Raw genomic sequence first — 121,896 nt, 5'->3', positions numbered from 1 at the left:
CTTCTTTATAACATTATTAGCAAAATATTTTATCTGGCGAACTACTTCAGATATTTTTGGAAGAAATTTGTATGGAATATAAGTCAACTGATACTGGTTCCTGGGGCTTCAGCTAGATAATTCCACATAGAAGAAAGAAAAGTGAGTATTAGCAAGATAGGAAAACATAGCACAGTGTCCAGCAAATTTACATCAAAGCTACTCCACTAGCTTAGCTATTTTCCCATTTAAAACATTTGTATTCCGGTTTCTCTCCAGATCATGCATTTTTCAATATTATTCATATTATGAATGCTGGTGCATTTGAGAGGATGACACCAGGAATAAGGATGGTCATTTTTTAAACTCAAAATTTCTTAGAAATGTAAGACGTATTTAAATCTTGTGAGGTAAATTTTACATGGGTTCAGTAGAGAAATAAAAAAAGAACACTCACTGATTTCTTTTTACCCCCTTTTTACCCACATTATGCAACTTTCCATGTTAAAAATATTTTCATCACCTTGGGCAATTATCTCAGAAGCAGGTTACTAAAATATTGAATAATGAACAAATTGTGGTATGAGTAGTTGACAATTTTACTAAAGGCTAACAGCTGGCAGACACTGCGCTGAGTACTTTCCACGCGTGCTCTCACTCACCCTCATGGTCCTTTCACAATAAAGAGACCATTAGGGAAACCAAGGCCTAATAAGTTTGAATATAAGTTGATTTGGATCCAAATTCTATACTCTTCATTATTTCATTTAATTTTTTTTTGCTTTTTTTTCTTCCATACTCCTTAAAATAGTACACAAATATTAAAATATTTGTGTCTGACAGTTTATTGAAACTCTGAAGATTTGCTATATTTTAAAGAACTCCCTCCCTGGTTGATTGTGTACATGTATAATTTGTGAGGGAGAAAAAGAGAGTATACAGAGTAAAATAAAAATTTTCCTAATCTACTTATCTTGACAATTCCAAAGACTTTCTCATTGAATAATGTCAGATATTTTGAGTAAAAAAAAAAAAAAAAAATTGACAGTTGTTTGTTTCTTCTCCAGAGTGGCAATTTCTTGGCGAGATGGATCATTTGGGTAGCTCACAGCTGTTCACATTTAGAAACTCTAGAAATTACCCTAGAGTGATTTGCAAACGTTGTGGATTGTTTGTGGAGAGTAGGGAATACGTCTAAAAAATAGACTCTTGGAAAGTAAAACTTCTCGCTTTTTAATTCCAAAAATTGATGAAGGAAGAAGGAAGTAGCAGATTCCCCTGGCTTCTAACTTGAGAGTGTCTGCAGCTTAAGGTATCAGTATGTTAAAGTGACAACCTCTGTGAAAATGCAGATTAAATATAGATCAAGACCCCAACAACGGTCAGGTTCATAATTGATTTAGGTCGATGTTATCTCGTAATGAGGAGAACAGCCCATCATCAGCAATGTTGACAGAATGAATTAATTTTGGCTACAATCGGATTTGCTTAAATCTTGTTAGAATAGATTTTAGTACCAAACTTAGAGATAATTTATTTTCACTAATTTTTGCTAGTTCCTCTAAGAACGATTTTTAAAATATGGGGCGCCTCTGTGGCTCCATCAGTGAGGCATCCGATTCTTGGTTTGGGCTCAGGTTGTGATCTCGTGGGTTCGAAGGTGGAACCCTGCACGGAGCGCTGTGCTCAGCTGCAGTCTGCTTGAATATCCTCTCCCTGTGCCCTCCCCAGCTCGTGAGTGTGCACACACAGACACACACACACTCTCTCTCTGTGTAAAATAAATATTTTAAAAGAACTATTTAAGAAGGATCAAATTATTTATCATTATTTCAGAACTTTCATGAGCTTGAAATGCCTTGATGATATGGTGCAAATCAGAAGCACGTTTTTTTTTTTTTTCTAGAATGCATATAATCTTGACAGAAAAAAAAAAAAGTGTTTCAGAATTTTTTTTTAAATTCTAAGCAAAGCCAAAATGTCCAGGCACTCAGCATCTCCCAAAGTGAATGGAACCCCTACAGGGCAATACATTGGGAGCGTCTCATAAAATCTGATGTCTGGAAATCAATCAGGCACTGAAAAGGAAAATCCACTAGAGACGTGGTCAGCTTGGGTTTGGCAAGCTGCATCAGCACAGGCCGCTCTTGAAGGAACCTAGCCGACCCCTGAAAATGGACCACTTTGGCTTGAGGAGACCAAGAGAAGACTACCAAGAGAAGGGCCTGGCCAGTTGTGGTTTTTTTTTTGTTTTTCCATCTTCCTACCTTGATAGAAGTGCAAACCCTTCTCTGTAGCTTTCCAGCTGTTCTCTCTTTAAATCTCAGACCGAATTCGTAGGTTTTCAGAATGATTTGAAAGTTTTCTAGGTAAGTTAGTGGGGACAGGTGACTTGGGGACCCTACTCTTCCGCCATCTTGCCCCGCCTCTCCTAGTTGTGGTTTTTGTTTGTCTTTTTGATCGCAGAGCATCTTTGCACTTTTTGGCATGCTGGGTATTGGTTTTGAATGCTTTTTTTTTTTTTTTTTTGAATGCTTTTAAATAGAGGACATTCCCATAAAAACCCAAGATGCCAAAATCGGAAGAGTTCTTATAGGCCGTCTGGTTCATTCATTCAAGTATGAGTAAAGGTGAGTGAGGCTAAAGAGATTAGGTGACAAAGTCACCGCCAAGTAGTGTCAGCACTGGTGCAAGACACGTACCTTAGGTCGCACTCCAGATCTTCTCCCCCAAGCCTCTGATGGAAGGTGACAGCATTAAACAACTGTATTTTAATTAACTTTTATTTGCTGGGAAGGCATTCCAGGCACATAATTGAAAGATCAATTAGCATTAAAGCCTTTTAACGAGTGAACAGCTGTTATCCTCCCTCACACTTGCACATCCAACTTTATTCTGGCTTCCTTCATTCTTGCAATTGAGAGGCACAATTCCACTCTTTTTCCACTTCTCCGTGATTATTCCCCCACATTCTTCTCTGTCCTTTAGGAATTTTTTTCTTCATCACTAGTATTTGAAATGTCACGTGTGTATAGGGGGTGTGTGTGCTGGGTAGATTTTCCTTGGTTGGTTAGGGGACACCACTTCCATAAAGGAAACCTACGCTGTTCACGTCTTTAAAATCTCTCTCCCCACGCATTTAGCTATTCCATTTTTCTGAACCTTCTTTTACTTCAAGGTTGGGCTCCTCAATTGATTTCCTAATCTGCTTATTTTTTTATTATCCATTTTTCATTTTGTATGTCTTTAGAGCTTAGAGATCTCCCTCATTCTTCTATTTCTTAATTTAAAAAACTGCTTGTGTAGGGTGGCGCCTGGATGGCTCAGTTGCCTAGGCAATCAACTCTTGATTTCAGCTCAGGTCACCAGCTCAGAGCTGTGAGATGGGGCCCCTCACGGGGCTCTGCACTTGAGATTCTCTCCCTCCCTTTACCCCTCCTCAAGTGCTCCTTCTCTCTCAAAAGATGCTTATGTATTTTAACATCTTTTCCTTCATAATCTCATGTCCTCGTGGCCTTTTTCCGCACATACTAAGGGCTACAATAAATACAAGCATATTTAGCTCTTACGTTCCCCCAACATATTTGATTTTCCTCTGCAGGATTTAAAAAAAAATTATGTATACATCTTTTTGGGATTTATTGTTATGTGTAGTAGGGTTCTTATTCTGTTGTGGCTGGTACTTATTTTCTCTCTTTCTATTTAGTGTACAAAATGCTGTTGATTTCATGTGTTGAACTTCATTGTAACAATCGTGCTATACTCATATTATTTCTGTTTTTGATTTCCCTGGATTTTCACTTACGATAAGCGTATGATATGAAAATAACTGTGATATAATTCGTGCCGAATTTCAGTTTCTCTTTGTTTTGGTGTAAAATGAAGACTACCTGGAAAACCTGTTCCTGAGTTTAATGGGAATGTTTCTGAAATTTTACCACGACATATCCTGTTATATGCTTTAGATGGACATGCTTCATTAGGTAAGGAAGATCTCTATTTGCTCAAAGTTTTAAATCATGAAAACAAGTGTTGAATATGGTCAAATGAACTTTATCTATTAAATGATAATTTGGGTTATTTTTTCTGTTGGTACCTTTTATTACACAAAAAAATGGCCAAATGTGGACCATATTGATATTATTTTTTCCAGCTTTATATTCTTAACCATCATTGGTATTATTGGTTTTCTTTTCCTTTCGCCTCAGATTCCAATATGGCTATTACTGAACCTGTCTTTTTAATAATTTTGATATTTTCATCATGAATTGCTCTAGTTTTTAAAAATACTGCATTGCCATGTTATTTATCTTGGTTACTGCTTTTTTTAATGTCTTCTCGAATTTTGTGCTTGAGGCCTCAGTCTCGGCCCAACTCTGGCAGTCAGATCACAAATTTCAGAGAGTGCTTATGCCAGTTGGATACCTGGAGTAGACTTGTGACTCAAACCTGGTTAATCAGAAAGTCATATTTCTCTAAGCATGATATTTGGGTCAAGGCTGGCCATAAGATATTTGGGTCAAAAAGAGTACAGCCAGGATCTTTTTTTCAATAAGAAAAAAAATTTTAGTTCTATGTTCACAGCAAAATTGAAGGAAAGGTCCAGAGTTTTCCTGTATATCTTCTGTCATGACACATGCATGGCCTCCCCCATTGTCACCACCCCCAGTGCAGTGGTGCTTTTCTTACAGTTGATGAACCTGCACTGACACATAATGATCAACCAAAGCCCATAGTTTACACAGGTTCAGTTCTGGTGCACAATCTATGGATTTGGACAAATACGCAATGACGGATTTCCATCCTATGGCAACATACCGGATATTTTTACTGTTCTGAAAATCCCGTGCTCCATCTACTCATCCTTCATTTCCTACTTACCCCTGGTAACCACTGATCTTTTTACCATTTCCATAGTTTTGTCTTTTCCAGGACATCATATTTTGGGGAATCCTACAGCATGTAGACTTTCCAGATTGGCTTTTTTCACTTAGTAACATTCCTTAAAACTCTTCCATGTCTTTTCATGGTTTTGTAGCTCGTTTGTTTTTGATATTGTATAATATTGCCTTGTCTGGATATAACACAGTTTATCCATCCATCATCTGCTGACATCTTAGTTGCTTCCAAGTTATGGCCATTATGAATCAAGTTGCTACAGCTTTGTGTGCAGGCTTTTGTGTGGACAAACATTTTCATCTTATTTGGGTAAAAGCAAGGAGTCTGATGGCTAAATGGTACATAAGAATATGTTTACTTTTGTAAGAAACTGCCAAATTGTTTTCCAAAGTGGCTATAACCATTTTGCATTCCTACCAATAAAAAACGAATTGCTCTTGCTTTGTCCACATGTTTGCCAGCATCTGGCCATGTCCATGTACCTGATTTTAGCTCTTCTAACAGATGTGTAGTAGGAGCTCACTGTTGTAATGTGTATCTTACTGATGACCTGTGATGTGAGGCACCTTTTCATATGCTTATGTCATCTGTAGATCTTCTTTGGTGAGGTGTCTGTTAAGGTCTTTGGCCCACTTTTTAATAAGGTTATTTTTTATTTTTAAATGTTCTTTATATATTTTGAACGCACAATCTCTTATCAGATGTATCTTTTGAAATATTTTCTTCCCGTTCATGGCTTGTCTTCTAGTCTCTTGATATTATCTTTTGTAGAACAGAAGTTTTTAATTTTAGTGAAGTCCAGCTTATCAGTTATTTCTTTCATGCTTTGTGACTGAGGCCAGGACTTCAATTCTTTGGGATAAGAGCGTCTAAACTTTTCTAGAAAACATTACCTGAGAGAATGTGGGCCTTAAATTCTAGAAGTCATCTTGAAACACTGTGAGATTAAAAAATAAAGGCAAAAAATGTGGGGCAGCAGAATCAGGAATAAAGGTTGAGTTTCCTTGACAATATGATGCTGTGAGTCCATCTATACTGAAGTAAGATACCTTTGGCCTTTCTAATTTTGGCCAGAATTTTTGGGTGAGGAAATCCTATTCATTGCCGTAATGCTCTATTCTATTAGATGACCAAATGCCTGCACATCTCTCTCTTCTCTTTGATGAAATGAATTACCATGTATCACTACTCCCCTAAAAAGTGGTCTGTATACTTCTAGCCAAGACACCAGCTATGTGGTTGTAGTTCAGAGATTGATCCTAAGGGAATAACAAGATCCTCTCTATTCCATAGAGAGGGACACAGGAAAAGCAATTCAGGTATGTTTATGCTAAAGTTCTTGAGAAAGAACCAAAAGTCAAAAGTTGGAAACTAAATTCAAATAATTCATAAAAGGGGGACAAAAATAGGAGCAGTTGATAAAAGAACTCAAGATCTCTCCTAAGTAGTTGATTAATGTCATTTTCTTCCTTCTGGTATGGCAGTGGGCCAGGACACCTTCAATAGTGAAGATTGGAAGTCACTTATAAAATGTATAGTTACATGATATATAATCATATAAGATGATTAGTAGAAATATGTATGGAATGTAAAACATAGTGTATTAATTTGTTCGACAAATAAGTCATGTGAATTCACATTTGTAATTGAAAGGAAATCATTAGCAATTTCCAATAAAGGAGGTAAAAGTCAGCTTATGGAACAATTTTTTTCTTTGCCTTAGGACTCAATCTTTGTAATAACTGAAGAACACTATATTTTTTGAGGTATAAAAAACTTCCCGAGTATAACAGTTATACTTTGTTAATCAAGATAATATTTTATTTCTTATAATGTAAAAACTGAAATCATTTGAGCAGTTTTCAGCACGGTCTGTTAATTTTGAACATAGAATAAACAAAGTAGGTAAATATATATAAATGCTGTATAATGTAATTCTGTATAAAATTCACAGTTAGATGTATTTGATTATGTAAAACAAGGCAAGACAATACCACCAGAGGGCTTCTTATTGAAAAACACAGTAAAAATAATACTCGTGCATTAAACATTGCAAACTATCTCAATGTGAGTCTTTCTTGATTAAGTAATGAACCCATGAATGGTCGTTGGAGAAAACATTCAACTCAGTAATGTGTTATTTATATGTCATTGGTGTCAACTTATCACTTGACCTAAGGACATGTTACCCTTTATTTAAAGGTATTGCTATCCATGTATAAATGACAACAAACCATATGTCACAGGGATTTTGATATCTAAAAGTCTCAAATTTCATAGCAAAGATCCAGTTTAAGGCAACTACTTATATATATATAGTGTATATCTGTATTATACACATACATTATATATATGTATTATATAATCAAGATATAAAATTTCTAAGTGAACAAATTGACACTATTTTATAATGATATAATTTTTAAGCCACAGGATGAAAGTGATTTGTAATGATATCTTAGGACTTCATATTTAGCCTCAAAACATAGTGATTTTTATAGCTCACATCAGCTGGACCCTGAATTCATGTAGATAGGAAGAGATAATATTTTTAGGTTGGAAATCAGCATGAATAAGCTGAGTAATTAAAGATGTGTTCAGTGAACAGTGTCTATATACTCTTTTAATTAAATTGAAATAGTCAAGAAAGAGAGCAGTAGTTAAGTCAAAAAATATATATATCAAAATGAAATTGTGGGGGATGGGGTAGGGGTAAGTACCAATTAGTGAGTCCTTGGTGAATTTTGAGAGGTGGAGAAATACATTGAATTGATTCTTAGGAATTAAATCAATACTGATGTGAAGAATGCAATAGGGACAAAAGGCCTGGAGCTGAAGCTTATGAAAAAGGAAGTAGCAGTGTTGAGAGACTGATCAAATATGTGTATGAAGAAAACTGAGAAGTCAAGATTGGGTTCAAACTTTCAAGGCTGAGGAACAAGTGGAATTCTAATACTATTGCTAGAGAGAAGTCATCTAAACTAAGTGCATGAAGTAGTTGTTTCTAGATGAAAAGTTCAAATTTAAATACAAAGTTGGAGATGAACATTATCGAACTGAAATTTCTAGGAGGCTGTTGAAATGCCGGAGGGTACGTGACTCAGCAGAGAAAGGAAGGAATACGGGAAGGGAAGGTTGGCTCACTGAGAGTGAATAAGTACATAGATTTTCTAGTAGAATCTTCCTCTTTTACAGAAATAAAATGACTTTTTTTTTCCCCGCCTTACACATGAGTTACTGGGTTATACTATGTGCAAAGCCTAATGATAAATGAGTAAGTTTCATTAGATTTAAATATTCTTACTATTTGGTGTAAGAGAGATTTTTGTTAAACAATAAAATTAGGAAGTACATGAACAATTTTCTTTTGATTGCCATTAAAAACTTCCCTTTCTACCAAGCTTCCCTTCGCCCCTGATCATGGATCATAAGCAAGTAAAAAAAAATAGTTAAATCAATCAAAATCAGGAAGGCACATAATAAAGTTGACTCTTTGTTCAGATAGTGGTTTGGCTCAAGATTGATTTGAGGTACTGGTTTATGCCAAAGGAGATAAAGTACGTGTAAGGAGGGAAGCACACGATGGAATTGTATTAGTATCAGCTCTAGTTAAATGCATAATAGAGTGATATCCTTACAGAAGAAAGTGGTTGGCAGCACTTTAGATGTGAAATCCAAAACGTGCTTGATCTTTAATAGCTGTATTTTTTAATCTGTGCATAGGTTATAAAGGAGATCATCATATACACGACCATATTCTCAAACAGCTGGTCACCAAAGGAAAAAGTGGACTGATCTGATGTGGCCAGTAATATGATAATTTATAGCCAATGGGAAATAGAAAAGGATTGAGAGAATAAGTAAATGCATAGTAGTCAGCCCTTGAGTATGCACTTTGATTAGACGAAGAAATGACTTCTGATACAAATGTATTAATAGCAGTTAATACGTACATAGAAAACTCATGGAAATATTCAGTAAAAGGATTTCACGAAAGAAAAAAAATATAGTGAAAAGCTTCATCCAAAATATTTAGAGCTGATGTAATAGTGTAACAAATTTATAGTTTTTTAACAAAAATTTTTTCATATACTATTTTCACGGTCTGCTTCTTTCTTTTTCTTTTGGTCTTAATTAATCCTCCTTTTGATATTCTTTGCATGAAACCTGCAGAAGGAAGAGAAACAATTATGCATAATAAAGTAATAGAGTGATACAATAAAACATTTTATCTAAAATGTTCTCAAATTTATCTTTTGATATTTAAAACAAAAACAATTGGCTTAAAAGCCTTTAATTCGTCTTTGTGCAGAACAACGTATTTCTAAGGAAGTCACTTCACATATATAAGAATTAGCAAAAATGGATAAGCATGTTACTGATTTTTATTATTCATCTTCAGTTAGAAATTCATGCTCATTTTATTAAAGCAAACATATGGTTGATGGAATTATGGGGGTTTCTATTTATATATATTAAGACTCTATAAACATGCATTGTTTTTATATTCAGAAAAAAGTTAGTAACTACATTAATGTTGTGCATCATAAGATAGCCTTAACACATTTTGATATCATCACTTAAAATGAAAGCTTAGTTTGTAAATATTAAAAGAATAAAATGTTTTGTTTTAAATAGATTTTTCTGTGAAAGACACGTTACAAGGAATTGTAGTTAACATCTGCAGCAATATCCTCTAAATGTAGTTGAAAGGGGGACATATAGTAGTTAAATTATAATATTTGGTTTCTTATTATAAATAGAACGAATTTCATAATATTTTCTTAAACTTTGTTCATAATTTCCATGCAGTTTGTTGTCTTAGACGCCAGTGAATTAATAGGAAGGATGTCCTTGATACCTTTTTTGCAAGCTGTAAGGCATGCTTTTTTAGAAGTGAAATTATTTTCATTCCCTCCACATCCACTGTACTTAAAAGGGCGGCATTTCCCAATGACTGAATTATAGTAGAATCGGCTCTCGTTGGCGTGACACAGACCTCTGTCTGCTGGGGTCAGACACCAGGAAGGACCGTAGAACTCTAAAAACATCAAGAAAACATGGTAAATCCTATATGGTGGTTATTCTGACACTTTCATATTATTTATTGTTTATTGATTACTGTTGTACGTACACCTACTATAAGACAATAAATAATCTGAATGAGTAAAAGTAGGACTCCGTGAAATTCCTGCATTTCAACTCTAGGAAAAGGCTTTCCTGTCCTCCAACTGTCCACCACAGTAAGACCTTCCTCTAGTAAATAAAAAAGTAGGTATATTTGTTAAAGGGCAGTGCTATGGTTTCTCTTGATAATGAAAAATCTAGTTGTACGTAATAAGGGAACCCACTATGCAAAAGTGTACAAAAATTTGTTAACCATAGTCACTTTAACAAGTTATCAATGTTTGCCATATCATTTTTGTTCATGACTGTTCAACGGGAGGAAAAAGTCCTGCTGAGGAACCCTTATTCATCGTAGGACGTACACACTGATGCTGAGGAAGAGCTTGGGTTGGGTTGGGTTGGGTTGGGTTGGGTTGGGTTGGGTTTTCTAGATGATGTAACACAATCCCGGTTTCAAGCACAGGAATTCAGGTGCAGCAAATTCTAACTTTCTGTTTCAGAGAAGGATCCCTGGAGAGTTGGTTTGATTTAGCAAGAAGGTTTTCTTGTGAATTGAAGCATCAGGTCTCCTTGAGTTAGATATTTTTGCAAAGGAAGGAACACCGCCAAAGCCAGTAAGATGGAACATTCACAGGTTTACTGGGACCAGCCACTTTACAAAAAGAAGAAAGAAAATGCAACCCGGGTGATTAAAAGGATCGCTTGTTTTCTGAAGGCAAAGCAGAGAAATCGTTTCCATACAAGGGGAATTTTCAGCTCTTTCGGAAACTCCTGTCAACGAGGGGAAGCTGGTGCCCTCGCCGCAGACCTAAACCACTTGATATTAGTGAACCCAAACTGCAGGCAAGTTGCCCGATGGTGAGAAATCAATATAAGAAGACCTTGGTGGCTTTGCCAACTAGCGGGTTGTGGCACAGCAGATGCAGACAAAGAGGGAACGCTAAGTGTACAACACTGGCCGGAAACAGACCTTTGAGGAAGCCAGCCGATGAAGGCAATGGGTTGGGCAGGAGGCGGTAGGTGCTTTGAGGGCAAGCAAACCCCAGATGACAAGACTGACAAGAAATAGAGGGAAACAATTTGAGGGGAAAATGCAGGAATTATTTGATCTGCTATAACTTAATGAACAATAGTATAATCCCAATTAGACTTGGAAAAAAAATAAGAATCTGGATTTACCTCCTTTCTTGATAATTTAAATAAAGAGTAGAGTGTCTTGATATAATGGCTCATGTCATAGAGAAATTCCAGAAAATAGGAGTGGGAATACTATAGAAAGAATATAGAAGACATTGTTGAGAGATGAAAAGAAAATTCTGTGTCAAAATTCAAGAACTGTAATCACATAAAGAATACTGTATTATTTAGGTATTTGATTAGGTCTATAAACCCTAATTTTAAAAATAAAACCTCCGGATCTGTAAAACTAAAGCATTCAAAATCCTATAGTCTAATTTATCTTTTATGTCCTTTTATTTGGGGGTTATAGTGCATGATCATCGCCATCATAAATCAAAAGTTGAACACTCTTGGGGGGAAGGCGGGCCTCACTCAGTAGAGGCTGTTGAAGTCCCTGCCCGCCCTAACGGCGTCTGTAGGATGGGTTTTCTGACAGTGAATAGAGCTCTACTGTAGCTGAGCCCTGCTCTTGCGCAGGCTTTTCCAGCATTTGGGCTCTGGATTCTCATGAATCCAGAACCTACAATGTGAGATGGTTATCGGTTGCTACCACTTCTGTCTCCATGAGCTTCCAAAGTCATCACCTGTATCCAGAAACAAAAGAAACACTCCTCAAGCAACTAGCCTAACCCCAGAAGGAGAAAAAGGTGCTATTTTTAAAACTCTCAGCAAGTCCCCACAGATGCTTCCTAGCTGATGATGGGACTTCTACAGCAGTGTCATTTTGCATTTTGTACACACGATTTCCCGGCCCACAGTAAGTTGAAGATGGAATACATGGAGGCACCTGCGGGTTGTGCACGTCCTCTTCACAGATGTTGATTATCATGTCTTAATAGCAATGTTCCACCTAAAGTTTCTTATTCCAGGACAGAGAGAAATTTCTGACGACACAAAGTAAATTCCTCCTTCTTTTCCCTTGACCTGTAGTACACCTGGCCGCACAACAAAATCAAGGCTATTTCAAAATGAGAGCAAGCTAGGTTGGAGCAAGCAATGCCTGGACTGAGGGCAACCGTGGAGGCGGCTCCGAGGCCACGGAGGCTACACCACAGGTTTGCTGGGGAGAGGTACCCTCGCTTCTCTCTGCTTTGGGTCCCCGAGTCTCCCACCGAGCGTCTGCCGCTCACCAAGTCTACTCAAAAGCCAAGGGAGAGGGAACAATGGAGGTACTGGACAAGCAAGGAGAAGGCAGGGGGATTCGTTTGAAAGCAGACAGAGAGTTGACCAGCACAGGTGCCATTCGAGAGTGTCACTACCTGTTCATTTGTCCCTGGCATCAGGTCTCCTCTACCTGACACTCTTGGCTTCTGCACCAGAGGATGTCTGCTACGCGGCTTCCGACTCCTGGGAACCGGTGTATAGACTTGAGCTGTTCCTCTTACCAGATACCGGCTCCTACTCAAAAAGCATCTGTCCATGACCGACCCGATGACAGGTGTTCATCTACCTCACTTTGCCCTGATTTTAATTACCACCTGCACAGATCATCGAATACAACTCTCCTTTGACCCAGATCAATATTGGGGTTCCTAATGCTAAAAATACAGTGGGTTAAAATTTGAAATTGGGTTAAAATTTGAAATTAATTGCAAAGAATGTTGTGAGATATATATATATATATATATATATATATATATATCTCACACATATATATATAACTGCTAAGTTATAACTGAAATTAATTGCAAAGAATGTGTTTTTTATCTTTCTATACATTTATATATATAAAACACACATTCTTCGCAATTAATTTCAGTTATAACTTAGCAGTTATATATATGTTATATATATGTTATATATAAGTTATATGTATCATGATATAACTTCTAAAAGTTTTAATTCATTAATTACCAGTTGGGGAGTTTTTATAAGGCCATTATTCTTCAGAACATGAAGTATACTTCCTGTGTCAACTAATTAATTTCTCTAAAAATCATTTGAAGTCTAAGTAGCTATGATAGTCATTGGATTGGGGCACCTGAGTGGCCCAGTCAGGAGGGCATCTGACTCTGGATTTTGGCTCAGGTCGTGATCTCAGGGCCGTGAGTTTGAGCCCGGTGTTGGGTGCTGCGCTGGGCATGGAGCCTGCTTGCGATTCTCTCTCTCCCTTTCTCTCTCTCTGCCCCTCCCCACTCCTGTCTAAAAAAGAGAATATCGTAAGATTACTTTAGCATAGGCAGTAATATCATTAAAATAATGAAGCAGCTGGTTTCTCAAGGACATTTTAGCCCCAAGCTTTTTTGGGTCCTTGATCATCATCCGTTTTGATCTCCAAAGGTGAGGAAATTGAGGTTCTTGCACCTTATGAGGAGATGCTTGATTGTTTTCAATGAACATATTTATCCTAGATAAATACAGACACTCACCTAGTCAAAATCCAAACATGAATATCTAGAATGAAAGAAAATATAAAGGTTTTGAAGTAGTTGCACAATGTAATTTTAGGGTCTAGATTATATTCATTCACAGGTATTTACGATAGAATAAAAAGACACTAACCTGACTTCTCTGTTCATTTTCCAAGGGGGATTTAATGCCCAAACGCATTCTGTCTTGATCTCGCCACTAATAACGAGTTGAATAGCTTCCACTTAGAGGGTCTATGATGGGCTTCAGAATTCAGGATCCACTGCCATGATCTAGTAAGGCTGCTAACCTGTAAGGTGGCGCTCCAAAATCCGTTTTATATTTAAAGTGGCTTATGTAAACTTTCTCTGAAACGTATACTGTGAACTTCACGTGTTACAGTCACTTTGAACCTTTTCCATGGTGTCTTTCTGTCCCCGTTTTACATGCCTAATATTTAGGCTTTCATTTTACCAGACCAATGTAGGATTCATGAATTACTCCATGACTTGCTGACAATTTTTTTTTGTCTTCTGACATTGTTTTAGGGAATTGAATAATAAATCTTCCCTTTGAATAACACATTTTCCCCATGATTTTCTAGCAAAGAAAAATATAAAGATTTTAGCTTTGCAATTATAATTTACCATTGTAAGACACTGAATTAATACAAAAGTATGTAACAAGTATAAAACAAAGTTTCTCTATAATTTGACTCCTGTAACTTAACCATTATCAGTGTTTTGGTGTGTATTTTCCTCCAAATTATTTGCATAGGCAAACATAGATTAGCATTCTACTCTGTGCCTTTTTACTTGATAATATTTTGTGAATGTTACCATATTTGTTCATGTATATCTCAGTCTTTTTAATATGAAGAGTGTTCATTTAAAGTATATTTAGTCAACCCATTACTCATGAGGATGTAGGTTGTTTTTTTCAATTCCAGAAATAATGGCTCATGATCATCCTTGTACACTGGTCCAGATATTTCTAAAGTTCTTTCTAAAATTAGAATTGTGCAAAAGCTATACTCAGTTTGTAATCTGGTACATGCCGCTGAATTTTCCACTAAATGTTTATATAAATTTGTATTTCCATGGTGATGTTTAGAAGTCCCTAAACAAACCTGTCACCTGTAAATTTATTATTTACAGATAGTAAATCTATGCGATAGGAAAAGCAGTATCTCCACTCACTACCATGGGAGGATTGGTGTGAGATGGACAGAGACTGACATTCTGTCTCGAAGACAAAAACGTAGGGAATGGGGAAACGAGTACTGTGGAGCTTCCCCCCCCCCTTTTTTTCTTTTGTCTACACGTACAGTAACTTAGCTGAGAGTAAAATGTAAAAAGAGGGCTGCTAGGGCACATGAAACTGAAAGGTCAAGAGGGATAGAGTAGAAGACACCTTCCCCAGGAGGGAAGCCTCCACAGGTTAACAAAGAAAAGTTGTGTAGATATTTATTGGGTTGGATTTCTTTACCTGGATGACTGTCTAATCCCTGTGCAGAGTTCCCAAAGTTATCTTTATCCATGGATTTTTCTAAATAAAGCCACAAAGCAAGCAAACCATGGTAAAATTACAAACTATGAGGCTGTTATGAATATAATTTATCCTGAGATAATTATGACTTGTAATTAAAGAATTTTTTCCTTAAGACATCTGGAAAATTGAAAACCCTGTAAGATTTTAGTAAAGGGTGAAAACATTTTATTTAGTCCCTTGATCAGCTTGTAAGGAAGAATGAAATTTTAACAAGTGGAAGAGATGGGGGGCGATGGGCGAAGGACAGCACACAAGGCAGAATGTTCCTAGTTTGGAGTATTTTGCAAACTCCAGGCTATCTGAAGAAAAGAGTGCATAGAGAGGATAGCGGGGTGTAGGGCTGGAAGGGTTGATTTAGATCCAATTAAGGTTTTTGATTACTAATATACTTGGAATCTATGAGATAGACATTAATGAACAACTGAAAGTATTGAAGGATGAAAAGGATAGTTCTGCTCTTTCTTGACACATCCTCCCTAGACACGCGTAGGTAGAGTCCTGCAGGAGACTCGCAATAAAGGGGAATATAAGACGGGCCTAACTGAAGCAGGGGTAGTGGAAATGAATAACATTAACCACCACATTGACTGTGGGTAGGGAGAGAGCTACAGGGAAGACAATTCTGGTATGTTTGGACTGATTGACTTAGAAGATGGAATTTTTAAAATATATCATGAAATACAATTATAATATGAAACATAGTCCTAACAGTTTTATGATGTATAATTTTATCATGACTTTCTTTCATTGTAGCTTTACTCAGAAAAATCCCCGGATAAAGATAGAATTGTGAGCTATGCCCATGGATTCGCCAGCATCTACACAAATGAATCCAAGATTTTAGGTAGAAGGCAGGACCCAGGTCTAGAAAAAGACAAAATTTTAATTTTGACACCCTTCGATGGACGCACAAGATCCTGATTCTGTCCCCCACAGCACGGGTGCAGCCCTCTGTCTTAGCGTAGAGTGTAGGCGTTGAAGTCACCTCTGTTATCTCCCCCCCACCCCATTTCATAGGCATGCCTGTAAAAAACAAAACCACCTTTCTGACATGTTATTCACAGACTCCCAGTCCCTGTGACAATCCCCATCCTATAGGAGCCACTCAGTATTGGTTGAACTGACATTAGCAAGTATAATGGATTTGTACCTCAGGTCATAAGATACAGTTGGAAACACAGGTTTACAAGTCCTCTGATTAGAGAATATGATCCAAAGACATAAATATGTGTTGGTGTTTTATTTTGAAATTTTGATTTGTTTTATTTCAGATAATCATAGTATTATGTATATTGAATGAAGATACTTCAGATCAAGGTTACAGGCTTTAGTTATGTCAAAAAAAAAAAAAAGTATCACTAATAAAATGTATACAAATAACACCCCTGATTATTTTTTCCTGCTATACATGTCCATTGACCCTAGGTAATTGCCATCAAAACCTTCAAATATTTATACTTTTGAGCCCTTATTGTGTGCTAAACATGGAATAAGAATTTTATATGTCATCATTAAATCACAAAAATTTATGAGTTTATTACTCTCCACATATAACAAACGAGGAACATGAGGCCAAGAGTTGTATAATTTGTTCAAGGCCACAAAAAAGAGCTGGCAAATAGCAGGATTAGAATACAAACCCATGCCTTTCTGCCCAATAAAGCCAATCCTCTTAACTACTATGATACATCCTCTGAAAACTGACTAGAAAATAAAAAGAACTGAGCAAAGATAATTTAATAGTTACCAGATAAAGAGAAAGCTGTCACAACTTGCCTTTTATATCCAATTTCCAAATCCTCTCTGCTTTGAAGCTCAGGTTCAGAATGTCTTACATATTTCCTACCGTAAGTTACATACGTAAAGTTGAAGTCTTTCAAGTTTGAACAGGAAAAAGATAGTTAATCATAATAGGTCATCAAGTGAAGAAACTGGAAACAAGTCTTACAAGTAACAGAGCTGAGCCAAACAGTGTTCAAAGAGCTCAAATATTTACAGGCAGTAATTGTCATGTTTGCATATTCAACCTGGACTAATTCTAGAAATAACAGAGCAAAGTTCCAGGGTTGTGTGTACTCTGTAATCATATTTGCATTGGCCAGTCAGCTATCCATTTAATAGCAATAAGATGAAACAGAAGACTAGAAACCACATGCCATCATGGCCTAGAAAAGACATGGGTTTTCCCAATTAATACCTCTTACAATAATGTGTTTTAAACTTTTTCCTACAAAGATTGGTCATTATTCAAATAGAAGTAGGGTAGTCGGAGAATTACAACATAGAGTAGCACAGGCTTTTCTAACCTTATTCCTCATTCCTAACCTGCTCTGTAGCAGTAAATACCAAAGTCATATAATTATAGGGATGTGCTGTCTAAAATCAGGTACCTGTGCCACCTAAAATAGACCACAGAGATCAATGGAATGAAAGAGCCCAGAAATAAACCCAAGCTTATATGGGCAATTTACCTATGACAAAGAAGGCAAGAATATACAGTGAGGAAGAAGACAAGTCTTTTCAATAAATAGTTTTGGGAAAACTGATCAGCTATACGCAATAGAATAAAACTGGACCATTTCCTTTACTTAAAAATAAACTCAAAATGGATTAAAGACTTAAAGACCTGAAACTATAAACTCCTGAAAGAAAACGTAGACAGTAAACCCATGGACATTGGTCTTACCAATATTGTAGGAATCTGTCTCCTCAGGCAAAAGCATCAAAAGCAAAACTAAACAAGTGGGACGACATCAAATTAAAAAGTTTCTGCGCGGTGAAGGAAACAATCAACAAAACTAAAAGGTGACATACTGAATGGGAGGAGCTATTTGCAAATGATATATCTGAAAAGTGGTTAATACCCAAAATGTATACAGAGCTTGTACAATTCAACACCCAAATGACAACCATTTGATTAAAAAATGAGCAGATGACCTGAACAGACATGACATGACATGACATGGCCTGAACAGACATTTTTCCAGAGAAGAGCGACAGATGGCTAACAAACACACAAGAGGCTCAACATGACTAATCCTCCAGGAAATGCAAATCAGAACCCCAATGAGCTATCACCTTATACCTGTGAGAATAGCTAGTGACAAAAAGATAAGAAATAACCAGTGTTCTCAAGAATGTGAAGGAAAAGGAACCCTCCTGTGCTGTTGATGGGAGCGTGTATTGATGCGGCCACTGCGGAAAACAGCATGGAGCCCCCTCAAGGAACTAAAAATGGAAATACCATGTGATCCGATAATTCCACTGCTGGGTTTTCAAAGAAAGCAAACCCACTATTTCGAAAAGACCTAGGCATCTCTACACTGTCTGCAGTGTTTTTTTAGAATAGCCAAGAAGTGGAAGCAGCCCAGATGTCCATCAATTGATGAACGGATAAAGATGTGTGTGTAGATACACACACGATGGAATATCATTCAACCATAAAAAAGAACAAGATCTCTCCATTTGAACCTAGAAGGTATTATGCCAAATGAAAAGTCAGAAAAAGACCAGTCCCATGTGATTTCACTTACACTGGAATCTAAAAAACAAGACAAACTTATAAATACAGAGAACAAACTTGGGGTTGCAAGAGGGCAAGGGGCTAGAGGAGTACTCAAAATAAAGGTAAAGGTGATCAAGAGGGACAAAGTTCCACTTATAGAGTAAGTCATGGGTGTATGATCAATATTGTCATGACTTTGTATGGTGACAGATGGTAACTAGATTTATGGGGATTGTTTTATAATGTAAGTGTCAAATCACCATGAATGTACCCCTGAAACTTATATAATGTTGTACGTCAACTATACTTCAATTAAAAAGTGCCATCACCGTAGTATTATTAGTTCATTCGCATGTCGCTTATATTCACGTGTGAATGAGTTTTGACTTGGAGCTGTAGGACGGTCGGACATATAATGAGATATTTTACTTGTCCGTATACGATTAGTGTCGTACAAGGTAATTTCATTTACACATTAGAAGTCTGTGTTTCTTTTTCTTTTAAAGGTATCTGTATTCAAATTTCAGAAACACTTCTCTGGAGGGGAAGGGGGTGAAATCTATTCTTGTTAAAAGCAGAGAAGGTCCAGGAAGAAAAGGATTAGCAGCAGTAGTCAGTGGTCACCTAGGGTGACCGTGTCTGGGTGGCAGCGGTCTTAGCAGAGGGGAAGCGCTACATTTTTCTTTCTCACCAGCTGTGCTGTGGGGAAGTAGAAGGTCTTATGGATCCTCTCCATAGGTCACCTATTTTTAGAAAGCTGGTTTGTCAGAAAATCAGCATAAGAGGCATCAGACCTAAATGAGGAGGAAAGTTTCTGTGTGTCTGGGTCTGAGAACACATTATGAAAAACAGGATGCTTATGGGGGGGTCTATTTAAGTGGGTTTTTGATGAAGTGGGGTTTTCAGAGTCGTTGACAGTGCTGGTGATTAACCACGACGTGCAACTACACGGGGGCCTCTGTAGATTATACATGATAATAATCTACATGAGCAAATCTTCAACAAGAGGCCAAATAGGCGACAGTATTTTCTTGCAAATCTGTAAATTGATTGCATCAGTGATGGTGTCTGACTTTCATTCAGGCAGTTTGTATGACATCTCTTCCAAAAGGCCAATGATAACCAAAAAATTTTTAAAAGGTGTTATGTGTGTGTCTGTATATGTTTATGTTTTTTGCTTATGTTCTTTTCTATCAATTTTTTAAATATGTATATGGAATCTGGCCAGTAGGTTATACATCGAATACCATCAGGGGAGAGAGAGAGAGAGAGAGCCTTAGGTACCCAAATGGTTTGCAAAATGATAATCAATCATTTTCCCTTGGCCTAGAGGCTGCCAGGAAGCAGTAAGGAGTAAGTCAAATACATAGTCAGAGACCAAGTGTGAGGCAGAGTTGCCAGCAGGCTTTTGAAGTTGATCAGAAGATTTTTCCAAAATATCATAGAGCTGATGTAGTCCCAAGGCAGCTATTAAGACTTGATATAGAGAAGTAAAGGGCTATGAGAACCATGAAAATAAATCACTTTTTTTTTTTAAAAAAAAGATTAATTTATTTTAGAGAGCACGAGAGAGTGAGAGCAGGGGCGGCGGCAGGGGGTATGGGAGAGAATCTCAAGCAGCGTCCTCACTGAGCACAGAGCCTGATGTGGGGCTCAATCTCACGACCCTGAGATCGTGACCTGAGCAGAAATCAGGAGTTGGATACTTAACCGACTGAGCCACCCAGGCACCCCAAATCACTTTTTTAATCAATGGGTCAAGTCCACTCAAAAAGTCCAGAATCATAAGCAACTGATGAATCACAAAATTAACCCCTGAAATTAATAATAATATAATAATAATATATATGTCAACTAAATTGAATTTAAATCAAAATTCTAAAAAAAAAATCTTAGAATAAAATAGATAATTCCTTTAGAAAAAAAAAGCCCAGAATTGGTATGAACACTTGAGGACATTATTTTTTCTTTTATAAGCATTTACCAATGAGCTCTATTGAGAGGACTCTATTAACTATGTGCACAGAAATATTAAAACTTTATTAATGGTATGCTATCAATGGCATCACATATATGGTATAAATATTAAAGAAATCTTGAAAGCAGAAATACAAATATAAACAAAAGAATGGGAAATGAATACTCCTAGAAAAAGAAGAAAAGGAGTCCACTGGCTAGAGGAATTTAGGTTTTGAGGCAAATACATACATAAAAAAATAAGATAATTCTCTAGACAAAGAAAGGAGGAAGATTTTCCCTAATTTTTTTTAATTTTTTTTATTTATTTATGATAGTCACACAGAGAGATAGAGAGAAAGACAGAGAGGCAGAGACACAGGCAGAGGGAGAAACAGGCTCCATGCACCGGGAGCCAGATGTGGGATTCGATCCCGGGTCTCCAGGATCATGCCCTGGGCCAAAGGCAGGCGCTAAACCGCTGCGCCACCCAGGGATCCTGAGATTTTCCCTAATTTTAAATGCAATTAGTATGAAGGATTAAATGTCTATAGTTTAATTTTTTTAAAAGATTTTATTTCCTTGTGAGAGAAGAGTAAGAGAATGAAACAGAGAGAGAGAAGCAGAGCCCCCACTGAGCAGGGAGCCCAATGTGGGGCTCAAACCCAGGACCCTGGGATCATGACCTGAGCTGAAGGTGACACTTAACTGACTGAGCCACCCAGGGGCCCCATAAATGTCTATCATTTTAAATAAAAATCCTCATAATATTATTAAAGCTATTAATATTGTTTTCATTTAAATTCATATTGTGAATTTTTACCGTTTCCTTAGTTGATAATCTACTGTTATTAACCATTAGTTTGATTTTTATACTTCTTCTTGTACAGCTACATAAAAACCTGGGACATTTATCAGACAGTGTCGGAAGTTTATTTTCTCTCTCACCCTTATTTTGTCTCCTCCTTTCTCTTTTGGCAGTGTGCTTGCCCAAAATCACGATTTCTATACTTCACGAAACGTGAAGGCAAAACCATCATCCCCTAACTTACTCCGTTCATTATAATGATAAACGAATGAAGATCTCTACTTGAAATAGTGAAGCAATCCAAGCAAAAAATACCGAAACATACTGAAAACTGATTTCATGCATTTATTTTATTAGTAGATATACAGCATCACACGTCTCTTTAAGCCCATTACGTCCGTTATTCTAAACTTGCACATCTTTCACACAGTGAGATTTTGCGTGCTTTTCAACATGTGACACTGAACTGGATAAAACAAAATGTCATTGAAAGACACAGGGCTGGAAGGACACAAAGAAACAATGCAATGAAATTACTTAATTTTACAGATAACACATCAGAAACTACAAAGATATGTACCGTTATCATTATGCACAAACTAGTGCTTAAAAATTAGACTCCAATTCACCCAGCGTTGACTTCACTGCTCTAATGGAAGAATCTAACCTAAGGACCTAACGGCATTTGCATATACTGTCTTCAAGCTCTCTCTGAAATTCTGCATGCCCTTTATGACCTCTCAAGGGCTACCGGAACGCACGCAGCTTGAGGGCCTACAACTTGGGGAATTTAATTCATTTGACGCCCACTTATTTTTTTTTTAAGACTTCACATTAAAAAGTAAACACTTTACAGAAAGAGGCTTATACTTTAGATTTCATGAATGAATCCTGGTTCTTAGGCTGGGTTGAGGGAAACGAGGAAGGATGGGGATGTGGGGAGAGGCCTGGGGGAGGCATGTGGGGTTGCCTTCCATAGGATGGTGCTGCAAGTCCTGAGGGCACACACATATAGCGTTCCCTCTTTAGATCTCCCATCTCCTTACACCTCCCAGCCTTCCTGTAGCCACGTTTCCGTTCTCCTGGTGGCTCCTAAGGTCTGGCATTTCAGGCCTGACGCCAACCCCACAGCCGTGATGGGGGCAGGGGGGTCATGCCCTGGATACTTGATCCCTCAGCAAGGCAGGGAATGGCCAACACCGGCAGCGCGCGTGCACCCGGGCACACGTTCTGTTTGCCGTTGGCTTGCTTGCTAGTGTGTTGGTTGTGAAGACAGTTCCTCAAACACTTCCCAGTGCTGATTCCCATCGGATTCGGATACAGGGCTGGGATGGAGAACGCCCGCTCCGGACGCTTTCTCTTTTTTACCCTAGGGCTGCGTTCCTAACAGCTACAGAACTTCATCAACTCTTGTCAACCTCACATTTGAAATGTTCACATGGTCTGCTTCTAAGGGAAATCTCTGATTCGTGAATTGAGCACACGTGGTTTTCGAAGTTTAGGAGGACCTTGTGTTTATCGTGTTAACTTTCAGCTCTCTCTGTTGTTTTTCACTGCCCTGGTATTTGTGGTTTCTGGCTACGTTTTTGCATATTTTTTACTATTGTCCCAGCTCTGCATTTTCTGTGAGCATATTTCCTGTATGTTTGATTACGTTTGATGAATATGTTGATAGGGTATAGCCCAGAAAAGAATTTTGAGAAATCCAGAAGATAATTCCCTGTGGAGTGGCGTAACCTTTTGGTGATGGTTATTCAACAAATTCCTAATCTGTCCTATGACTGAACACCTGAGGCCTTGACAGTAGTGCCGTGCTCAGTTAAAGAGCACTCTATTGCCATGAGGATAATTTACCATCAGACGTTGATGCTGATAATTCCAAGCATTAGTTTATAAGATCACTTTGGCATAGAATTAAATATCGTAGGAAAATGTTCATATGATATGTAATCAAAGGCTTCCTTCAAAGCATACCTTAAAATAGAAGAGAATTATCACCCCTATGGGATTGAAAAACAAACATTTTGAATCTCGGTGTTTCAACACACCTATTATTAGATAACAAGACCTATTTTTTTTTAAAGCGAAGTTCTAATCTACATTCCACTTCTATTGTTACCATAATATTTTTCTGGGAGGAATTTAAAAAAAAGAGAGAATCTTACCTAAAAAGCTGGAAACCGTGGGAGGCCGGGGAGTGAAAGAGTCATTATTCACAGAAACAGGAGGTGATGTATTATCCCCAGAATCGTGTTGTAATCCACCACTCTCAGAATCGTGTTGTAATCCACCACTCTCAGAATCGTGTTGTAATCCACCACTCTCAGAATCGTGTTGTAATCCACCAATCTCAGAATCGTGTTGTAATCCACCAATCTCAGAATCAGGTGGCATGCTATCCCCAGAATCAGCTGGTAATAGGCTATCCCCAGAATTAAACAGGGATGTATTATTCATAGACCCAGGCGATCCTGTATTATTCACTGTCTCATCCATCAGCAAATCAATGCCTGAGAAAAAAAAATACAGCCAATCAAAATACAACCTGCCTTCAATTCACAGTTATACGTATAAAGCAGAGCACAGCAGTTGTGTCAAGAAGAGTAGACATCCAGGGCCATGTGGGTGGCCCAGTCGGTGGAGCGGCTGACTCCCCGTTTCCCTGAGGTCAGATGTCATGGGTCATGAGGTCAAGCGCCCTGGGCTCTGTGCTCAACGGGGAGTCCCCCCCCCAGCTACCATGGGCACACATGTGGTCTACCTCGAATAAATCTGAAAGACTAGACTTCTAGAACTTTTATTCACATGTACTTTAAATTCATGAATCTTTATACATATAGTTAATATATATATATATATAGTTGTAAGATCATATTTCTTGGGTAACTGTAGTTCTTGGCCAAAAAAAAGGTAACAAAGTTTAAGGCAATCCTTTAATAAACGTTATGGTCAGGTAAAGCTGATTTTAGATGATAGGTTCCCAAGAACGATTTGCCCTCAAATCATTATAAGCCAAAGGGATTTCAGCAGCCCTCTTCTTATGCTTACGTTACACCAAAATATTCTCAGGAAAGAAAATTAAATAATGTAACCTAAAAAAAAAAAAAAAAATCTATGGAAATAAGTTCCCTTAGACATTTCTTAATTTTCTGTTCCTTTTTTTTTTTAAGTTAACATAGTGACTGATTTATATCAGATTTAGTGGGTGCTAATATATCTTTATCCGTATGGCTGAAACGAAATCTGGGTAAATTTGAGCATCCTTTAAGATGCCTTATTTTTGAGAAAATGTCTCTAAATGAAGTAAAATGAGATGGGAGGTAAACTTACTGCCCTCGCAGGTGTTCTTGCATTGTTCCAGCGTTTCAAAGTTGTTTAGATTGCCAAGGCACCCGCCGTACTTGAAGCCTTCGCATTTACTTGACACGTTGTTATAATAATACCTAGTGACAAAACCTCGACAGAGTCCGCTGTCTTCGTTCATATGGCAGTAATCTGGCTTTTCTAGAACTGATAAGAACGTCAGAAAGCAATATTCCTTTTTGTGAATGACTTCATCATGCCGATTAAATGTCTAAAATAACTAAAATGAAGTTATTTAAGGAGCATACATGAAACGTTCAAGATACAAGGTAGAAATGGAACTTTATCCCCAACCGCACAACATTACAATTGTCCACTAGGTCTACGATGACATTTAGAATAAGGAAGACGTTATCTGTCGTCACACGTTGTTGCTGCTGGAATTTCAAGTTCTAAATTCCTCATGGTAAATTAATAGGGCGACAGCTATCCACTATTTCATGAATCGAAAGAGTAAGAGAGATTGTTATTTTACCCTTGGTTTGGAAGACATATTCAAAAATTCATAATATTATAAAATATGATGGTAAAATTTCGGTTCAGTCATTCTTTTTTTTTTTCGGTTCAGTTATTCTTATTAGGCTTCATGCATTGGCATTTAGGAAAGATACAGGAATATTTCCTATTTTTTCAGGGGTAGGCTCTCGTTAGGAAAGGGAGTGTAACGTATTGCTTCACTACAATGGTTTCAATTTTTTTAAAAAATATTGGAGTAGAAGCCTGAGGCAGATGGGAGCTTTCACGGCTATTCTTGGAGTTTCCTGAATCCTGTACCAGGTTAGGCATGACATCCTCCGCCACTGTGTCTCTTATTTTTCTCCTTCCCAGCATTGGAGTGACTGCAACAGTGCAAAGGCAGAAAGGAAATACATTGCAGGGATTGGAGAGGCTTTTGAAAAAACCTAATGCCCATTCCAGACTGGACACGGCTGTCACGACAGGTGCGTCCCCGTGATCCACGTTACAGGCCTTCGACATAATCCTCTACAAAGAAGAGAATTAACTTCTTCTCAAAATCATGTTCGCAAGAAATATGGGGCTTGAATTTTTTTACAGTAAAGCTCCAATTTCCCCATTTTTCCCCCTGCGACTAAATTATCACAGCGTGACAAAGATGAACTATGGTATTCTTTTACATTTTAAAGCAACTGGTTCTCCTATCTCAAGGAAGCAAGAACTCAGGAGTGTTTTACTGTAAAAAGAGCATATATGTAATCATGTTAACGATTTCCACAGCAATTGCAAATCTCTGAAACACTGATCTTCTAGGAGGGCATTGCTTTATTAAGTAAAACATCCTATTGTCATGTAATGTAAACTCTCTATCTTCTGGAACTTCTCAAGATATACCAATTTGAAAGTTATTTTGTTTGTTGTTTACTGCCTCTTGTTTCTCAAGGTGAATGTTACTGTTATCCCTATAATATCAATTTTTTAGGTTAAGCGTAATTTATGGGACAAGGGAAAAAAACAATTCTTTAGATTTTTATAATACTTTTTTTATAAGAGAATGAGGAAAAATATATTCAATTGCTATCATTTTGATTGGCTTTGGCCTTAGTATGTACTTCTTATGAGATTTCACTTATTTTATTTTTAAAGATTTTATTTATTTTTTTCATGAGAGTCACAGAGAGAGAGGCAGAGACACAGGCAGAGGGAGAAGCAGGCTCCCTGCGGGGAGCCCGATGCAGGACTCGATCCCAGGACCTGGGGTCATGGCCTGACCGAAGGCAGACGCTCGACTGCTGAGTGAGCCAGTTGCCTCTTAGGAAATTTTAAATCATCTTAACAGAGAATATAAGAATTCTATGTTTAAGGAAACGGAGTGGGTAAAATATATTGCATCTAAAGAATAGAAAACAATAAGAAATTAGGCTGAGAAGTATAGCTAAGAAATTATACAACTAGAAGTTGCTATTTATGAGCCCCCGTTCTAGGGCATAAATTTATTTTAAGACGGAGTTGAAATTGCACACCTGTAAAATGATTCTCTTGGGCCTACAGTTTAAGGTTACAAATCAAGAAACCCATGCCCCATATTCCTCAGATAAAGAAACATTCTTACAAACCTGCAAATACAATCCCTGCTCTAGACTTAACGCTCAGTTAAAACACAGAGTACAGACTAGCTACAGACGAGCTTCCGCCCGCCACCGTGTTTTCACTACTAACTTTTGTCTGAGGCTGCCTACTGGACAATTGTCTTAAGCCAAACTATTTAAAAAAAGAGATTGTCTTCATACCTGTCCCAGTGTTGATGCCAGGAAGCATGTGACAAAGTTAGAAGTCCAAATGCTCAGAGGTCTTTATTATGAATTGGTTTTGGCATCTGCACGCTTTCTAACACATGTGAATGGTGTTGATAGCTGGGCTTTATTCTCTAGTTTCCACGTATAATATCAATTAAGAATTAAGAGAAGAGGAACTCCTAACTAGGAACCTAAGTACATATCTATCTCACTGCCCTCTGACCGCCTGCTAAGCCAAGCAACTCTCCAACCTACCTCCCTGACTCGACGAACGTGTTCATTCAAGTTGCTTCTTCATCTTTGCTCCTCCTTTGACACAGCAAGTCTCTCATCCTTGGGTCTCCTACTTACTGTCGTATTTCCTGTAAATGCTGAAGTCGAACTCTACAGGCTGGGGATCTGGGGGCTTGGTGATCTCACTGAGCAAAGCAGTGTAGTGAACTGAGTGGGTTATACTCAAAATCGAGGAGGCCTTATTTTGCTCTTTTACTACCACCATTCTAGGATGATCAAGAAATCCATAAACCTACACAGAAAGGGGGACACTTTTACCTTGTATCTAGGGAAATGTTACATTTTTTTCTTAATCAAGTTAATGCCAATCTGACAAAACTCACAAAAAAAAATGTAGATTCAGACTTGCTAAAGGTAAAAGAGCTTTATTTTTCCCTTAACGTGCTCATTTTATAGTCAAGGAAATAGGGGTTCAAACTGCAGAGGTGATTCCTTCAGTTCATAGCAGAGGTATGCTCCTTTGCATATCAGATTCTTCTTCCTTGCACCTAATAATTTATACTGTGCTTTGTGATTTACGAGGTTGTTTTTCATACACTTTCAAACACTTTTCATATAGTGTTTTCAGACACTGTGATTTTCAAATCACACAGTTTTTGACTGTTTGGGACCAATTGACTTTGGTTAAAATACAATACTACATTTTTGGGAAAATATCAATAAATATGAATCAGTAAAAAAAAGAATGATTGAATTCCAAATCATTAAGTATATATGAAATAACATAATTTTATAGTATATTTTATCTGCATATCACTTTTTCCTAATTTCACATTTTTGAAAAAATACTCTGGTGTGTTAGTATTTCCTTTCATGAAGATATCATCTTTTGCTTGGCGGACAAAACCCTCTATTTGTATATATCCTGTATTCTTTGATACTACAGATAATGAGTCTCATTTAATTGAAACACTGAACATTTCTGTAAGTTCAGTATTTATAGAAAGCTATTTCAAAATTTGTGAATAAGTACATCCATGATGGTGTTTGTATAAACTTTGCCACTGCATTTATTTTATGTTTTGATTCAAAGTCCAGTAAGCCTTAAGTTTATCAGTCACAAAAGTTTTCAGTTCTTTCTCACACAATTAAATCAAAGTCAGAGAAATTAAAATACACTTTGAATTTTGTAACTCTTTCATGTCCTGAGTTGAACTGATTCCTTTGTTCAATATTTTCTCATTCAAATTTAAATGACATACAAGGTAATTGGACCAAGTCAGTTTCTAGATCTTTACTGAAAGGAGTGTCTTCCCTGATCTATTGATATATTTTTTCATGTGCTAATATATAAACATGGTGCACATATTATATATTATATATATAAAAATATATATAATATATTCATCAGAAGATTATTTTTAGTTAAAACCAATAAATAATTTGAATCATAAAATAAAAAGTATGTACACACGGTAAATAATATTGACAAGAGCAATCACATATTGTTAAACATATCTCCATTTACTTCTGCATATAGACCGTTGACAACTCAAAGACACATACGAATTCAGCAAAATACTGGATAAAACTTACTAAAGATACACAATGCTGAGATTATCGAGGAATTAGAGATCTGAGAACTACAGTCATGTTAGCAGCATTCTGAATTACTGTTCCGGAGATGTTAAAGTAGCATATGTGTGGCTATGGAATTCAACTGCTTTATTATTAAATATCATATAGCATTAGAATGAGAGTAAATATAGTGTTTGAAGACTTCCCTACCAAATATCATAAATGTCATTTTTAATTTTTCACTATATCCACTGAAATAAAACACCATTTCAAAGATCATATGGATTTAAGATGAACTCCGTATCAAAGAGAACTAAGAACTCAATTTCTTAGTGTCTTACCTAAATTCTAATTAGCATATAAGTGAATATTTACCTTTTTCTAATGTCTCCGTCTTAGCCTTTGGATAAACTGCAAGAAAAATAATATGTGCATCAATTATCACAATTTATGTGGATAAATTATATATAAATTTCAACTTAACAAACTAGGATGATGTATTTATTACCATTAAAATTATTCTTAAACATAATGTCAATAAATACCTTAAATTTCTTATTTTCTCTAAAAATGAAATAATTTTAATTTTTATAAATATGAAGCCATCTACATTTTAATATACTGTCTCAAAACCAGTGTTGAAAGTTTCTAACACATCAGCAAAAATAAGAATTCATGGTGAACTACATTTGCTATTTGAAACACCTCTGATTAAAAATCATTAAGATAATGTGAAATATGAAAGTAATTCAAGCAGCACACTTTGCATGTGAAAACATAATTTCTATAGAAAGTTGACAGTAGAGGTAGAAGAAACGAGAATTATCTCCTTTCCTGATTCCCTCCCCTACTGCATTGTTTCAACCCAATTATAAGTTTTTTTTTTTTTAATTTTTATTTATTTATGATAGTCACAGAGAGAGAGAGAGAGAGAGAGAGGCAGAGACACAGGCAGAGGGAGAAGCAGGCTCCATGCACCGGGAGCCCGACATGGGATTCGATCCCGGGTCTCCAGGATCACGCCCTGGGCCAAAGGCAGGCGCTAAACCGCTGCGCCACCCAGGGATCCCCAATTATAAGTTTTATTATAATTTCCAAGTACTGAAGAGAAATAGAGCAAAACCTATCTGTGACATATTTTTTTTTTTTTTTTTTGGTTTATCCTCAAAGAATTAATGGAATCAGTCCTCTCAAAAACTAGTATCCTACTTGCCTTTGATCCACTATATTCAAGTATGGATTCTAAGTTCTAATTTAAGTGATAAATTATGAAACTCAAATTGATATACTATGTGAAGTTTTAATTTGCCCATGTAAACATCAGGAAAGCTGAATGGTGTTTGTTGTATGATCACTTGTTTTACAGAGAAAAGCTTTGATCAAGGCAGTTTATAATTAGTTGTATGGCCAGAGAAACAGAGGGGGTGTGGGGGAATGAGTTGGCTTATATGCCCTTTTCAGCCAAAAATCAGCAGTTAGGTTATTCTTTGGAGAATAAAACATATTTGAAAGAGAAGTTAATGAGGCCTCTTTTTAAATTTTCCTATGTTTTATTTAATAGTCTTTAATATATGTAGTAAATATATATATTTTCATATTTTTAATATATATATATTTTTTTTCCTAATTGTATTTTAAATATTAAGGAAACCTCAGGAGTCTTTCTTATTGTAAATAACCAACTGTCAATGTGTTTCAGTTAGATAGTGGATTGTCATAATAAGCTTATACTGAAATATTTTAATGTACAATTAACTTGTTACAGTTTTAATTCATGAGAACAAAGAAAGAATACATACAGATAAATATTACGTCAGACTAGAATGCTAATTAATCGTTTTCACTGTTTTGCCTGCTGACAATAGCCATTGGATGGGAACATAGAAATGCTTGATTTCAGTGTTCATGCAATATTGAAAGAGATAACTTGTTTGTTTTCTGATTCCATTCCAAGTTGATTAATTTAGCTGGCATACATGTGAACTAACTTAAATCTGTGTTTTGGCACACACTACAATTCACATGTATTTGTAATACCAATGATTATCTTTGAGGATTCTGAAAATAACGTGGACACCCTATTTAGCTGATATTTATGCCAGTTACAATCTGAAGAAACAGTTAAGTTTTACAGCAAATTATCATCTTTTCCTAGATTTATTTAGAACATAACATTTATTAATGTCTTCAGGAGTAATGAGAGTATGTTTTACTAATTCTCGTTTTAGTGATTCCTTGAACCCCAACATATGTGAATTCATACATTAAATATTTTATTATGAATATCATAGTATAATTAACATCCAACAATTGAGTTCATAATTATATGACACATCTTAGTCATTGTAATTTCACTCCCATCCTTCATCTTTTTCTCTTGTGTGGGGGCGTAGAGGGTGGGACCCTAAGACGAACTTTTAATGATTCTCATTTGTTGAAATCAGCCTCAAAAATATTCTAACTAGGTGGGAGAATGATTGTATGGGCAGAAGATTCTCAAAACTAAATAGGTCTTCATGATTCCAAACAAAACATGAAATGACAAAGTTAAAAATAAAGAGAATGGAAAAAGTATTTACATTCTCTTTAATTCCCTATGGAGAAAATTCTCATCTGAATCTCCATGAAAAGCCGCACATCACAACTAGCTGAACCAGTAAAATTGTAATGAATATAAACAGCATATTCTAGAACCTTTAAACCTGTTTCAGGAATTGATGCAATTCTGTGAAATTGAATGTAGATCACTTTTAACCATGTAGATCTCTTTCATCTAATTCTTTCATGTCCCACATTATATTACACCTATTTTTCAAAGCGATAACAACCTAAGGTAACGTCATTTAGGCTATAGGGAAAAAAGCAAATAACCCAAAAGGCAAACATTTTGAAAGCCACTTATGTGAAGCCATTTTATAAACTTAATTGTTATTTTTTTTTAATTTCTTAGCTTTGCTTCCATGTCTCTATTATTATACAGGTAAATACACCAAACACAATTATACATTGGAAAAAATGAATAAAACAACTTTACATGCAAAAGGAGAGCTGTGCATACATAACAAACTAAACTCAGTCATAGTTCCTCTTCCCTGAACTATTTGGCTTGCTTTTATCTCAAGCATGGTAGTTTACAAGAGAGAATTCTCACTGGTTTCCCCCAATCATACAAAACTTCAGCTTTCAAGCCTTAATATATAAAATGTAAATCACATTTTGATTTTCTGTCTCCTATATTTATACTATCTTCCCTTTACTAGGAAAAGCACTTAACAAGTGATATGAATTGCAATAATGAAGCTTTCATAACATTCTGTTCACAATTTACGCCGAAGTAATTAACGCACATTAAAACAACCAAAAATCTCTCAAAATAATCACCTTGATCTTTTGGTTCACTCTAAAATAATTAGGTTTTCAGCATAAAAGGACCACTTTTGAGAGATTTCACTGGCTGCTCCTGTAATAATATTCCTACCTTGTCATGGCAACTAAGCAGCATTTTACCCAGGCATAAAGACGTGAACTACAATGAACATAATGAAAAAATATATAATTTAGCAGGTAGAGACAAATATTTCATTTGCATGCAGTTTTGTTATCCCAGGACAAACTCAAAGGGACTCTTTTGCAGACTTCTTCACTTTTTCTCTACATATGTCCACTTTCTCTCGCAAATTATGCCTCCAAACCCAGTGACCTCAGTGTCCTAATGTCCAATCTCCATATTCTCTACCGGGGAGACCCACGACCCCATGCTTGGGCTCCTCTCCTCTGGCTGTGGTTCAGAACCGCCTCCGTGCAGAGAGCTGTCGAGATTGCTGGGCTCACCTAATAGGTCTCCTTTCCCTCCGAGGCCACGGTCCTGCGCCGCCTCTTGACTAATATCTGCAAACAGTTGCCTCATATATATTTTGTCCAATTTTCCAGTCATTTATATTATGTGAGGAAGTTCAGTTCCAGCTACTCTATTAGCTGAAGATGACATTTCCTCCTTAGGTGATTTTTTGAAAGCCTAGCAATACCTTTCCTATATGCCAACTATCCTGAGCAGCAGCTCACTATACAAACACCCAGATACTCAAACAATAAGCGGCTGTTGAAAATGTGATAAGGAGGTGGAAGCAAGAGACTCCCATTTATATGCTACGTAGTAACTATGTGTCAGGAGATACCGTAAGCAAGGGGGTCACTGAAGAACCGAATAATTATATTCGATTGATTTCTAAAGTAAAGGGTGACTTTTGAACGATGGTGAAATGAAAGATTTGTGATTTGTAAAAAAGAAACAAGTATGTATTTGAGGACAGAGGCCAGTTGATGAAAATGTGTAGGCTGCTAACCGAAAACGTGAGAATTACAGAGAGCGAGACAGCCAGGCCTCTAGCCAAGGTGCTGAACCTCAGTGCTATTCAACCCAACACAAAAGGGTACTTGGCCCAGGAGGGACGAGAACGAGATACAATGAGTGGAAAATGACCGGGCAATCACCTAAACCGAGGCCCCGCAGAGGCCCCTGAACTGCTTCCTCTGTGTTCACAATATGTCCAGCACTTCCAAAGAGAAGAAAGAAGAGGAAATAGGTGCTCGAGGTCAAAGAAACATATTAACATTGAAATGATCAAATCTATACTTAGATCTAATAACCCTACATTTTTTTTTTAAAGTTAAAGGAGCCTAAAGGCTCGTGGGTGATAAGCGGCCCCAGAAACCTACCTCTTACACATTTTTCTTCGCACTCTTCCAGACTTTCAAATCGATTTTGATTTCCTTCACATCCCCCATATATAAATTCTTCGCACTGTTGAGTGTGAATGTTGAAAAAATAATTCCTAATCATTGCTCTGCATGGGCCATTATCCGCTTTCAAAGCACAAAACGAATGTAAAAGTCTCAGTGGTGGCAACTCATCTACAAGGCAAAAACAGAAGGTATATAACACTCACCAACACAGTGATACTGTTCTGTATTTCCTCTTCATTTCCTTATCAGTACTCTTTTTGTCTTATAAAGTACAAGCGAAATAAGATAGGCCCAAGAAACCAGGACAAATTATTCGAAATTTTCAAGAAGGTAAAGTTTATAAACTTTATTGATAAAAGTAGATAAAAACAGGTTTGATCAACAGTGATAGTATCAACTCTTAAAAGAAGATGTCAAATAATTTTTTCTAGACTCTTGTTAGGGATTTGGCTTAAACATACACTAATTGACCAATATGGAACTGAATAGTAGTTGTAAAGTAACCAATGTGTTGACACTGCAAGTATGTAGACACATCGTTTTAAACTCAGCGGTTTCTAAGGACAGACATTAATGGACAGCTCTTTGATTTGCTCTCCCTAATCCGTGGTTGTGTCATGTTTTTACACATAAACAACGTTTTAAAAGCAACAGTATATCCATAATCATATATATATGCATATATCACACTATATTAAACCATTCCCTAATCATGAAAATGTTAGTGTTTGGTATTACAAATACATACACATCCTGGTCCATTCTTCTACTTACCAGGGTTGGTTTTTTTAACAATAGTGGGGAAATTTAATGCTGTCCACGGGACACCTGCAGGGCTCAGTGGTTGACCGTCTGCCTTCGGCCCAGGGCGTGACCCCGGGGTCCTGGAATCGAGTCCCACACTGGGCCCCCCGCAGGGAGCCTGCTTCTCCCTCTGCCTGTGTCTTTGCCCCTCTCTCTCATGAATAAATAAATAAAATCTTTAAAACAAAAACAGTGCTGTCCACATTTTAAAATAGAATGAGGCAATTCTTTTGATCTTGAGTTAGAATTTTTTTTTCCCTCGGTATCCAGTCACTTATTTTAGTCACAGAGGAATTTCATATCTTGGGAAGACACTTGAGAAAACTAAATCTTTAAAATTTTATAGAGTCTAATAATATTGAGAGGCCTAATTTTAAATAAGTTTCATTTGCTTATCGAATCTATCAGTAAGACAGACCCTGAAAATTGTAGTTGCTACTACCAAAATAATAAGACCAATAATGCCATTAATACTCCTTGATTATTGTCTATGATATATTTTCTAAGACTTTCAGTATTTACTATGATCACTTCCGAGAGACATTGAAACCTTAAAATGACCTAAGCCAGTTTGCCCTTTAGAGGGCAGCAGTATTCTACTAAATTAAAACTGAGTTAAATCTAGGTTATCTTCCCAAAGAGGGTTTTATTTAATGCAGTATAAAATAATATACTTTGAAAAATATGAATGGATGTCATCATTTAAAATTACATAAAATTTTTTAAAAGCATTAAATAAAAGAACAAGTTTGTGACTATATAATCATCTAGAAGGATCATTTTTGATTGTCCTATAGTTTCAAAACTTTTCTGAATATTTTGAAAGAGAAGATACACCCATCATAAAAGGTAGATTAGATTCTTTTATCAAATCTTTCCTACCCTCCAGCTATTGTTATCTTAATGATCTATATCAAATTAATGTCCCGTATTAGCCACATTTCAGTAATGTTAGAACTCTTTATGATAAAATAATTGGAATCTTATTTTATATTTTCTATATGGGTCATAAAACAATAAGTAAGCCCTGAAATCTTAGAAGGGTTAAAAATATATCCTTCTACACACAAGTTATTATGAAGTTGTTTCACACTCATTTGACAGTTAATTATTTATGAACATGTGAGTTTTATCTCAATCACTCATGCAACTTTTAAACTTAAAAAAAAAAAATCCAAGTTTAGTTTACAAAATACCAGATGACAGTTTTGATTTCCTTGATAACTGAATTGACGTTTTTTTCAATTGAAATAATAGAACCGACAAAAATGATAGAATGGTAAATTTTCAGACCCCAAATCTGATAAGGTGGAGCAACATAAAACAGAGATTTATTACGACACATAGACCTTCATCTACAAAAGACATGGGTATTTTCAGCACCAAACACAATTTTCATGAATTGGTTAATTAGCAAGTTATCTAGTTAATACTGGTCAAATCTTTAAGTAACGTTGAGTTGTATGCACCTGTGCACTTAACTGTTTTCAGCTTCCTGTGAGGTTGTGTGCAATCGAAAATGTAAAATTTGGGTGTTTATATAATTTTTAAAAAATAATTTTCACACCAACTATATAGTACCCATAAAGCCAATCTCTAAAATACATATGTAAACAGATTACCAAAATGAGTAAATAACTATTGATTAACCTATATAAATTTTTTGTTATTTTTCTTTAAATGATGTACCTAATATTTCTGCCAATTAACGTATTTGAATGCGATCGACTTTATTTATTTATTTATTTATTTATTTATTTATTTATTTTTAAAGATTTTATTTATTTTTTCATGAGAGGCACAGAGAGAGAGGCAGAGACACAAGCAGAGGGAGAAGCAGGCTCCACGCAGGGAGCCCAACAGGGGACTTGATCCCGGGACCCCAGGATCACGCCCTGGGTCAAAGATGGTGCTAAACCTCTGAGCCACCCTGGCTGCCCAGTTGGGGTTTTTTTTTGACAAATTGCATCTAACATTTCCCAAGAAAAATGTCACTTCCATAAGTGACTATTTTTTCCACACAATGGAGAAAAATATATTAAATTTTTGGATTAAAATTGAGAGCTTTCAATAGCTGAAGAAGATGAATGTTTCTAACGCTTTACCTGTAATTCCGGGATATTCTTCACTTTCATCAAGGACGGCATTAAGAGGGGCAGAGGCACAATTAAGCAGCAGATATGTAGACACCCAAAAAATCTGTTCTTTCTTCATTGTATAAATCATCTCTGAAATACAGAACCCAGATATATTTAATGAAGAGTTAATGTTGAGTTATCTGTAGACCACCAGGAGCCTTATGCACACCTCCAGATGTAAATTTTTATGATACTTAATGCGTATTCTCATACACCTCTGTCCACAAATTCCATGAGTCATAAGTAAAGCATGTATATGTAGCATTTAAAATTGTAGACATGCCTATGTTCAGTGCATATGTCTAACATGTCTAATTTCAAGTATGCAACTCATATTTCACCCTCGAAAATAAAATTAAAATGGCAATAATTGAGAGACATCCGTTAATACCGATCAACGTGGCTAAATATGGACTAAGATGCATTTGCAATTCTATTTGCCGTATCTTTCTCACGGCTCTTCTTCTTTCTCAGTCAGAATTAATTATCTTTTAATATTTCTGGCATTTTTCTGTTATTTCATTAGTACAACTTTGAATTCCTGATTTCTCTTTCCCTTGACTTCAGTCTTTCTCTTCAAAAGGAAAAGACGTTTTCCAAATTTTTGTCTTTGTTCCCTTTGAAATATATTTATGCTTTTACAACCAAGTTCCCAGCCAGATTTTCCATGAGATGGCAGACAGAGCTGCTGAAAACAGAAACGTTTAGCATTTTAGCAAGTCCTTTACCCCAGTCTTGCACCCTCGATTTAGGCAGTTAACTGATTCAAAAGAGTTTCACAGAAAAGCGACTTTAAGTGATAAACCAACACATCTGCACTCTAAGGGAAACAGATTTCATCAGGAAAGTGAGACTTCCTCCTTCAAAATGATTTAGAGATCCACGGTGAAAAATAATGGAAAACCACACTGAAATTTTGTTAAGGCTCTTTCTACTTTGGATTCAGGGGTGGAAGGAAATGTGTTCATATAGCGTAGGAAGCGAAAACCAAGGGATGTATGCACAGGTTCAGCCACTGATGTTATCAGAGTCAGGAAGGAAAGAGAAATTTTATCAGTAAGCTCTCAGGAGTCTCTGTTTACTCTTCGAGGGAATGGCAGTGAGTAAGGGACAGGCAGGCTTAGGTAGGGACGCACGGGCAGGGGCCACGGGAGCCGCCTCACACAGCAGTCCCCAAAATGCTGAGATGGAAGGAAACCAGATAAGGGAGCAGACCACCACCTGGTCCCAGACGTTAGGGAGTCTTTTTCTTTCGTGGCTGCGGTGCAATCGCAGAAGATGACCAGGCCGCAAAGAAGTAAGTCACGAAGGTGTTACCAATAGGCCTTGCTCCAAGGCAGGTGGCACAGCAACATCAAGGCCAAGGCTCCCTGGTCAAGTGTTCAATGAAACCTCCAGTGGCCACTGGGTCGGGAGCCCTCTCACTCCGAGCCCTCGCTGTGTCCTCGCTCAATCAACGTCCATCCCTTTGCTCACTGTCCTGTGTCCCCGAGATTCGTTCTTCGGCTCCGGGAGACGAGAACCCTGCTCTCACGCTTCAACAGCTGCAATGTACACTGTGAAGGTGTCTGTAGCTTTATAATGAATAATAAGCTAATGCCATTTCGGTTTAAGCTTCATGAAAATCGCTAGTGAATGTACAACCTATCCTTTCACCCACTTTGTACATATTAACATATATTTGATTTTCAGTCAGTAGCCACGTTATGTACCTTCCATGTCATAACCTATTTGAATCCACAGATATACATGTGTGTCTATGTGTGCATATAGATAGGCACACACATATATATATAATTTTGGAGAGTCTATCAGCTAAACTTCTAGCTTTTATCTTATTTTTGAAAATGCATTTTTTTCAAGGACTCTTCTATTTCCAGAGCTATACAACCCTATTCGATTTTGAGTGTAAAATATAGCACGTTTTTCTATCCCTTGGCTTAGGGAGCAGGCCACGGTTGTGTGCCTGAAGACCTTGATGAGAATTTGGGTCCTAAGCCCTAGTGACTTTTTTTAAAACTATCAGCCTTGAATGTTGCCTAATTGTAGACGTTTTAGACTTTCCTCGGTTGCAAGGATCAGAAGCCAGCTCCAACAGGTTGGGTCAAAAGGCCACCAGCTCATTCATTCTAGAGAACGTGGGACAATCTAGGAGTAGAAAGGAAGGTTTGGGGTTGGAGCCGAGGGCCAGGGAGCCGAATGCCACCAGGAGTCTCTCCGAGCACTTGCATTCCTTAGTCTGGTTCAGCATAGCCCAGCGTGCCCTAGGTAGAGGGGTGCACAGCCCCGATATTTCCAGGGTCTTAAACCTTGAAAGTCTTCCATTCAAACAGTGTGACTGCTTCTTTTGACGGATGCATGTCAAAAAGCTTGAGTACAGCGCTGATGGTTTCAGTTTGGAGGAAGTGCCCCCTCACCTCTGGCCAGATGTGTCTAAGGTGAAAAGCTGTCAGGAGACTAGCATAGATCTGGAGGAGCCAAAAAGGACTTGCTCTGGGGTTGCGGAGTAGGATGGGGTAACATTGCAAATCCCAGCCCAAGTATGCAGTTTTAGGATGGACCGGACAAGGGCAGCCCCAGGAGGAGTGGACCGCTGCTTCCAGGAGAAGGGAAGGGCGGCGGACAGATAACCCTGAGAGCGTGCACCGTAGCAAGCCGGAGCTGACTCCGGGCTGATCCAGAAGCTGAATTCAATTAGCCGAGCGCCAGTTCAGTGCTCTTTCTTCTCCACAATGTTGCCTCTGAAGAGTGACCAAGAGCACTAAGTAGCTCAGCCTCCCAGGGCAAAGGATTGGCTTGGGCACACCACTGGAGAAACCAGTACAGCTTCTTCTGACACTGATAAAACTCTAATTTGTAGAGATCAATTAGAGTGAGCTGACCTCATTACAGATTGTTGTATTTAATTTCCTTTTTAAAATTTCCAAGTACATCACTAAGTTACGTTGCAAAGTGGCAAACAAGACAGAAGACCACCGGGCCTTTCTGCCCTCTACTTTCCCGAATAGCTGGCGCCATTAAAAATAGCTACTCCCCTACCTGGTATCATGCAGGAAAACTGAAGCAAAGGAGTTCAAAGATCGGAACGGGAAGGATAAAACGTTAAACCTCATAAAAGAAACATAGGGGAATATGTTCGTGATGAGGTTGGTGAAGATTTCTGAATCAGGATACAGACAGCACCAATTATAAAGTAAAATACCGCTAATTGGAGTTCATTAAAATCAAAAACTTCTGCTCATCAAGATGAGCACCACTAAGACACCGAAAAGGCAAGTTGTAAGAAAGTGTTTGGAATCATGTATCTGGAGATTATGCATTAAAAATCTATAAGGAATTACAAATAAACATCCAATTAAAATGGGGTAAAGATTGGCCGGGACTTCTCAGAAGATGATAGGCCAATGGCAAATAAGCATATTAAAAGATACTCAACGTGGGATCCCTGGGTGGCGCAGCGGTTTGGTGCCTGCCTTTGGCCCAGGGCGCGATCCTGGAGACCCAGGATCGAATCCCACGTCGGGCTCCCGGTGCATGGAGCCTGCTTCTCCCTCTGCCTGTGTCTCTGCCTCTCTCTCTCTCTCTCTGTGACTATCATAAATAAATAAATAAATAAATTAAAAAAAAAAAAAAAAGATACTCAACGTAATCAGTCATCATGAAAATTAAGATTAACACTACTGTGAGATAGTACAACGGAAATTAATAAAAATTGACCTTCTAAAGTGTTGATGATTTGAGCCTTCACCATTGCTGGTGGGATTATGCTATCACCTGAATTATTTTGTGTTCCCCAAATTCTTATATGGAATCCCAACTCCCAACTATGCTAGTGTTAGGAGGTAGGGCCTTTCAGAGATGATTAGGTCTTAGGGGGGAAGATTCCTGTTCTTATAAAAGAGACCCCACAAAGATCCCTCATCCCTTCCACTATGTGAGGACACGAGCCAGGAGGAGGACTCTCCCTCTTGCTAATCCCCTTTAAATTCGAATTCAATATCAGAAGTTATTTAAGCAAGAAAATATTATAAAAATGTGTTATGTTGGTGACTAGTTGTGTATAATAATACGTTAGACACTAAGAGAGATTAAAAAATCGAGAGAAACCCTTGGCCCTTAGGAAAGTACGCGTAACCAAGTGAGTTAAGTAAAAATGCAATGTTAAATGCCTAAATTCTCAGGATGTCTTTGTATACGCCAGGCACATAGTAGTGGACAATAAATACATGTTCAATGATTTACCTTGAATAAGAATAGTATTTACATTTTGGGGCAATAAACTAAAACCCCGAAAACTTAGCTCTGCCGGCAACCTGTTAAGTAATCTTTGGAAATAAATTTAAATTTCTAAACCTGATTTATAAAACTCGTGACTTTGGCTACATTGTCCTTAAGTTCCATCCCAGTTCTAAAAATTTATTCATCTTAATTAACAGATTTTATACACTCCACAGAATAATTTATGATTCTGTTGTATAACTTACATTTTCTATTCACTTTAATGCTAATCTGCAGTGTCAATTTTATCCTTTTAGGTCAAGATGTGTTCTGAGAATACAAGTTCAGCAAGATGTTATTAGCTGTTACATTAAAAAAGTGTTCTCATAAATAAGTAAATAAAATCTTTATTAAAAAAGTGTTGATACGTTAATATATATGTATATCTGATTTAAAAACATATAGGTTTCTCGACTGTAGGACTTTTATAGGATCTTTATTATGGTAACATGCAACTGTATCTTCTATGGGAGAATATAGTAAATGCATTTCCAAACTTATATGACAAAGGGCTATTTGCCCACAAAACATTTTTGGAAAATACCTTGACAAATAATGTGACATTTAAGGAGAAGTCAGTAGATTTTCTGAACCAGAAAAATATTAGAAAGTATGATGTGATCTGTGCTTCAATAAAATCCAGCATGTATGGGAAAGATGTTGGGAGGGCAAAATTTAAGTGGGATTGACCGCTCGAATGATGCAGAGGATCAGATTGAAATTATGAACAGGGACCCTCCGTGGAACGACAGAGAGACAGCAGGTCTGAGACACTTTTTGAATTAAGTATTGATAAAATTGATGTAATTGATTAAATACAAGATATGAAGGACAGAGAATTCAAGTATATCCTGAGAGAATTATTATGCGAGCCGTACAAATAGGGAAATTAATGTTACTGTTTTATTGATTGGGGTGCATATTAGTGATGAATTTAGTCTGGACAGATTGTATTTGAGGTCGTGTTTTCTAAGCGGACCTGTAGAAAAGCAGTTACAGATGTGAGATAGGGGCTGGGAAATGTTTTGTTGTATCATCAGCATCGTGAGGCAGGGCCTTTTCGCCAAGGGAAGGGGTGCCCAGAAGTCATTTCCTGCTGCCTCTTCCCTTTATTTCCTCTCCATCTTTCTTGTAATTACTTGGCTTTGTGGACACTGCCTACTAATCCCTTGGTTTCAATGAAACTGCTCATTATTGAACAAAAGGTTTAGTACTTTGAACTCACTACTTCTTGTCATGGGAATACTCTTCTATAAAATACTGGAACCGCAGTGTCCTTCTATTAGTTAGGATCCTTTGCAGATATCCTCTCCTCCAAAAGATTTCCTTGGAGCACCATATTTAAAAAGTAACCACCACCAGTTCCTCATCATTCTCTATCTTAGTAAACCAGTTTTATTTTTTTTAAGGTTCTCTGCCTCTTTATTACTGAATTATAGAAATTCTTTGTCGATTAATGGATATTAATTCTTTGCCAAACATATACATTATAAGTATTTTATCTCGGTTTATGGCTTATTTTTTCATTTTCATCTAAGTGTCTTGATGAGCACAAATTTTTACTTTAAGTAAATTTGATTTTTCAAAACAATTCTGTAGTTCAGTAGCTACTCATATATCTTCAGAGTTGTACAAACATTGTCCCAGTCAGTTTTAGAATATTTTCATTATCCTATAAGGAAACTCCTTACCCTTTAGCCATCACCTCCTGGCTTCCCAATTTCTCCATTCTACACCCCTAGGTGACCATTAATCTAATTTCTGTCTCTAAATATCACGTAATTCTAGACATTTCATATGAAATAATCCACTATATGGCCTTTTGTATCTAGCTTCTTTCATTTGGCATAATGTTCTCAAGGTTCATCCGTGCTATAGCATATATCAGGATGTCATTTATTTTTCTTGCTGAAAATATTCCATTGTGTAGAGCTACATGATTCATCCACTTATCAGTTAATGAGCATTTGTGCTTCTTCCGCTTCTTCCACTTTTGGGGTATTATGAATCATGTTATGAACATTTGTGCACAAGTTTTTGAGCAGCCATATGTTTTCATTTCTCTTGGGCATATAACTAAGAGTGGGATTATTGGATCACATGGCAATTCCGCTTAATCTTTTAAGGAGCTGCAAGATTGTTTTTCAGAGCAGCTGCCTTTGGTGCTCTGAAAAAAGTAGTATCCCATTCCTACTAATAATGTTTTGCTTTGTTTTCGGAATAGCACTTATCACCACTTACATATTTATTAGTGTACATGTTCACTGTCTCCATCACTAAAGCATTTTCCATTCTTAACATAGACACTTTATATAACATTCACGATTCTATGTTCAGTACCCAAAATGATGATAAGTAGTACTTGATGAATAAATGAATTAATTAGGATATACTTTGTGAGCTAAAATTAGGTTACGGTATGAATCTTTGGATACAGCCATGCAGTTTTATTTATTTTTTCCAATATCGTCAAAAAATAAAGAGATTAGGAACAGTTGTGATGGAGTCCATCACATGGACATCCATCCATATTTCTTTTTCAAGCTGTGTTTTTTTTTTTTATGTTGCTTATTTCATCTTTCTGGAAGTATGAAATAGTTCGATTAAAAAATTTGTTTAAAGGGAAACTTTTAAAAGAAAAGGTAAATAGAGTAGACTTTATGTTTATTAAATTTTGCTTAAGTGGTATTTTCCAAATCAAAAGAGGAGCAAGAGCGATTGCTAAAATCCAATGCATTGAGATGGCAGTTGCCAAAAGGTATACTTAGAAAAGAGGTAATTAGGTAAAAGAGAAATGTATTATCTGTTATTTCACTATTTATTTATGATATTAATATTCTTGAGAGAGTATGTGAAAGGAAGGGAAGTGGTATGTATGAATCTAGGAAGAGAGGAGCCAAAAATGGAAAGGAAAAGGGAAGAACTTTTGAGTTTTTTTTTTTTTTTACTTATTAAGCATATAAGCTTATCTATGTACTTCACATCAACAATAATCTTCTTAAAAATCTTATCCTATATGAAATATTATGCCCATATTAAGAAAACTGAGGGACGCCTGGGTGGCTCGGTGGTTGAGCTCTGCCTTCAGCCCAGGGCGTGATCCTGGAGTCCTGGGATCGAGTCCCACGTCGGACTCCCTGCATGGAGCCTGCTTCTCCCTCTGCCTGTGTCTGTCTCTCTCTCTCTCTCTCTCTCTCTCTGTGTGTGTGTGTCTCTCATGAATAAATAAATAAAATCTTAAAAAAAAAAAAAATTGAGGCTCAGAGAAAGAATATAACTTTTCCAAATAGAAGGAGCCAGAGCTAAGGTTGCACTCGCATCTCTGTAACTCCAGAGCCCGTGGTCATATCACCATACGAGTCTGCCTTCCCAAGAACTGGCCAATCGGTCTTCAGCAATGTCTACAAAATCCCCAGCCTCTAGCTGCCTACAAGGTTACTCTGGTTTGCTTGGCAAGTATATCACCACAGTAGAAATAGCTTTGCTCCTTATGGAAACCAAGAACCACCAAATCCATCCAAGTAATGTTCCATTGCTGTAATCCTAAGTAATTATCTCTCCTTTTTTCCTTCCTCCTTTTTTTTCTTTCTCTTCTGTTTTTCCTTCCTTCCTTTCTTCCTTGTCCCCTTCCCACACTGTCCCCATTTCCTCCCTTCTTTTCTCTTTTTTAGGTTTGTTTAGTGGTTAACAGAAGGAGTCTGGAGTGAGACTGTGTTATGGGCTCAGTTGTGTCCCCCTACAAATTCCTATGTTGAAATCTTAACCCCCAGTACTCCAGATTGTGCTGTATTTGTTGATAAGGGCTTTAAAGAGAATTGCTGGGCTACAAGTTATAAGGTGAATAGTAAAGATCTTAAGATAAAGGGAATAGTTTTCTAAGGATCGCAGTCAGTTGGAGCTAGAAATATGTTGGCAATTTGGCTTTGGTGACTGGAAGAGCACTCAAGGGAGTGGCGGTGGATACCGATGTGGACGGGAACTTATGACCAGATTCAAAGGGCAAAGAGCCCACGGAGAGTGGAAGACACCGATAGTAGGCTGGAATTACAGCATTAGATTTCTAGTACATCATTTTGGGGAAGGCATAAAACGGCTCAGACGGTCACTGATCTATCATTAATAACACCTGCTATTTTATCATCTTTAAGTAAAATCTGGAAAAATTACATATTGTGTTTACTTATATATCATCAGCATTGTGCTTCTGTAATTTAAGCTTCCTAGTTAAAATTTTCTTTTTCACAGATTGTTGAACTTCTTTTTATTTTTTAAAGTCTTACTATTAATTTCTGAGATCAATGCATACTTTGCCATGTCTAAAAGAAAGAAATTTCATTTTGGCTGCTGCTTTGTGGTGCACCAATGAAAGACAGGAGAGACAAAACCCAACAACCAGAAAAGAGGGGAAAAAATAGCTTGAAGAATAATTCCAATTTTCTGCTCAGCAGTGGCTAATGTTGTTATCCTCTTGGTGTTTATTACTGCCATCCACTCAATTTGGCCGATCCCTGGGGGAGCTACGCGTCTGCCCACTAAAACCTGGAGTCTGTTTTTATCTTTAACCTATGTGCTTCCTTGGCTGCTTCTCATCTTGGCTGAGTTTGCTGCACAGTAACACCAAGGATAATGAATGAAGAAGGAAAAAATTAGAATAAAACTTATAGTAGGAGAGGGGAAAGATAAAAACCCTCCAGGGATTCTAATAGTGTTCTTTTTTCTCTTTATGTTTTGAAGTTCATTTTTTTTATAAGTAGTATTTTCAATGGAAAATTTCCAAATATTCATAATGACTAGAGACCGGAAATGGATTTTTCTTAAAAACTATCCTTAATCGGTTTCCAACTCTTGCTACTGATTGTAGAATTTCTGAACTTGCATAATCTCGGTGAGAAGTTTGAGAGCCGGACTTTCTTCAGGAAAAGAGTATTTTTTGAATAAATACATTGTGAGAATGCAAACGCGTGAGCAGTTTCCCAAGAGAGGTCTCAGGCACTTTTGCCACATACCAAATTCTAACAAGTCCGTACAGACCCTTCTTTATCTCTTTTTTACCTTCCCCTTAAGGCCCACATTCTTGGAACACTGAGTCATGATTATAAGCATTATTTTGGCATCAGGATTATTTATGTATGAAATAAGATTGAAATTAAGATAAAATGTCGTGAGGCTCTGACTCTATGGAATACATACCACATTTATTTTAAGAAAAGATATTAAAAGTACAGAGATACATCATTATGAAACGTCACTTTTTGTAAATGTTTTAACATTTTTTGGTTTCTTCTTTTTAGGATTTTTTAAAGTGTATTTGTGAGAGAGAGAGTGGAAGGGAGAGAGCATGCACGGAGGGAAAGGGAGAAGCAGACTCCCCACTGAGCAGGGAGCCTAATGCGGGGCTCCAACCCCAGGCCCTGATGACCTGAGGTGAAGGCACTTGCTTAACTGACTGAGCCACCCAGGGGCCCCAAAATGGTTTCTTATCTATTAGATTACTGTATCTTGACAATAATGCTGTACAGCCAATAGGTATATTGAATTTATGTTAGAGATACTGATCTATTTTCCAACATCATATGGCTAAGATGTCTAGTAAGCAACAGAGGCAAGACTAGATCCTGGACTTCCCCACAGCTTCCTTAAAATAAGCAAGACTTATGGGATAGAGACTAAATCCACTTCAGGAAAATATAATTCAATATATTTTAATTACTTAACATCTGTCTGTATTTATTTGTCTTTGAAATATTACCTTATTGTGAATTCAAGACTATAAGTAGACCGCATCACCAAAGGAACTACAGGATAAAAATCAATTTCTCTGGTTTGTTAATCCTACAAGTACAATTCATTAACCCAAATAAGTTTTTACTGTGGTCATTATTATAATTATTATAATTTTTGATTTAGTGAGTTGCCTAAATGCTTTCTGTTCCTGGTTTAAAGTCTATACTTCATTAGTGGTTATATTTATTATTGTATAAATATTTCTACATCACTCTATCCAAATATATGGGAAGTTGGTTTTTGACCCAAGCCTTAGCTAATCACATTTGAGAGGGGCATAGATCAAAGCCTTAAAAAACCGGGGCGGGGAGGGGGGGGTTGTTGCTTACACTCGAGAAAAAGACACAGAGGTTCACTCAGCAAAGACTGAATGAATAGATTAGAACAAGTCTACACAAAGGAACATCTAGAAAAGGTACCTTTTTTTCTCCAAATTTTAGTGGAAATAGAAGCCACATCTACAAACATTAAAAAAATATTTGATTAAAGAACAAAGTTGAAGGAGCACATGGATGGCTCAGTCAGTTGAGCATTTGTCTCTTGGTTTTGGCTCAAGTCATGATCCCATGCTGGGCTCTGTTGCTCAAGGAGGAATCTACTTGTCCCTCTCCCTCTGTTCCCCTACCTCTCCGGTCTCTCTCTCTCTCTCAAATAAATAAATAAAAACTTATAAAGAGAGGTGTGTATGATATATAATACTATTAGAAGGGGAGGTGGGGAGAGGTGTCCTGATTTGTGAGGAAATTAAAAAGTAAATTCAAGATAATTTGATAATTAAAATGACATGGAAGGTGAGAAAGAAAGAAGAATCAAGGACAGCTACAGTTCCCGATTTAACAAAGGGATCAACAGAGAGTTCAAGGCAATGAGTTGAGAAGCCTAAGGCAAGGAGAATGTTACCTTAGGAGGGTGATGAATTCAACGTGAGGTGGTTTGAAGTATTTGTAAGACTTTCATTGGAGCCGTGACATAAGAAGCCCAACATGGAGATGTGGAGCTCAGAGCAGACATCTCTACTAGAGTTAGAAATATGAGAATCCAACTAGAAATGATAATTACATGTGTAAAGTGGATGAAATTGATTTGACAAGTACTTGCATAGCGTGTGCTAGGGAACAGGCATTCTTTTAAGTGTTTTTACAAACTTAAGGTTATGTAATCTGTGACTGTGTGAGGTGAGTGTGAAGATTAGAAAGGAACACCCCAGAACTAAAGCCCCAAGAATGAGGATGAGGAAAAGAGATCTGAGAAGACAACTAAGAAATAGCCCAGGGAAGCGGGAGGAAGCCTAAAACTGCAGTGGCACAAACGATAAGGGAAGTGGGCACTTCAAGAACTTGTTGCAAGTTGACAATGCCTAAAGCACAGAGCGTTCAAAGTAAAACAGGAGCTTAAAAAAAAAAGAAAGGGCATGGGGTTTAGTGACATTGTCCACATCCTTGCAAAATTACAAAGGATTTGGTCCAGTGGTGTGGGCAGCAGCGGGGGAGCTACCGAAGGAAGTGGAACAGAGGCTGTGACAACAGCAAGTGAGGCTATCATTGTATAGGTGTATCCTGAAATATAAGAGAGCATTTTAAGGAAATTTTTTGTGGAGGGAATAGTTTTATATGTTACTGCCATTAAAGAGAGGGAGACAAAAGCTGAAACAAACAAAAAATAAAATGAATAGAGGGGTGGTTGGGTGGCTCAGTGGGTTGCGCACCCGACTCTTGATTTCAGCTCAGGCCCTGATCTCACAGTCCTGGGGTTAAACCTCTACTCAGGCTCCCTGCTCCTCGGGGAGTCTGCTTGGGATTCTCTCTCTCCCTCTCCTTCTACCGCCCCCCCCCACATGCATTCTCTCTCTTTCTAAAATAAATAAATAAATAGATTTTTTTTTTAATTAAAATGAATAGATGATCCTCTAAAATGAATAGAGGATCCCAGGCAACAGGTGAAGAGGGTCTAACTTTGCCCTGAAGAAAAGACTATATTTCATAAAACAAGAGATTTTCTTATTTTAGGCAGTGGGGAAATATGATACATTTTCAGGTATGGCCATGTACATGTGTGTTTTGCGAGGGAGGTGTTGAAGAGAAAAATAGAAAGTAGATTTTCCTGCTGTGATTCAATTCTCTACGTGAATAAGAGGTTGAGATTGTTCAAAATTTTGAGAAATAGTGGACTTCTAAAAATGTGAGGGTTTGATATTTTCTCTAGATGAAATGAAGGGAGATACTAAAAATATTCTTATTAATTTATGGGCTCCTGGGATTCAAAATTATAAGTTCATAATAATTTGTGCCTTCAAAAATCAGTGCTCCTTCTCTCCAGATATAAAAATTGAACTTCTGAAGGATCCAGAGTTGGATTTTAACAATTGGACAGACATAAAAGACAAAGAGAGCAAGATATGAGGAGTGTTGGCAAGAGCAAGAGGAAATATATAAGTAACTTATTATTTAATAATCAAACAATTTTTCCTGCATGTGTACATTCTTTGTTCAAAATTATAGATGATATCTTAAGCTAGCAATACCACACACTTGTAAATTTAAATATATGAAAATGGTTAAATGCAAACCCATGTTTATTTTATCATAAAAATGTTTTGCTTTTAATATAGATATGCAACCTTATGACAACTATCAGGGCAGCACATCCATCCACTGGATGTAATATTACACAGAGTTGAATTGTTAATGAGTAAAAGATAAAGTGGGGAATAATCATGGAAATATGAATTTTAAAACCTGAATACAAAAATATATGCCTTTTTAAAGATAATCTAAGGAAAATTGATGTCCATGCAGAAAAATATGTTTTTATAAGGGAATATACATTAGACCAGTGCAATTATTTTGAATTTTGAACTTTTTAATAAGATTTATTTATTTTAGAGACAGAGAGAGAGAACTCTCATGAGCGGGGGGGGGTGGCGGTCAGTGGGAGAGGGAGTAAAGCAGACAGAGCCCTACTCGGGGCTGGATCTCACGACCCCCAGAATCATGACCTGAGTTGAAGAGTGGGATGCTCAACGAGCTGAGCCACCCAGGTCCCCCTCTATTCATTTTATTTTTATTTATTTATTTTTTTTTCATTTTATTTTTTATTTCAGCTGTATTTTTTAACTTATTAAACTGTTGTTTCAGTTATCTTGTTTATTGAACCACCATTCTTTACCACTTTTTGTTGATATTAGTGAGCTGAATATGTTCATAAATCCAGTTCTCAGAGAAAGATAGATAGCCTATGTCTGCTCCAGAAGCAAATTTATAAATAATAAACTCTTCATTGATCCACATTAATCGGGGATTCCACTTCTCTCACAGTGAATGGTTTAATTGTTTCTCTATGATAAATCTGTGGCCAATGATATGAGCACAGTATGCTATTTTCCAGGGCTGAGAATGGGATACTTTTGAAAAAGGTCCTTGCTCTAAATGGAGCCACATGGCCAAGGCTCACTTGTCTTTATGCAATGCCTGGGGCTGAAGCAACCATCTGTGAGAGTGAGATTCTCCGGGATAACACCTACTTGCTAGGGGCTCCTGGGGGGCTCAGGGGTTGAGCATCTGCCTTCAGCTCAGGTCATGATCCTGGGGTCCTGGGATGGAGCCCCACATCAGGCTCCCTGCTCACTGTTCACCCCCAGCCCCGGCGTGTGCCCTCTTTCTCTCTCTTTCTCAAATAAATAAAATTAAAAAAAAAAAAAAACACCTCTACCTGCTATAAATGATGGAAATAAAATGACAGATTTGCTAACCAGTCTTGAAGCATATCACCTCTGTGCTCTGTATAATAAGACAATATAATGAGATAAGTAGCCTCATGATTTAAGCTGGTGGTGCTGTGACTTTGTCTTACCAGCAGCCACATAACCTAACCGGCAATCATTCTGCTGTTTTTACTCTCACAAACTGGTTATTAATCAATTTGTTTCAACTGTTTTTGATTGGAAAGTGCTTGGAGGAGGAGAAAATAATATCAGTACTACCAAGCCCAGGTCAGAATCCTCTTTTTTTTTTTTTTTTTTTAATCATTACAGCTGTGTTGACATTAAAATAATGCCTGATCTTTTGGCTATAAAAGAGTCAAATTTTAAAAGTTTTTTTAAAAACTATTTTAGTGTGTTTTATTATTTTTTTTAAGTAATCTCTCCACCCAATATGGGACTTGAACTCACCACTGTGAGATGGAGAATTGCATGGTCTCCTCAGTCTCCTGACTAAACCAACCAGGCATCCCTAAAAGAGCCAAATTTTTAGATTGTTCTAGAAGTATATGGAGAGTAAAGATAAAATATGGAAAATAAGCAAAACATTCTGATTTGGTAAGTAAATTAATACTAGAAACACAGAGTGGTTCAAAAATAAAGCAAAATCAGAACAACAAAAGAAACCTCTTGAAATAATTGCAAACTATTGACTCCACCTATGTTTACTTAAAGATTGGCCAATCCACTAGGAAAATGCCTCTTGGGTCTGGCTCTTATTACAGGAAGTCATGTTTCTGGAGAATTGTGTAATGTGAAATTCCCTGATGTTCATTCATCAGTTAAATCGTGACACGTATCTGTATTTTAGATTGTGACAATCTCATTGATAGAAAGCTTTGTTATTCTTTCTTTCCGACAACAAGCAGTTGTCGGATGTGATTTTATAAAGTTTCTTCTAAGAGCGATACATTAAAAGCTGTTCACTGTGGAGGCCTAACTTCTTGTCATTTATAATGTAAGGAAAAAATAAATAAATAAAGGAAAATCCTGTAGAAAGGAAGTGGTGACACCAGGGAGAAAGAGTGAATATCTCCATGTTATAAACAAATAGCATACATGTGTAAACTATTTATTTTTTTAAAAATCAACAAAAACAGAAGTGGAGAGCATGGTGATACAATTATATACAGTTATAGATGAAAGAAACCATAGGGATAAGCATTTTTTAATGAGAACACAGAATCCCAGAAACAGATTTTTCCCCCCAAAGTCTTACATTTGCAAATTGGCAGAACTTCAATTCAAACATGGGAATTGTGACCATTCAAGGAAAAGGCAACTGCACTTCCTATTCTCTCAAGAAAAATCCACTATTCTTGGAAACACCTTCCTCTTTTTTTCCCCTAAAGTGAATTTCAGATTTTTTATCATCTCTAAAAACTAAATTTCGTCAAATTGTAACTAGGGGATTTTTATTCTGTTTTGAGCCTAAGTCCTATAAGTAAAATAAGTCAAGAAGAATTTCATCAATTAAAACAATTTAAAGAAATAATTTGTATGTATATTTTTAAAAAGGAAAAACAAGCTAAACAATAATAAGAAATATTAATTCTTATTTCTAGTTAAGAGAGAACAGAGACCTGTGAAGTAGAGAAGGAAAATTGAGAAGTGATGGGAGGGAAGGAGAGAATAAAGAGATAATTGTAAGTCATGAATAGGGAAAATGTAAATATGTAAAAATATTTCTAAAAGTCTTTAAGTCTGAAGTGAATGTGATACAGATCTGTTAATACTAAAACTACAACGGACAAAGGGAAGCCAAGTAGAAATGCATAATAAAGGAAATAATGCCAAAGATCAAAGATTCTTCATGACATATTTACCCATAATAACTAAAGTCTTTTAGAAAAATATGCGTGGAATTATTTTCTCAAGGTTTTACAGTTAAATCTGTAAGACTTTTTTTTTTTTCAAAAAAGAGGTGGCATTCATTTTTTTGAGCTCACTTTTCCTCATTATAGTGACTCTGATTCCTATACCAACCCAGTTTAGTTGAAAGCAAAATTTGTCATAGCATACTGCCCCCATTTTTATTCTTTAAGGGGAAAAAAACAAATAAAAGTTTGTATTCTATATCTAAGCCAAAATGGAGGTTTCTGAGAATTCAATTCTGTTCATCTACTAATTCTAATAGCTCCAAATAAAAGTAGATGGAAAAAATACAAATGAATACAGTAAATTTAGGTGTGAGGAGAAAGAAAAGAACTAAATATATTAAATGTGGCTTTCTTTTTTGAAATTACTTAAATTCAATTAATTAACATATAATGCATTATTGAGTTCAGAGGCAGAGGTCAGTGATGCATCCGCCTTATATTAACACTCAGTGCTCATCACATCACGTGCCCTCCTTAACATCCATCCCCCAGTTACCCCATCCTCCCACTCCCTCAGCAACGCTCCGTTTGTTTCCTATGATTAAGTCTTATGATTTGTCTTCCTCTCTGATTTCATCTTATTTTTTTCCTCTTTTCCTCTATGATCCTGTTTTGTTTTTTAAATTCCACATATGAGTTAGATCATACAATAATTGTCTTTCTCTGACTGACTTATTTTGCTTTGCATAATACCTTTTAGTTTCATCCATGTCATTGCAAATGGCAAGATTTCTTTTTTTTTTTTTTTTTTTTTTTTTTTTTTTTTTGATTGCTGTAAAGGAACAGAGAGCCCCAGCAGATCTGAGTCATGGACCTCCAGGAACCCTTAGCACATTGGTCTACAGCTACTTCCATTCAAGACTGTAAAATGCCAGACCCATAAAAGAATGAGAACTATGAACCCAAAGAATGAAAGGCAATGGTGTCACTTCCTTTTTTATTCAGAGCATCCAACAAATAGTTTTATTTTTTTGTTGGTTCCTTACAATAAATGCTCATTATTTTACATTTTTATAAAGACGAGTTAGTTTGTCCAAATTGTCATCTTTTTCTCCTATCCGAATTTAATCTAATACATACTCATATAATTAGGAATTGGATAACATCTTCTCGTAAAATGCCCTACTTAATTCCTTTGATTGTAATTTTCTGAGGATGGAGAACAGAGTTTTGATTTTTTGGTAAGCTACTTTAAATCTCAATAATTAAGTTAACTTATACATTATTAAAATGTATGACATTGCATACTTTTTGTATCATGCAAAGGATCTAATGTATAAAAAGCAAATAGGTAATGTTCAGCTTTGAAGATACTTTGAAGATATTAAAAACTGAATCTGCTTATTCAATTGTAATGAAAGAACTGAAAGTGATCTTAAAATGAATTATTCTCTTCTTTGGCTTCTCAAAAACATCTTTTCTCAAAGATTTATTTTTCATGGATAACTTCATGGCTTACCTCACACCAAAAACTTTATAAAGAGGGGGCACCTGGCTGTCTCCGTTGGTAGTACATGCCAATCTTGATATCAGGGTTTTGAGTTTGACCCCATGTTGGGTGTAGAGATTGATTAAAATTTTTTTTTAAAATTAAATATTTTATTTACTTGAGAGAGAGAGCAAGCGAGAGATAGCATGAGTAAAGAGGAGGGGCAGAGGGAGCGGGAGAAGAAGACCCCCACCCCTGCTGAGCAGGGAGCTGGACTGGGTATAGATCCTAGGACCCCAGGATCATAGCCTGAGCTGAAGGTAGATGCTTAAACCTCTGAGCCACCCAGGCACTCCTAAAAATCTTTAAAAAAATCTTTATAAAGATAACTTCCTTATCTTGCCTTCTCCAGGACATATTACTACTTGATACTCTTTTTGATCCTAACTCTATATACCGTTTTCTTTAAATATTTAAACGTGTCTCTGATATATCCTTAATGGTGATATGTACGCTCCTGAGAGATCTGAGGGAAACTACAGACACTTTTCTAAAATGCGAATACACATATGCACAAATATTTTTTTTGTACACATTTCCGAAGACCTCATGGATGCCCACTCATTCATGTGTTTTTAAATGAGGCGTCCTATTACAAGGATAGATGGTCACTTGTATCTTTCTGGCTTTTGACTATGGAGATAATAATATGGAAGGCAGTAAGTGGTAGTGGGAAAAGTAATGTTGGTATGACAATGTAATGGCAAACAATGGTGTCTCAAGAACCTTAACTTTTTTAGAGACTTTATTTAAATGATGAATGCAAATCTAAAATGGCTTTAAAGTTGCTGACCACATATAGGAAAAAAAAAAATCTCTCCTGCCATGTAAATTGAGGCTAATCTAAATTCTCCTTAATTAAACATCTTTCCTCAGTTGATACATTCATCGGGATTTTCTTAAGAGAAAAAACACACAACATACAAAAAGAAGTTAATCCTGGGAAGTTAATCCTGGGAATCCTGGGAATCCTTGAATAATGTACACAATCTCGTACATGTTCATAAAATCAAATTCTAATACTAAATATAAATTTTGTCTACAATATTTATCATTTGGAATTATGTTTGCTTCAACTCATATAAATAATTGAGCGGTGAGGTAAACATCCCAATTAATATACATGTAACTGGAGTCCTGGAAAGAGAGGAGTGTGCCTACCAAGGAAAATGGCATCAGATGGAAATATGGATCTATACAAAGTGAAGATGCCACAGCACGTAGCTACATGGTCAAATATAAAAGATTTTTTTAACATTTAAATCTGTTTGAAAGATAATCAGCTCATCAATTTTGACAAATGTGTCATACCAATATACGACGTTAGTAAAAGGAGTTGGGAGCATATGGCTACTCTTTCTAGCTTCATAAGTTTTCTGTAAGTCTAAAGATATTTAATTAAGTTTATTTTAACCAACTGAAACCAGAATAATGACATTGTAGTATGTTACTAATAACGTATATGGAAACAAATTGTGTGACAGCCAGAGCACAAAGGCCAGGGAAGGAAAAGTAGAAAAATACTGTTTGAAGTTTCTTATACTAGAAGAGAAATGGCTTAATATCTCTTGAAAGTAAAACTGGGATAAATCAAAGCTGTATATTCTAAGCCCCAAAACAACCACTAAAATAAAAAGAATGATGGCAAATAAACCAACATAGGAGATAAAACATTCTCATACATGATACTAAATTTAAAAGAAGACCCCCCAAATAAGTAAAAAAGAAAACAAAAATAGATAGGACCAGTAAAACAATAGCTTAAAGAGGGACTTAAATTCAAACCTATCAATTATCACATCAAATGTAAATGTTCTAATTTAAAGGCAAATATTGTCTGGGGTGCCTGGGTAACTCAGTCAGTTAAACATTCAACTCTTGATTTTGACTCAACTCTTGATTTTGACTCACAGTCTCAGGGCCATGAGATTGAGCCCTGCCCTGGGCTCTACACTGGGGGAGTCTACTTCTCTCCCTTTCTCTCCCTCTGCCCTTCCCCATACTCCAGTGGATGTACACACACACACACACACACACACACACACACAAACAAGTAAAATCTTAAAAAAAAAAGGCAAATATTACCTGATTGAGCAAAACATCAAGACCAAATTATATGTTGCCTAAAAGCCCATTTTGTTTTTTTGAATTAAATTCAATTAGCCAACATATAGTACATCATTAGTTTCGAATGTAGAGTCCAATAATTCATCAAGTTGTGAATAATACCCAGTGCCCTCCTTAATGCTCATCAGCCAATTACCATTTTATAAACAAACACACAAGTTAAAAGTGCAAAGACCTTGATATAGACTGATAAAAGAAGAGAGAAGGTACAAATAACTAATGTCAGGAAGTAGAGGTTTCACATCATTATAGATTCTAGTATAAGGAAATATTATAAACGATTTTATGCCTATAAATTTGACAACTTAGGTAAACGGACCAATTTCTTGAAAGACAGAAACTACCAAGGCTCACTCAAGAAGAAGTAGAGAACCTGAATAGTCCTATAATTATTTTTTTAAAATTGAATTTTGTAATTACATACCTTTCCACAAAGAAAATTTCAGTCCCAGATGGTTTCACTGGCAAATTCCACCAAACATTTAAAGAAAAAAAAAATGCTACAAATTTTATATTAACCACTCCAGAAAATTTACCAAAAGGGAGGTAATACTTGCCAACTCATTCTGTGAGGCCTGAATTACCCTGGTATCAAAACCAAAGAAGACAATATGACTGAAAAACATTAGCCTCCAGTACAGCAATATTAGGTAAAAATATGTTCCAATTTTCATCAGGAAACAAAACAGGAAGACCTGTTTTGATTTTTAAAAATTCAGGTATCTAACATTATAATATTTGTACTTCGAGTCTATTAATTGAGAAAATGTAAAGGGAATATCATTAGGAATCTAGAATTCTTCAAACTGAAGTCTTATTAATAGTTTTACTATTTTTATTGTAGTGTAGTAGATACACCATGAAATATGCTATTTTAACCATTTTTAAGTGCACAACCCTGTGTCATTAATTATATTCACAATGCTGTACAATCATCACCACTATCAATGTCTGAAATTTCTCATCACCTCAAACAGAAACTCTGTATGCAGTAAGCAATAACTCACCATTCATCCCATCCTCTAGAGGCTGGTCACCTCTGATCTACTCTCTGGCTCTGTGACTTTATCTATTCTGGATATACACATGGAATTATACACTAAATCTTCTACTGTGTCTGGTTTATTTTACTTAGCATAATGTTCTCAGGGTTCATTCATATAGCATGAATCAGAAATGCATTCATTTTGTATTCATGCATATTTGAAAATAGTTGGTACAAAAAGAGCAAGAGTAGGCATAGGACAGTTTGAAATAATCATTTTGATTCCTTTTCTGAGATACTTTGAAGTTTCCTAAATAAGCCTTAAAAAAAATGATCAAAATTTTACAATAAACACTATTATTCTTAAGACTCAACCAATTACTGAGATTCACTCCATTATTAAGCCTTGTGGAATGAGGTGATGCTTAGAGATGGGTTATTATGGGATTCAAGGATAGGTTAGCATTGATAAGAATCATGGATAGAGAGAGAAACTGAGCCTGGCAGCAGAGTGGTGGTGGTGGTGCTGAAGCTGTGTTATAGTTGAAGGGTGTCCATGGCACATTGTGCTTGGTGATAAAAACACTACATTTTATTAGTGCCATATTGACTGATACTTTCACATTTCTGATGTCAAAATAGCCTAATCAACAACATATAATATGTATTCAGTCTAGAGAGAATGCTACCATTACATTTTGATTTGGGAATTCCTTGCAATAAGTCCATGATACCTCAGGAAACTGTGGCCCAGCAGATGAAACTATTGGGATAGAAGTATTGCATCGCTGGGACTTCATTATGGACCATAGTGTCCCTTTACTCTTTTGTTTTTAAAATAAATTTCAAATGTGTTTGAAAACACACTTGTTCCAAGTGAGAGAGAACATAGAATTCCAAAGAAGGTGGAATCTCCGGGTGGCTCAGCGGTTTGGCGTCTGCCTTCGGCCCATGGTGTGACCCCAGAGTCCCAGGATCGATTCCTACGTCGGGTTCCCTGCATGGAGCCTGCTTCTCCCTCTCTCTCTCTCTCTCTCTCTCTCTCTGTGTGTGTGTGTGTGTGTGTCTCTCATGAATAAATAAAAGGAATCTTTAATTAAAAAAAAAAAAAAGAATCCCAAAGGAGGGCCTGAAGAGAGTTGAACAGAGCAGATTAGACATGGGTCCAGTGTTTTTTGTCATTGGTTCTGGAAAGAAGAGATGTGGAAAAGACTAAATCGCCCTCAACCTTTTGGTAGTTGAATCTTAAGCTCTGATTCTAGGAGATACTGCCACTTAGAGAAGAAGTGAAAAAAAGGAAAGAGGAGTAATGAGAAGACTGGGCTCCTGGAAATGACACATCACACCCAGAAACCAGTCATTGAAGATCCCAGAGACCCAGTAGAGATGGTCTAGCATGAAAGAACTTTTTGAAAGAACTTGCACCCTTTCTTCATTTTGGTGAGATTTGATATTTAGAAACGAGGACTTCAATAGTCACTCTTGAATTCAGATTTCTCCAAAGGACAAAAAAATCAGAAAGAAGTATAGCATTGGTATATTTCTATAAAAGGCATAATGCATTTAAAAATGTTTTTAAGAAGACAACTCTGTAAATTAATTTCCCACGTTAAATATTTTAGATGGAAAACCAAAAAGGGAGGGGGCTGGAGATAACTTCAATTGAAATAGGTGAATTACATTATAGTATATTTCCTTAATCACGTCTACATAGCAAAAATAAATTGGCAATACAATTAACTTATTTTAACCAATATCAACATTCAACTTATCTAAAGTATACTAATAAATACTTTTGAGAATCCTAGTCTAATATTCCCTTCCCTTTTCATCTTGCCTTTCCTGCCCTTTACTTTTTTTTTTTTTTTGCAAGAATGTTTACTTGGCTTGCTTTATTTATTTATTTATTTACTTATTTACTTACTCACTTACTTTTTGCTAAAAGGGTAATGACATGAGGTGAAATCTCATAAATTAAAAGTTTGTACACAGTGAATTTAAACCAACCATTTCTAAAGGATAAATAACACATTTACTATTTGGCTAGTTGCTATGTATTCTGGGAATGAGTTAAGCCCTTTGAACTTGGTCTTTTCTTCCCGTAGTTAGCCATCTTGTCCAATTATTTGAATTTGAATAATATAGATAACAAAGATCAGGAAATTAATTCTGAAGAAAAGAGCAGGTTAATATCATGAAAACTATGAATTAATTCAAAACCAACTTCCCACTTCATAGATTATTTTATTTTTAAATTTGGCAGAAATGTTTTTCATAGAAGGTTCTAGTCAAAATAGTTTTATGACCAACAAGCAAGTGAAGCCTAGGGTTACAATCAGACCCGCAAGCACAATGGGGGCATACTTCATTTGGACACAAACCACATTTCCCAGAGCAATTTTGATCTAATCCTTGGAGATAAAACAAATTCTTAAAGATATCAGACTACGCCTCTAAAAAAACACAAACAAAACAAAATTTGTGCCGCTCAGCAAACCTTATAGAAAGAGGAACCAAATAGTAACGGGTGTGTCATTAAAGTTCTCCAGCAAGACACTGTCTACGGTCACTCACCTAAAAGCAAATTTGGTTTCCTAGTGTGACTATTCAAATTGTTAGAAGTAAAAAAAAAAAAAAATTAGTATTGTAAAGTTTTACCTCTATAATGTTAATTATGTGTTTACATTAATAGTTTTTTTTTTACATTAATAGTTTTAATCTCTGTTGATCCCTATGAATATTTTATATCATTTTACTGACCTGTAGGCTCTAAATTAAATTGCCCGCCCCAACCCATTTTCGGACATGATTGACTTTTTCGCTTAAAGATTAGATGAGACACAGATAACAATGTTTTGAAATGATCATCTCTAGAATGATGAACGACAAAAAAAAAAAATTCTAAAAATGTTTTAGGAAAGGATTTGGTTAGGTTTACAAACTTTGCAATGGATCAGGATTGACACCTTTCCCTGCTGGGCCCTTAGGCGTCAGCTCTCAGTCCGGGCTGTAGGTTTCCTGCTGGCTTGTGCCCTTTGTGTTTATCACCCAATTTACCGAGTCATTTTGTGACTAATTTCCAGAGCACTGTGACTCAGTGTGGCTCTTGCTTATCTTTTCCTCTTCTTTTCCTACATGGCGCTGCTCTTGGCTTTCATTTTGTGGTAATACTCCCACAAGTGAGCGTCTCCCTAATTAAATAGCCTTGCCCCCCTCTCGCTCTGCGGCTGAGTACCTCGACATTATGGGCTTCTGTTTACTACCAGGAGCGAATTTTAATGTCATGGCACAGCCAGCGTGAAGGCGACAGCACGGCACGTAGGTACGGGATCTATTGCTCTAACTGACTTAAAGGAATTCTTGCGTATCCTTATTCAGCATCTTAGAACATGAGCTTCGGTCTCAAGGCTTGCAGCGCGTTTCCCTAGAGAGATTAGGTACCGTAGACCTAAAATACCTCCTTTTGATTGCAAGGATCCTAATCCATGCTGCATTGTAACGATCAACAATTAAAAGCAATAACCAGAAGGTTCTTTAGACGTGCCGGCCAGTGTCTTTATCACACGCCTTTATGTGTTAATAAACGGTATTTAAAAAGGAAAGCAAGTCTTCAGAAAATTCCAATGAAACAGGCACAATTAGCAAAGAACTGCTGAAAAGCATAAGAAAGGCGCCTGGGGCCACCCTCTGACAATGGGGTCAGGGCACGTGTATTTGCCTAAGAAGACAGTGCTGAGCACCTCGTTTGCATAGAAATAGAGGTTCACTGTGTTTCGCCCCTGGCCAGCTCGGGCCTCCCCCAGCCCGGCCTCCCAGCGCCCTCCTCCCAGGAAGAAAGCAGGCCCGAGGGCACGCTGCCACCTACTCACCAGCGAGCCTTGCAGAAAGTTCTTGGAAAGACTGCTTTCCCAGCGGCCTGGGGATACTGTTCCCTGGCAGGCAGGCGTGGGAGGGGGGTTATCTCCTCTGCGTCTTCCCCTGGGCGGCTCCAGGATCTGATCCCGGGGCTGCTGGCCCGCAGCCAGAGGCTCCTGCGCTGGAGGCCGGAGGCCGGCCTTCCTGCCGAGGCCACCCTGGCCGCCTGCAGGCCACGCCAGGCCCTCTGCAAGGCTCTGCCCCCCTGGGCCGGACAAGGGCAACAGCCCGGGACCACCCTGGAACAGCTCTTAGCTCTTGCCTGCACTTCCTGGGGTTCCTGCTGCAATCAGTTCAAGACACAGGAACACCCCCCACTCCCCAGAGTCAGGGATTTCCTAAGCAGCGTCTATTTATCACCGCGTTGTTCCTTAGCAAAATGCACGTTCCCCCCAGTTTGTTTCTTCTTCAAATTATTCTCTTCCCATTATCTCTACAGCAATGAAAAAATCTACCTGCACCTTCTGTGGTCAGGGAGGCCGCCCGTGGCGCGGCCACCGCTGGGCCCTGAGCCCTGCACTGGGGGTTGCCAGCCGCGCAGCCCCAGCCCACTATGTGGACTCCCTGCGCCTCTATCTCTTTCCCTAAGACAATCAAAGGCAATCAAAGTCCTGGGTTGGATAGGAGGAGCGAGTGGATTGACCCAGACGCGCGGGTGTGGACACAGGAGCACTCCCGACAGCCTCCCACACGCAGCAAACCTCCCCTAGACGTTGGCTGCTGTGTGTGCGACCATTCGGAGTGTGAGGAACTGACAGCTTCCACGACTGGCAAGTCCGGGGGTACATCCGCTGCCCTGCTGGGGGCCCTGCTGGGGGCTGCTGCCACCGAGGCCAACCTTGAGTGTGCTCCTGGGGCAATGACGGCCGGTCGGCTCGGGGCCACCAGAGCCTCCCGAAGATGCCAGGTCTCCTGGGCCTGGAGGCCTAGCTCACCTGCCCGGAAACCCCATCACTTTCTTGTGTTTCCCATTTCACATTGTCTTTATGCCTTCGCCTTTTTTCGCTCTCTGGTCTTTGTGCCTTCACCTTCCTTTGCCTCCCTCCTGTCATCTCTGGGTAAGGGCTAACTTCTCTCTGCTTTTAACATAAACATCACTCCTATGTATTGAATAACTATGAGGTATCCAGACAGAAATTACTTCGTCTAGTTCCCTCATCCAGCTTGTGAAGAAGGTCCTTTCTCTGTAGGTGGGTGCCCAGGGCCGGCCACCCCGAGACCGCCCCCTGCAGCAAGAAGACCGCTGTAAGCAGTCAAGTTAAAAGCAACCAAAACCCAGCAGATTCAGAAAAGCCTACTTACCTCCCCACAATCGCCTAAAAGAACGGAGATAGAAGACCTGCTCCAGGACTGGAGCTAGCGCTGGACGTAAGCACGACGGGACCTGAACCAGGCACCGCAGGGAGAGAGGAACCCAGCATGTCCTGTGGGATCAGTCTACGGGGTCTCATTGTTTCTGACGGTCCTGCAAACGTTTGCTTACAAAACATTTGCTCTTTTTTTCATCTTCCAGTGAGTTGTAATCCTTTCTTTTGAAGTTCTAGACCCTTACTCCCTTCCCCTTAGTTCAGAATAACACATACCTTATTTGGCCTTTCTTTAGAATTTCCATGCCTGTGGATTAGCCATATGCAGAAAATTAACATGATTTTCTCCCATTAATCTGTCTCATGTCAATTTAGTTCTTATAGCAGCTAGAAGGACCATGAAGGACCAAGGAAATTCTTCCTTCCTGACTACAGTGGAGGAGAGAAAAAGTAATTTTCCCTGTACCTTTCTAGGTTCTTGGCTGAGACCACTGTGCAATAAAAGATTGACAGAGAAAAACAAACTGAAGTCTAATAACACGTATACCTCCTGTATACATGGGAGATACCTAGGAAAACTGAATAACTCCTTGTAGTGGCCCAAACCACCGCCTTAAACCTCTCTAAAGACAAAAATTAATGTTGGGGGGTGGGTGATCCAGTAATGGGCGCCTCTGGGGAGAAGACGGTACCCAAGACTGGGTTGCTATGCAAATTTAAGTCTTTGCCTTCCCCACTGTTATTTCTAGAGATTTAGTTGTTTTCCTCTTCCTGCTGCAGAGAGGGGGACACCTGTACAGATGGAGATCTCTCTTGGAAACATGAATGTCCCTTAGAAAAGGGTAACTGTTCCACTTCCGAAGCTTTTCCTGCGTCTGTCATTTTTCACAAAATAATCACGTAAAGTAGGAAATTCAGACGTTCAGTTATGGAATGAATAAGTCTCGGGGAATCAAGGGTTCGGCGCAAGGAATATAGTTAATGGTGTCGTAATGCTGCTGTGTGGTGACAGACGGTGGGTGGCGACACGTGTGGAGAGCGTGACGACCCATCGCTCTGTTGTACGTCTGAAACTAAGGTAACAGTGTCAGCTATACGTCAATTAAAGAAATTTAAATAAAGCCATAAATCAAGCCAATGAAATATTACATAAAACATGGTCTGTCTTTCTACTTTCGCAAAAAAAAAAAAAAAAAAAAAAAAAAAAATGGAACAAAAACAAAAACCCAAAGCAAACCAAAAAAATCCAGCCTAAAACAATCCTGGATGCCAAAGAGGCATATTTTGGGGTGACAAATTCCACTCCCTCTCAACGGCCATTTCACAGGATTGGGAAGAGTGAGTACAGCTTGTGGGGCTCTGACTCAATCACGCGGTCTGACTTCAAAGCACAGATGTTTATTCTTTTGTGCTCCTTTCCACAAAGTCTGTATTTCACACCAAAATAAAGCTTTGCTGTGTGCTGAAACCTCAGGTTTAACAGTGAACTTCTGCGACATGGTCACCATCCCTTACTACCTCGTACCCTGCCCCTCAAGCACATTCAACGGCCCCTTCTTACCCTGATAGTTGAGGAGAGTTGGCTGTTGGGGGATTAGGATAGACACTGATCTTGTTTGGGCTAACTACAGGCTCTGCCCAGGTCGAGGTAAGCTCAGCCGGTCAGATTTCTTCTTTAAGCACTTGAACTAAGAGCTATAGGAAAAGTATACAGTAAGTGCCCGCGTCTTCACTAACACGCTGAGATGGCGGAAGGGCAGGCAGCTCGTGGCGCGTGCAAGGGGATGGTGTCGAGACAGCCAGGTGAGAGAGGATGGTGGTGAGCGAGAGCGTGCGGCCCCCAGGAGCCAGGGACGGAAGGAAGCAAGAGCAAGACCGGGCGGGTGAGGTGAGGGATGCCCCAGCTCTAGGGCAAAGGCCTTCTTCACGACTGGTTCGCGCTTTTCTAAGTACTCAGAACATGCATCCTCGTGTTCAATCCCTTTTCCCTTGTTAAGGGAAACCGCAGGCCCCAAATGGCATCCCTTAGGCCAAGTCACCAAACTGGGGCTTCACACCAGCTACCTGTAATCTCCACCTCCCCCGACGTGGAAGTCTTAACTGGCTCCTCAGGAAGTTCCTGAGAAGCGCCCGTGAGGTGACCTGTCGCTGGGCCCTCCACGTTCCCCAGAGGCATCTAATCCACCTAATAACGCCTCATGTCCTTAACCCTAAGGAAGGGTGGCCTTACCTGGAACAGTCCTTTCTTCCCATTCACTGACGTCTTTCTTGTCCCACCCTCCTTCCTATAAAAACCTTGCATTTTGTACGACTCCTTGGCGCCCTGCTCTCTCTTCTAGATGGGAGGCTGCCAAATTCAGGAATTGCTTAATAAAGCCCATCAGATCTTCATATCTCCTGCGTTCAGTTCTTGTTCTTTAACACCCTAACGTCATTGAAGAACTCTGCTCTTTATTACGGAAGGAACTCTACTTGAAGGAGCAACAGCCGAGCGGGAATCAATTTCCCAGAGATCATCAATTTCATATTTGTGTTGTGCTTAGCATCGGTGAGACCTTTTCACTATTTTGTTTCCATACACTTGCACAAACTGGCATCTTCTTGTCCCGAAGACCATAAATGACTGTCACGATAGGACAGCCTGCCACAGCCGGCTCCGTGGACCCCGCTTTTCTCTTTCCCGAGCTTTGCATGAGCTCCTTCTTGTGGTTTTACCACCAGTTTGCATTCCACTGTGTACAAGTCTCAGTTAGTTGGATAAAAATGTTTCTCACCAACAGTTTGACTATTTGCCATTGTATCTTCAAGTTCTTCGTACCCAACCAGTTACCTGGGTGTCTCAAGCCCCCACCTAAGACTTCGTCCTCTCCTTTTCATTCCTTACCATTCTCTGTTCATTGTTTCCTTCCAGCTCTCACACAATTCAAGTAACATTCCAGGCTCCTACTGTGAGTCTGTGTATTTCTTATCCAAAGTATAAAATCGTCTTCCCCCCCCCTTTATTTGTCCTATGTATTAGGAAACATTTCCTAATTTTATTCATTAAGAATCTCGTCCGTTAAAATATATCGACTATTTCAGCAAGCTCAGGTAACTCTATACGAGTGAGACAAATCCGGAAGGTTAGCTCCTTAAAGGAATTGTGAGAACAGTATGCATTGTTCCAAGATAGAGAACGGTGGAATTTGACAGGATGTCACAAATCGAAGAATACAGAAGTTTTCATGAACATCTTGAACAAAATTAAATGTTATCACATCCAACACTCATCTCATGCACTCCTGTCTACTCTCAACTATGATGAAAGATCAGACATTCTATTACTTTACATTTCAACTAATTACTCATCACACAGAGTGTGACTACTCAGGTCTTTGATGGATTAGGTGAGGGATGAGTGCTTGAGGGCCTCCTTGTCTCAGCCCTTTATCCAGAACCTAAACCCTGTACTGCTTGTAGTTCACTTTCCCGAAAGAGGATTACGGAAGACTCATCGACAATTGGAAGCTGTCTACCTTTTCAGATCTCAAATTCCAAAAAAGAATGGCTTCTAAATTTCATCCAACTGTATTCATAGAAACCCTGTGTGATGGATCTGACACAGAGAAACATGGGTGCAAATTTGCCTCTATTAATTTCATTATTAACAAGTTGAGCTATGAAGCCCCTATTTTTACTAATGTAAAAAAATAATATTGTTTTAACCATTAAGTACCTTAATTTTCTTAGTCTCCAAAAGAGAGATCTCCCCCCAAAAAAGCAATTCTTCTTATAGGGAAACAGGGAATTAGACGCATGCCAGAGAGAAAGGGAATACTTAGATTCTTTTTCTGCTTCTCTCTGTGGTGGATTACATTATTTGTTCACACATATTTACTTCTCCTCCCTTAGGGTCCCAGTTTGATAACCGGGGATAAGAGTATATTTTGCGTCCACGTCGACATCAAGTTTTCTATATTGTGAGCTTCGGCTAATAGAACGAGCGGGTAAAAAAACAAATAAGCAGCAGCTAAACAGATTTTTATGAGCTTTACGGGAAGCTTATGAATTCTATGGTTCTATACTTTTTTTTTTTTTTTCATTTTCTCTGACAAATGACTCTCCTGTCCCACAGGAGGGTCATTCACCTAAACTGGATTCACAATAAAGAAGAAATGGGGCACCCACACGGATGAGCCACAAAGGTGACTGAAAATAAGCCATTTCTTGGTAAAAGCCCCATAGAGTTTTAGGTAGTTTGCTATCAAGCATAACTTAGGCAGAAATAAATAATATACTCTCTACCTATATACCTTCTTCCCTCAAAGATGTATTATTTTGTCTGCATCCATATTATTGATTTATGTAACCCTGCATGCTAGACTAAATTGGACCCTTGAGCCCCATTCCTTCTGTCTCTCTGAAGCCCTATTCTTTCTTTCTTTTTTTCTTTCCTATGCACTTCATTGCAGGATATGAAGTAATTTTGGGGAAATGCTTTCCGGAAATTGACTGATGGTAAACACCAGTATAAACAAAATTAAACACCAATCAATTTGAAGCATGTTTCAAAGTAAATTCTTAGGAAGCAAGATAGTAATAACAAAAGGGTCTTTAAGGAATTTTATGGTCACAAGCTGACTCCAATTATAGAAAAATAAGTTCTTCTCTAATGAGGTTGAATTTTCACATCGAAATCAAAATGAGTGCTTACATATAAACCTGAGAACCAGAATCCTGATGTAGCTTTTGCTTCATCTAGTTCATATTTTTATTAATAGTAAAATTCTTTCTTTTTTATGAGAATGATTATTGAGAAGTGGTGGTATCGTGGGACCTTGAACGTCTAGTCACAGTTGAGGGTTATTTCGCCTTCTCAGGAGATTCTCCTCCGGACGCTCAGTCATAACTTGTGTTATTAACAGGCAGACATCTTGAGCAAATGATTTTCCTTATTAGATAAAATTTCATATTAACTAAGAAAATAGGGAAAGCTACATTTTTGTGTCATCGGTGCTTAGGCATTGCATTTCACAGTTATTGCTACTTATTGATATTTTTAAAATGTGATGTCTCAGAGGAAAAATAAAACAAGCTGAATTCCTGGCTTTTTCTTTCCAGAAATCTAGAGTCACATGTCCTATTAGACAACATGGTGAGATTACTTAGAACCTTCACCTTCATCAATGTGTTTTTTTTTTTTTTTCCCCTCATCTTATTTGGTTTAACTCCGGTCACAATCTAGAATGTATATCTGTGTCTCTAAAACATGAATAAAGAGGTGCATTTTTATGCTTTATGTCTGTTTAAAAAGTATCACACAATCTCAGGTCACAACAACCTCGGGTACTTTTTGTTGTTGTTGTTGTTGTTGTTTTTGTTTTTTTTATTTTTTATTTTTTTATTTTTTTTTATTTTTATTTTTTATTTTTTTTTCAACCTTGGGTACTTGATCCATATCAAGACATATGTCTTGTCAAGACATATGACAAACTTCATATGTCTTTTTTTTTTCTCTCTTTGAAACTTTTTATTTTTTAAGGGTCCTGAGTGGCTCAGATGGTTTAGCATCTGCCTTCACTTCAGGCTCTGGTCCTGGAGCCCTGGGATCAAGCCCCACATCAGACTCCCTGCTCAGTAGGGAACCTGATTCTCCTTCTACCCTTCCCCACTGCCTGTGCTCTATCTCTCTCTTTCTATCTCTTAAATAAAGTCTTTCTAAAAATCTATATAAAAAGGAAAACTTTTTTAGTCCATCTATGTGTTAGACACTATACAAAGTATTGAGATTACAACGTTACTTAGGCTGCTTTGTTCTCAAGAAGCAGGATGATAGCCACGTTCCAAGTGACAGACAGGTGGCAAAGCCTGAATTCGAGTAATCGGCAGGGAGATGAAGATGAAGAGACAGAGACAAGGGACTAATGATAACATGGTGAGGCAAGAACAGGTGGATCCAATGGGGTCTTCTCTATAAGGAATAAGAGGAGAGGAAATGGTGCTGGGCATCCAAGCCAGGGGTCCTCCAGAGGACAGCTGCCATGCCTTCTAGTGCCCAGCCTTTTACATATTTCTAATCATCGTCACAACTCTTCAAAGAAGGTCTCAAATACTGCACTCTTCACTTTGCAGTATTTTCCTCTCCTATCTGGACCGACTTTTAGAGAGCACTGTTAAAGCAGAATGGGTTCAGGGTAGTGAGATAAAACCTAGTTTTTTAAGGCATACACATCTGTGTATCTTATGTCTAAAAAATACTGATGTAAGCTAGGATTTTTAATTTTAAGAAGAGAAACTCAAAGTGTGGGAAGTCATAGTATGCGTTACCTTAAAGTATTCAGGAGGTGATTGTGTAGAAATGACAGTAAATTTAGTCTATTGTGCTCCAGAGAGAAGAGTTAGGTGGATGAAGATGTTGGGGACACATAGTTTTAGCTTAAAACTAGGATAACTTTCCTACCAATTATAGTTTAAAAAGATAAGCCATCCTATGGTAAGGAGTGTGCCCATTCCTAAAAGTAAGAAAGGAAGGAAAGTGGCATGTGGGAGGCATGACGTCCTAAAGACATCCCGACGTCGGGTGAAAGAACTGGACTAACTGGAAAATCACGTCCAGTCTTCAAAACCCCTGAGCCCTTCTTACTCTTTGATGATGAAGGATAACGTAGCTACACATATAAAAACAATAATATAAATAGCAGACATAGTAACAATCCTTGATGTTTACTTAAGGCTTACTTGGTGCCAGGCATTATTCTCCATGCGTCGTATTTAAGAGACCATCATGGAATGGGTGATACTATTCTCCCATTTGGAGATAAAGATAAATGGTTCCTTCATTTGTGCAAATTCATACAGCTAATCAATGAAAGTGGGATCTGAATCCAGATAGTCCGAATTCTGAGCATACGCCTTAACTATTAGGCTGCACTCCCTCTCTGTTTTAAATGTTTTGTTACCTTTCTAGCAATTTCTAAATTATGTAAAGTCTAGAAATAGAGAAATTCCACCTCTATTATGCTAAAAGAATTTACACACTGCTTTGTGAACCGGTAGATATTGACAGTGATATCGAGTGCAGTATTTTTGTAAAAATGTAAAATTAAAGACAAAAAAAAATCAGTCAACATGGAATAGATAAATACGTTGTGGCAATCATTTGATAGAATATTATTTGGAAAAATAGGTATTCATGAATATCTGTGAACATGTCCAGGACTCAAAAATAAATCAGTAAGTAAACAACCTTGGGGGATGCTTGGGGGGCTCAGCAGTTGAGCAGTTGAGCCTTCAGCAGTTGAGCCTTTGGCCCAGGACATGATCCCGGGGTCCCGGGATCGAGTCCCACGTCAGGCTCCCTGCATGGAGCCTGCTTCTCCCTCTGCCTGTGTCTCTGCCTCTCTCTGTATCTCTCCTGAATAACATCTTAAAAACAGAAAAACAAAAAACATGGGGTACCCAGCTGGCTCAGTCGGTAGACCATGTGACTCTTGGTGTTGTGAGTTCAAGTTCCACATTGGGTATAGAAATTACTTAAAGATAAAATCTTAAAAAAAAATAATAAGCAAAATGAAGAACATCATTTCCCTAACTTTGGAAACATAGTAATACCATATATTAATACCATATATTACGGAAATACCATATATTAATACCATATATTAATACCATATATTAAGTAAAGATGTATGTGTAATGAAAGGAGATGCATTTATGTTAGTTGGTTGTTCTGGAAAGGAAAGGAGAGGAATACAACTGGGACAGGCTATAAAAAATAGTGCAATCTTCAACTGTATTTGTAATATTTTTATGTCTTTTATATAAAAATACTGCATACTATATTTTATATAAACACTATGCAGCAAAATGTCAATACCTTTATATAAAATACATAGAAAATACGAAAATGTTAAGATTTATCAATTGTACATGATCATTACTTGGATTCTTGGCATTTTATTTCTGATACTTTTCCTTGTTTATGAATATTCAAGCTAAAAATCAACCAGAACATATAACAACGAGAGACTAGATAGAGAACGTTTCCACTGTTCATTGTCTCCAAAATGTTTAATTTTTGAAATTCTAAAATCTGCCAAAATGAAGGCAGAAAATATGGCATCAAGGCGACATTAAAAAAAAACAAAAACAAAACAGTAAGTTCTGGAAACATTAGTTGACCATTTTTATCCCAATGTGACTAGAAGAGTGGGGAGTCTTTGACTAGAAGAGTGGGGAGTCTTTTACTTTTATGAAATGAGGCTGTTCTTTTCTGTGATTTTCAGAGTCAATACACATGAAAGGCCTAAGTGTTTCCTGGGTGGCTTCACTACCTGTTTCGGAGAATCGACAACCAGTTAGTGCTAGTGTAACAGGTGTGTGGAACCAATGAAAGTATCCCCTCTAAGGGCACTGATTGCTCTTCCCAGTGGCCTTATCACAAAGCCGGTGAGCGGCCCTGGCGGGCTGCGTGGACTGGGGCACAGCACTGTCCTGGGCTGGCTGCCCGGACATGTAGGGCGACAAATACCTTCAGAATCTTACTCTCAAAGGGGGTTTATTTTTGCCTCCGTTTCCTTTGTATCGTGAGGATAATGAATAAATAAGGTTCTTCTGGGGGGAGGCCACGTCACTCTTTAGAGGCAGAGGGTCAACTTCGTTGACTGTGAACCGTGTGCCTAATAAAGTGGAGGCTGTAAGAGCATCCTTGGTGTGCTATGGAACCGCGGGTGGGAGCAGGATGGAGGCCCTGTTGGCTATAGGCCCCGGAGTCCCCATCCTACTGGGTCGTGGGCAAGAAAGGATGCTTGGGTGGGGCTTCAGGGTCACAGCTGGGAGGGAAACTAATGTGATCTTGTGTACGGGGCCCTTTGGGCCAACCCAGTATGCTTTTGGTTGTGTCTACATCTGACTGTAAGAACTGTGGGCTGTTTCCACATCTTGGCTATTGTCAATAATGTTGCAATAAACATAAGGGCACATTAAAAAAAAAATGTAGTCTCGAAGACACTTTACACCTTGTGACATCGCGTTTCGATCTTGGAACACATCTGATGTGGCGCCAGGAAAGCCCCCCCTTCATAGGCCCTCCCCTGCGAGCCGGGCGGATCGGGCGATGTGACTTGTGACCTTGCCCTGAGCTTCAGTGCACGGGAGAACAGCCAGTCAGCCTCGTCCTCTCTGTGACCCTAACCTCAGCTCCCCACAAACATCAACTAACTTGAGGGAGACCCAGGCCCGTAGACTCTTCGCTCATCCTTCCGGATAAGAACAGAATTCAATTTTGGGAAGCTGTGGGCTTCTGCAGAGCGGGTAGTAGCACAGCTGACTCAACTCGCTACAACCTCCTCCAATCTGCTGGCCTCCCCAGCAGCTTAACTTTATATTTATCCCAGATTTCTCGACCTTTCCACTATTGACATTTGGGGACAGATGATTCCTTGGTGCAGTGGGCTTTCCTGGGCCCCGTGAAACACGGCCGGCCTTTCTATATCAGATGCCAGGGGCAAATCTCCCCTGAGGGCGACAACTAAAAATGTCTCAGATAATTTTGTTTTAAGAGGTTGAGGGGTGGGGGGGGAGCAAGGGAGAGGGACACGGAGAATCTTAAGCAGGGACCATGCCCAATGTGGAGCCCAACCCGGGGCTTGACCACATGACCTGAGCCGAAACCAAGATTTATTTCAGGCACTGAGCCTGCCAAGTGCCCCTTTGGCATATCTAACACCCCCTAGGGGGCAACATCTACTTCCAGTTAGAAGCTTTGTTGAACCCTGAGCCCAATTCTGGCAAACCTCAGGGCATCAGGGTCTTGTAGCTTCGGGCCCTACTCTGACCCATGCCCTGTCCCACGTTATTCCTCTGAAATTCTACTCCGGGAGCTTTGGGCCTATGATGACGTGGCTTCTCTGCAAAGCTCATCTAGATGTAGGAAGTGGGCATTCCTTCAGCTCATTTGCATTTCAGATAAGATAAAATAGCATTCAATAAAATAGCCGATTAAATAAGAGGAACTGCTAAGTATTAAAAATAGGGAAAGTATAGAAAAGACCAAACTCGAATAAACCATTACTCCTATACGTCGCCTGACTAGAGGCATCACAAAAATGATATATTCTCAGCAGAGAGAGAGCTCTATGCACATGCATGTACGTTATGTGCCTGTTTTTATGTCTGTTTTCAAAATGGCACCGTGTCTATCCATACGCAGTCTGTTTTTAATCATTTTACATCTTTTTTTCCACAGTACATAGTCCTCAAATACACTATTTTAATAGTTCTGTGTTATTTAATTGCAAACGTTTCATTGTTTGGTATGCCAACATCCTGTTGTTAGAAAGCTTCGACTTTTAACTGAAAGGAAAGGATCTACACTTTACAGGAAATATGTTCTAGAAAGTCTGTAGTCCTGTCACCACAGGGGTATCGATTATCTATTTTATGTCACAGGAACTAGGCCTGTTTTCTTCACAAAGTCAGCCAGGTTGATGCCACGGATCCGTGGACCTCTGTATCCCATGAGGCCCATGGTGATGTCCTCCAGTCGTACCGTGACACCAGCAGAAGATTCACCTCCCAGGAGCTAAGACTCTTCGGGATGGGACAGGGTGGGGCTTAAAACTATGGAGATTCTCACTGATAATGTTTCCTCTGGTTATTACAGAATCAGAGAAAGTCAAGCAGGAACAGTAGGGTTGTTGAGCTTTAGGAAGAGGAGAACATGCACCAAGTGTGGTGTGTCTACTTAAAAAGAAGACTTAGGGATGCCTGGGGGGCTCGGTAGTTGAGCGTCTGCCTTGGGCCCAGGGCGTGACCTGGGTGTCCCGGGATCGAGTCCCGCATGGGGCTCCCTGCATGAAGCCTGCTTCTCCCTCTGTCTGTGACTCTGCCTCTCTCTCTGTGTGTGTCCCTCATGAATAAGTAAATAAAATCTTTAAAAAAAAAAAAAAAAAAAAAGGAAAAGAGAGAGAAGACTTAGCCCAGTGTTCAAGTTTTTTTTTGTTTGTTTGTTTGTTTATTTGTTTTCTTCCCCCAGGGTTCAAGTTTGTGAGTAGAAGTCTAACTGCTGTCTGCAATGTGTGCTTGATGAATCTGTACAGTGTTAGGGTCTAAAAATTATGTTTACGACAATTTATCTCAAAGAAGTTTTAAGTGGAACAGGTAATAGTTTAAAAAGAAATGGAGTATTCCTTGTCATTTTTACTTGACCCTGATTACTTGGTTTCTAAGTATCTGATATGAAATAACTACTTGGGTAATAATTCTTCATTCAATATATTTATTTTATTCAAAACAAAAGTGTTTTTATTTTTGTCTCTTAAGTATTTGTGTTTTCACTCGTCTTTTCTAAAAGAAACCCCCCTCCCCCAAAATGCTGCTCACCGCCAATTGGAATTCTGAAGATAAAGGACTCACTTAATGTGGATTTATGCTCATCTGTCTCCCTTTGTCTAAATGACACAAGACACTGCTACAAAAGCGAGAGTGGTTGGCAGGCATAATTTGACTAGGATTTTTTGTAGGAATCATAAAAATATTGCAAAGAGATAAACTTTGTTTTAGAGATTTAAAAAGCTATTTCTCATAACTTTATATGTTTTTATTGAAATATTTTTTGCCGACAAATTTCTTAGGAAAAATCTCAAACTAAAATAAAACAGCATATAATTACCCAACATGAACATATTTACTATTAACTGTATAACAAACTCTGATCTAGGACCTAAGGAAACACTGAAGAGTGACACAAGTAAAACCCTTGTCTCCTTGAAACCTTCATTTTAGAGCAATAAACCGAATGTCACTAATGACGTAATGATTACAGCAAACGAAAGAGAATCTCACCTTATAAAATATCTCCTTTTAAAGCTGCTTAGAAAAAAGTTATTCCAAGAGCTTCACATAAAATTCTATTTCCTTAATTTATACGGAATTGTGTTAATTTATCTTGTAGAGGTTTTCACTAATTTCAATATCTGAAATGTAAAAACAAACGTTTATTCATTTCACATCTTGATTAATTTCTTAAAACTTTTAGAAAGTTTCAAATCAGTGTTTAACAAACTATCATAAATCAGCTTATGATATTACCCATATACCAACTCCTTCAAAGACACTTTTAAAAAAGTTTTTTTCTTAGTTTTACAGGCAAAACATACAAAAATTTCAAATTGCAGTCCATTGAGTAATGATGAAGTCAAGTGTTCATTTTCTTATTAAACGTTTTCATTTTTTCTTTTGTGAAGTGTTATTTATATTCTTTGTTGGTTTTTCTTTCTTTTTTCTTTTTTTTTTGCATTTTTGGTGTGCTTTTTTTAAATTTATGAGTTCTCATTTAATACCCCGGATTTTCTCTTAAAAAGCTTAAAATTGAGGTAAAAGGTACACTGATATTTATCTTTGATTATTAAAACATGTGTGAAATTTCCAAAATTTGGCTCAAGAAAATAAAATGTCATTATTTGTTAAAAGAATAATATATTATTCTTATACACACAATAATATACATTGTGTGTATGTATATACACATTTATATACATATATATATATACATACATATACATGTTTAAGGGTAAAATGTGGGGCGCCTGGGTGTCTGCCTTCAGCTCAGATCAGGATCCCAGGTTCCTGAGACGGAGCCCTGCATTGGGCTTGCTGCTCATGGGGGGGGGAGGGGGGCTGCTTCTCCCTCTCCCTCTGCTGCTCCGCTCCCCCTGCTTGTGTTCTCTCTCCCTCTCTCTCTGTCAAATAAATATATAAAATCTTTTATAAGAAAAGAGAAATGCAATATTTCCTCTATTATTAGGCCATTGTATTGAAGTAAGGAAATCTGTATGATACAATATGATAATAACAGTAATAATAATGATGATGGTATTAATGGAAATTATTGAGCATCCCTATATATACCTAGTAGTCTGCTCTACCTTTTACAAATAATTATTTTAATCCTTAATCCTCTAAAGTAGTGATTGTTATGATTTTTAATTTGAAGAAATTTGAACATTGGAAAGCTTAATTCAACTGGCCAGAGTTTAGCACTTACAGGCAGTAAGTAGACAGACATAGTTTAAAAACCACACTGGGTCTTATATGTTGGCCAATTGAATTTAAATAAAATTTTTAAAAACTTAAAAAAAAAAAAAAAAACAGGGGCACCTGGGTGGCTCAGTGGGTGTCTGCCTTGGGCTCAGGGCATGACCCCGAGGTCCTGGGATCGAGTCCAGCATCAGGCTCCCTGCATGGAGCCTGCTTCTCCTTCGGCCTGTGTCTCTGCCTCTCCCTGGGTCTCTCGTGAATAAATAAATTTTAAAATAAAATTTTTAAGTAATAATAAAACTGTGGCAATCCCAGTTCTGTGATCTCTGCAGTGGGCACTACGTTCTCAACACCCACCACAAAAGTGTAGAGTAAACCACATTCTGATTCCCATCAAAGAGGCCTGGCCTTGTCATCACAAAACTCACTTTCTATTCTACCTTCTTTTATGTCTCATCTTCCTAATGCGAAGACTGAAGTTCTTTAAGAAAAAGCAATGTTTGGGGGGAGTATTTATTTGAATGGGAGAAATTTGGAATAGTGTCAAAATCTTCAGAAATAGTAAGGAAAACTGTGATACTCTGAATACTGTCTTCCTTCAAACTCTATGAAAATGATTGCTTTCTTGCTCTTGGCGAATATGGGGCTATTTGTGGTTAATTACCGCCCTCTGTTGACAACATGTTAAATGTCTTAATTTATGTTTCAGAGTATTTAAGGTCAGAATCAAAAAATTTCACCTGCAAATCTCACCTACAAAGATGAGTAATTAAATCTAAAAGGATGCAGCGCCTTGCCTAGCAGCATGGCTGGCTAATGATTAAGGACAGAAAGACACCAGGTCTGTGATCATGATCTTGATCAATCTTGTGTTGACTAGATTTAAAATAGTGTTTTTATCCCTGATAATATTTTCCTTTTCCTGAGACTCAAAAACAAAATTTGCAATAGTTAAGAAAAAATTTAAAGATATTAAATTTTTTTTAAAAATAAAAGCACTCGTGGGGGCTCAGTGGTTGAGCCTCTGCCTTGGGCTCAGGTCATGACCCCAGAGTCCTGGGATCGAGTCCCACGTCAGACTCCCTGCAGGGAGCCTCCTTCTCCCTCTGCCTGGGTCTCTGCATCTCTCTGTGTCTCTCATGAATAAATAAATAAAAATCTTTAAAAAAGAAGAAGAAAGAAGAAGAAGACGACTTAAAGGGAAGGCCTGGCCGTGGGGAAATGGAGCAAAAGGAAGCAGAACAGTACAAAATGTCAACGCAGCCAATCGTATTCCCAAAATTGATTGAGTAGAATGAAAAGAAGAAGCAAAGAAAATACAAATTTAAACTGAGCGTTGTTTCAGGCTAGACAGGCGTTGTGGACAGTCAGCGGAGTGAGGGGGATTCCCTGGCGCCCCAACACGGGCTCAGCAGTCAGCAGAGCCGTCGTCTACACCCGCGGGAACTGTGGTGGGCGGCAGGTACCGCCGGGTCGCACACACAAGGGGGCCAGGGGGAGGCCTCGGGGGGAGGAGCAGGTGCGGGAGGGCGGGCCCAGGCGGAAGGCCTGGGGGGGCGGCAGGTGCGGGGGGGCTGGCGGGGCCCAGGCAGGAGGCCTGGTGGGGGCGACAGGTGCATGGGGGGGCGGGGCCAGGAGGGAGGCCTGGGGGGGGCGACAGGTGCATGGGGGGCGGGGCCAGGAGGGAGGCCTGGGGGGGCGGCAGGTGCATGGGGGGCGGGCGGGGCCCAGGCGGGAGGCCTGGGGGGGGCGGCAGGTGCGGGGGCGGTGGGCGGGGCCCAGGTGGGAGGACCCGGCAGCGCGGCAGGTGCAGGGGGGCGGGGCCCAGGCGGGAGGACCCGGGGGGTGAGACAGGTGCATGGGGGCGGGGCCAGGAGGGAGGCCTGGGGGGGCGGCAGGTGCATGGGGGGCGGGCGGGGCCCAGGCGGGAGGCCTGGGGGGGGCGGCAGGTGCGGGGGCGGTGGGCGGGGCCCAGGTGGAAGGACCCGGCAGCGCGGCAGGTGCAGGGGGGCGGGGCCCAGGCGGGAGGCCTGGGGTGGGGCGCAGTAGGTGCACGGGGGGGGGGGGGAGCGGGGCCCAGGCGGGAGGCCCCGGGGGGCGCAGCAGGTGCAGGGGGGGGCCCAGGCGGGAGGACCCGGGGGGAGAGACAGGTGCAAAGGGGGGGGCGGAGCCCAGGCAGGAAGCGGGGGGGGTGGGGTTGGGGGGCGGCAGGTGCTGGGAGACTGGGCCCAGGTGGGAGGACCCGGGGCGTGAGACAGGTGCATGGGGGGCGGGGCCAGGCGGGAGGCCTGGGGGGGGCGACAGGTGCATGGGGGGGTGGGCGGGGCCCAGGTGGGAGGCCTGGGGGGGGGGCAGCAGGTGCACGAGGTGGGGGCGGGGCCCAGGCGGGAGGTCCCGGGGGGTGCAGCAGGTGCAGGGGGGCGGGGCCCAGGCGGGAGGACCCAGGGGGCGAGACAGGTGCAAAAGGGGGGCGGGGCCCAGGCGAGAGGCCTGGGGGGGGACGCGGCAGGTGCAGGGGGGGTAGGGGGAGGCCTCGGAGGGTGCGGCAGGTGTGGGGGGGTGCGGGGCTCACCTGGGCCGCCTGAGCTCCCCGGGGTCCGAGGCCTCCGCCCCTCAGGCCTGCTGAGGGGCCCCCACTCCGCCCCCCCATGCGGCAGGTGCTGCGGGGAACGCGGCTCGGGAGCCACCGCAGGGGCCCGGGGTGCTCCCTCCCGGGAGGAGGGCTCAGGGTGCAGCCCGGCGCCAGCTTCGGGGTGTGCGGGGTGTGGCCCGAGCCCCCCAGTTCCCGGCTCTGCGCCTAACCCGCTGGCCCGACTCCCTAGACCGTCCGGCTGCAGCGCTCACACTCTAATTTTTGAAGTTCTCTATGACCTTCTTTCAACTCCACCTTTTCTCATGATTTCGTGAATTTTTTTTTTATGCTTTTAGTTGCTCGTTTTTTATTTAATGGTTTTAGATATACTTTAGATATACTTATAGTCCGGCCTTTTTATTGTTTTGCATTTTTTCCGGCCTCCCTAAGTTTGGGGGACCCTGGCGACCCCGCGGCCTGGCAACGCCGGGTGGCTTTGGGTGCTAATTACTGTGAAGATGCTTTCGGCTCCACAGCGAGACCCTTTGTGAGAATCCGGTCCTGGGCTGCGAGTCCTCTTAGCGCGTGTGCATGTGCCTTTGCCTCGAATCCCCAGTGACAGTGATCATCCCACCCGGGAACTTTCCAGCACCCTTGCTACAGGCATTTTATTTCACAGAATTGTCAATGGCGTTGACTTCCTTACCAGCACATAATTTACTGCAGTTGCAGGCGAACCGATGCTGCAATACCCAAGCAGACACAGGCTGGATGTACTAGCATGTGTATTTAGGAGAGAAGCATTAAAAACAGAAAAAAATTGGGGCTTCCTACACATACTATGGACTTGGTAGCAAGTATAGGAGGGTGATGGCCGAGGTGCAGGTTGCAGATGAGAGGACACATATGCCAACTGGGGAAGAAGCGGCCCCCCAGGGAGGACCAAGGAGGAACATGCCCAAAGCTGACCCGCAGGGCCGCGGCCCTAAGTCCATCCCAGCGCCCGGGACATTTCCCCGACTCCTGTCCTGTGTCAGGTCCTGTGCATGAGCCCCCCAAGGCCTTTGGTTCGCTCCCACCTCTTCCACCCCAGAGCTTCCCCAGTCGCTCTTCATTCATTTCTTATTCGACTCCGGCCACATTAGTGTCACCGAGGACAGGGCCGACTCTGGCCTCATTAGCGTCACGGAGGACAGGGCCTGTTGGGTACGGCTGTGATCCTTCACAAAGCAAACCGCCACCAGCCCCCTCCCTAGGTACACGCTTGGTGCAGTGACTTCACAAGTGTCTGTTCAACACCTGCCATGGTGCGAGTACCTCAAGGTTTCATGATCAAATCATCATTCCAGAGGCGCCCCGAGTGGACTGTTTTTTTAACATCTCCTTCTCTATATGACAAAAAAATTTTTTTGCAGGAAGAAACTTAATGTTTCTAGAGCAGTTTAGGCTCATAGCGTAAAACAGGATGAAATTATGTTTTTCAGTGACCGTGAAGCTAAATTACACAACGTTGGAGACATTCGATGTTCAAACAACAACTGTTGGCTCCTGGTGCCGGGCTTTTTGGTTTTGTCTTAAATCTTTCCTTGGTGAGCCCTCCTGGGTTGCAAAGGGGGGACAGCCGGCGGGGAGGGACAGAGGATCTGCAAGGAGGCCACACTGGACCCCAGCTCTCCCAGCCAGGAGGACTGGGAAGGGAGGACTGGGCTCTTCAGACTTAATCTAGGGGGGACATGAAAAGGAGCTTTCAGCTCATGGACTTTCTAATTTTTATTTGACCTACAATTGGAGCTTCCCTGCTTATCTCGGGTAAGACGCTGGTTAGAAATGAAACATTTCAAGTAAAAGCCCGTTTTAATTGTTTCATGTTGGCATAGGCATCACATTCAACTTTCTTTCTGAAATTTAGGGTCAATATGAAGCAGTTGCTGATTATGCAAAAATATTCCAAATGATTACAAGTTTCTCCAGATTTTTATAAAAGAAAAAAATATTGTTACAATATTTTTATATTTACTTGAGTTTGATCTGTCATCCTTTGTTACATTGTTACAGTCTTATAAACTAAGTTTTATGGAAACAGGTGCCCAATAATAAATGAGTTTTAATGCAACTCGCTTTAATACAACTGCAAAATTTGCAAAAGAATTTAACTACTACGTGGTAACTCTGACATAATGTTTTATTTTCTTGATCTGTTCTTTAATTTCTTAGTAATCAAAAGTCAAGAAGAGGAATATATTTTAGTTTTAAAGATATTTAAATTTATTTTTTTTTAAGATCTATTTATTTTATAGAAAGAGAGAGAGAGAGCTTGAGCAGGAGGGGCAGAGAGAGAGCGAGAGAGAACTTGAAGCTGACTCTGGGCTCAGTGCAGAGCCTGACACTGGGCTGGATCCCAGGACCCTTAGATCACAACCTGAGCCCAAACCAAGAGTCAAATGTTTGCACCACCCAGGTCCCCCATTATTTAAATTTAGTAAAAACTTTCATGAATGAAATAAAATTTTCAATCACTAAAAAATATTATTCTTCCCAGTTCATAATGTATTTGTCTTTTTTAAATCACACATGCAAAAACAAGGTTCTTATGGTTTACTAACAGCTCTGTTTAAACATTAAAGCTTTATGACAAAAGCCTTAAAATTTTATGTAATATGAAATGCTGTATAGCATAGAAAAATGGAGTGTTTCTTGTCGTTTTATACATTTGTCATAACTTCAATATTATAACACATTAAGAAGCTCTAGAATAATTCACTTAGCACTATTATTTTTTTTAGATTTTTAAAATTAATTAATTAATTAATTTATTTATTTATTTTTGAGAGAGAGAGAGAGATAACAACAGAGATTACCAGCAGGGAGCAGAGGGAGAAGCAGGCTCCCTGCTGAACAGGGAGCCCGATGTAGGGCTCCATCCCAGGACCCTGGGGTCATGACCTGAGCTGAAGCAGATGCTTGACCGACTGAGCCACCTGGCTGCCCCAGAACTATTATTTTTCTAAATACATTGATTAGAAATATATTTTCCCATAGTGTGAAAAGAATAACAGAAACAGAAGGATTTAGACAGAAATATATGTCTTGCTCACAATTAGGGCACCAATCTTAAGCAATTACACATACTCATATTTTTTACATATACACATTAAAGGAGAAAAACTTTAATTTTTTTAAATTTAATTTTTGGCATAAATTAAAAAATATTTACTTAACTTTTGTATCCAATTTGAATTAAATTTCTAAACGTTAATAAGGAAAGAGGGATGGACAGAAACTGCTTAAAAACAATTAAGAATATTGATACACACACAAATACACGGAAAAACCAGCAAACAACACATAAAACAGCGAAATGCTGATATAATTAAAAATAATTTAAAAGGCAGAGATGTCCATTATCATGATATTTTTCAATATTCGTTTTGGCACTTTAGATCCGCACTGTCCAACGCAGTAGCCATTGTTCATATGTGAACATTTAATTTAAATAGTTTACAATTAAATGGAGTTTAGAAGGCAATTCCACAGCTGCACTAGCCATGTGGGCCTAGAGCCTACCCCATTAGTTAGTGAAGATTTAAAACACTTCTATTATCACAGAAAGTTCTGTTGGACAGTGCTGTTCTATATAATGCAACAAGACAATAAAAATTTTTTTTTATATGCATTAAAATAGAGAAACTTACTCTTAGATATAGATAACTGGAGTGAATGCCTAGAAAACTGAAGAAACCGCAAGCACATCAACAAGGAGATTTGTTGATTGTTTAGGTTAATATACACATACAAAAATCAGTGTAGCATTTATCTCTATTCATAATCACCATTGAGAAATAGAAGCAAAAATACCCTGTTATGGCAGTAAATACTAATCATATAAATAGTAAATTATAGAATAACAATAAATAAAATTTAATGGCAAAAATGGAATATCTATATAGTTCTTGCAGTGTCTTATTGATGGGCATTAAACAAGCCCTGCACAAGATGGAGAAACCATGTAGCTATGTAGAAGTGATTGCAAAATTAGTGAATAATTTCAAGCAGTTCCATAACAATTTGATTCTACCTTAGATTTTAAATGGGATTTTATAGTTCAGAAGAACTACATCTAGTAAAATTGTGAAGAAGATTTGACAGAGATTCTGTGCTTGCTTTACGAGATAAACAAAGTGAGTATGAAACATCGTGTGCAAAAGGAAGTGTATTGTCTCACTGAGGTGCACAGTAACTAGTAGAAAATACAAAAAGCCAGGAAAGGAATCAATGCAGTGTTATGAAAAAAATATTTTAATTCAGTGGGAAATTGTTTATTTAGCAAATGTTGCTGTGCATAGATTAATCATCTGACCGAAGAAAAGCCAGATTCTTACTTCATTATTTAAAAATCAATGTCAATGAAGTAAATATTCAAATGTGAAGAAAATGAATAGATATTCTACAAAAGCAATAGAAAAATGACCTGCTATAGGTCTTACTGAACACAGAAGGTATTCAGGAAATACAAAAGGTCTGAAAAATATAAAAGGGATATATTTAAATCTACGTTTTTATTGTATGGCAAAAGGTGCTACAAAGTAGCTGACAATAATAATAATAAAGGCTAAACAAATGTATCTTTATAATGTAAATTATGCAAAATTCATATCTCCTACAAATATTTCTGATAAATTCATTTAGGAAAAGAAAAATATTAAGCTAGAAAACAGGCAGTTTTTGCAGACATGGTTAGTGGCCATCAAATATTCAGCAAATATAGCTCATTTGGGTTTCCCAGACTTACTAGTAGGTTGGTACCATGAGACTAGTTAGCGTAAGAGGTCACAGATACTGTTGGAGGCGTTGATATGTCTCCTCTACGGCCCTTGGAATTGTTGGAGACTCTTTGGGGGCAAATACGACGGGTGGCTCGGATACATCGCCGAAGAGCCTTTTTCAGTCTCAGTCCCTACGTGACTGTGGATCTAGGTTTGCTGCTAATCCACTTCGGGTGTGTAACATGATTGAGAGAGAAAATTCTCCTGCATTAAGCCATCGAAGTTTCTGGGTTAATGTATCAACAGCGCATATCCTAGATAACCCTATTACAGTAGGAACTTCATAGAAGAAATAAAACAATGACAAGATCTCTAGGAATATTTTCAACCTCACAGGAATGCAAGTTAAAGCAATAATTAATATTTTTGTCTTCAACTTTGCCACACCTGGTAATACCCAACGCTATGACACCCCGGGGAAAATGGGACTCTCTTTCGTTGTTGTTCATGATCTGCTACGACTTTTTTGAAAAGTAATTTGTAACATCTATTAAACTACCAGAACAATACACTCTTTATCCCAGCATTTCCATTTTAAAAAATGTTTCTGCATAATATCATGGAAAAATAAAGGCGATGGTAGTGAAATACACACACGTACAAAGATGATTGGTTGCAGGCAGCATGATTTCAGTATAAAACGAAAAAAACTCGAACAATGAGACAGAAGAAAGGTTGAATAAGGCTTCTGATCTGAGGAATGGTCAGTAGGTTGGGGAAGAGGATTTTTTTCAAAGTTTAAGTGTCCTATTTGTGATCCATATTTTACCAAAAAAGAGAATGGCCTCTACATGTGCATGTATTTAATATGTTCATATGAATGTAGAGAAGTTCGGAAGAACATACAAAAGACTTTTGAAATTAAGTCAACAATCGTGGGAAAGGAGATGGATGAGTGGAGATGACGAAAGTTTTCTTCCTACATCTTTGCATGTTTCACTTGAGACAATATGCACATATAATTGAGTGATGAAAGGAGTCCTTTTTAAATATTACAAGGAGAAATTACGCACTTCTGAGCCTTTCATGTGGAGAGCCATTGACATAATCCATCTATAATTTCATAATAGGCAATTAGTGGCAAAACCTGTATATTTTTCCTTCAAGATTTCTATCATTCTATTTTACAGATGTTGCATAAGAATAGATGGATTCTAATTATGTTGAAAATAAAATACATCAATAAATGTCTTTGTGTTATGTTAATATAGTTCAGTTCTGTGTGAACAACTTATGTTCTCCTAAGTGAAATTCAATGAAATAAAATGGGTTTCCCTGTAATTTTCACCTGTTGCTCCTAGTTTTCCTGTAAAGCTAAAAAAAAAAAAAAAAAAAAAAAAGTTATTTCCACAGGGAGATGTCAAGTATTTAAAGGTAACTATTATTGGTTATTTATGCCTTTATGGCTTAAACATTCTCATTTCTTCAGCTCTCATATTACAAATTTCAAGACCTTACCTCTTCTGAAGATGCTTTAACTTGTCAATGGCTCTCTTAAAATGAGGCAGCAAAAGCTGAGCAGGATACTCCAGATGCGGTCTAACCAGCTGGAGTGGAGTTCACAGTTGGCTTATTTCCTCTCTTTGTTTTTGAAAACAAAACAAAACAAAAAACAAAAAAACAACAAAAAAAAAGAAAAATAGAAATTAAAAAAAATTAAGACAGATTAAATACAACCCCTTGTTAGGGATAGACTGTATTGCACCTGCGTTCAGCTAAGACTCTCTTATTGTTTGCTTTTCAGTGTGAACTACTAGCAGATTATATCTTCCCTATATTTCTGCCAGAGATGTGACATTCTGTATGTACCCCTATTAGTTTCATAGTGGGCCGTTCCGTTCTTTTCATCGTGTCATGATTGCATTAAATCGTGACTTTTAAAAAAAAATCCATTGTATTAACTTTTCCTGCTATGCTTTTAGAAATGACAAATTACGATAAACATATTGTATTACCCAAGGACGTGGACAGAACAAAGTAGCATGGTTGGGAAGTCCTCCCTGTCCCAGATACATGCAACACCAACTTAATTTTTACGATTTTGCAGTATACCTATGCATTCACCATTTCAGTCAATATTCACTGTTCCATATATTCAATCAGAATTATAAATAATGCCACGAACCATCTTGGCGATGACCTACTTCTCAGTGAAAGGCATTAATTCAGCATCAAAGACATGAATATTGTAAATGATCATTGTTTGATTGACTGTTTTTTAATTAACCCACACACTACTTTTTGGGAGAGTTTAGTTTTACACTAAAAATTAAAAGATAGCACAGAGGTCCCTACCACACCTCACAAACCGTTTCCATTATTACTAACCTCATGCATTAGTGTGGCGTGTTTGTTACAATTGATGAATCAATACTGACACGTTAGTGCTAAGGTCTGAGGCTGACGATTGTATCGGACAGCTCGGCGGGTCTGCCAGACGCCTAGCGTCATATATTCGACCTTTATGGTATCACACAGAACAGTCTCACTGCCCTCAAAACAGTCTGTGTTCCATCTGTCATTCCTCTCTTCCGATGACCTCCAAGCATTCTAATCTCTACAGTTTTGTTTTTTTAAAAAAATGTCAAAAAAAATAAAAATAAAAAAATGTCATATAATTAGAATCTTACGCTACATAGTCTTTTTAGACAAGCTTCCTTTTCTTGGAAATACGCATTTAACTTTGCTCCATGCCTTTATTGTGGTTTGATACTCATTTCCTTTTCGGGCTAGCGAGCTCTGGAGTGTGGCTGTACCACCACCGGGCACCCACTCACCTACCGAGAGGCATTTTGCTGCTTCCAGTTTGGGGCAATCATGACTAGAGCTGCTATAAATATTTGTGGGTAGGGGTTTGTGTGGACATAAGATTTCAGTTTATATCAGTAAATACCAAGGAGCGCAACTGCTGGATCAAATGATTAAGACTGCTGCTCACTTTGTAAGAACCTGCCAAACGTTGGCAGCAGGCGGCTGTACCACTTTGTATTCCCACCAGCAATGAATGAGAATTCCTGTTGCTCCGTATACTTACCAGCACTTGGTATAACCTGTGGTGTGTTTGGGCCATTCTAGGAGATGCGTTGTGATATATTGTTGCTTGAATTTGCAATTCCCTTGTGACGTAGGACATTGCGTTTTAAGAGTTCTTTGTATATTTTGGGTACTAGTCCTTTATCAGCCGTGCTTTGCAAATATTTTCTTCCAGTATGTGGCTTATTTTTTCACTCTCTAAATGGTTGATTCGCTTTTATTGTTACCCAATGATTGATTGGTTGATTGATTATATACTTATTAATATGTATTATATATGGATTATATATGGATATATTCTTAGAACATTTATTATTATTTTTATTTTTTTAAAAATATTTTATTTATTTATTCATGAGAGAAACAGAGAGAGAGAGGCCGAGACACAGGCAGAGGGAGAAGCAGGCTCCATGCAGGGAGCCCGACGTGGGACTCGATTCCGGGTCTCCAGGGTCATGCCCCGGGCTGAAGGCGGTGCTAGCTCTCTGAGCCACCCGGGCTGCCCAAATAATTTCTTGATTATTCCCTGGACTGAGGACATAACTGATTACTCTGTTACATAGCTGTCCCTAAGTCTGCAATGGATGGCACTCCAGTGTGTTATATTAGTCACATAACATAACACCTCTGAGTCTTGTTAATTATTTATGCAAGTTATATTGCTAGGTGCCTAACTGGATCTACATAACAATGAATTTTGCATTTTCTCTATGCTCATTTTTCTCAGCTTCATATGTTTTGTAGGCACAAAAGAAGAAACAGTTTGCAGGGGAGACTATAGGACTCTCAATACAATTAATTCTGGGGTTCACAGGACTTTCCTAGGGAAACAAAATTGTTTTAGGTATTTGCATTCGTGTGGGCATTGGAGCACAACTTTAGATCCCTGTATTGAATGGAAATGCAATCGGACAAAAATACTCTGGGATTTCCAGCTCAGAATTAGGATATAGGATTTCTAAACACCTAAACTTGACATACTGAATCAAAAAAAGCAGACAGACAAAGTCACTCCCCAAAATAAATCCGCCAAGATTCAGTATTGCTTCAGTAATGCTTTCTTATGTACGGTCCTTTCTAATTTAAAAGATACTTTATATAATAAGCAATTATCTAGCTGTGAGCCTCATTCTCAGTTGAGTGCTCTGTAGAGGGAACATGTATAGTAGCGATATTGTCCTCTCTGTACAAAGCGTATCTACCAGTAGCATTCATTGTTGGTGCTGGGGAAGATGCTTTTGAACGAAAGTCTTCAAAAATCTAGACTGACAAAAATGATTTTTTGTTTCCTAAGTCCCAGTTAGGAAAGCATATATGAAATAGCAAACTTATGCACAGTGAATCAGAAACCTCATGACCCATGATATTTCGGTGAGTCAGTTGTTTGCTAGTAAATGACTGAAAGTCATAGTACATGATCAACTTTATATGACAGAGGTGTAGAAAAATTGTAGTTCACTTTATAAAATAAATATTTTGGAAGGAACAAGAAGGAAAATAATCATGTGAATCACTGTGTTGGTAACTTAAGTAATATATATTCAAAAACAGTTGAGAAATTCTTTTTGTAATGAAACCTACACATAAAAATCTTTTTTTTTTTTTTTTTAGATTTTATTTTTTATTTATTTATTAGAGAAAGAGAGGCAGAGACAGAGGCAGAGGGAGAAGCAGGCTCCAAGCAGGGAGCCCGACGTGGGACTCAACCCTGGGTCTCCAGGATCACACCCCGGGCTGAAGGCAGCGCTAAACCGCTGAGCCACCGGGGCTGCCCCATAAAAACCTTCCTTACACACTAATAAAATCCTTGGCTTTTTTAAAGGATAGGTTGTGTTTAATATGAATACAGAGTGACTCGTGCAACCATCCATCTTGGCATTCTGTTGATTTCTAAAGCGTTGCATACCAAATCCTCATTTGCCATGGTAAAATCTGAGTGAATGCATTTCTGTGATGTTAATAAGAGACATGGTAATGAGAGTTTTTATCCTGCAACTATCTATAATTAGTTTATTATCAATGGAAAGAATATTTCCATCAGTATAAATGATCTGATAGTCATGTGGAACAAATAAAGTAGGATCAAATTAGAATTATAATAATAGATAAAGAAAAGAAGTTGACTTTATATCTGAGAAACAAGGGAAATATAAATATAGGTAATGAAGAAAGACAATTGGCAATTGAAACTGCTTACCATGGTAAGTAGTTCTAAGTCTAAGATGTATTGATACTGGTAGTAAGGAGAGCATTTTTAAATATAATACCATCTGCAGGGAAGATTGCTACTTTTCCTCTAATATTAGGGAAACCATATAATTTATTTTCCAACTTGGAAGTCATCTGACAGTGAAGGGGCTTAAATCTGAAGGGATTCTAGAAGAGCAGGTGTATTTTTACCTGCACTTACCCAGCAAACTGGGATACATGTTCAGTCTACTCAAGATCCACTTTCCACGTCTCTTATAATAATGACATTTTAAAACTGAACTTATGGCCTCCCAAATAAAGGTAATTTTTTTCTGACCTCCCTTGAAGCTACTTTTGGGAATGCCACTGGTGGTGAACCACCTGACATCCCGTAAATAAGGGCGTCAGCTATGCATGGCGGAGTAGGATAGCATGATACCATACTCACCATTCCTGACTTTTATAGAACAGAGACATTAGAACATATTAATGTGCATAACAGAATCTGTATAGCAAAGATTGCATAGAAAAATGTTTGTTTCGTAATATTGGAAATATTTATATAATATGCATTTCTTCAGATAAATGATGATTAAGGCCTTTAGGTAACAACTCAGGGCAACATAATTATGTTGCATAAAAGCTTATTCCTAGGAATCCAAGCAGGTAATAATAACTTAAGGAGTATATTAGTTTTATGAAAATGATGGTAACCAAAGAACAACTAAATTTATCTATCATCATATCTATCTTTAAAAAATCATGTAAGGCTAAAATTATGTTAATAGAAAAGTTGCATACTCATCCAACATTAGCTAGACTAAATTAAGCAAAACTAATATGATTCAACATGTATGTCTATGCAGCTGATATAAGCAATTATTGCTTTAATTAATTCTTGACTCTAAAAAAAACCTAAAAAATAAAAATAAAAAAAACAAAAAAATATTCTTGACTCTACATTAAAAAAATAGGAAATCAGTGGAAAATATATAAAGCATGAAAATGTGTCTAAAAATGAAGTTTATGTTTTTCTTGGCAGATTTATTTTCTCATGTTTTGATAAGGCTAATAAGTTACTTTGGAAAGTACCTTTGTTATACAGTCCACCATGATGCAGAAGCTAGTGATCATTTGTCTCTCTATTCTCAAAATCGATCATCACACCTTATAGTTTATAGTATCTTATAATTTACAAAACGTTTTTGTACGCATACATGATCTTGGTAATTTCATTATAAGTAATATATATGAGTATTCATGGATGCAGTTTGAGTGAGAAGGAATAAAATTCCCTTCAGTGTACATTGATTTTCTTTCAAATTTAGTTCTACCAAAGAGTCACTTTGGTTCATTTGACAAGTAAGTTTCAAGCTTTGACATGGATTTTATACATTTCTGCATACAAACAACCTAGACATAGTGACTTAAAAAAGTGTAAAAGGCGAGATGGTAAATATTTTACACTATGTGGACCACACGCAGTTGCTTTTGCATGTTACTATTATTGTTGTCTCTTAAAAATATAACAATGATTCTTAGGTGGAATCCCATACCCAAATAACTTGAAAGCTGGATTTGGCCTGAGGGTTGTGGTTTTCTTTTCTTTTTTTTCTTTTCTTTTCTTTTTTCTTTTCTTTTCTTTTCTTTTCTTTTCTTTTCTTTTCTTTTCTTTTCTTTTCTTTTCTTTCTTTTCTTTTCTTTTCATACTTTTCTTTTCTTTCTTTTCTTTTTTTCTTTTCTTTTCTTTTCTCTTTTCTTTCTTTCTTTTTTTTTGGGGGGGGGGTTGTGGTTTTCCAAGCCTGGCCTAACACCAACCATTTTAGTTACTCTAATTCTGTGGATCAGAAATTTGGGTGTATTTTGGTAGGTGATCCTCTCTGGTCTCACCAGGATCATGGCTTTGGTCAACGGAGAGCTCACTGGAGCTGTATGGCCTACGACAGCCCAGCTCACAATTCTGAGGTTGGTGCTGATTGTAAGCTGTGTTGGCATCTCTCTCATCGTTCAGGAGGCTGGCCTCAGCCTCTTCAAATAACTATCTGAGGTTTCTAATATCATACTGGAAGCCACAAGTTAGAAGGCGAGCCCCGATTCAAAGGAATGGGAGATAACCCGGCAATGGAGAGTGTGATGCTGCCTTAAAGGAGTATGTTACATCGACGACAGTAATTAGGGCAGCTGTCCATACAAGCAATAGATCTCATTATTTTAAGATCTAGAAACTTAGTGTTTTTTATAATGTCTAATAATAAAAGTTTCTCTGGAAAGAAGTCATATGACAAACTAACATAGAATACTAATTAATTTGCAGTAGGCTTTGACTGCCAAGAAGTCCAGAATGCTTTGTGCCAGGCAAAAAATACATATATTTTTCTCTATAAGTAATCAACATGGAAGGCAAAATATTTTCCTAAAATTCGCTTCATAAGGAGGAAATTGGAGAGTGTTTAGGGTGGGAGCCATGAGATATGGATAGGAGCAGATTTTTTTAATGCTTGCTATTCTTGGGACGGATGCTCTGAACTGGGACTCTCTACATAAATACCAGCTTTTCTAGCCCATCTTCTATAAAACATAGAATTTCTTGGACTCTCCTAAGCTAGATACGACCTATGTTCTACCTTGCAGTTGTTCTATCATCAAATTTAGAAGGAAAAAAAATAAGCATGAGTCACGTGTGAAGATATTAGCTTATCTTCTGAACATCATGGTGATGGTGTTTGTATATAAACCCCGGAAAGCTTCTAGCATTCAAGCTCATGTATAAATTCAATATAATTTAAATGAACATTCCAAAAAAAATTTTGTAGAATCTTATTGCTTGATTTAAATTTTTTCATGTAGGAGTTATTGCCCGCAGATAGCGAAGAGGGTTCTAAACACAAAGGTTATCTCTTTTATCAGATATTAAGACAGAATGTAAAAATATACAATCAAAACCTCATATATGTACATGTAACAAGAACCAAAACACTAGGACCATGTAACAGATAGTCGAGAAACCAATGTTCCATGAATATGAGGGAACTTGGAGTATGGTTGCTGTGGTTGAACAAATTTGTGGGACAAGGACAGATTGTATAGGGAGTAGAACTGTGAAAGTGGCTTATATCTGTAGGAAAATAAGGCTTACCGGGAAATCAACCTAACACAGAAGTGTGTATTAGGTGGATCAAAGACCTCAATGGGAAAGGTAAGATATAGAGTTCACACTAAAAATAACAGAGACTTTTTGTTACTTTGATGTGAAATCTTATTAAAATCTCCAAAGGATAGAAATATGTTTACTTCCATTTCCCTTCAGTGAAGGAAACAATAGAGAGTGCAAGACGGAAAAAAAAAAAAAAAAAGGAAAGTGCAAGACGGTGAATTACAGCCTGGAAGAAGATAGCAGGGATTAGGACTATGGAGGAAACTCTGCCCACTAGTAAGAAAAAGACAGGAAACTAGGAGAAAAACATTCAGAGGAGACAAGTATTTGTTAGAAGAATTATCTGCCGGCTAAGGTGTTTGTGAGAAGATGTACAACTTTACAAATAATCAAATAATCCAAATATTTAAAACATCCGTGTTACAGATTGAGCCCTGGCCTGCCTAGCATGGCCTGCTTATGATTTATATCTTTGCATTATCATTATGTCCTCTTAACTATTAACAATGCTCTGGTTTGGAAAGACGGGATTATATATTTTCTTCCTAGCTATCATGTTATATGCATCAGGAATGAAATAAATAACAAGTCAGATAATACCAAGTGTTGGAAAGAATATAGACAATTAAGAGCGGGTTTATCTTGCTGATGAGAGTCAGCTGGAAGGGCTGCTATGGAAGGCTAACTACCAATCTTACTGGAACTGTAGCTGTGTGTTTCCTCTGACGCTGCAATCCCACTACTGAGGGTTCCCTCGAATCACACTGTCATTATCCATTATTGCGTGACTGTGGTAGCAGGAAACTGGGGACGCTTACACGTCCATGAACAGAAAAATTAAAAGTGATTTGAAATGGAATACTGTGTGGAATTTAGGATTTACAACTAGATGAACATAAAGCAAAGGTCTTCTTTGTTTTGTTTTTTATTTTTTTTTAAAGCAAAAATAACTTCAACGATGTTGAATGACAAAAAATTGGAGAAATTACATTGTAGGGAAGTATCATTAGTCCAAGCTAAAAACACATACATCAAATAACATCATTAAAAAAAAATAAGGGTACAGACATATTAAAGACCAAGGGCAAGTACACTAGAGTGGACAGCAATGGGCAGAGGCAATGGGGGCAATAACCAACGGTGAAGGAAAAATCAAGAAATGTAAATTGAGGAAGAGGGGTTCCTGGGTGGCTCAGTCCGACTCTTGATTTCAGCTCAGGTCATGGTCTCAGTGTCATGAGATCGAGCCTCACATTGCGCAGAGTCTGCTTGGGATCCTCTCGCTCTCTCTTCCTCTGCCTCTCTCCCTGCCCACTCTAATAAATACAATCTTTTAAAAAAATGGAGGAAGAGTCCATGTGTAGCTGATAATATTGTCGGTTTGGAGGAGGATTCAATGAACTCAGTTCTGTCCCTTACGTGATCATAGCTCATGTACACATAGTGCACATATGTATATGCAGGTGGCATTCAGCTATGAGTGTGTGCATGTTTACACTATTCAATATTACGCTGTATACAATGATCTCCTATGCATTTATTTACTTCCTGCATAGCTTAGCAAGTGGCTTTTATTTTTCATTTCCGTGACCCTTTATCTCTGGAAAATAAGACTACATAAACAGCCATCTATTTATTTTCCTTCAACTATCGGAAGTATTTCCATAGTCTATAATTCTTATTGGATGCAAGGAAGAGCCAAACAAAGCTACTTTAAATATGCGTTTGAAACAATTCCAGGTTTTAAAGAAAAATATTAGTACCTTTATACACAGTAAAATCAATGAATTACAGTGAAGCAACATTGATCAATTACAAGAATAAACCACTTTTCAATTTATCTTTTGACAACCTAAATCAATTACGGACACAACCAGCAACGACCTATCCAGCCTGATTCTTCGGACTTCAATTGGCTTGGCTGTATGTTTGCATTAGGCTTTTGTGGAAACAAAGAACATAATAAAGAGAAGCAAAGTCACACAAGTCAAAAGTAAAAATAACTTATTGACGCTGGGACATAAACTCAAAGTTCTGGCAAAACATACAGGGAATCTTAGATCTTGCTTCCGTGATAAAAGAGATACGGTCATACAAATAAAATATATTCACCAGGAGATGTCTCTACTAACGTTTCGAACATTTACTGATGGCCAAGCCCTGAACTCTGAACTGCTTTATATTCATCACCCACATCTTAACCCGCGTAATAGTTCCATGCATTCATGTTGAGTATGGGTTCAGGTGGGGTTAAGGGTGATCTTCCTATCCAAGCAAGGAGAGATGCACTACGGGGAACGGTACTCACACAGTCAGGGGAAGGCTGGAGCATCAGCCAATACACTGGACTCCTAAGAATCACTTCCAACAGAACGCTACAGAACCAGCGCCCTGAAGGTTCCGTCTGTGACAAACACAATCTGAGGAACTTGGTCACTGATTCTAGAACCCGCAGCTTTGTCAGCCTTGGAGCAGAATTGATGACAATTGAATCGATGACTCTCGGAACCCACTGCCTTGGCTGGAGGGAGGAGTCAGAAAAGGGCTGTCACTGGTTGGCTTCAACTTGATCTACTTAAACCTTAGCCGTGTTGCTCTTTTCTAGTGATTTTCTTCTTGAGACTAAGTCTCCAACAAATGCACCTCTTTAGAAGGATCTAAATCGTGATCGGAGCCAGAGTTGCGAGGAATCTGGGAAATGTGACTTTTTAAGTTTCCTGCCTAGAAAGACAGGACATTAGACATGTCGAGTAAGCCGAAGCAGAGGTCACATACAGAGGGGTTAAGCCAGTTGTCAAGGCCACGTATTCAATTAATCCTTTGCAGTTTAAACATAGGTTCTAATTATAGTAATTTTCACAAAGGATTCTTTTCAATGGGAGAAAACTTCAATGCAAACCATCAGTTTTCTGAGAGAAGGGAGAAGTTCTAAGACAAAAATAATTACAAACAACTCAGTTCTTCATATGTACAGGATTAATCTATATGAAGCTGATAATATAGCTTCTTACTGTCTACACTAGACAACATCTGCAAATCCCATGTTCTCAAAATGCTGCAATGTCACAGCAGTTATGTATAAATTACTTAGATTTAAAAATACTGATAAAATGAGATTTTAGAAACTAATTTTAGGCATGGGCTACCTCACTGTTTCCTAGTAGTCAAACCCCTCAGGATAAATGCCTTACCTCGCTCTCAGACTCCTCCTGAGAAAGCCCTCTGAAGTCTGGTGCCCCTAACTCGGTTGTTTGCTCCCTCTAGTATGCTCTTGAAATATTTTCAATTTAAATATCAAACTATAATATGATTTTGATTTGGAAACTTGAATTGTGCATTTTACTTAATAACTAATTTATCAATGCATCTGTAAAACTCACTGACTAAAGAGCATCTGGATGGCACAGCTGGTTAAGCGTCCGACTCTTAGTTTTTGCTCAGGTCATGATCTCAGGGTGGTGGGATCAAGCCCTAGGTTGGGCTCTGCGCTGGGTGTGGAATATGACTGGGGTTTCTCTCCCTTTCCCTGTGCCCTTCCACACCCTCTCCCTCTGCTCTCTCTCTAAAATAAATAAATAAATCTTTAAAAAAACCTGATTGACTAAAAAATGAGGTATTTCTTTTATGAACTTGTTGATAAAATTGATATTGTCTATTTTAGTTCGACTTTTCAAGTCAATATTATTCAGTTTTAGAAGTTTATCCTATAGCAGTACAGTTTTACTTTTATTTTAAATTAAAAAATTAAAATTTTCTTTCTCCTCTATCTCTGTCATATCCATATTTATGTCCATATTTTATATATATTTTTTCTATCATCAGTTTCACTAATATTCAGTTCACCCCACACTTTGCATTTTTAATGCCAAAATTTGTATTTTCCTCTCTTAGACGTTATGAGGTTTGCCGAGAACATAACATAATAGATGGAGCTATTGTACGGCTTAATCATTTTTTAGAGAGTTTGCTCAATTTTTAAAAAATAAACCTATCACATAATATAGCTGACTTCAAAACTTCTTGCTTTAAGAGAAGAAAGTCTGTATTTCAGAGACATGATAGAAAACATTTGGTTCAAGATAAAAAATTCACAAAGCACTAGTTTCAAGGGGATAAATGAAAGGGAAAGTAAATATGCTTTGTCTAAAAACTACAAGACATCACACTAATAAGTAAAATTATATAACTTGTTTAATTTTGTTTCATATATACAGGAAGGTAAAAAATGAAGTGCCATAGGAAATGATCAGAAACTCTTGGAGAAATGTGAGTTTTCAATATTACATTATCATTCAATGAAGGTAGCTTGTTTTTCCCATAAATAATATTTTTCATTTATGAAATACTCGCAGCATACCTAGAGAGCTGTAAAAACTCTTAAGAAAATATATTCTTCATACTGGTGCAATCATTTCACTCTACAACTTAATTCTAGAACAGTGTCTTAAGATAAAACACAATATGGCCAGGAACACCCAGTTCAGGTGATGACCCTGTTAACCTATACACTATTTACATTATTTGCATCTACTTACTCTGCCTGTCACAATATCTGCTTGCTCCTAAAGTTGTTTTTTTTTTTTTAATTTAGAAACTTATGAACACAAACTTAAAAACAAAAAAAAAAGTGTAAATCACAGAACAGTCAATAATGTTTAATTGAGAATCCATGTTATACAAAAGAACACAAAACTATTCACTTACAGTTTTGTCCACATTACGAGACGGAAATCCCCCTGGACGGGTATAAACGTGAGTGGTCTCGTACCGTCCTCATGGGCTGTCCTTTGCTGATGGTGGTAATCAAGTGTTGCTGATTCCTCTTTGTCATGTGTTGCTCCTTATACGTGCTGATTTGAGTTGCAACGTCTCTTTTACACGAATCATTATTTTCAGCAGAAAGTTCCTACCATAGATTTATGTGATATCTATTTATTTTTAAAAGAATGTTAATCTATTGTTCCAATATATTATATAGAGTGTCTGCTACAACTTGTACAACACACACACACACACACACACACACACACAAGTTGCTTTCTACTGGTGAAGTACTGCACGTTGTGGATTTGTCTCTCTGCCCTCATTTCCCCGTTCCTTCCTGTACATTCTGCTTGCTGATTTTTCTGTGACCCGAATCTCCTCTATCTTCAGTGTGTTCTACTCTTAGGGTGAAATGAAAATAGACGGTCAGAGTTCCTACAGGAAACAGATGGCTCACATACATTTAGATAATTCAAAAAGAGTTTATTCCCAAAAGCACTAATTACAAACTTTGGAGGGAAACAAGAATACTGTGGGATCAAGGCCTACTAGCAGCTTGCTGTCACTTCCCTTATGCCTCAAGTGTCCAATGGAGGGAGGAAACTAGAATTCAGGAGAAAAAATAAGTCATGCTAGAACAGACCACCTGGAGAGGAGCCACCTTGATGATGTGACCTTTATGTGACCCCTTTACGTGTTCAAGGGAATTTCACAAAGAGAGAGCCATGGAGATGCATATCTTGCGATTTCTCTCCTCTTTCTCCCTGTCTCTCTCTTAATCTCTCTCTGTATTTCTGTCTCTTTCTTACTTCCTGCCAGGACTCCCCAAAGACTGAATTTAACCCCAAGCCAGTGTGAATGGTGTAGTATTGACTACATCAATACTACAGACTATTGATGTAGTCCACGAGGATCAGCCTTCTGAAGAAATTAGGGCAGAATGGAGAAAGGAGGTGAATCTTGGATATCTCAAAGATATCTCGGACAGTCTACTCTTGGCTTCTCAGTGCCCACTCCAATTTTCTTTCTAAAGTTTGCCTCTGCATTAGAAAGCATGAAGTCTGATCAGCTATCCTAGCATAAAAAGGTTCCATTAATTTGTTCTTATTCCTACCTAAAATCGAAAACTTTAAATACTCGTCTGTCCTCCATATAGAGTGCTAGAGGGGAAAAAAAGGGATGTTGTAGAAAATAACTTACTTATTTTTATATTACTAAAAATATAGCTACCATAGTCCCTTTCTCTCAACATCAGTGAGGCCAAAGTTGACCAAAATAGGTGCTTTCTGCCATCGTTCAATGTTTCTCTTACCCTCTGCCTCAATCAAAAGAGACTCTTTACTGGTGGATAAGCCAAGCCTTCATTTCTGCCGAAACTTAGTCCTAACTGGTCTTCTATCTACCATGTTCTTAGAATTTTCTGAGAAGGAACACTACTGGGCAGGAGAAAACCCAAGCCAAAGCATCTTATAAACATGTTCTCACTGGCCCCATTGAGTAGGAGTAACCCAGTTTTCCCCTAGTCATGGGCGTCAAGCACTCCACACAGTATAGTGGCCTTTTCTCTTCTTGTTGGTTCAGCCGCATAGAAGATCAAAATAGCCAGGGAGAGTCTCAATTTCTCGTTCTTCAGAACCACGACCAAATCCAGGGAAACATCCTTTCATTGGGAAATGGCACCTCTAAATCTATGGAACCAAAGGTCCTGTTGATGGAAGATAAATACATTTAGTAGCGTATCAAAGAGAAGGTCATTGCCTTGGAATCACAGATCTGTGCATACTGCCAGCGCTGAATTTGGCACAATATGTTGGCCACTTGTTTAGGGCATATTTAGCAATCTGTAGGACAGATGCTGGCAGGGTTTAATCACTCAGGAATCATTTTAATTGAATCTTCAGCTTACCATTCCCTATCAAGCATGTTGTTCTAGGATATGCGACATATGGCAAGCCCAGGACACTTGATGGGCACGAGCTCGTTGCTACACCCCCTTTGTCCAGAAATATGTCCTTGGGCTGTGAGGATTTTGTGTAGCAGGACATAACCATAAACAAAGAATTCTATAAATCTACCAATGGGTGGTACTTGCAGAAGTGCTACAGTTCAAGAAGCCAAATCCATATCCACGTAGGTGTCAATCCATAGGAAATACACAAAAGAGAAAACAGAGGATATCTGGCACTGGTTATTTTAGTTGAGGAGGATTTTAAGATGCATATATATTCCTTTAACTAAAAATATATGTCATAAAATTTCTAGGTAATACTGATTCTTGTATTTTTAGATTTGTATAGTCAAATAACATTTTATTTAAATGGGTGCTTTGCAGAAAATACTGATTTTTAATTTTTCCAAGGCAAATGAAAAATAACCCTTCCATTTACTTTCTGAAAGAAAGACTATTTTAACATCTCAAAAGAAGGAAAAATACAATATCAGAGTTAAAGGTGATTATTTGAAAAATATAATGGAAAACTTTCAATAGTGTCATTATTTTTCTGTGAATATTTTAAAAAATCACAGACCGATACCTGACTGAAATATTAGAACCACTGATCTGTAACATTACTTAAGATCATTATGTTGTCCTAGCATCCCATCCCGGCTCCTGCTTGGCCCAAGGTAAAAATCAGTGAATTCCATAGGCGTGAGCTCATCGCTGTACTTCCTTTATTATAAAAGTGACTTCTTGGGAACTAACAGTTCAAGGATGTCACTGATTAACATTATACCTTAAATATAGTGTGTATTTGTATTGAATGACATGAGAGAAAACGAGAATTATTGAAAGGATTACTAAGACCTGTTGAAGAACCCCAAGTGGTAAGGCTACTGTTTCGCATCAATAGAATTGATGGGTAACTGATGATTCTAAAGTCCCCTATTTGCCCGATGCCCACCCTGATGATACAAGAACATAAAGGAACACCGGACTACTATCATGTCTTCCTCTAGTCTGTCAAGTCACATAAAATTTTAAATGCCTGTACGCACTATGAGAAATAAGTTTAGTGGAACTCTTCAGATTTCCCACCAACTTTATTCTGGTCTCTTATTATATCAAGATACATCAGACATGAATTCACTTTTTCATTTACGTTCTTAAGGGGAGAACCATCAATTTACCTAATTTACTTTTGCAATACGATGCACGGGGAAAGGTGGTTCTATGGAGACTTAGAGTAATGAAACAATTTCTTGAATTCTCAAGTTAGAACAAAGCTTGTCTATATCTCCAAAGAATATAATATTTATTTAATGGTGGATTTTTTTTTTAATTTAAAACTTGGAAAGCCTTAGGATGAAAATATGGAATTTTTTTTTTGTTTAGGAATCTCAAATATTCTATGACATAATAGATGACTGGTATATGTGAAACTGTGTTGCAAATAAGAAATATAGTGATACCTAATAGAAAAACATATCAAAATAACTTCTGCTATGTGCCCGCAGAAGGTAGCCATTCATCTTTGAAATTAGCCTTATTTCCTTCAGGGTAAGGAAGTAAGGCTTATTCTTTTGGTTCTTTGATCGAAAGCATGAAAAGCTGAAAAAAATATTCAATATCCTGTGCTAGAATTCTTCATGAGTTGGCATCAAAAGCTTAGTGTAGAGAGTATGAACTTTAGAATTCCGGGTTTCAATCTTGCCTCTGTCGCCCAGTAAATCTGGAATCTCTGACAAGCTATAGAAACTCATGGGGATTGGGATTTCTCATCTGTAAAATGAAAGCACAATATCAGCTTCGATGCCCATCTCTAACATTCACCAGCTGGGTGACTTTCCGTCATCTATCTCAGCGCTCGGTGGCTCACGTTTCTTATCATGAAATTATGATAAATAGTATCTCCTTCTAAAGGCAGACTAGTCAAATGGCTGATAAAGAATCCTTCCAAGATCCTGCAACTAATTATATATTCATAATTTTATATTAGCTTTTAACTTCTCTATATTAAAATCTTCAGGCCCTAGAAGATCTGGATCTCCTTCTGCCCACTTCTTTGGGAAGTGTTATTTTTCCTAATTACCATTATCTTTCAGGATTAGAAGGCATTATGGATTGTGTCTGGATCAAATTAGGTGCTCGTGTAAACATAGTTTTAATAATAATATTAGCAGTATTATTATTGTTAATTCTAAAAAAGCAAAGTGACCCCATTCACCCTAATTGTACAATTTTTGTGTACACATTGCATGTGTAATTTATAATACTTAAATTTTTTCTTTAACTCAAGGAAGTTCCTAGTCCAATTCATTCTCATTTACAAAAAACACCCATTTGTACATATTTTGTTGGTTAATTAAATAATAGTGGTTATTTTTACTGTTGTTAAAGTTGGTGCTTCTTGAGTGCTTGCTTGGCCAAGTAAGTGCAACCTATAACAATGGTAGATAATACTAGTAAGTATTTAGTCCTGACTAATTAGCTGACTACACTTGGAATTATATAGCTTTTTAATCTTCATGATGACTTCTATGAAATTAGTGACAGGGACACCTGGGTGGCTCAGTGGTTGAGCATCTGCCTTCAGCCCAGGGCATGACCCTGGGGCCCTGGGATCGAGTCCGGCATCGGGCTCCCTGCATGGAGCCTGCTTCTCCCTCTGCCTGTGTCTCTGCTTCTCTCCGTGTCTCTCATGAATAAATAAATTAAATATGTTTTAAAAGTTAGTGACAGAGCACAATAAGACTCAGGTAAATTATGAAATGTGCCAAAGTTTTACAACTTGAAATGGTAGAACTAGGAAGTGAGGCACATCTGTCTGACTCTAGGGTCTCTATTATTAAAATACTACTGTGTAATGGCCCTTAGTATTTATGAAGAACCTAAAAGTGTAACCATGTCGGACAGAAGCATTGATTTACTATAATTAGGAAATCCATTTTTTTGCGAATTTGGCCGTTCGGCAGTCATTTCCCCCTTCCTTGGCAGCCCTAATTTCCTGTTCGGGTGTGACTTCATCAGCATTTTGGATGGTCTTAGTAGAATGTCCATCGATGTGTTTTGTCCTCCTCTAGGGTCCATGTGAGAACTTAGTAAGGCTGAAGGAACTTTCTCATGGGAAGGAATTTCTAGCTGGTTGAGTCTAAACCTTGGCCTTTAGCTTCTAGTGAGCAGCTTTGCCCTGCTTTCAAAACTCAGGACTGATTGGATATTTGACAATCATAAAGCAATTCTGTATAACAGCTTTCAATATGGGTGAATAATAATAATAATAACTATAAAAGACACTCTGTAGAGATAAATTATGCATGGTAGTAAAGGCAGTGCAAAATGAGACTCTTACGACAACTATTTCTGTTAAAATATTATTGCTTAAAAATGTTAATAATCAAAAAAAGTAAATAATCCATCTTGGTTGAATGAAAAATATCATGGCTTTCCCTTATGGTAAAAAAAAATCATAAAACTAAGACTCCAGAATGATTTCCAACCAGAAAGGGAAAAGCCGCATCACACTGAAGTGAGGGTTGTCTTCTCTGAGGCCACGTAGCTCATGACCTCATTCCTGAACGTCGCCGTGTTTGGTGTTTAGAACACCCAAGTTCCTTTAAGTCCCCACTTAATATAGGATCCAGTCCCCAAACCATAAAATACGCTGACAAGTTGCATAATCCACTGGAAACATTTAGAATAAAAATTAAGATTCCTCTGAGCAATCCTAGAGAATTCCTGTGTCATGTCTGGCTGATGTTAATGAGCAGTGAAAGGATCTTTAATGAAACTGTGTGATGTGGGAGCTTGGTAATTGCTGTGGCCAAGTGCTTTAAATCCCAGCAAGGCCTCTAAAGGGAGATCCAAATATTCTTGATCGAAGGAGGCATCCTTCAGCAGGGCTGCGAGGGGCATTCAGCTGTGTGGCATTCGAGAGCCACTCATGAGTTGGCTTGCAGCACGTTGTGTAAAGAATGTATTATGAAGGTTTTATTTTAAAATTTGTCTAAAATAAGTCCTACCATATATCTGTTCACCTTATTTGTGCCTTTTCTCTATGATATATGAGTAGATAAGTCATATGCCTACTGGGCACGTAATTAATTTTGATTTGTATGATGAATTAATGGGTCAGATTTGCAGGCTATCCATGTTAGTATATTTTTGAACATGATATGATAATAACTGATAGGAAAACATGAATTCCCCAAAGAAACACTATGTGTTTCTCTATCAATAGGTATATTCAAATCAAGATCTATATTATTATCAACACTGTACTAATATTTCTCTAAAAATATTGCAACAAAAAAGAATCCATGTTTGCAATTTGAAAATGATAGTTTTGTTTTTAATAATCCCTTAGCTAAGGATGTGTGAGCCGAAATAAGTACACGGAGACACATCTTTTTGTATGTATCATGTTCCTGATATGTCCAGTTGCTCTGGTGTCCTACGTGTAAGACGGTGCTAGGACTGGTGGATGAACCCTACACCTCTGTCACAGATCCTTGAAGACTCTTCCTTCTATGCATATCATCTCAGAGTTAAGCATTCTCCGTATATAAATGGCCTAAAAAGAAAAATAAAGAAAATCTTGTAACTCCTCTGAGGATAAATACAGTCTGAATGGAACATTATAAAAGAAAAGATTAAGTTGTTTTCTGAAAAATCACAGGTATGAGCTGAGAGGACGAAGTTATAAAATTGTGTTAGAGATTTATTTTTTATCTAGTCAGTAAATTCTAGCCAAGTTCTGGTGTCCGCAACTTACGTGATTCAGGGTTTAATTCTTTAATACTATAGACAATTCCAGGGTTACAAAAGAGGTTAAATAAAGCAAAGCCTGTTTCCACAGACAGACAACCAATTTAATTCTTTAATGCTTAATTGTCTGCAAGAAACCTGGTTTATTTATATCTCACTAGCCAGGAAGCCATCGATTTCTCAAAAAAATAAGATAAAAAAAAAAAAAAAGGCTAGGAGCATTTTATGAGTGATTGTTATACCCAAGTGAGAGCTGACATTTCTGAATATTATTAGGGACAGCAGCCGGGGCTGAAAGGGTTCAGCCGTCTTCACACACAATATCACAGAACTTATTTACATGCAATATGTGCAATACTTAATTGGAGAGTAAGAACTCTTTTATGGGTGAGAACCCTCTAGCTTCTTGATGCAAATTACCAGATTAGGTGAATTATCTCCCGGTTTTGAATCGCGGCAAACACGAATGGTATCAGTAAGAATAATGACTGTTGGGAGACTAATAACACCAGCCCAGGAAGTACCTGTAGGAGCGAGAGAGTCAACAGTAGCTCTTGTGCTAATATCGAATGATTATTACTTCCATTTTTCTTCTCCGTTGTCAGGTATTCCCAACTTAGCACATTGTTTTCATTCCTTTCCAAACACATAAACGTGTAATTTAGAAAAGTACCTCTATGCCTATTTGGGAATTATCCTTAAGTTAAAATGGCAACACTTGATCTTCAAAGCTTTAGCGGGTATTTTGGGAAAAGCCAACAACACATTTTACTTTGGGAAACGGTGAGCTTGGAAACTGAGCGGGTGAGGCCGACAACCTGTTGTTGCCCTGTGTATCCCGATCCGAGGTCATCCGCTAGGACCACTCGAGGGATTTGTAAGGACGTGAGGTCCTTGAGTCTAGAGACTGTCTCTCTCTCTCCTACTCGGTAACTCAGCATTTTGCAGAGTCACCCAGAGTCACCCAGTGTCACCCACCCAGCACCGACCGTAGCACAGAATGAGCTTTAGCGTGTCGTTTTGTCGTTACTCTCCACTAGTATAAACAACATAAACAATTTCCATGGCTTCCAGGTTACTTTTATGCAGCGAGAGCGTGTCCCTCTTCAACCTCTGCAACTACTTTTCTTTTTTTTTTTTTTTTTTTGCAACTACTTTTCAATGCCCCGACAGACACCACCCAAGAAGCTCGGTCATTTTCGTGTTGCCCGGGCATCATACTCTGTCCTGGAGCTGCTGGGCAGCTGGGGGAGAGAGAGGTCACTGTCAGCCCAGACTCTCCAGTGACCCAGGCCAGCCGCAGCGTCACACAGGGCAAGGCCCCGGGGCGCCTGGAGATGAGGCCTCCAGACTCTGAGTAGAGGGAAAACTGTGTTTTTTGAGCGAGCAAGTCTCTGAAGAGTGAAATTATTGACTTTGGAGTTCAGTTGAAAACACACAGTATTGGGGAAGGTACTTCTATGGTGACAACCCCTGGGAATGCCACGTTCCACAGGCACTGCTGTGACAAAATTAAAATGTCCGTATTGCAATATTTGGGATTTGGGAACCTCCCGCCACAAAGTCCATGATGCGGTCAGGGGAAGGCAGCACATGGAAACTTAACCAAAGCAAAAGTTTTACAAGTTGAAGAGGTGACCAGCTACAGTGTCTCTAGTCTTAGGAAGGGACGGATGGATTATGGCTCCCTCGGGGACTGATGCTCTGAGGGTCTCGGGATATTCTGTTGTCTACGCGACAATGCACTTTGCCATTAACAGTGTTGGGGGCGGGGGAGGATGGCCAGTGGACCCTGCACCCGGATGCGGAAGGAAGAAGCCTGGGGAGTCGGGGTTTAAGCAGGAGGCAAGGTGCCCTTGGAAGGGAGGGTCACAGGGGTGACCTCCCCGTGTCCCTGGAAGGGGCGCATTAGGGCGTCGGCGGGTGAACACAGGCTGGTGGGGATCCTTGACCCCGGGCTGTCGGAGGTGGGGTCCTCTGCTCCTGAGCTGGGGCCACAGCCCCGGGGGGTGGGACTGCCCTGCACGAGCCTCGGGGAACTGCCCGGGGCGGGTGGGACTACGGTGCACGAGCCTGGGGAGCCCCGGGGGTGGGACTGCTGTGCACGAGCCTGGGGAGCCCCGGGGGTGGGACTGCGGTGCACGAGCCTCGGGAGCAGCCCGGGCGGTGGGACTACGGTGCATGAGCCTCGGGAGCAGCCCGGGGGGTGGGACTACGGTGCACGAGCCTGGGGAGCCCCGGGGGTGGGACTGCTGTGCACGAGCCTCGGGAGCAGCCCCGGGGGTGGGACTGCGGTGCACGAGCCTGGGGAGCAGCCCTGGGGGTGGGACTGCGGTGCACGAGCCTGGGGAGCCCCGGGGGTGGGACTGCGGTGCACGAGCCTGGGGAGCCCCGGGGGTGGAACTGCGGTGCACGAGCCTGGGGAGCCCCGGGGGTGGGACTGCTGTGCACGAGCCTCGGAGCAGCCCGGGGGCGGGGGGGGGGGAGGGGGGAGGGGACTGCCGTGCACAAGCCTGGGGAGCCCCCGGGGGTGGGACTGCGGTGCAGGAGCCTCGGGGAGCCGCCGTCCTCGTCTGCGGACGTGATGCTCCCTGGTCTGGGACCACTGGCCAGTCGCCATCCCTGATTTTAGTCTTGGGTGTGATTCCTTTCGCGCCCTTTAGCATCCCTCTGGGACCATGTATTGTCAACTATCTTCCACCAGTTAATGAGTCATAGGGCTCCTAATTAACGGCCAAGGGTAATATCTGAGTCGCCCAAGTATTCCAATTTTTAAACTTAGGCATCACGAGGAAGTAAATAATTCTTAATACATCACAATATTTTTAAAGAAATGGAACTGTGGGAGGTGCCCGGGTGGCTCAGGCAGTTCAGCATCTGCCCTCAGCTTGGGTCAGGGTCTCAGGGCCCTGGGATCCAGCCACAGGGCCTTGCTCCCTGCTCAGCTGGAGTCTGCTTCTCCCTCTCCCTGCTCCTCCTACCATCCTCTTCAATTTAAAAAAAAAAATCTTAAAAATAAATAGAGTTATGGAATATGTTATATTTCTTGAAGTTGTATAATCAAAAATATTCATAGAAACAGCCTAAAGCAATGTCGGAGAAAATTAAGTGGCCAAGTTTTAAGAGATTGTATGGTATGGTTTAGTTTTAAGGCTCTCTGGTTACTAAAATATGAGGAACTATGTATTTCATTAATAATACTTGGTGTCTATGAACGTTATAAATTTCTCTTAAAAATGTGACTTAAGGGGCTCCTGGGAAGCTCAGTCTGGTAAACATCCAAGTCTGGATTTCGGCTCAGGTCACGGCTCAGGTCATGATCGCAGGGTCCTGGGAGGCAGCCTGTGCTGGGTCCTTCCCCCTCTGCCCCTGCCCCTGCTCATGCGTGTACATGTGCTCTCTCTCAAATATATAAATAAATCTTCCTAAAAATGTTACTTTTAAGTCATGGTGGACAATATGTGGAAGACGCAGCATGTAAGAGGGCTATGGAAGTACCTTCATGAGGAGTATGTGCTAAAAACAAGTTACAAAGAATAAACCTAACAGAACGTGTGCACCTGAAAACAGCAAAGAGCTGCGGAGAGAGCTTTAGAAGATCTAAGTGAATGGAGAGATACTTCGAGTTCATGGATTAGACAGCGTCTCAATATTATTAAGACCTTAATTTTTTCCAAATTGACGTGTAGATTCAAAGCAATTCCACTAAAAATCCCATCAGGAGTTTTATGGAAAAGCTAAGAACCTAGAACAGCCAAAACAGCTTTGAAAAATAGCAAAGCAAAAAAAAAAAAGAAAAAAGAAAAAAAAGCAAAGCCAGAGGACTTGTGCTACCACATCGGGGACTTCCTCGACGTTACAGTAATGAAGCCTGCTAGGAACTGGCAAGGAAAAGCCAAGGAAGAGGATAGACTCCAGAGACAGACCTACATATACCATCAGTGGATTAAACGATAAAGGTGCTGAGAACATTTAATGGAAAAAGAAAACTCCTTTCAACAGGTGATGGGAAGGTGGGATAGCGCCTGCCTTTCAGAGCTGTTGGGTTGTATTATCCGTGGTTGCGTAACAAATGCAACAATAAAATCTAGCAGCTTAAGTACAAAAGCATATTATCTTGCACCACTGCTGAGGGATGGGAATTCAGGAGCAGGTGAGCGGGGTCCCCAGCTCAGGGCAGCTGCAGAAGTCATAGGGCTGCCATCACCTCACAGTTCAAGCCGGGCAGGAGGACCCCTGCCAGTGTAACTCATGGCTGTGGGAAGGTCCCCGCCTCTGGCTTCCGACTGGAGGTCTTCGTTCTTTCCCATACAGCCTTTTCATAGGGTCGCTCACACCGCTGAAGCTTGCTTACCTCATAGTGAGTGATGGGAGAGAACGAGAACCCCCAGGATGGAAGCTTTGCCTTTTGATAAGCCAACCACCATCAGACCATCGGTCGTTACCACACCATTGTTTCCTCTGGACGCTGCTGGTCAAACAGAACAGACCCAGCACAACGTGGGAGGGCAGTGGACAAACGGAGGAGTGAGTTCCAGGGAGGGGGCACCCCGAGAGCCATCTCGGAGGCTGGCTGTCACATGGGGAGGAAGGAAGTCTAATGCATAAGGCGCTCAGATCAGGCCCTGACCCAGCGGAAACACTACACAAACATTCCCTTCTCCTAATGTGGCTGCACCGATTATTTTGTTTATGTAATGACAATAATATGACATTACATTCAGGGTATTATTTTTTTAAGATGTATTTATTTATTTGAGGGAGACTGTGTGCTCGCACAAGCTGCCCGGGGGTGGGGAGCAAAGAGAGGAGGAGGGAATCCCAAGCAGACTCTGCGCTCACCTGGGAGCCCAGCATGACCCTGAGATCATGACCTGAGCTGAAACCAAGAGTCAGATGCCTAACCGACTGAACTACCTGGGCGCCCCTACATTCGGGGTATTATTATCGTGTTTATGACATATTTATAGATACAACCTTCCTTTTATTCCAGGTGAAGTTTAATTAGCAGTGAGCTGTTACTCCAGAATCTTAAGTTCACTAAATTGATGTTAATGTGGAGAAATTATTTTAGTATTTGCTATGAAGTTCTTATATTATTATATAAATATGGGGACTATCATTTCAGCATCAATGAGGATTCGGAGAATTGTCTTCATAACTGCGGGCTGGCCCCGATTGCATTGCATCCCGGATTGCATCTTTATCCTTCTAGACTTTGATAGATGATGCCAAGTGGCCGTTTCCAGTTTCAGCGTCAGCAAGTAGAGCCAATGTGCCAGGTGCAAGCTGAGATGACGTTTCGGTACAAGACCATTTGGATGCCAGTGGCAGCTCTTTGCCCCCTCGGGGTCAGCTCACCTCTCCGACATTGAGCTCAGGCCGTGAGGTCCTAATCAATGACAGTCATCGCGGGTGCTCCTTGCTGCCCATACGTCCTCGTGCGAAAGGCTGTTCGTTTTATCGCTCCTCAATATCTTCCTTTTCAAAGTCAGAATCATGACCTCTTGGAGTTTTCATGGGTCAAATGTGTGGATTTACAGCCTCTCTAATGTAATAGATCTACTTAAAAAGTGAGGCATCATGAGACTTCAGATTTGAAATAAATTGATCCAAAGTTAAGTGAAGTGTGTCTCAAACTTTATTTCTATAGGATGTAAATAGATGTTACGCGGCGTCGCGGGCATCTGTAATCCCTTCACCATCTGTAAATGATGCTCCTCCCGCACTGACCTCTTAAATTCTTTTCAGTAAATCCCTTTTCTCCCAGGGAGGGTAGCGCAGCTACCTGGGAAGTAGGGCCTGAGGCAGACTTCCGGGCTAATGTTTGGTGAATGTCATTCAAATAAAGAGAATGTAGGAGAAAAGGAAATGAGGCAGAGAAGGAGGAAAAGCAAGTGCAAGCGTTTCTTTCCCAAGAAAACCCAGGTGTTGGCTGGTCATGAGGCCCAGCTCCAGGAGCTCCAGGGCCGTACACAGGGGGGTTGGGGGGGCGGTTTCTACTGGAGTCCAAGGACCAATCATCCCATCAGCAAGACTCAAAAAACAAAGTACTCGTTCAGCCAGAAATAAGAAAATGGAGTATTTGTCTATGTATCAGGATTTGCAAGAATTTTAAAAAACTGTGTTTGCAGCCCTTGGCTTCTTGTCCACGTGAGGATATAAAAGCAAAGTGGAAAAGGATTTTCAAGGTAAAGTTGTCAGTTTGCTATGAGGAGATCATGCTTCCCCCTTACCTCTGCCGTAACGACAAAGACTTAAGTAAGGCTACTGGGAGCATTCGACAGGCGGCTGGAGTTTAGAAGTTTGGGGGACAAAGGAACTCCTACCTCCTGTTTAGGAAAAAATACGAGTTTGTGGCGGCCAAGTCTGGGGTGGTTTGGAAAAGGAATCCCACGAATGACTGGCCCAAGGGCTGGGTCTATCATGGACTGTGAGAGAAGGTGAGAAAATGAGAGAGGGAAGGGCCCCGCTAGGGGTTTAGCTGAGGGGGGAGTCCTGAGGGTCCAGGTAGGTCTTCTATTTCCTGCACGTTGGACTCTAGATTAGAGAAGCTCGCTAAAGAAGGACCAGGCTATCACTTCCCCCTTGTCCCTTGGATCTCTGCACCCCGGAGGTGTCAGATGGAGTAGGAGAAGCTGGTCTGGCTAGACTATGGAAGGATTTTAACTCCGAATTTGAAAGTTTTGTTACACCTGTTTGTGTACATTAAGTGTAGAGCGAGACTGTTTGGGCACCGAAACGATCAGGGGGCTTACGTTAACCCAGTGTGAATAGCAGTGGCGCTGCCAGGACTTAATTCTGGAACAGAGATGGGAAGGTCTCAGGTAGTGAGTTTTCAGGGGAAATCTTAAAAAAAAAAAAAAAAAAAAGATTGTTTTATATTGTTTTATGATTGCCCTAGGACTCTTGCTCTCTCAATTTGCTGCGATTTCTTCTTTCCTGTTTGTAAAAATGAGTTAAGGAGCTTCCTTCTCTGTTATCCTTTAGTAGTAAGTGATTATTCCCACCATGGGCTACTTTTTTTATGCTTTTCTGCTCCACTGTTTCCATTAAAATATTTTTTAAAATATTTATTTTTGATTACAAAACGTATGGACTGTAAAGCAAGTCTAAAAATACAGAAGGTCAGAGGCACCTGGGTGGCACAGGGGGTTAAGCTTCCGGCTCTTGGTTTTGGCTCAGGTCCTGACCTCGGGGACGTGAGACTGAGCCCTGCGTTGGGCTCCGTGCTTAGCGTGGACTCTGGTTAAGCTTCTCTCTCCCTCTGCCTCTGCCCCTCCCGCTCATGCTCGCTTGCTCTCTCTTTCTCTCTCAAATGAGTAAATAAATCTTAAAAAAAAAAAAAAATACAGAAAGTCTCTGAAAAGCATGTAAAAAATAACTCACAAAATGCATTACCCTAGGATAATAGCTATTATCTTGTTTTATCTTTCAATAGATATGTTTTTACAACAATAAATGAATATTTCATACACCCTATATTTTTAAACACCACTTTGGTCATTTCCCCCATCAATTTTAAAGGTTCTGTTGTATTTCAGTGTAGGGACATCTTGGTTTATTTAATATTTCTGTATTTGAGGGCATTTTATTTGGTTCTATTTTTGTTTTATGAAAATATTCTTGAAGAGAAGTTTACTTTGATTGATGTAGTAAGGCTTTTCCAAAATTCACAGATATTTATTTGCCTCTTGTATTGATGCTCATATTTTTTGTTCTATCCTTTGTTCATATCTTGTGGCATATTTTTTGACTTCACTATTAGTTCAGTTTTTTTGTTTTTGTTTTTGTTTTTTTTTTTTCCTAACCCATTCTTGGATAAGGAGAATTTTATCAGATGTGGTTAGAGCCATGCTGGGCACTATAAACCATTTACTTGAATACTTGGAAATCATTTTAGGTCTTAAGCTTTAGGTTCTGCTCTTTTCCCAGTGACCCAGCAAGAGTAGCTTCAAGGAGAAAGCTGGATCTAGAGTATTTCTAGAAAAAGTTGATTTATTTTTTGTCTCTGAACTTTAGTATCACGGGCAAAGGTGTATAACTTGGCTTTGCCTCTCAAGGCACATGCTTTGGTCTCTTATTCTACTATTAATAGAGAAAAAATCAGTTCAGCGGCACCTGGGTGGCTCAGTCGGTTAAGCATCTGACTCTGGATCTCAGCTCAGGTCTTGATCTCAGGGTCATGAGCTAAAGCCTTGCATTGGGCTCCCCACTGGGCCTGGAGCCTCCTTAAAAATAATAATAATAAAATAAAAGGAAAAAAAAACCCACAACTAAATCAATTCAATATTCTAGCAATCTATTCAGAATTAACAACATGTGTCAAATAGTGATCCAGCTGCTTGTTGGCCTGATATCAAACATTTGAATATCTAGAGAGACTATTTTAAGATTATTAAATTAAATCTTTAAATTTTTTCCTTCTTGTTAGTGAATATTATGTCCAAACATGCTACTTCAAACTAGCATCTATTCTTAAACTAATAAAATACCTTAAATAATTTTAATAAATGCTTCTTATATTAGAAAAAACAATAATGTAATTACTCACATTCATTGCATCATAATCTGGCTTTGTTTCTCATTTCTACCTTCCCTGAAGATAGTTCTTTACTAATACATTATAAATTATACTGTTGTCCTTCCGAATCTCAATAACCATGTCATTCTGGGTTAAGATGCTTGCCAGTCATTGATCTCAATTTCACATCTAATGTCTGAATTCAGTTTATCATGATTGCAAATTGCTTATTGATGGAGGCCGTTTTGATCTCGCTTCATACACAAATACTATATATGAATCATGCTTCATGATTCATCGACTAAATTTGGCTTAAATTAATCATTTCTATTATATTTATAACATAAATTTACAAGTATAATCTATTTAATCAATATTTTCTAAAATGAGGCTTTGTTGAAAGCAGAAATAACACATTTCAGCAACTTGTTTAGATGGGAATAAATGAAAATGTACCCAAAAAATGCATTAGGATAAAATATTATTGTTAACTTAGGGATCACACATAAAGACATATTCCTTACTGGAATTCTACAGACTCAATATTTAGTTATTTGCCTTTTAAGGTGTAACTGGTATTATCATCTGGACAATGCACATGATAAAAAACTAATGAATACACTTTAAATATCAATCATTCAATCGTGTTCCGGTAAACTTTATCTCTTCCTGATGGAAGATAGAGGGAATTTTAACCCTGAAAAAAATTAATATTCAAGAATAAAGTTTAGTTATATTTTAATAAAGAAATTCACAGAGATCTTTCAAAGAGTTTTAGCAATGGAAATTTTATCTTTAATAAATATAAGATGTAAACAAAACATCGGTGGCTTCACTGAAGCAAATGATAGATGACTTAATGGAATATAATGAGCTAAATAAACCATAAAAGATGCAAAAATTTTTTAATGTGATTATCTAGATTTTGAAAAAAATTACATTCTGTCTTTGCAATGAACTGATTATATAAAGTACACTATTTAATGTCAAATGACACAATATGGAAAATATATGTGGAGCTAAAAATAGAACCAATCAATAATACAGTTATTTATTGAGGTATGAACTAATTTTAAACAATGTTCAACTTTGATTTGTAGATAAGCAGAATTGAGAGTAGAATTGAACAATTCATATAGAAAAATTTGTGTTTTGCCATTTTTGCATACTATATAGATTGCCTATTCATATTTCATAAATGAAACATACCTTTCAAAAGCCAGGAAACTCACCATTAATGTTGCAGGGCATCAGTGTATGATAGACTGTGATTCAGAAGAATTGGGTGTTTTTTTTTTTTTAAGATTTTATTTATTCATGAGAGACACAGAGAGAGAGAGAGGCAGAGACACAGGCAGAGGGAGAAGCAGGCTCCATGCAGGGAGCCCGATGTGGGACTCGATCCCAGGACCCCGGGGTCATGACCTGAGCCAAAGGCAGATGCTCAACCACTGACCCACCCAGTCGCCCCCAGAAGAATTGAGTTTTATTGCTGATTTTAGGACTAACTCACTATGAGAAACAAAAGAAAAGAGGGGAAGAAGAAGAAAACAAAACAAAACAAAACTAAGCAATTCAAACACTCTTACTTTGGGGGCCAAATATATAAAATTACATAGTTTAGGCTTGATAAATCATATCTAACATATATTCTATTTTCACCAATCTGAGTTGAAAGATGGGAGGAGGAAAGTTAGCTCATTATATATAGTGTCTATGCTGCCACTTGATCAGATGAAACCAATACAACTGGGAAAAAATTTAGGATAGAACTTTACTAAAAGCAAAACACGAAGAGCAACAAAGTAAAGTATAATTCTGACTATTGCTTGCTGCTAACCTGGTAGGTTATTGAAAGGAGGCCTATCCAATTATTTAAAATATGCTTCTTCCTTCTTGATTTTAATTTATTTTATAATACATTTTCATTTTAATTTTTTGTATACACACATACAACACATTAATTTAAATATGGAATATCTGATATGATGCAAAAATTATATAAGCTGTGCTTTCTAGATGAGAAAATACATTTAATAATCTTGGAAATTTTTCAATAATGAAGGAATTGTAAGAAACCTAATTTAAAAAATCTAATGTTGAAGCAGATTTCTCAAAGAAGTGTTTTTCTCTGCAAAGACATATTTAGCAATACTGTCATTATGTTCTGACTGTTGAAGGAAATGCTTATCCCCCCAACCTCATTTTTCAGATGGGAAAGAGGACTTGCTGCTACAAAGTGGGAAATGTTGGAGACTATGATGAAAATCTCCATCCTCTTTCTCCACATCCTCACACTTCCTCTTCATAAAGTCATGTCTTATTTTGAGTAGTAATCTTGGCTTAAGTGTAGGCATCGAGAAATTAACTCTCCTGGATTTTTTCTTGGGAGATCCCTATTTTCAGAAGCACTTGTTATTGCTCATATACATGAAAAATGATACTGGACAACCTCTATCTCTGCAGGGTGGGGAGCACAATTTCAGGGTTTATTTAGGAAGAAGAACATTCCCAGCCCATTTGGCCTGGGAATAACATTTCTGCCACTAATCACTCTCTGCATTTTTCTCTCTGATTATCTGACCTCCTACTTTCATATTTCAGATGGTTTCAATTTTTTACACTTATCTCTGACCACGACAAATATCCTTGAATGTTCTATACCTTATTGTGGTGTCCTGAAATCTCTTGTGTTTAACACCCGCCTATAAAATTGTTCATACTTCTGACTCTTGGGAACACAGGCTCTGAATGAGGAATAATTTAAGGAAGTTTGGGTAAGGAACTAAATGTAAGATTGCGAATCACTTTCGTATTTGGTTGTTCCCTTCCCTAGTCCCTGAGTAGTTTGTCCTTATGCCCTGCTTCAAAGCCCGTACCTAATATCCTGCGAGTTCTGTAATAGTTTTGCCCCCTATACTTAGTCCTTGAAATATTTCCCCCTACAGTTTGTGTCTTTGTCTCTGTAAACTGGGTTTTTGTCACCTATCATAAACGTTCTCTAGGGGTGCCTGACTGGCTCCATTGGTGGAGCATGGGACTCTTGGTTTGCGGGTCAAGAGTTAGAGCGCCATGTTGGAGATAGTGTTTATTTAAAAAACAAAAAACAAAACACTTTTTAAAAAAGAGTTCCCTATTTTTGATGTCCTATTATCTACCTATTTGTACTAGTACAATATGGGTTTTATATATATATATATATATACACACAAATATATTATGTATATATATGTACATGCATAATACATATATATGTATGTATGTATTATATATGCATAATACATATATATGTATTATGAGCATGATAATGCTGGTATTGATTATAATAAATATATGAGATACATCTCAGTTAAAGGTGAATTGGAAACACTAATTTTCAGTGTTCCTGAATGTTTGGTCTTTGGTTCTTTGCTAAAATAAGGGTAGTGGGATTTGTGATTTATTCAAATTTCTAAATGTATTCTAGAAATCCTCTAAACTCAGTTTCTTTACTGATGGTTTGCAGCCAACCTAACCAGTTCAGTCAGCCTAGCAGATTATGTAGCCAGAGAGGCACGAAAGCCATGCTTGGGACTTCTTATTTGAGGTCTCCCAAACTAAAACTGTTTGCATAGATCTTGTTGATTTAAGCTGGAGACAGAGCAAGGTCAGGGTGTGTGAACAAAGAGTCCTGGGAAGCTCGCTCAAGGATATTTCTTGGGGCCTCATGCTCCTACCTGTATTCTCTCTCTCATTTGTCTTTTTTTTTTTTAAGTAAGCTCTCTGCCCAATGTGGGTTTGACCTTGAGATCAAGAGCTGCATGCTCTACTGATTGAGCCAGTCAGGTGCCCCATCTCTGTCATTTGTCTTTAATAAAAGTAAAAAAAAAAAAAAAAAAATGCTGTGTGGAATATAGTGAATCTTTTCTAATATCTGAATTTGAGAAGTCTTTGCAATATATACTGGGACCTTGAATTAAAGCCCCCCTCAGGGTATTATCCTCATGGGGGACAGTTGGCCTGAAGAAGTCTTAGACTTGATTAATGATAGATTGTTTTCTTAATCACTCAGTAGATGAATAGATAGCAAAAGCTCTATGATGGGGGGTGGGGCAAAAATTATCGTTAGTACAAAAATATGAGAAAGTTCATGCTGGTATTAGATGGTGTGGCTGGTCTGTTTAATTCCATACCAGACCGAAACATTTGGGTATCACAAGTGTTTAGAATCTGTATATAGCTTTAATTATCTATTTACTATGGAATGCTATAAGGCAAATACTATTGTCAAACTAAAAATTTTGAGCGTTTTGTCCTAAAGAGGCCTTGGCTATCAGATGGCAGGTTGATTGTATTGAGAGAATTTAAGGAGGTCTGGGATAAGCCTTAGCTCTCCTTAGCTGAAGTAAGAAATACACATTTATGACCCTGCTCTGTGGTGGAGACATGAAACCTACGGATTAATGGTGTTGCTTTGTGACCACGCGTCTGAGGAGATCCGTGGGAGTTTGCACCAGCTTGTTAGCAGCGTGTATTGATGACAGTGAGACTGATAATTTGAATTTGGGCATAGTGAGATCCCTGGAGGGCTCTGTTCTGCAGGCTGGAGTGGCCCACAGAATCAGCACTTGCTTCGTATTTCTTAGGCTTCCTTGTTTTGGGGTATTTTATGCATATCTGCTTTCTATGGTCTGATGATGCTTTCCTTTCACTATTACACTCTGTTGACATGAAGCATGTATCTATCGTCTATTATAGTGCTTCCTGCAGGCCAAATATAGTGCTTCCTACCCGCCTGGACCTCTTTATTTGCCTTTTCTAAACCTGTGGATTCATCTAATCTTGAGATCTTAACTGTAACGAGAACAACTGCATTAGGTTCATCCTATGGAGAATAAGATCATGTATCTTATAAACCCAATAGTAAAAAAAAAAAAAAAAAAAAAAAAAAACTATAACAAAAAAAATGTTCCTCTTCTAAATCCACTACTATGCAACACATAGCTTCTTAAAGGGGCCTAGAATTAATCATCTTTGTTATGCTAAGGCATCTATATTAATATCAGAAACAAGAATATATAGATTTCTGATTGGCGAACCATGTTAATTTGGAATTTTGGATTACAAAACTTAAAACTGGAAGAGACAGTTGTATTGATGATTCCTAAAATAACTCCTATAGTGAATTATTTAGGTCAATCTGCAGGAAGTCAATCTGAAAATTTATACCTTTGAATTGCCACTTGAAAAGAAAATAGGGACTTCACAAAACCTTATCAAAGCTCTAATTGGTTTATTAATGAATTCAAGAGGGAATATATTTTGTGCTGTAAAATTAGTTCATATCTGCTGAATTTAACTTTATTCTAAATTTGTATTTATATTTAATTTAAATAGGCCTATGCAAACTTGTATATTTTCACTTCATGCAAAAAAAATCCTAAAGTAGTTTTCATGTCTTCAAAATATATTAAATTTAAATTCATCAATTTAAATTTAGGTTGATTCATAGTCAATGAAATTTCATTGATAATGAATTTATGAGAGTAAGGATATCTAAAAATAATTTTGGGAGTAAATTAATGTGAATTTATTCAGAACAAAGAACAGATGTTTAGGTTATCACAAACATTCTTAAACAGAATAAAATAAGAGAAATATGTTCAATGTTGAGCAGTTAATTTAAAACATGCCTAAAATTCACCCATAAATGATTTATTTCCTTTGAAATCATTTTTCCTCTACAGTGGCTAAATTTTTTATTATTTTGATTAAAAAAGCAAAGCAATCAATCATATTCTTTTTTAAATTGCATAACCTAAAATGCATTTTCTTTGGCTAAATCTAGAGATTCCTGTCAAATGTAAAAGGCTCTTACAGAAATTTTCAAAGCGAATTCACTCAGGGAATGAGATTACAAAATGGTTTAGCCTTAGTTCATGTCGTTCTTAAGAACTAAATTATGTTTTTAAAATTTCCATGTTGTCCTACATTCCTCAGGCTCTTTTAGTTTCTTAATTCTTAGCAAAACAAGACTTTTTAGGACAAATATTTTTATAGTTCTGTGAACTTTTCTTAAAAACTTACTTCAAAGCATATAAATCATGGTTTCCGAGCTGATATTTCAAACTGTATAAACAAAGCACATAAAGTACTTTTTAAAGAAACAGAAAAAGAAATGGAAAAAGAGAAAACAAGTAAACCTAAGTAAAACTAAGATCATAAGAGAATTTTTGAAATTAGAGATGACGATATAGGCAATTCCATTTCAAAATAACAGAATTCTGCTATATTTGAATGTCAACTTTATTTCTACTAAAAATTCCAATTTATTTCTCCCACAAAACCCAAGTAGTCTGAATTTCATATTGTACAAGAGAGACCAAGAATCTTCTTTAAAAAAGGCAATCTTTTTTTTTTTTTTTCCTTTTTTGGTCACAAACTGAGCACTGTGGATTGAACTTCTATTTGATTCCCTGGTCCTGAATAGCTTGGTCCTGATGACACTCGCAAACTAAGGGGAGATCCTCTCACCCATAGCAGACAAGCAGAATCCCGAATAACAATGAGCTCGTTCTTCTTTTTCCTGTACTCTGCTAATGTGTCTGGGGGAGGAATAACGATGTTTACTTCTCTTCCTTTATCCCACTTAAATTACTATGCCTTTTACTACCTTCTCTCTGGTATTTTTTTTTAGTAATTGCTGCCTTAAAGCATGCACTCATATCCTATTACAAATTTACACATGTCACCTCTCCATTGAAGATACCTATGGGTCCTGTTGCTCCTAGAAGTACAAAACTTCTTCATACGGCCTACAGAGCCCCACAGAACCCAATCCCTACTTCTGTGTCTAATCTTATATTTCAGCCTGTATGTACCTTCATTTCAGCCATACCGCCTTTCTTTCTTGCTACGCCTGACATGAGGAATCCTTAACGTACCCTCACACAGAATAAAATGTTTGCCCGGTTACTCTCCCATCAGATCTTCATCTTCGTCATCCTAATCCCTCATACTCAAATTTCACTCATTCTGGAGCCATCATTTTATTTTATTTTATTTTTATTTATTTATTATTCTTTGGAGCCATCATTTTAATATTTGACTTGTTTTGTTGTATCTGTTGAACACCTTTACTATTTGTTACTTTAAACATGCCTTTTATTTATTTATTTTTTTATTTTTTTATTTTTTTAAAGATTTTATTTATTTATTCATGATAGTCACACAGAGAGAGAGAGGCAGAGACACAGGCAGAGGGAGAAGCAGGCTCCATGCACCGGGAGCCCGATGTGGGATTCGATTCCAGGTCTCCAGGATCGCGCCCTGGACCAAAGGCAGGCGCCAAACCACTGCGCCACCCAGGGATCCCTAAACATGCCTTTTAATTTAAATTTCAATAACCCATAAAAACCAATTGAACAAAAGAAAAATCACTTTCCATAAATAGATATTTTTAAAATATTTCTTTAGATACTACTTGGACATAAAACACTATAGGAAAGTCCATGGAATAGGCTGAGAAGGAAATAGCATCAACAGGGATCCCTGGGTGGCCCAGCGGTTTGGCGCCTGCCTTTGGCCCAGGGCGTGATTCTGGAGACCCAGGATCGAATCCCACATCGGGCTCCCGGTGCATGGAGCCTGCTTCTCCCTCTGCCTATGTCTCTGCCTCTCTCTCTCTCTCTCTCTGTGACTATCATAAATAAATAAAAATTAGAAAAAAAAAAAAAAAGAAATAGCATCAACAATGTTCCCACTTACTTACCCTAGTAAGTTACCCTAGCTCCCTGCCCACAAATTTATTCAAGAACCTATATCTCCTTTATGATCTATCCCTTATCGGATGTTATGCTGATTTTCTTTGCTTCATCCTTATAAGAATTATCACATGTAAATTTTATTGTGTTTTATTTTTCCCCTATTTTATTATACTCTATAAATCTGATGCTACACTGTCTTTCTATCTCATACAGTAGTGAAAAACTGTAGATACCATAGATACCTAACTATTTTAAGTTAAAAAATTAAAATTGCTTTTAATTCCAATTCTTTTGAAAGATAATTTTTTTAAGATCATAAGAACATATTCATATCTTACTGAATTTGACTGCAGAAACCAATATTGCACTGTGTCAACTAACAAAATTAAAAAAAAAGGAAAATACCCATATCTTAACTGCATTTTTATTTCAATCTAAATCCCCTTCATGTATCATGTGTGAAAAATAATAAGCATTTGATGAAGACATCCTTAATGAATTAATGGAAATGATAGCTCATTTAAATAGGAAATTTGTGCAATGATTGTTCAGATGACCAAAACAATTTCATGATAATCATGTCATGTCATTCACAGAAAGTGCATATTAAAGGGAGAAATGGTATTTTGTGGAAGTAATTATAATACTGACAATACTGATCTTACTGACCATTCGCAGTTCAACTGTGTAGGTTTCTTCACCTTAATAGCCTCATTATTCCACTGAAAAGTAAGCTTCCATTTCACATAGTGTATGCACAGCTTTATTGGTCGGGCCTAATTTTTCATAATAAAATAAATATATCACTAGAATACAACTTAGGAAAATTTCACAATAGATTGTTTTGCGAAAATTACTGGTCTGTTTGTAAGTCTGATACATATAAATACCTTTCTTATCAGAAAAAAAATATTTTAGCAATATACACCCACTTTTCTACTCAATTTTAGCAATAAAAAATATGAAATCCACCCCGGAAACCATAAATCATATTAAATGTAGCTCTTTAAGACCCACAAATGGTTGGGTGGCTCAGTCAGTTAAGCATCTGCCTTCCGCTGGGGTCGTGATCCCAGGGTCCTGGGATTTGGGCCCCGCTCAGCAGGGAGTCTGCTTCTCCCTCTCCCTCTGCTACTCCCCCTGCTGTGCACTCTCTCTCTCCTTCAAAAAGTAAATAAAATCTTGCACACAACCTCCACATAGTTGATGTGGAAATATTGGGGTTTGGAGCAAACGGTCAAGGACGAATGCTTGAGACACTGTTAGTGCAAAAGGTGCTTTTATTAAAGCAGGAACCGTGGGCAGAAAGAGCTGCACTGGGGGTGTGACAGGTGACTGATTATATACATTCAAGTTAGGAGGGGGTTAGGGACAGCACAAGCCTCCAAGATATTTAGGAAAGGAAGTTCCTTAAAAACTTGAGGGGGCTAGCTATTGTTGGGGAAAGGGCCATGTATTACTGTTTAGTAAAACCTGAGTCATGAGACCCGTCAGATGTAGGTCGGTGGGCCGTGTGCTTGGGGGATGATTGCCAACATACATCTGGAGGGATGGGTAGAGATAAAGGAAGTTTCCAAAGGAATTTCCATATGTTTAAAGTAGACTCACAGGATCCTGGGGTGTCAGGACAATGTTAAGCCAAGATTGCCTTCTGCCCCCAGCAAAGTGTCCACACTGAGGCCGCTGAGCTCCAGAGGAAGTCCCTCTGCCTATTTCAAGGACTTGTCAATGGGCTGTAGGTAGTAAGGAAATTTATTTTTTTTCTTTTGCGTTTGTTTCCCACAGCAATAGTCATTAAATTAGCATCCATGTTCAGAAACATAGTTTTTGAAAAGACAGCATAGTCTTTCAGGCACGAGTTATATTATTATACTGATACAGATTCATGTGTATATTTAATAAATATAACGAGTCTTTAGAACATAAAGCAAAAGACTGAAAATACATATTCATGCTTAGTAATCAGATTGAGAAGTACAATTAAACACTCATTATTTCAATTATGCCTGAAAAACCGCTGATTCTGAGACACGGATTTCACCCAGTTGTGACTCTGGAAGGGATCATCTGTGTAAACTCTGATTCCTTTAAAAAAAAAAAAAAAAAGCCAAATTTGAAATCAATAATTTACTTAAATGATTAAAAAGGTAAAATGACCTTAACAGTATAGGTGTCCCCTATAAATTTTAGGATTTTAAAAAATAATCTCAAACTTACAGAAAAGTTGCATAAGGAGTATGAGGGACTTTTCTTCCCCTTTAACCGTTTGAGACTAAATTACAGAGCTGAAGCCCTATCAGCTTGGAATATTTTCTTGCAAACAAGGACGGTCTCACAAATAACCATATTACAACCATCGGAAGCAGGAAATTAATATTGATTGACACATCACCATGGCCTAAAAATCATCCCATTCGGTTTTCACCAAATGCACAATGATGTCTTTTATAGCAAAAACTCCACTTCAGAATCACAAATTGATTTTAACTGTCCCTTTAATTTTTCTCAGTCTCTTCATTCTTCAATCTTCCTGGATTCCTTCCTTTGCAGAGCTGTGAGGTTTTTGGCTCACGGGGTTGAAGAATGGATCTCGCAGACACAAAAGGGGGAAGTGAGAGTTTATTAAGTGAAGGTGAGAACAGAAAGCAAGCCCTCTAGAGTGAGAGAGGTCCCTTCATGGTCACCGAATGATGTCAGTTTGGAATGTTGGTAAGGTCCAGAGCCGATGGCCAAGGAAATATTTTTGAGATGTGTTTGGTGCAGAACAGTGATTCTGTTAAAGCACAGGGACAGGACCCCAGGGCAGAAAGAGCTGAACGGGGGCCGTGAGGAGGGACCCACTATAGGGGCCCATTATATAAACAGATTTGTCTCTTCCCACGGGGCAGAGTGCCAGTCTTCCATGGTTCTTCTGGGCCCATTTTCCTGAGGGAAACTTAGAAGGAATCTCTAACACTGTAGTTGATCTTTGGAGTTACAACAGGTATTCATGTTGTCTCACTTCCAGTAGTTATTATAATTTCCCTCACCCTCAGCTATTACCTCATCAGGTCTTGGAGGCTTACCGGTGGGTTTGATGTAGGAAAGACGCTAGGGTTCAGGGTTGATGGCCAAGAAAGAATTCTTGAGACATCTTTGATGCAAAAAGTTGGTTTCATTAATGCACGGGGACAGGATCCATGGGTAGAAAGAGCTGCACTGAGGTCATGGGGAGTGGCCATTATAGATTTTCAAGTTGGGAGGGGTTCAGGGATAGCATAAGTCTCTAAGGACTTTTGGAAGCAAAATTTCCAGGACCTTGAGGAGGCTAGCTATTGCTGGGAAGAGGTCATTTCATTATCGTCTAATAAAACTTCAACCTTGAGACCCTTCAGATGTCTA

The 121,896-nt window shown here is 38.5% G+C and overlaps 1 protein-coding gene across 5 annotated transcripts; it reads right to left on the bottom strand.

Moving 5' to 3' along the window:
* Positions 1–6,671: 6,671 nt before the first annotated feature.
* Positions 6,672–95,816, bottom strand: TFPI (tissue factor pathway inhibitor). Of its 5 annotated transcripts, none has more exons than XM_072811523.1 (10): positions 95,481–95,816; positions 83,858–83,980; positions 73,811–73,941; positions 36,433–36,555; positions 33,497–33,691; positions 29,156–29,191; positions 24,684–24,863; positions 23,519–23,863; positions 9,740–9,919; positions 6,672–9,045 (listed from the first exon to the last, which is right to left on the bottom strand). In XM_072811523.1, the coding sequence occupies exons 4-10, from the start codon at positions 36,551–36,553 to the stop codon at positions 8,939–8,941; spliced, it is 1,164 nt and encodes a 387-aa protein (XP_072667624.1). In that variant the 5' UTR covers positions 36,554–36,555; positions 73,811–73,941; positions 83,858–83,980; positions 95,481–95,816; the 3' UTR covers positions 6,672–8,938. The 5 variants fall into 5 exon arrangements, with proteins under 5 accessions (XP_072667624.1, XP_072667623.1, XP_072667627.1 ...); XM_072811522.1 differs by lacking the exon at positions 95,481–95,816 and adding an exon at positions 93,085–93,240; XM_072811526.1 differs by lacking the exon at positions 73,811–73,941 and having other exon boundaries at positions 95,481–95,782.
* Between the last annotated feature and the right edge of the window lie 26,080 nt (positions 95,817–121,896).

This window comes from Canis lupus, chromosome 34 (assembly GCF_048164855.1).
Source record: "Canis lupus baileyi chromosome 34, mCanLup2.hap1, whole genome shotgun sequence".
NCBI lineage: Eukaryota > Metazoa > Chordata > Mammalia > Carnivora > Canidae > Canis > Canis lupus.
Note: the sequence above shows the minus strand (reverse complement) of the source record. Positions and strands in the feature narration are given on the sequence as shown.

What these genes read in the sequence shown, in the direction of transcription:
- TFPI (XM_072811523.1), bottom strand. Translation starts at nt 36,553, where the DNA reads ATGATTTATACAATGAAGAAAGAACAGATTTTTTGGGTGTCTACATAT. An exon ending in GACGGAGACATTAGAAAAAG is followed by an intron (nt 24,864 to 29,155) that starts GTAAATATTCAC and finishes CGTTCTTATCAG; the next exon opens with TTCTAGAAAAGCCAGATTAC. An exon ending in CAAGAACACCTGCGAGGGCA is followed by an intron (nt 23,864 to 24,683) that starts GTAAGTTTACCT and finishes TTTTTTTCTCAG; the next exon opens with GCATTGATTTGCTGATGGAT.